General features: G+C 44.9%; 1 protein-coding gene across 1 annotated transcript; it reads right to left on the reverse strand.

Annotated features, from left to right (window-relative positions):
• Window positions 1-15,328: 15,328 nt before the first annotated feature.
• Window positions 15,329-73,191, reverse strand: LOC142310349 (adenosine deaminase-like). The gene is made up of 11 exons (XM_075347868.1): window positions 73,098-73,191; window positions 65,591-65,652; window positions 48,284-48,409; window positions 40,607-40,750; window positions 34,310-34,425; window positions 26,059-26,183; window positions 21,627-21,698; window positions 21,376-21,477; window positions 17,568-17,635; window positions 15,714-15,843; window positions 15,329-15,461 (listed from the first exon to the last, which is right to left on the reverse strand). The coding sequence occupies exons 1-11, from the start codon at window positions 73,131-73,133 to the stop codon at window positions 15,366-15,368; spliced, it is 1,077 nt and encodes a 358-aa protein (XP_075203983.1). The 5' UTR covers window positions 73,134-73,191; the 3' UTR covers window positions 15,329-15,365.
• Window positions 73,192-144,179: the final 70,988 nt, after the last annotated feature.

Below are 144,179 nucleotides of genomic sequence, written 5' to 3' on the forward strand. Positions count from 1 at the left end.
CTGTGATAAGGTCAAAGCCTCCAATACCAGACGCAGCAAAGAAACCCCACAGCATTATGGATCCTCCATCATTCTTAACTATTCATAGGGTGTTCTTTCCCTTATAAGCTTCATTGCACCATCTGTAAAGAAACTGTTGCTTTGCATTGCCAAAAAGGTCTATTTTTGTTTCATCTGTCCACAGAACATTTTCCAAGAAGGATTGTAGTTTGTCAAGGTTCTTTTTGGCCAAGATCAGTAGTTCCTGTTTTTGTGTTTTCTTCATCTCTACCATTGCTTTCGCCTATAAAGCTCTGCTTGGTTTAATGTGCGGCGTGTTGTGCTTGTTGAAACCGTGATCCCAGACTGTTCCAGGTTGTCCTTCAGGTCTTTGCATGTTTGACGTGGTGTTTTTTCCACTATTTTCACCAACCTTGGAAGACATCTCTTCCCTATATTTTATATATATATTATACCCCGTAGGGCCCGAGGACACAGTCTCAGGTCACTGTGCATGTTGGCGCAGGACAGGCGGGAGAGGCCAGCGCAGGAAGACGACCAGGGAAGGACACATAGAAAGGTGCACCGGTCTAAACCTCCGAACAACCCGGGATCGGCTGGAGCCCATCACAGTGGAACTCCGGCACTCCAAAGGTGGACACTGACATGTCGTGCTCCTATGGGACATACAACAGTGAATAAAGAACTTTGACTGCAATCCCTGTGTCACTCCATTTCTTCATTCACTTCCAGCCCTGCGCTCCTCTAACAGAGTGGACTACTACTCCCAACATCCCTGGGGCCTAGCTCTGTCTGTGGAGCTGTACCAAACTAGTCGCGCTAACAACTACCCCCAGAGGATACCTCCCGCAGTGGCGGCTCCTATATTAGCTACATACCACAGGTGACGTCACGAATACAAACTCTTTCTCCCCTGTAATTAATCCCTCCATCTTTATTGACGCCACCGGGGTCACGGAACTGGGCCTGGCCGCTGTGACATCCCAAATCCCGCACTGGTGACGAATAAACCCCCCCCCAAGACCCCATGGGCGCGTCAGTTCCCTCCAGACTTCTTTCCAGAATATAATTTACCGGCTGACCGCTTTCCTAGCACCTCGGATACTGCTAGGTCCCTCATTCTCCTGCCTGACGTCACACTACACGAGCCAATTCAAAAGTCTTTAGCCTCTCCGTCTCTCCCACAGGGATTAGCCTGTGCTATTGAAGGGGTTATTGCGACAGCACTCCTCCGCCCATGCTTCTGGCCAAAATCTGCTCTTTGCCTTTAAGAACACACTGACCTTCAGTCTCACAGGGGATTTTGTTGGATTTTCTATCCAGGAATGAACGGATGTCACCCCGACTGACCAGACTCAACCCCTCTTCCGGGGACGCAGTTTCAACAGTCCTCTCAAAAGCAGGACCCCGCATGTCCAGAATCAAAGGGTTGACCCTTAGGATCTCTTAAAGTATTTTTGGGCTTGTTGTCTCTATCTCCAACTGGTAACTCCCATACCCTCTTTATGCATCCTGTCCTATTTATATCCTATACTTATCCTTTCTCTTAACTCTTTTCCTACCTACCAAGGTGCCAGGACAGCCGTCACTGAACCACATTGCCACCTGGTGGCCATTCACAAAATACATATTACAATTTATTACATCTGAAAAACCTTTCTGTGTGCTGGCTACTTCTGCAAGGGGGTGGCTTAGCCTTGACCCCCCTACACATATCTCAGGCATTAAAACGCTATGATGGAAATTACCTTATGCATATCATCTAATGAGTAAAAGTAGTTCTTCATTCGGCTTCAAATACATTTTCAAAAAGATACCACACTGTCGCCATGTTTCTGTTTTCCGACATTAGCACCTGACTCACATGAGACACTGTCCTGGATAATGCCTGTAACCACACTGACATCTAGAGGCCAAAGTAAAGAACTTCCATAGATATATCATCACTGCTTTACTTATATAGCATCCCTGTAGTTTACATTATCATAGTTTATTCTAATAAACTCCTCCGCTCATGATAGGGAATCTGCTGCCTAAACTTATTGTAAAATCCCTCTAATTCTGAAATGTCATCAGGGTAACCATCTAAAGGCTAACGTGGAGAAGTGCTCACTAACACAGATTTAGACAAATTAGTGAACAATATTTGAGAGAAAAGGTTTTTTTGAGTTCAGCACATGAAAATGGGAGCAAAAACAAGTATTGCATTTATATTTTTGTTCAGTGAATTATGATGCCCTCACAGTGTACATACACACTCGGGTACGCAAATACATATACAGCTCTGCTACATCAACACAGAAATACACGCACTTTGCTATTGCAACACACACATAACTCTTCTACATCAACATACAAATAGCTGTGCTACATCAATACTCAAATACAGACACAGCTCCACTTAAAACAGACAGTATATACTGTGTACCCACACACACTACATACCTACTTACATACATACAATATATAAGACACACACATATGCACTATATACATATACACACTATATGCTGTACACATACTCCTTATCTAATATATAAAGCTGAATGTGTGTATGTATGTGTGTGTGTATGTATGTATGTATGTCCGGGATTGGCATCTGCACCGTCGCAGCTACAGCCACAAAATTTTGCACTCACACTTCTGGACCGCCAGAGCGTCATAAGCTATGTTTTGAGGGGACATTTTAACCCCTGGCTTTACAGTTATTCACCAAAAAACCTGCCTCCATTAAAGCTAATGGAGCTGGGAGCCACAGTGCAGCCAGAACTTCAGAAGAATGCGCAGCCACGCCCTTAAATGGAATGTTGGCGTGTCACAATGCAGCCATGGAAAGAGAGAGACATAGACAGGGAAAGAGGCAGACACAGACATGGTAAGAAACAGACATAGACAGGGTAAGAGACAGACACAAAGAGACAGACTGACAGGGAAAGAGAGGGAAAGAGAGGGAAAGAGACAGACAGGGTAAGAGACAGACAATGACAGGTAAAGAGACAGACAAAGAGACAGACACAAGGAAAGAGACAGAGGGAAAGAGACAGACAGGGAAAGAGAGGGAAAGAGACAGACAGGGAAAGAGATTGAGACAGACGGAGAAAGAGACAGAGACAGTCAGAGACAAACAGGGAAAGAGACAGACAGACAAAGAGATAGAGAGAGACAGAGAGATATATACAGAGGGGGAGACAGACATTATAATTACATTTATATCTATTTTTGTGTGCAGAATACATTTTGGTTAATACATTCTATTTTGTTAACAGCAGTTATTAACCCGGGCGAAGCCGGGTAGTACAGCTAGTATATTGTATAAAAACACTCACTATATACGTATACACACACACACACACTACATACATACATGATATAATACACACATATGCACTATATACCATACACATACTCCTTATACATTGTATAAAAACACACCATATGCTGTATATATATCTAATATATAAAGCTGAATGTGTTTGTGTGTGTGTGTGTGTATGTCCGGGATTGGCATCTGCACCGTCGCAGCTACAGCCACAAACTTTTGCACACTCACACGTCTGGACCCCGAGAGTGTCATAGGCTATGTTTTGAGGGGAAATTTTAAGCCCACGCTTTACAGTTATTCGCCAAAAAACCTGCTTCCATTAAAGCGAATGGAGCTTGGAGCCACAGTGCAGCCAGAACTTCGGAAGAATGCGCAGCCACGCCCTTATATGAAATGTTGGTGTGTCACAATGCAGCCAGGGAAAGAGACAGACACAGACGGACAAAGAGGCAGACACAGACAGGGTAAGAAACAGACATAGACAGGGTAAGAGACAGACACAGACAAAGAGACAGACTAACAGGGAAAGACACAGACATAGACAAAGAGACATACACAGGGAAACAGACAGGGAAAGAAAGGGAAAGAGATAGACAGGGTAAGAGACAGACAAAGACAGGTAAAGAGACAGACAAAGAGATAGACACAGGGAAAGAGACAGAAAGAAAGAGAGATAGGGAAAGAGAGGGAAAGAGACAGACAGGGAAAGAGACAGACAGGGAAAGTGACAGAGATAGATAGACAGACAGGGAAATAGATAGACAGGGAAAGAGATTGAGACAGACGGAGAAAAAGACAGACAAAGAGATAGAGAGAGAGATATATACAGAGGAGGAGACAGACAGAGAATGGGAGAGAAACAGAGAGACAGTTACTATCCCGGGCGTTAATACATTCTATTTATACATTCTATCCCTGGAATGTTAATACATTCTATTTTGTTAACAACAGTTATTAACCCGGGCGAAGCCGTAGTACAGCTAGTATATATATATATATATATATACACTAGATACATCTATTATATAAAGCTTAGTGTATGTATGCATGTATGTATGTGTGTATGTCCGCTAAAGGAATTTGCATGTACAAGTATGTACAATCACAAAAATTTGCACAGACACTCCATTTGACTCAGGGAATGTCATAGACTATGTTTTGAGGAGACATTTTAATCCCGCACTTTACAGTTATTCACCAAAAAAACCTGCCTCCATTAAAGTCAATGGAGCTGGGAGCCACAATGCAGCCAGAACTTCAGAAGAAAGCACAGCCATTAAATGGAATGTTGGTGTATCACAAAGCAGCCAGGGAAAGAGACAGACAGAGACATAGACAGAGAGACACAGACAGACAAAGAGACAGACAGATGGAAAGAGACAGGGAAAGATACAGACAGACATACAGAGACAAAGGGAAAGAGACAGACAAAGAGACAGGGAAAGAGACAGACAAACGAGGACAGGCAGAGACAGACAAAGAAACAGACAGACACAGACAAAGAGACAGACAGGGAAAGAGAGAAAGAAAGACAGGGAAGGAGACAGACAGGGAAAGAGATAGAGAGACAGACAGGGAAAGAGATAGAGAGACAGACAGAGACAGACAGGGAAAGAAAGAAACAGACAGACAAAGAGAGAGACAGAACGACAGACAGGTAAAGAAACAGAGAGAGATAGAGAGACAGACAGACAGAGAGGGAGACAGACAGAGACTGGGAGAGAAACAGAGAGACAGTTACTATCCCGGGCAACGCCGGGTGCTACAGCTAGTACACTATATAATACACCTATATCCACTATATACAGACACACAATACAGTGGCATGTAAAAGTTTGGGTACCCCCGGTTACAATTACAGTGATTGTGAACAGTTGAGCTGGTTGAAGATGAAATGATCTTTAAAAGGCATAAAATTAAAGATGACACATTTCCTTTGTATTTTAGGCAAAGAAAACATATTGTTTTCTTATTTTACATTTTAAAACTAACAAAAAAGGAAAATGGGTTGATGCAAAGGTTTGGGCACCTTGCATGGTTAGTACCTAGTAGCACCCCCTTTGTCAAGTATCACAGATAATAAAACCTTTTCATAGCTAGCCAAGAGTCTTTCAATTCTTGTTTCAGGGATTTTGATCCATTCTTCCTTAGAAAAGTCTTCCAGATCTGTGAGATTCCTGGCTCGTCTTGCATGCACTGCTCTTTTGAGATCTAGCCATATACAGTGCCTACAAGTAGTATTCAACCCCCTGCAGATTTAGCAGGTTTACACATTCGGAATTAACTTGGCATTGTGACATTTGGACTGTAGATCAGCCTGGAAGTGTGAAATGCACTGCAGCAAAAAAGAATGTTATTTCTTTTTTTTTTTTTCTTTAAATTGTGAAAAGTTTATTCAGAGTGTCATTTATTATTCAACCCCTCAAACCACCAGAATTCTGTTTGGTTCCCCTAAAGTATTAAGAAGTATTTCAGGCACAAAGAACAATGAGCTTCACATGTTTGGATTAATTATCTCTTTTTCCAGCCTTTTCTGACTAATTAAGACCCTCCCCAAACTTGTGAACAGCACTCATACTTGGTCAACATGGGAAAGACAAAGGAGCATTCCAAAGCCATCAGAGACAAGATCGTGGAGAGTCACAAGGCTGGCAAGGGGTACAAAACCCTTTCCAAGGAGTTGGGCCTACCTGTCTCCACTGTTGGGAGCATCATCCGGAAGTGGAAGGCTTATGGAACTACTGTTAGCCTTCCACGGCCTGGACAGCCTTTGAAAGTTTCCACCCGTGCCGAGGCCAGGCTTGTCCGAAGAGTCAAGGCTAACCCAAGGACAACCAGGAAGGAGCTCCGGGAAGATCTCATGGCAGTGGGGACATTGGTTTCAGTCAATACCATAAGTAACGTACTCCACCGCAATGGTCTCCGTTCCAGACGAGCCCGTAAGGTACCTTTACTTTCAAAGCGTCATGTCAAGGCTCGTCTACAGTTTGCTCGTGATCACTTGGAGGACTCTGAGACAGACTGGTTCAAGGTTCTCTGGTCTGATGAGACCAAGATCGAGATCTTTGGTGCCAACCACACACGTGACGTTTGGAGATTGGATGGCACTGCATACGACCCCAAGAATACCATCCCTACAGTCAAGCATGGTGGTGGCAGCATCATGCTGTGGGGCTGTTTTTCAGCCAAGGGGCCTGGCCATCTGGTCCGCATCCATGGGAAGATGGATAGCACGGCCTACCTGGAGATTTTGGCCAAGAACCTCCGCTCCTCCATCAAGGATCTTAAGATGGGTCGTCATTTCATCTTCCAACAAGACAACGACCCAAAGCACACAGCCAAGAAAACCAAGGCCTGGTTCAAGAGGGAAAAAATCAAGGTGTTGCAGTGGCCTAGTCAGTCTCCTGACCTTAACCCAATTGAAAACTTGTGGAAGGAGCTCAAGATTAAAGTCCACATGAGACACCCAAAGAACCTAGATAACTTGGAGAAGATCTGCATGGAGGAGTGGGCCAAGATAACTCCAGAAACCTGTGCCGGCCTGATCAGGTCTTATAAAAGACGATTATTAGCTGTAATTGCAAACAAGGGTTATTCCACAAAATATTAAACCTAGGGGTTGAATAATAATTGACCCACACTTTTATGTTGAAAATTTATTAAAATTTAACTGAGCAACATAACTTGTTGGTTTGTAAGATTTATGCATCTGTTAATAAATCCTGCTCTTGTTTGAAGTTTGCAGGCTCTAACTTATTTGCATCTTATCAAACCTGCTAAATCTGCAGGGGGTTGAATACTACTTGTAGGCACTGTATGTTCAATGATGTTCAGATCATGGGTCTGTGAGTGTCATTGTAAAACCTTCAGCTTGCGCCTTTTGAGGTTGTCTATTTGATCTGTGTTTAAGATCATTATCCATCCTCTTTTCAACTTCAGCTTTTTACAGATGGTGTTATTTTTGCATCAAGCATTTGTTGAAATTTCATTTAATCCATTCTTCCCTCTACCAGTGAAATATTCCCCATACAATACAACCCTAAATCATGATTGATCCACCCCCCATGCTTAATGGTTGGCGAGATATTCTTTTCCTGAAATTCTGTGCCCTTTTTTCTCCACACATAACTTTGATCACTGTGGTCAAGGAGTTCTGTTTTAACCTCATTGTCCACAGGACTTGGTACCACAATGCATCAAACTTGTTCTTTTACATACTTCTGATGCTGAATTTTATGGGGTAGATGCAGGAGAGGTTTTCTTCTGATAACTCTTCTATGAAGGCCATGTTTGTGCAGGTGTCTCTGAACAACTCCAATGTACCACAACTCCAGAGTCTGCTACATCTTCCTGAAGGATTTTGCAGTCAAGTGGGTGTTCTGATTTGCCTCTCCGGCAATATGAGCAGATCTCACAGAAATGTTACTTGGTCTTAAAGACCTTATCATGACCTCCACTGTTCCTGTTAACTGCTATTTCTTAATTACATTTTGAACAAAGGGAAATGGCAACTTGAAAACACTTTGCTATCTTCTTATAGCTTTCTCCTGCTTTGTGGGCATCCACCATTTTCAGAGTGCTAGGCAGCTGCTTAGAAAAACCCATGGCTGCTGGTTTTAGCACAAGGTTAGAGGAGGCTGACTTTTTATAAAGCTGTAAAATTTGTGTCACCTGGCCTTTCATTACGATGATAGTGAACAAGGTATAACCCTAACAAACTAATTAAGGTCTGAAACTGTGGTTAAATTTATCTGAGCACACAAATCTCCAAGGGTGCCCAAATGTTTGCATCGGTCCATTTCCCTTATTGTAATTTTTAAAATGTAAAAGATAAAAATAATATATATTTTTTTGCCTAAAATACAAAGGAAATGTGTCATCTTTAACTTTATGCCTTTTAGAGATTATTTTGTCTTTAACTTGCTTAACTGTTCACAATAACAGTAATTTTGACCAGGGGTGCCCAAATGTTTGCATTGCACTGTATATACCGTACACATACCCCTTATATATTCCATAAAAACACACTCTATGCTGTATACATACACACAAACTATACACAAACACCTGCACTATATACATACCCACACTATATATTGTATACATACACAATACAGTGAAGGAAATAATTATTTGATCCTTTGCTGTTTTTGTAAGTTTGCCCACTGACAAAGACATGAACAGTCTATAATTTTAATGGTAAGTTAATTTTAACAGTGAGAAAATATCAAAAATAAATGTAATCAAAACCCCAGCACTCGAAGGAAAAAGGAGTTTTATGGTATGCAAAATAGGTTTATTGATAAACTGCAAAAAGGCAACCCTGACAGATCTAACACCAACGTTTCGGTTTGCGCCTTTCTCAAGGTTGTTGCTTAATGTGGAAGTACAATAGAGCGTGGGTCACATTGGACAACCGTGGCTGAGACAGGACAGGTGCTTCACACTTTGCAGTACAAGAAGCCAAAGTATTGGTGAGAAGATGATTCAGAAGGATGGTGGAGAGAAGGGGAACTCCTGTAGAAGATACCCAGGGAGACTTGCAGCAGCAATGTGACCCGCACTCTCTTGTACTTCTACATTAAGCAACAACCTTGAGAAAGGCACAAGGCGAAACGTTGATGTTGCATCTGTCAGGGTTCGCTTTTTGCAGTTTATCAATAAACCTATTTTGCATACCATAAAACTCTCCTTTATCCTCGAGTGCTGGGGTTTTACTTACCCTTTTACCCTTCAGCACCTCATGATAGCAGTGAGCCAGATCTCATCTTTACAATATCAAAAATAAACTCCAGAAGATCACATTGTAAAAATTATATACATTTATTTGCATTTTGCAGAGAGAATAAGTATTTGATCCCCTACCAACCATTAAGAGTTTTGGCTCCTACAGACAACTTAGACGCTCCTAATCAACTCGTTACCTGCATTAAAGACAGCTGTCTTAAATTGTCACCTGTATAAAAGACTCCTGCCCACAGACTCAGTCAGTCAGGCTCTAACTTCTACAACATGGGCAAGACCAAAGAGCTTTCTAAGGATGTCAGGGACAAAATCATAGACCTGCACAAGGGTGGAATGGGCTACAAAACCATAAGTAAGACGCTGGGTGAGAAGGAGACAACTGTTGGTGTAATAGTAAGAAAATGGAAGAAATACAAAATGACTGTCAATCGACATCGATCTGGGGATCCATGCAAAATCTCACCTTGTGGAGTATCCAGGATCATGAGGAAGGTGACAAATCAGCCTAAAACTACCCAGGGGGAACTTATTAATGCTTGTGGAGTATCCAGGATCATGAGGAAGGTGACAGATCAGCCTAAAACTACCCAAGGGGAACTTATTATTGATCTGAGGCAGCAGGGACCACTGTCATCAAGAAAACCATTGGTAACACATTACGCCGTAATGGCTTAAAATCCTGCAGTGCCCGCAAAGTCCCACTGCTCAAGAAGGCACATGTGCAGCCGTCCCATCTGAAGTTTGCCAATGAACACCTGGATGATTCAGAGAGTGATTGGGAGAAGGTGCTGTGGTTAGATGAGACAAAATTCTAGCTCTTTGGCCTTAATGCGCCGTGTTTGGAGGAAGAGAAATGCTGCTTATGACCCAAAGAATACAACAGAAACTGTGGAAAGGAAGCGCAAATAGGGTCTTCCCTAGGTATACACCAGGTTAATCAAAGGTAATGAACTCACCTAAGAGGGTTGTGGTAATCACAACACCTGTAATCACGTGGCAGGTATGGCGCACAGCCGCAGCCCCGAATGGAGACAATACTTGGCATATGGAGGAAAGTCAGCTTTATGCCGCGCTAACACCAGGATGCAAAGGTGATTAAGGTCTACGCGTTTCAGAGATTTCAATCTCCTTCATCAGGACAATAAGATTGTTCATTTTCTCTTGACTGTCCTGATGAAGGAGATTGAAATCTAAAATAGTTTTGCTTCAAAATTTGTATAACATTTTCTTTTTATTATTTTTAGTCGTCTGACATTATAGGAAAATCCATTTTCTGGGGTCCCCTATGGAAACCGGTGAGCGTTTTCCCATATAGTGCATGTAAAGGAATAAATCACGTCGTTTTCTAACAATCAGCTTGAATGCTTTCTTGGTGACAGCTCAGGAGAGCAATCCTTTTCTCTGCAATTAACTCCAGACACTTATAAACGGTCACGTGACTCTGTAGTGCAGAATAAAACCAAGAGATCAGTTTTACTGTGAATCCACATTAGAACGGTGAAAAACAAGGGATCTGCATAACTTCTATAGAGGTATGGTCTCCTATGCAAGAATATCTAAAAAACTGCCAACCTCATGAAATTTTCTAATTCGGCATTATAAAGAATATACAGAGAATGGTGAGATGGATGAAAAACATCCAGCAAAAAAGGATCTTATATTCGTAAACAAATTGTGAATAAACGGGGGCAAAGGAGGTTGTCGATAATTGTTCTAATAAGAAGTCTCATAGGAGGATGTGAAGAATTGTTCTAATGAAAGGAGTTGGATGAGGATGTGAAGAATCGTTATATGAAAGCGATTGGAGGAGGATATGAAGAATTGTTATAATGAAAGAGGTCAAATGAGGATGTAAAAAATTGTTCTAATGAAAAAGTCAGAGGATGTGAAGAATAGTTATAACGAAAGTGGTTAGGGGAGGATGTGTAGAATTGTTCTAATGAAAAGGGTCAAGGGAGGATGTAATGAAACATAATGAAATGAGCCAGAGGTTGACCAGAATTGTTCTGATGAACAGGCAGAGCACAGTTAAAGGGAATCTATCACAAGGTTTTCACTACCTCATCTGAGAGCAATATAATGTTGGAAAAGAGATCCTGATTCTAACGATGTATCACTTAGTTTACTGGGTGAAGTAGTTGAAACACAATCAGAGTCCTTAGGAATAGCATGTAGCAGAGCTCAGAAAGCTTACCCGCCCACACCCCACTCTCAGTGAACATTGTATATTGACACTAATAAGCTAATCAGTGCTGGGGGTGTGGCTAGTCTAGAAGCTATGCAAGACCTAGTCTTGCAGTGGTAATCTCCTAATGATAAAACACTTATTGTATGGAAACAACAGCACACAACCTAATAAGTGATACAACACCAGTATCTGTGTCTCAATAACTACCTCATACTGCCCTCAGATTATATAGCAAAAACATGCAGATGGATTCCCTTTAAGGAAATTGCAACTAAATTTGCAAATTGTTTCTTCACAAAAGAAGAGGACTTGAACTCTAGAGACACCTTTTGGAAGCAGCAATCCTAAAGTCCATATCGACCCATTAACAAGCTTTGCCATGTGAATTAAGATAAAAGCCAAACTAGAATCTCAATTTGTAGACTTGGTGTTTTGGGGTGTTGCCCCTCCTCAGTTCAAAGCATGACATCTGATTTTGCTGGATGAGTGGCTTCTGATTAGTGTCTAAAGAGTAACATATCTCCTTATGGGGAGTGATATGCCTGGTATCCCAGTGTAAGGAGGCTTATAAGTCATGGAAAATACAAACTGCTGTTTAAGGGAAACAGAAAAGTGACTCCAATGGTCAAAATAGTGTAAACATTGAATTACTAAGAAGTGGAAAAATATTGCCTGGTGACAAAAATTCATATTTCTGTGGCATCATGCTGATGGGTGGGTCAGAAAGGGCTGCAAATTAAAGGGAACCTGTCACCTGAAATTTCGCTATTGAACTAAAAGAATCCCCTTCTGCAGCTCCTGGGCTGCATTCTAGAAAGGTTCATCTTCCTACTAGCCCCTCTTTCAGACCTAAATAAACACTTTATAAAATCTTACCTTTTGGTATGCTAATGATGTTATATGGCCACGGGGGCAGGCTGTATTGCGTCCGTTATTCCCCCCTCCTGCCGCTGTTCGCTGTCCCCCAGTGTTGAATGACAGATGATGCCGCCGCTCTCCTGTTACTCAGTGCTCCTGAAGTCTCGCGCATGCCCAGTGGCAGTATCGCGGGACTGAGCAGTTCAAATTGCGAGCGCCAGTGATCGTATTGCACAGGCGCGAGATTATGGGCGGGTACTTGAATGACGCTGGTGATGACATTGTCTTTTAGTTTAATAGCGAAATTTCAGGTGACAGGTACCCTTTAAATAAATTGATCAACCCAACACACAACTAGATAGGTGTGTTTAATATCATTCTAAATAACCATATTATACAAAAAGCTTATACAACATACTATGCTGAGCCACTCCTGATTCTGCTTTCCTTTTATTTTTACATGGTGTTCTAGCAGATCATGGACAAACGTGACATTCACTGACTTGTTATGGCCTGATCACGTGTCGGATGTCCCAAAAATGTAAGGATTTAACAATGACTCACATCAATTCACTTTAAATAAGATGGCAATTTGCATCGCATGCAAGTACACATTAAAGAGAACAATACTGTACATGATTGCAATTACAATATATGCCTAAACTCCACTCTCAGAGCATAAGGGCCCAGGGTTCGGAGCCCCTAAAGGATCGTCTGTTTTCTCCCCTCCGATGAAGTGTGACTTATTTTATACACATATTTCCAGGAAGAATGGAATCACTGAGCTGTAGGAAAATAAAGCAGAATTGTCAGGAGAGCGGACTGATTGTTCTCTAATCCTCACTGCTGTAGTTATTATTCCATTACTAGCATATTGAATGTCATCTATTTCTCCAGCCTTTTACTATAACACCTTATAGTAAAAGGCTGGAGAAATAGATGATTAACTTTGATTAAAATATCTCTAAAAGTGTCTAAATACCTTTAATATCTGACAGCCAAATGCTTATTTGGTCGATACCCCATCCACCATACATGCTTGGTTTCTCAATCGGTAGAAGAGCTTCATGGGGCCCATGGCTAATTTAGACTATAATGAATGATTGTCAACTGGATTGTTTATCGTTTTGACTGAGTAACTTTTTGCAAAGGTTCAAAAACCAGTCAGGCATGATGGATTTTCTTGACTAATGATCTACACCAGCGTTCTCTAACCTGTAGCTCGGGAGTCACATGTGGCTAGCGGACCCATTATGTGTGGCTTGCTGCTGTCTGCCAACTTGGTACATAAGCACCTGGTCTAGCAAACAGCTATGAAGAACAGGTCTCCAGATAGTGACTTTTGTGAGTAGCAACACATACTGTAGAAGAGCACATCTGGATGGGGGAAAGGTAGGATTCCCTGGATCTTGGTATACTACATCATTGTAATTTCTGTAGCAGAGCTTTGGCTGTCTTTATACCGATGATGGTTTCTCTGGGTGTCACTACTGTAAGGGGTGGGAGCTGGATGTGGCTCGCGACCCTCTCTCAGAGTGGGATGTAGCTTGCAATCCTCTCTCAGAGCTGATTGTGGTTCTCAAGGTCATACCAGTGATCTACACTGAACTGATGTTCAACATAGCGAGTGTAGACCATCATCTGTGTTTGGGGTCATCACCAAACGATTGTTTGACCAACATGTGTGCTTTCGTTTGCCCATTTTTACCTAATCATTTTGGCCATCTTAACCCACTACTAGGTACCACTGGCAGCCACTTATCATCCCCTAAAAATATAAGTATTGGATGACCTGTGCTGCATACACATAAGACAGTTGAGAGTTCCACCAAAATTGTTGCGTTGGGATGACTTTTAGCAATGTTTATGGAAGACTCAACTTGGAGTTTAATGGGAAAGACATCTATACCCCAAGATAGGTGTCTTAAGGAGGCTTCACATACTTTTTTGGGGAGTTTCCCAATATTTTAATATACAGTGGAACCTCGCTTAACGAGTAACCCACTTAACGAGAATTTCGCTTAACAAGCAAAGCTTTCTGTAAATTTGTAACCCGGTTTACGAGAAAGCTTTGCTCTGCGAGCAAAATCCTCACCTCAGACACTTCCAGTTCCGTCCATCCACCACGCTCTGACCTGCACTTGCAGTCCACAAAAAAAACCACACACAAGCACGTACAAACACACACGCACGCACACACATACAGTATTATGCTCACCTTACCTTCCGTTCCACCGCTGGTCTCATGGTTCTTGTAGTTCCCGGGTACATCGCGACGTGCTCGCGGCGAACTAGAAGTACCATGAGGCCGGCGGTGGAACGGAAGGTAAGGTGAGCATATATGTGTACCTTACGTTTCATCGCCGGCCTCCTGGGTCCTGTAGTTCGCCGCTACGCTCTACTCCAGGCTGTGCATACTCATCCATAGCGACGAAGCAGGAACTTCCTGGTTCCTGTCACCGCTACTCAAAGGCAGCGCGCTGGCCAATCAGAGGCAAGCGGCTCTGCCTTTGACGTCAGCGCTCTGGCAGGAAGTTCCTCCCTTGTCGTTATGGTTACTCGATACACGGCCCGCACCGGAGAACAGCAAGTCCCAGGAGACCGGCGATGGAACGGAAGGTAAGGTGAGCATAATATGTGCGTGCATGCTTGTGTGTGTGTGAGTTTGTGTGTGTTTGTATGTGTTTGTGTGCGTTTGTGCATGTGTGGAATGACAGAAAAGTGCACCAGGATGGGACATTTAACTAGTTGTGGAATGAATTGTCTGCATTGCAATGATTTCCTATGGGAAATCTTGCTCTGCTGAACGAGTAACTTGGTTAACAAGCACAGTCCCAGAACGGACTGTTCTCGTTAAGCAAGGTTCCACTGTATTTGTATTGAAGGTTTCATCAATTTACATCCATTAATTCTAGATTATACATTTTATTGCTCAATTAAGGCTAATTTCACATGTCCGACATTCACAGTTCAAGCATGGATCATAATGTCCAGACCAGTCCTTGTTCTCCTCACCCGAACTTAACAGTCTCATAGGCATAAATAAGGAATGTCTGACTTGTGAATTGGGCCTTTTGGTGGATTTTAAGGAGCTTGATTGCACCTGCATTGTGGATGCAGCACCCAGACCCATTCCATAGTGCCGTCATTGAGGTATTAATAAAGTACCATATTACACTCTGCTAGGTTCTTAATTAATAAGGAAAGTCCTCAAGTCATTAATGCTTCAATTTTTATTATGGAAAATTAATGTTACAGGTCAATCATCCCGTACGCCTCATACAATACACCAAGCAGTTGCTTCTTTTCATCCTCAGGTAAAAAGCAAGAGCGGGCAGCATTGATATTCTGGGAAGAATAAGAAAAACATTTGTTAATTGCACGTTGTCAAGACAATGAGGATTGCTGCGTCAGGGGGAAACTCATTTACGGGATTTTTTGATCTACGGCTTGTTCTCAAATGTGAGAATGCAGGGGTCTGTGGGGAACACACTGATGTTTCTCTATTTCCAAAAAAACTCTTCATAGTGAAAAGCTTCCCAACATCATACAAGTCCTTCACTAGATAAAAATAAGGGTAGAAAGTATGAATATACTTACCATCCGCATAAAATCCTCATCACTGAACCCCATGTAAGTCTTGGCAAGGTTATAATCATTTTCCAAATCAGCATTAAGTGGAAGGGGTCCATCATTACTCAAAGAGCAATTGGCGCCATCTTTTTTAAACCTAGTGAGAAAAAACCCCACACAAAAACGTCTATGTGTGCACAGGGTTAACTAACTGTAACACCAGCTACACTTAAGGAAAACTAAAGTAGGACGAGACCTGTTGGACAATGGGTTTATAATGATATTTACAGGGGTTGTCTGAAATCTAAAGAAAAGGAAAATCGAAATTCATTAGTCATCTCTTCTATCCCCCCAAGATCCAGTGCCATGGCTCCAGTGGTCCTCTGCCGTACATGCACATAACCGCTAAGTCCTGTGATTGACCACAGCAGTCGCATGGATTTAGATGATGTCATTATTGCAGGGAACCAGAGACCGTCGGGGACCACTAAACTAACGAATGTGAGTCATTAAACAGGTGTTATTATTATTATTTTTTTTTTAATTTTAACTTCTTTTTTTTCCAAATAACAAAACAAATTTGTAGTAAAAAAAAATAGTATAGCCAGATTCTCCATTGCAGCTTCTTCTCTAGACCTCTGGCTCTGTTCTCAGTACATACCAATGTTAAACCCCCAGAATATTTAAGCTCAGCTCATTGGACATCCCCAAATAGTCAAGAATGCCTAAAAGTCTCATTTTTAGATACAATTAAACAAGTGCTACCTCTTTCCTGAGTACGGTTGTCCTGGCAAAATCAGACTGTTGGCAAGTCTAGGTGAAGTATATAACATTTCTCTTTGTTTAGATCAGCAGTCGGGAACTTATGGCTCGTGAGCCAGACGTGGCTCTTTTGATGGCTGCATCAAAATCATGTTTTTCTTGAATGATACTGACTTCTTCCTGTACCACTGCTTGAAGAAATTGTCTTCCAGAAACTGGCATTAGGTCTGGGAGTTGAGCTTCACTCCATCCTCAACCGGAAAAGGTCCCACAAGTTCATCTTTGATGATACCAGCCCATACCAGTACCCACCTCCACCTTGCTGGCGTCTGAGTCGGAGGGAAGCTCTCTGCCCTTTACTGATCCAGCCTCTGGCCCATCAAGAGTTATCCTCATTTCATCAGTCCATAAAACCTTTGAAAAATCAGTCTTAAGATATTTCTTGGTCCAGTCTTGACGTTTTATCTTATGTTTCTTGTTCAAAGGTGGTCGTTTTTCAGCCTTCCTTACCTTGGCCATGTCCCTGAGTATGGCACACCTTGTGCTTTTTGATACTCCAGTAACATTGCAGCTCTGAAATATGGCCAAACTGGTGGCAAATGGCATCTTGGCAGTTTCACGCTTGATTTTCCTCAATTCATGGGCAGTTATTTTGCGCCTTTTTTGCCCAACACGCATCTTGCGACCCTGTTGGCTATTTGCCATGAAACGCTTCATTATTCGGTGATCACGCTTCAAAAGTTTAGCAATTTCAAGACTGCTGCATCCCTCTGCAATACATATCCCAATTTTGGACTTTTCAGAGCCCGTCAAATCTCTCTTCTGACCCATTTTGCCAAAGGAAAGGAAGTTGCCTAATAATTAAGCACCCCTTATATAGGGTGTTGATGTCATTACACCCCCCCCCTCATTACAGAGATGCACATCACCTGAATTACTTAATTGGTAGTTGGCTCTCAAACCTATACAGCTTGGAGTAGGACAACATGTATAAAAATTATTATGTGGTCAAAATATTATCTGAAGGTCTATCATGGTTTCCTATCATTAGTCGGACCTGTTCAGAGATCGGTCACTTAATTTTACCAGCTCCATTATCTGAAGTGTAAGTGCACTTACTGGATGAGGGGATGCTTTGTTAAGTCAGAGTCACATGCACCGGTAATGACACTTGACCAAGGACACATCTGCAAAAAAGGACAATTCTATGTTTGTAGAAAAGGCAATGAAAGGAAGCAACACTACTTAGGAGTCATGCTAATATGTAATTGTAAGAAGGTGGACTGGTATTCTCGTCCTTACTCCCTGAAGACACCAACCGCACTGCTGTAATGTAATATGAATAATGTCTTTTTATATAATGTATTGTGTGAACTGTAATTTAGTATGATGTTTCCTTGTATAGTGCAACGGTAGTGTAAAGCATAGCAATAGAATGTAAGGCACAATATGTAGAGTGGATAAGGTCTATACCTATCACCAGTGTGATAGGTAAGATGTATAGAAATGTTATGTAGGGCATTTGATGAAATAGGTCCGCCCAGCAACAGACTGCAGAGGCAGAATTAGTTAATTGTGGGACTAGCCCGCAAAGGGAGGAGGTAGTCTCCAAGGTAAGTGACTGTTTCCTTCTAAAGCATTAGAAAGGGATCCACTAGAGACTAGTACGGACGTGCAAGTCAGTCAGGTCCGCATGTAGTGGATAACTCGTGGCAACCACATTGACACTGGACTGAGAGAACGTGATCCCTTGAAAAACCCTATAGCATCAGATGGAACAATTGCAGGGCTAGAGACCTATCTTCGGACAAGCGGCTGTATACTGAAGGAGCCAGAGTATGGACGAATGGCCAGACCCTTTAAAGAAACTCTATCAGAACAGGATGTTGTGAAAACGAAGTAAAGGCACTCGTGCATCATTGTGGGGGCAATCATTTAAATACACCTTTCCACCTGATTGTTTTCCCACAATCTCCATTCTCTCATCTTCCTTGATTGACAGCTCTGGCTTCATAGAGCTAGAGAAGGGAGGAGAATTGATGGAAAACAAGCAGTTGGGAAGGTGTATTTAAATATATCAAACCCACTGTCATGCACGAGTGCCTGTACTTGGTGTGAACAGTCTGTCTGTTGTGACAGAATGTGACATTCCTGGGCAGGCCCACTTGTAGCTGCTGTGAGCCTAAAGCTATTCACTATGGCATAACCCCCATACCCCCTGAACCCCCCCCCCGGGGAGATGAGGCAGAAGAGTCCGGGAGCCTGCTGCTCCACAGCTGCCATATTGTTCTGACTCCCTGGAACCTCTTCTATGTGAGGGAAGGAGATGTAGGGTCGATGAGAGGGAAGAGGACAGTCAGAAACTGCTGTTGTGTGTGGCAGGGTTGTGCTATAAAGCCTAAATCCAGAAATATCGGAAGCAGCCCAAATAGAACTGGAACTGTGCCTGATTCCAGGCTGTGTAACTGAAGATGTGCTTAGGTTGGGTACCCGCTATCTTATATGTCCCACAATGTCTGTCTGCTATTTCATCCTTTTTCTCTGCTCGATCCCTAAAACTGAACATGGACAAAACAGAATTCATTGTCTTTCCTCCTCCTCACTCAACCCCCCCACTTCACATATCCATCAATGTCAATGGCTGCTCACTTTCCCCAGTGCCACGCGCTCGCTGCCTGGGAGTAATCCTAGACTCTGATCTCTCTTTCAAGCCACACATCCAAGCCCTCTTCACCTCCTGCCGCCTCCAACTCAAAAATATTTCCCGGATCCGTACATTCCTTTCCCAAAAAGCTGCAAAAGCCCTAGTACATGCCCTTATATCTCCCGCCTGGATTATTGCAACCTCCTGCTCTGTGGCCTCTCTTCTAACAGTCTCACACCCCTACAATCTATTCTAAACTATGCTGCCCGGCTCATCCACCTGTCCCCCCGCTACTCCCCGACCTCTCCTCTCTGCCAATCCCTTCACTGGCTTCCCATTGACCAACGACTCCAGTTCAAAACACTAACCATGACATACAAAGCCATCCAACAACTTGTCTCCTTCCTACATCTCTGACCTAGTCTCCCGGTACTTACCTGCACGTAACCTTCGATCCTCACAAGATCTCCTTCTCTACTCCCCTTTCATCTCCTCTTCCCACCATCGCATCCAAGATTTCTCCCGTGTCTCCCCCATACTCTGGAATGCTCTGCCAAAACACATCAGACTCTCGCCTACCTTGACAAGCTTCAAAAGGAACCTGAAGACCCACCTCTTCCGACAAGCCTACAACCTGCCGTAACCCTCAGTCTGATACAGCGCCGCACAATCAACTCTACCCTAACCTACTGTATCCTCACCTATCCCTTGTAGACTGTGAGCCCTGGCGGGCAGGGACCTCTGTCCTCTTGTACCTATCTGTGTATTGTATTGTTTATGATTATTCTACTTGTCCCTATTATGTACACCCCTTTCACATATAAAGCGCCATAGAATTGATGGCGCTATAATAATAAATAATAATTATAATAATATGTAGAGTTGTGACAAATAGACTGAGGAAACTGTTAAGTAAAAGACTGCTGTTTATTAAGAACCGCTAGTCTCCTTGTCAGTTTCCACTGTGGTCTGGTCCTGGCCTGTCAAAGGCAACTGCAATTTGCGTCCAGCTTGAAAGTATGTCCTGCACCACACAAGTCCATGCACCCGGTCAGGACTACAGTTTTCATGTAGTGTCTCATGGCATCCGCAGTCTAACCCTTGCCAATCACTACTGCCCTGTGCTACGTTACATGGTCATTAAAATATTTAGTACAGCTCTAAATTATTAAGTAAGCAGAAGTAATCCACATAAGGGAGTTGAAAATATCTCCCACATGGTATCTCCACATCAACTCCCTCTGGAGAAGTCTCCATCAGCATGTAGATGAGAAGTAGACGCCAGGACAAGGTACTAAGCAGGCAAAAATCTTAGGCATACAGCGCATAAGTTGCGTTTGTTCCGATGCCGTAGGCAGGTAGGTCAAATTAACACAGCAGGTCAGTAACTGGAAAGTGTGATGAACACCTTAGCACATAGCGGAACCTAATAGACCTTGCTTAGGGAAAAAGCGAAAGAGGAGAGTCTTTTTTAAAGCCAAGAACACTTAGTTATTGGTAGGATACTGCAGAGTTCACCATGTTCTGGTCTCCTAAAAAGACTTAAAGGGGTTTTCCAGTGAAAACAAAATTTCACCTATCCATAGAAGAAGTGATAACTTGCTGATGAGTATGGATTCGACCAATGGGACCAAAACGGATATGCAGATGGGGAACTTTTATCCCCTTAAAAACAGAGTGGCAGTGCACATGAACAACTGTTGCTCTATTTGGGGGTGCCAAATGCTTTGTTTGTCTTATTATGGCGGCCCCGTGCAGGATGACTGGAGCAGTGGTAAAGAGCCCAAACCATTGCTCCATTTTGTAACGGGGAGAAAAGTGCCCCATTGCGAATATTTTTCTTACTATTGATCAGCATTGGTCCCAGCAGTTTGACACCAACCAGTCAGCAAGTTAGGAAAGGTGATAATAACTTGTTTTAAAGGACAGCTCCTTTAAGTTTTTGTAGGAGTGTGAACCAAGATAGAGTGAAGCAGTGTAGAAGACAGCATTGGCAGCGAAGAACACAGGAATAGCCTGGAGGAGCACAGGATGGAGAAGAGACTGCTGGCAGGTAAACTGGCAGACCACGAAGGTATTAAAATGTTTATGTGCAAAGATGCTCTTTACAGATTTGTGTAACATGTCCATTCTGCTGGATTATGTGTGTATTAGGGATAGGGGTAACAGTAGATTACTGTATAATGGAGGGCTGATGTGCAGCACTGTGTGTCAAAATCCCATCATATGCCATAATAATAGAATAGAAGTAGCACTGTAATTGAAAGTATATGCGATACATACCTCAAAGTGCATGTCCGTCTCGAGCATCCTCTTATACAGCACAGGATCGTCGATAGTATGGTAGCCATGTCCGATTCTCTCAGCCTTCAGCATTTCTACAGCCTAAGTACAGAAGATGCAACATCACTCAGGGATTCCATGCCCCAACTGGACCCTCATATGCCAAGTCATCACTATATCCTATATGCTCTCCTCTAGTGACATCCGAAAGATTAGATAAGATGGAGAACCCTGTATAGTCCAGTCCGTACCTCTTTCACCACAGATGCCGGCCCGGCCTCCCCGGCATGTACCGTTCTATGTATTCCACTTCCTAAAGCCTCCTATAATAATAGAGAAAGAATTGTATGCAGTAGTAAATGGTCACATGTAATGATGATAATTTCTATCTTTGAAATTTGAATGATTCAAATGCCAAAAAGAGGTGGTTTATTGGCCATGTGAACAGTGGCAACATTTCGGTTCATCAAAACTGAGCCTTAGAGGATCCGAAACGTTATCACTTTAACAATAAACCACATCTTTTTGTAATTTATATTGTTTGGAGCGCTACCTGTGTTTTTTTTCTTACTAGATGAGTCGGGTTACAACCTGTGGACTTGCACCAATTGCTCTAATGGACTTCTACTTCTTTTATTTCTAGGTTTTCGATCTAATATATGTACAAAAAACTGACCTGCACCTGCTAACAGAATAAAGTGTGAACAGGTGCAAGCTGTGAATGCATAATATTAAAGCACAAGAATACAGCAGCCTGTGTTAATGCCTTATAGAATATAGTTGTAAAATGAAGGTACTTAGTGTACAAATTGGTCAATTAATGTCAGCCCACCAGCCATGACAAGTTTTATTTTTCTTAAATGGGGCCCTAAACTGAATATTTTCCCCACATGCTTCTTCCAGGCTAAAAGCTGACAAATTAATGGGGCAGGTAGGATCCAGCACTAATTAATAACACCCTGAGGGGTGGAAGAGCTCCGCCATCCATCCGTCAGAGGTGCTCTCCTGTCAGAAAACTCTAATGATCATCTGATAACTAAAACCAATAGATTTTTGGAGACCTTATTATACGCAAGAAGATCCACCAGTCAGATGGCTGCATGATTTTGCCTGTCCTACTAAGCTGTTGAGCGTAATTGAGAGGTCACTTGCTGCCCCCTTTTAACGCACCTCATAGGTTTTCACCAATCACTAAGTATGTATGTTTCCCTGTGTTGTAATTTCTCCTATAATTTCTGTGCCAGATGGGAGTTTTGTAGTCATGAATTTTCTTCTGCTCTCTTCCGGGATTCAGGGCAGTCGGTCTCTCCCTATCTGCTCATCTTGCTCACCAGGCCATGGCTAACACTGACCCAGCAATGTCTAAGGTGGGCTTTGCACCCTGCGACATTGCTAGCAATTGCTAGCGATGTCGAGCGCGATAGCACCCGCCCCCGTCATACATGCGATATCTGGTGCTTGCTGCCGTAGCGAACATTATCGCTAAGGCAGCTTCACATGCACATACCTTGTTGACGACGTCGCTGTGACCGCCGAACAATCCCTCCTTCAAGGGGGAGGTGCGTTCGGCGTCACAGCGACGTCACCACTACGTCACTAAGCGGCCCGCCAATAGAAGCGGAGGGGCGGAGATGAGCGGGACATAACATCCCGCACACCTTCTCCCTTCCGCATTGCCGGTGGACGCAGGTAAGGAGATGTTTGTCATTCCTGCGGTTTCACACACAACGATGTGTGGTGCTGCAGGAACGAAAAAAAACCAACATCGTATCTGCAGCAGTAACGACATTATGGAAATGAACGACGTGACACAGATCAGCGATTTTTTACGCTTTTGCGCTCGTTCATCCTCGCACCTAGGATTTACACATTGCGATGTCGCTACCGGCGCCGGATGTGCGTCACTAACGACGTGACCCCGACGATATATCGGTAGTGATGTCGCAATGTGTAAAGCCCGCCTAAGGGTTACGTTCAGATGGAGCGATTTGACGTGGCTCTTACATATATCGTACCAAAATCCACATACAGAAAACTGTTTCTAATCTGCTTACAACAAGTTCCCACTCATTTAATTGAGAAAACCTATAAAGGCACATTTCACGCTTTTCTTCCAAGAACAAGTCTTTGGCACATTTTCCACTTGTAAAACACTGTAAGCTTGAAATCAGTTTTGGCAAGGATTTTGACTAGGAAACATTCCAAAAACAGAATAAAAAAGTATCAAAAACTACCATGAAAAGCACATTAAGGCAGCATTAAAAAATAAATAAGTGTTCTAACACAATCTCCAAAACCAAGAACCAAGTCACTTTTAGAAGTGTTTTTTAAACTAGAAGATCAGAAGGTGTATAAACCAAACCTAGCAGAAAAACCTTAATAAAACATTCCTTTATTAATGTGCAGTACTGACCAAAAGTTTGGACACACCTTCTCATCTCTAGAACAACTGTTAAGAGGAGACTTTGTGCAGCAGGCCTTCATGGTAAAATAGCTGCTAGGAAACCACTGCTAAAGACAGGCAACAAGAAGAACAGACTTGTTTGGGCTAAAGAACACAAGCAATGGATATTAGACCAGTGGAAATCTGTGCTTTGGTCTGATGAGTCCAAATTTGAAATCTTTGGTTCCAACCACCGTGTCTTTGTAGAAAAGATGAACGGATGGACTCTACATGGCTGGTTCCCACCGTGAAGCATGGAGGAGGAGGTGTGATGGTGTGGGGGTGCTTTGCTGGTGACACTGTTGGGGATTTATGCAAAATTGAAGGCATACTGAACCAGCATGGCTATCACACTATCTTGCAGCGGCATGCTTTTCCATCCGGTTTGCGTTTAGTTGGACCATCATTTATTTTTCAACAGAACAATGACCCAAAACACACCTCCAGGCTGTGTAAGGGCTATTTGACTAAGAAGGAGAGTGATGGGGTGCTACACCAGGTGACCTGGTCTCCACAGTCACCAGACCTGAACCAATCGAGATGGTTTGGGGTGAGCTGGACCGCAGAGTGAAGGCAAAAGGGCCAACAAGTGCTAAGCATCTCTGGGAACTCCTTCAAGACTGTTGGAAAACCATTTCCGGTGACTACCTCTTGAAGCTCATCAAGAAAATGCCAAGAGTGTGCAAATGAAAGCAAAAGGTGGCTACTTTGAAGAGCCTAGAATATAAGACATATTTTCAGTTGCTTCACACTTTTTTAAGTATTTCATTCCACATGTTTTAATTCATAGTTTTGATGCCTTCAATGTGAATCTACAATTTTCAGAATCCTGAAAATAAAGAAAACTCTTTGAATGAGAAGGTGTGTCCAAACTTTTGGTCTGTACTGTATATTAAAACACTTCAAGACAACACAAATTATTAGATCAAATATCAAAGGTTCCAAAGGGAGACAAACTTACTAGTGCACACGTAAGGGTGGAGAGCTGTATATGCCTTACACTACAGAAGGGAGACTTTATTTTAGGGCATATACAGCTCTCCTCCCTTACTTGTGCACTAGTAAGTTTGTTTCCTTTTGGAATCTTTGATATTTGATCCAATAATTTGTGTTGTCTTGAAATATTTTAATATACATTAATAAAGGAATGTTTTTCTGCAAAGTGTTTTTTTAAGCCAGAAGAATCCATGTCACAAACCTCCATGTGAACATACTCTTAAGCGGGCTTTACACGCAATGACATCGCTAACGAGATGTCGTTGGGGTCACGGAATTTGTGACGCACATCTGGCCATCTCGTTAGCGACGTCGTTGTGTGTGAAACGCACGAATGACCGTTAACGATCAAAATTACTCACCTAATCGTTGATGGTTGACCAATTGTTCTAATACCAATTATCGTTGCTGTTGCAAGACGCAGGTTGTTCGTCGTTCCTGCGGCAGCACACATCTCTATGTGTGACACCGCAGGAACGAGGAACATCACCGTACCTGCGGACGCCCGCAATGAGGAAGGAAGGAGGTGGCCGGGATGTTCGGCCCGCTCATCTCCGCCCCTCCGCTTCTATTGGGCGGCCGCTTAGTGACGCCGCATTAACCGCCCCCTTAGAAAGGAGGCGGTTTGCCGGCCACAGCGACGTTGCTAGGCAGGTAAGTACGTGTGACGGGTCCTAGCGATGTTGTGCGCGACGGGCAATGATTTGCCCGTGACGCACAACCAACGGGGGCGGGTGCTTTCACCAGCGACATTGCTAGCGATGTCGCTGTGTGTAAAGCCCGCTTAACCCTTTCTATAACTGCTCATTACATCTTGTGTTGATAACAGGGCCTGGTTATAAAGCGCCATTCGGGGACTTTGGATCATCCGGTCCAATGACTCTGGCCCAACAGCAGTGACAACAGCAGTGCAGCCAGGCTGCATAACTTCACTAAGGTTCTTTGTCACTTTGATTGTGCCCACCGCCCACCATACCAAACTTTGGCTGTAGTTGGACCAGCTAGCTGAAAAAACACTGAACAGACCCCCTGTTAATCTGGTGTTAAAACTTCTCCTTCCTGCTCCCTCCAATATGCCGGCAAACCACTTAATGTCACAGTGCTCACCAGCCCGTCCGCACTGGGCTCTGCATAGGCCTGCACTAATGCTAGGCACCTTCTCCTGTGAGCTGGCAGCCAAGAAACTGTGTTATATACTGTAAATAGCAGATATTTATCACATATTATCTACAGATTATACAAACCTGATATGCCTGTAGATGTCCAGGGAAGACTTCACTTTTTAGGCCTTCATCTCCAGCCAGGTCAATACCCACAACAGTGTCATTATGATACTTTTTACAAAGCTCAACAACTTCCGGAGACCAGTCTAATGGTAAAAGAAATGTGAATGTGGGAAAAAAAAGAATCATTTCATAAAAAAAGGAAAAAAAAAGGGGGCAATTTGATGTGCATCAATAGATCCATCTGTCTTGAGAACATGGACCCCCTGACCACTCTTCCTGCCTGTGGCCGGTGTCGGCGGAGAGGTGGCCGCATGTGCACAACTCACTATTGACTTCCATGATATGGTCCAGATACAATTGAGCAAAACGTGTTTTGAAAGACTAAAACAACATTGTTAACAAGAGGGTAATCATTTTTTTTTCATTTTCATTCCCAATCCTTAGGGTCAATGAGTAGTCCTCCCCCATCTTATACACATGCCACCTTGTGTGTGATTGACATAATTTTCTAGATCAGCGTCTCCTTTGGCTTCTTGTAAATCTTGCATGATATTCTGCCTCCCTGATGTGCTGATAAAGCTCGGGAGCATACACATGATCTTATTACACATTGTGAGGGAGACTGAACACCGCACGCAAGCGATATTTACAGTTTTCCATTGAGTTTAGCCATTTAGTTTCTAGTTAGTTCTATTCAGTTTGGACTAAGGGTCATTTGACCCTTTTTCGGGACTTCAGGGGGGAGCTTGAAATTTCTGGGACTTCTAGTGTTAAAGCATTTTTTTAAAGCACCAGTCCAGCATTTTGTTTTTTTCCAGCTCTGGAGTTGTGCTTTGCACCCAAGTCCACTGCCCCTGGTCATTTACTCATCCTCCGGCATTTTCATCTTTCATCTTTTTATCACCGCCGCTTTGGTCACATGGCACTATCTTGTTCCTGTAACTTTTGACTGGCTGGAAGTGAGAAGCTACATTACAAGCTCTCAGTGTTAAGGCCCCGTCACACACAGAGATAAATCTTTGGCAGATCTGTGGTTGCAGTAAAATCATGGACATATTGTTCCATTTGTACACAGCCACAAACCTGGCACTGATTGTCCACAATTTCACTACAACCACAGATCTTTCGCAGCTTTATCTCTGTGTGTGACAGGGCCTTTAGTCTATGAGTACCAGAACGAGACCCTCATAGACTTAGATAGATAGATCTAATAGATCGCATAGATGAGTGACCTCCGGCTGCTAGATGAAACATTGGAGCTGCTGGCAAGTCATAAAGTGAAAAGGACTGACCAAAGCAGCGGCGATAGGAGATGGTGGAGGGTGAGTATAAGACCGGGGGAAGGGAACTTAGATATAAATCACTACTAAAGAGGGGCAATGAACAAAGCATGCTACATTGGTGTTTTAAACTTTTGTATATGCTTTTTGATGTTAAAACCAGTTTGTTTCAATTGAGAAAAAAATGCAGTTAAGTGAGTTTAAGGCCCTGTGCGCACTTACCAGATTTTGCCGCAGATTTTCTGCGGATTTGCTGCAGAAAATGTTCATAACATCTCTGCAGTGATTCACCAGCAAAACCTATGGGAAAAAAAAATCCTGTGCGCACTGGGCGGATTTTGACAGCTGCATGTTTTGCTGCAGGATTCCCACAGCAAAAACAATTGCATGTCAATTCTTTCCGCACGTCGCTGCGGGATTTCACTCCAATGTAATCATGAAATCCCGCAGGGAATAACGCAGGCAGCAAATTCTGTGCGGTTCACTGCGTTTTCCTGCGTTATTTCCTGTGGTATTTCGCGGTTTACCTGCGGTAATGTACTTCACTTGCCTGCGGTTTTGCAGGGAAGTGATGTCATTATGACAGGAAGAGGAAGCGGAGCAGAGAGTAAACACACACTTCACACTCACACACAGATCACAGACAGACATCACAGACATAGAACACACATAGAAAGCAAATGGAAATATAGAAAAAAAAACACGTGGGCGCCGCCGTATTTTTACCGTCCAGCCGAGGTAAGCACACAGCGGCGGCCCGGTATTCTCAGGCTGGGGAGGGAGAGGGGCTTGGTTAATGTCCCCCGCCTCCCTCAGCCGAGAATATCAGCCGCAGCTGCCCCGGGACTGTCGCATGCATTATGTGGCAGTACCGGAGTGTCCCCAGCTCTTCAAGATGCCGTGATGCAGTGGCGATCCAGGTAATAAGGAGTTAATGGCGGCGGATCACTGCCATTAACTCCAGGCTTGATCATGGCAGCGTCTATGTGACAGCTGACATAATCAACCTGTAAGTAAAGTGAAAAAACACAGACACCGAAAACTCCTTTATTTTAAATAAAACACAAATAAGCCTCGTTCACCCTTTTATTAACCCCTCCCGAAACAAAGCTCCGACGTAATCCACAGCTCCGGCGTCCTGCGATGCTTGCATACAGCCGCGACTGACACAGACACTGCTGAATGCAGCCTCGCAGCGAGACAGCAGAGGTAACCACAGGGCATTTCCCACGGCCGGTAATGTGAACTCACTGCCGACCGTGAGAAATGCAGAGTGTGCTCACAGGGACTCTCTATCTATCCCTCTGTCTGTCTATCTATTCTTCTATCTATTCTTCTGTCTATTTCTCTATCTCAGAATGAAATGACTTTTTTTTTTTTCAATGTGCTTTATTGCATTGAATGCAATAAAGCACATACCAACCCGCAAGCGGCAAAACCGCAGCAAACCGCGGCAAACCGCATGCGGTTTTCGGGTGCGGTTTGCCGCGGTTTTTTACCGCGGGTGCGGTAATCTTTCAATACCTGCGGAATTTTCTTGAGAAAATTCCATTTTCCAGTGCGAACAGGGCCTAAAGCCTTTGCCAGACGGTATTAATCAGAAATGCGGTTTGCTCTTTTGTTCTATGATGTAACCTCATCATGTTGTATAATCAATTAAAAAAAAAAAGATTTCAATGAAAAAAAAAAGTTTAAAGCATTGACATGTTTTGTTTTAGTTCCCCACAAGTCAAAGATGCAAAGAAAAAAAAAAAGCACAATGTGAATGAGATTTTAGACATTGCATTAATTCTATTACTGTAAAACGCTGCATTTTCTCTGCACATACAAATAAATGTATCAAAAACGCTATGTATGAACAAGTCAAATTCAGACAAGTATATATCATGGTCCGAGTACAGACCATGACCTCAGGACCGACGGTGGGACTCCAGAACCTGAACGCAGCAGTCTCATATCTGTCTATGAGGCCTGAAACACACATCCGTGAAACACGTGCGTGTTTGGTCCGTTTCCGTGTATACTGGAGACACGGCCAAACGTGCACCAATGTTATTGTATGATAAAAGCTCCACATGCGTTTTTGATGCATATCCGTTTGTCTGTGTCCGTGATCCGTACCTGTGTGCGTTTTGCACGGCAGCATGTCCGTTTTCTGCACGCAACACGCAGCACGGACCCAATGAAAGTCAATGGGTCTGTGCGCACGTCCGAGTGACACGGACGCATCTCTGTTTGCTCCCTGTACGTTTTGTGCTTTTTTCATGTGATGTCGGTCTTTTTTCTTTTTCTGTTTCGTTCTCTCCCTCAGTCCGTCGGTCGGTCTCTATGTCTGTCGGTCGGTCTCTCTGTCTTATCTGTCCCTCTCGCTGTCTGTCGGGCAGTTCCTCCCCCCTCTCATACTTACCGTTCCCCGATCTCCGGCGCGGCGCTGCACGGCTGTTATAAAAACTTCGGCGGCTTTTACTATTTTGAAAAAGCCGGCCGCTCATTAATCAATCTCATATTCCCTGCTTTACCCGCCCACCGGCGCCTGTGATTGGTTGCAGTCACACACGCCCACCACGCTGAGTGACAGCTGTCTCACTGCACCCAATCACAGCAGCCGGGAGGCGGGTCTATACTGTGCAGTAAAATAAATAAATAAATAATTAAAAAAAAACGGCGTGCGGTCCCCCCCCATTTTAATACCAGCCAGATAAAGCCATACGGCTGAAGGCTGGTATTCTCAGGATGGGGAGCCCCACGTTATGGGGAGCCCCCCAGCCTAATAATATCAGTCAGCAGCCGCCCAGAATTGCCGCATACATTATATGCGACAGTTCTGGGACTGTACCCGGCTCTTCCCGATTTGCCCTGGTGCTTTGGCAAATCAGAGTAATAAGGAGTTATTGGCAGCCCATAGCTGCCAATAAGTCCTAGATTAATCATGTCAGGCTTGTCCACGAGATACCTTCCATGATTAATCTGTAAGTGACATTTAAAAAACACACACACCCGAAAAAATCCTTTATTAGAAATAAAAAACACTAACAAAGTCCCTCATCACCAATTTATTAACCCCGACAAACCCTCCATGTCCGGCGTAATCCACAGTCCTCCAGCGTCGCTTCCAGCTCTGCTACATGCAGGTGACAGGAGCTGCAGAATACACCGCCGCTCCTGTCACCTCCACGCAACAAATGAGGTGAGTATCGCGATCAGCTGCTGTTAGTCAGGTAACTCGCGGCCACCGCTGGATCCAGCGGTGGCCGCGGGTAACCTCAGTGTCAGCTCAGCTGATCGCGCTACTCACCTCATTTCTTGCGTGGAGCTGACAGGAGCGGCGGTGAGTAGCGCAATCAGCTGAGCTGTCACTGAGGTTACCCGCGGCCACCGCTGCATCCACCGCTGGATCCAGGTAACCTCAGTGTCAGCTCAGCTGATCGCGCTATTGTCTTCATTAGCTGCGTGGAGCTGACAGGAGCGGCGGTGTATTCTGCTGCTCCTGTCACCTGCATGTAGCAGAGCTGGAAGCGACGCTGGAGGACTGTGGATTACGCCAGACATGGAGGGCTTTGTCGGGGTTAATAAATTGGTGATGAGGAACTTTGTTAGTGTTTTTTATTTCTAATAAAGGATTTTTCAGTTGTGTGTGTTTTTTAAATGTCACTTACAGATTAATCATGGAAGGTATCTCGTGGAGAAGCCTGACATGATTAATCTAGGATTTAGTGGCAGCTATGGGCTGCCAATAACTCCTTATTACCCCGATTTGCTAACGCACCAGGGCAAATCGGGAAGAGCCGGGTACAGTCCCAGAACTGTCGCATATAATGTATGCGGCAATTCTGGGCGGCTGCTGACTGATATTGTTAGGCTGGGGAGCTCCCCATAACGTGGGGCTCCCCATCCTGAGAATATCAGCCTTCAACCGTATGGCTTTATCTGGCTGGTATTAAAATGGGGGGAATCGCACGCCCTTTTTTTTTAATTATTTATTTATTTCTATACTCCACAGTGACACGCCCCCCGGCTGCTGTGATTGGGTTCAGTGAGACACCTGTCACTCAGCATGGGGGCGTGTCTCACTGCAACCAATCATAGGCGCCGGTGGGCGGGGAAAGCAGAGAATACGAGATTGTTTAATGAGCGGCCGGCTTTTTCAAATTAGAAAAAGCCGCGGGAGCAGTATGAACGCTGTGCAGCGCCGGTGATCGGGGATCGGTGAGTATGAGAGAGGGGGGGACACTTCAGTCACTCGGGGGATTAGCGGTCACCGGTGAATCCTTCACAGGTGACCGCTAATCAGTACACGGCACAGACAGAGCCACGGCATGACAATGAAGTCGGGTGAAGTTCACCCGAGTTCAATCTCATCCCGCTACTATGTCTTCCGACATGTAGTAACGACATTTTGCATCACACACGTACATTTCACACGGACAACACACACACACATGTCAGTTATTTCACTCACGCACACACGGACATTCCACACGCACATACGGTTAGCATACGGGATACACACGCTGGCCACACATACTATAAAAACGGACCTAAAAAACGGAAAACGGACCCGAAAAACGGCCCGTATCACACGTGCGTGGTTTTAACGGATGTGTGTTGGAGCCCTAAGGCTGTTTATTTTGAGTCAGGAGACCCACGGTTACTCCAGAAATACAATATACGGACATCTGAATCCACTCATAAAGGAAATCTGTCACCAGGTTTTTACCACCTACTCTGACAGTAACATAGTGTAGGGACTGAGACCCTGATTCCAGTGAGTCCAGTGATGTATCACTTAATGTAGTTTTGATTATTACTACACCATGTTCCAAATTATTATGCAAATGATATTTTTCCTAAATGATCGGTGCAAATGACAGTCAGTCTAATAAAAGAAAATATTAAAAAGACAATTGAGTTTGCCACGTGGATTCACGGGCTTTAAAGTCCATACTGCTTGGAAAAATGGCTGTGAAGAAACACAGAAAGAGACAATTAGCAACAACCAAGACTTGCTTTGCCACGTGGATTCACGTGGATTGGTTGTTGCTAACAGTCTAATAAAAGTCATCACCCGTTAGAGTATACATCGAATCTTATTGAAGAAACCTCCCAATGATAACAGTATAATCTTCAAAATTAAAAAACCTCAAAATGCACTGTTCCAAATTATTAGGCACAGTAGAGTTTCTAAACATTTTATATGTTTTAAATAACTGAAATGCTCATTTGTGGAATTTGCAGCATTAGGAGGTCACATTCACTGAAATAAAAAGCTATTTAAATCCAAAACATCCTAACAATACAAGTTACATGTTAACATAGGAATCCTTCTTTGATATCACCTTCACAATTCTTGCATCCATTGAACTTGTGAGTTTTTGGAGAGTTTCTGCTTGACTTTCTTTGCATGATGTCAGAATAGCCTCTCAGAGCTGCTGTTTTGATGTGAACTGCCGCCCACCCTTACAGATCTTTTGCTTGATGATACTCCAAAGCTTCTCTATAGGATTGAGGTCAGGGGAAGATTGTGGCCACACCATGAGTTTATCTCCTATTATGCCCATAGCAGCCAATGACACAGAGGTATTCTTTGCAGTATGAGATGGAGCATTGTCATGCATGAAGATGATTTTGCTCCTGAAGGCACGTTTCAACTTTTTGTACCAAGGAAGAAAGTTGTCAATCAGAAACTCTACACTTTACAGAGGTCATTTTGACACCTTTAGGAACCCTAAAGGGGCCTACCAGATGTCTCCCCATGATTCCGGCCCTAAAACATGACTCCTCCACCGCCTTGCTGACATTGCAGCCTTATTGGGACATGGTGGCCATCCACCAACCATCCACTAAGCCATCCATCTGGTCCATCCAGGGTTGCTCGACACTCATCAGTAAACAAAACAGTTTGAAAATTAGTCTTCATGTATGTCTGGGCCCACTGCAACCATTTCTGCTTGTGAGCACTGGTTAGGGGTGGCCGAATAGTAGGTATATGCACCCCAGCAAGCCTTTGAAGGATCCTACACCTTGAGGTTCGAGGGACTCCAGAGGCACCAGCAGCTTCAAATATCTGTTTGCTGGTTTGTAATGGGTTGTTAGCAGCTGCTCTCTTAATCCGATGGACTTGCCTGGCAGAAACCTTCCTCATTCTGCCTTTATCAGCACAAACACGTATGTGCTCTGAATCAGCCACAAATCTCTTCACAGTACGATGATCACACTTAAGTTTTCGTGAAATATCTAATGTTTTCATGCCTTGTCCAAGGCATTACACTATTTGATGCTTTTCGGCAGCAGAGAGATCCTTTTTCTTTCCCATCTTACTTGAAAACTGTGGCCTGCTTAATAGTGTGGAACATCCAGTTTTCCTTTTATTGGGCTCACCTGGCAAACTAATTATCACAGGTATCTGAAATTGATTTCAGTGATCCAAAGAACCCTGAAACACAATACCATCAGTGAGTTTCATTTAAAAAAAAAATAAAAAATTAATCGCTGTGATGCTTAAATCCAATTTGCATAATAATTTGAAACATGGTGTACAGGACTAGTAAGCCTGCTGTCAGGTAGTCATGTATATTCATGACTTCTGTGTAACCCCATCCACACCACTGATTGTACACTGTGCATAGGCAGAAAGCTGCCAAAGTAATGTGGGAGGAGTTATTTAGAGCTCAGCATTCAGATAACTGGTAGAGCTGAAGCAGATATAACAGGGATTTAATCAAAACTACAGGAAGCAGCTCACATTGCTGGAATCAGGGTCTCTGTCTCTACATTTTGCTGCTCTCAGATTAGGTGGCAAAAATCTGGTGACAGATTCCCTTTAAGGATTAGCCTATGGGATATATAGCTAAATAAAAATATAACCTTATATGAGTTTGATTAGTAAACCTTCCGTTTGAGCTCATGCATGGTAAAAACTGATGGAGGTGACAGAACATTCTATCCGACCAGCAATAAAACAGGCACCGGCACAGTCGGATGTTTCTTACCTGGCATGTGGCGCAGGCAGCACAGAATGGATCTGACCTTGATGTTGAAATCCCTCTCGCCTTCTTTCAGCCCCTGGTTAACAAGTTCAACAACTTTTTCGGGGGTGAGATCCCCTCTTTGTCAACAAACATAACATTAAAAAATAAATAAATCATTTTTAATAGATTATAGGATATGGACATTTTTCATAAAATTGATGTATTTTGGGCTGAAAAATATGTTTGCAATAGGGTTTCATTATTCATTTTGGACCATTTGGCTTCTATAGCCTCTGGCCTCAATTCATCAAGAAAGGTGTGAACAAATTGCAAGAGTCAGATGGGCCGCAATTATTAAAGATGTTATCCACTACTTTTACATTGATGGACTATCCTTAGGATAGGTCATCAATGTCTGAACGGTGGGGGTCCGACACCCCACACCCCCGCCAACCAGCTATCCCTGATGTCGGTGGTGGAAGCAGGGGGCTAGAAATGCTCAGTTCTGGAGCTGCTCCATCAACTGATAGCGGCTGCGTACTGCACATCCACCTGCCATTCAGATCAATAGGAGGCAGATGTGCAGTACGTGCCCACTATCGCTTGACTGGACAGCTCCGGAACTGTCCATTTCTGGTCAGCTGATGGGTGTCGGACCCTGGAAAATCAGACATTGATGACCTATCCTAAGGATAGACCATGAATGTAAAAGTAGTGGCCAACCTCTATAACAGGTACACACGCCTCTTTATGAATCAGAAGCATTTGACAATTGGCATGCACTTTGCCACAAATCTTACTCCAGTCACAGACTGGAATAACATTTCTGGTTTAAGGTACTCCACAGTTCTTCATGAATTAGATGACCTGTAATTTTGCCTGTTTTGGCAGAGATGAGTGAAACTGGGGTAAAAACGGCAAAAGTTGCAAGAATTTGTGGACAACCTGGATGAATGAATTACCACCAGTAAAGCTGTCAGTGGTGGCAAAGCTTGTAACTCTTATCTCTCTTTTTCTGAACCATCTTCTAAACCGATATATAACAATATACAAGTAACTCAGAGACAATTTTATTTTTATTTTCCGTAAACATGGCTGTGTAGGGGCTTGATTTTTGCGGCACAAGCGGTATTTTTGAATGAAATAATTTGTTAAAAAAAAAAGAATTGCTTGTATCGCCATTACCGTGAATCAAAACGGTTTAAAATTTTGGTGGCTAAGGCTTTTGGTGTGAAGCTTTCTATGGCGTGAGCCGACATTTATATTGATTCTACTGTATTTTGGGGTAGATAGGATAAATTATTTTTTTTTCAAATGTTGTGGCTGCTTAAAAAAACACGATTCAGGAATCTAGAACCTTTTGCCAATTGGGTTAATTAATTTTATATTTTGATATATTGGACTTTTTTGAACACAATGATACCAAATATGTGTATTTTTTTTATCACTTTCCCTTTAATGGGGAAAAAAGGGGTGATTTGAACTTTATATTTTTCCTACTTCTATAATCCTTTCTTCTCCACTTTACATTGTATTTTTTAGTCCTCTCAGAGGTCTTGATCTTGTGATCATTTGATCGATTATACTATACATAGCAATACTACAGTACTGCTGTGTATAGCGAAAATCACAGTCTCCTATGAACATCAGCCAGAATACTGCGATCACAGGAGTACCATCATTACAAACACAAGACACAGAGGTCATCAGTAGACCCCCATCCATCATGGTAATTCATTGGTGCCTGGAGATCATGTCATGGGTGTGCTGATCAGAGAGCCAACCTATGACGTAACTGTAAGTCATATATCGGTAAGGGGTTAAGCTTCTTAATACTCCAGTGATGTTCCCACAGACTAGTGATATATGCAGGGCTGGGACAAGGGGTAGACACCTGACTGGGGATCCATTAAAGGGAATCTATCAACAGGATTTCACACCCCAAATTATTAATATGGGCATGTAGCTCTTTAATTGACAAGTCCATCAATATCTTTACAATGGAAGTCCGTTCCTCCATTATTGAAAAATATGGCTAAAGAACTTTTGTTAGATCTGAAGCCTCTGTCACTCCAGCTCTATTCTCTACCTTTGGGATGTGAAATCCTGCTAACCGATTCCCTTTATACCTAAGAGACTGTGAAAGCCCTAGTTATATACAGTAATTCCCTACATTCAGATTCTCAACTATCTGAGAGTGGCTGGTTATACTGGTACATTGAGCAGACTGGATGGGAATCAATTCACAGTATCTGGTCCATTGACCACGTAAATATTCTGTGACCGCTGGATGGGAACTCTGAGAACCTCCTCTTACCTTACGGCTCCTCTCTCCTCAATGATTAGCCTGTCTGGTGCGACATCATCATTGCAGCACGATGCACATATGTTGTCTTGCCAAGCCAACTAATCAAAAGAAGAGCCGCAGATGGTGTTAGGTAGGAGGCGGTTCCCAGGTCTCACGTCCAGTAGTCATAGATTACTGACGTGGCCGATAGACCGGGTCCTGCAGAATAAGTCTCATCTTCTCTACCAATGCACTGCAGGTAAGCAATCATGGGTTATAGGGCAAAGACTGTCACAACCTGACTTTGTGCGACACGCTTCTAAGTCAGCTAACCAGGAAGGACAAAGCTGAAGAGGCGACACGTTGCAGTCGATGCTGAATGCAGCACCATTTCCTTACACAAGTAGTTGGGTAAAGTGTTCATAATTAACTCCCACCCCACAAAATACTCATTCACAGGCCAGAGGCCTTGCTGTGTGCATCTCCCGCTGCTTGCTTTTTTTTGTATCTCTTCTCCCCAGTGTTCCCCCATTGTCTCACTTCTGCTTTGCTGTCTCCATGTCTCACCTCTCTTTTGGACATGCGGCTCTACTCACTTATACTGGGAAAAAAAGATTTATGATCTCCCAACATCAGACACTAGGGGGAGCAGCTAAAACACATTACCACAGCTTGTGGACCATATCAATTCATGCGTAATGCGCTCCCCCTAGTGGTCAATAGGTAGCTGCATGGTAAAAATAAACAAAAGAAAAAAAAAAAGAATGAAAATAAAAAAATATACATGATAATAATTTGTGCAGGAGTCTGTATACATACATAACTTATTTTCCTGCTGTTTTTTTTTTTATATATATCTATCTATATAAATAAAAATTGATACTAAACTACTACAACTCAGCATGCAAAAAACAGCCCTCATATCGTCAGAAAAGTAGAAACGTAACGCATCTCCAAAAATGGCATTAAGAGCTAATTTTTTTTTTTTTCACAAAGGATTATGATACAAAGAACATAAATTACATTGAATTGAAGAATCAGGTTGCCAAGTAATCTAGCTGTAGTACCCAGGCGTTGCCCAGGATAATAACTGTCTCTGTCTCTCTCCCAGTCTCTGTCTGTATGTCGCTGTCTATCTCTCTGTCTGTGTCTATGTCTGTCTGTTTCTATCTTTCTGTCTGTATTTGTATGTCTATCTCCATCTCTGTGTCTGTGTGTCTCAATCTCTGTCTCGATGTGTGTGTCTGTCTGTCTCTCTCTTTCCCTGTCTGTCTCTTTGCCCGTCTGTCTCTTTGTCCGTCTGTCTCTTTCCAGGGCTGTCTCTTTCCAAGGCTGTCTCTTTCCAGGGCTGTTTCTTTCCAAGGCTGTCTCTTTCCAGGGCTGTCTCCATCCCCATCTGTCTCTTTCCAGGTGTCTCTTTCTAGGTCTGTCTCTTTTCAGGTCTGTCTCTTTCCAGGGTTCTTTCTCCATCTGTCTCTTTCCAGGTCTGTCTCTTTCCAGGTCTGTCTCTTTGCCCCTTTGTCTCTTTCCAGGTCTGTCTCTTTCCCCGTCTGTCTCTTTCCAGGTCTGTCTCTTTGCCTGTCTGTCTCTTTCCAGGGCTGTCTCTTTCCCCGTCTGTCTCTTTCCAGGTCTGTCTCTTTCCAGGGCTGTCTCTTTCCAAGGCTGTCTCTTTCCAGGGCTGTCTCTTTCCAAGGCTGTCTCTTTCCAGTGCTGTCTCCATCCCCGTCTGTCTCTTTCCCCGTCTGTCTCTTTCCAGGTGTCTCTTTCTAGGTCTGTCTCTTTTCAGGTCTGTCTCTTTCCAGGGTTCTTTCTCCATCTGTCTCTTTCCAGGTCTGTCTCTTTCCAGGTCTGTCTCTTTGCCCCTTTGTCTCTTTCCAGGTCTGTCTCTTTCCCCGTCTGTCTCTTTCCAGGTCTGTCTCTTTGCCTGTCTGTCTCTTTCCAGGGCTGTCTCTTTCCCCGTCTGTCTCTTTCCAGGTCTGTCTCTTTACCTGGCTGTCTCTTTCCAGGGCTGTCTCTTTCCAGGTCCGTCTCTTTGCCCGTCTGTCTTTTTGCCCATCTGTCTCTTTGCCCATCTGTCTCTTTCCAGGGCTGTTTCTTTGCCCATCTGTCTCTTTGCCCGGTTGTCTCTTTGCCCGGCTGTCTCTTTCCAGGGCTGTCTCTTTCCAGGTCTGTCTCTTTCCAGGTCTGTCTCTTTGCCCGTCTGTCACTTTGCCCGTCTGTCTCTTTGCCCGTCTGTCTCTTTACCCATCTGTCTCTTTGCAAATCTATCTCTTTCCTGGGCTGTCTCTTTCCCCGTCTGTCTCTTTCCCCGTCTGTCTCTGCCTGTCTCTCTATCTGTCTCCATCTCTCTGTCTCCCCGTCTGTCTCTGTCTGTCTTTTTCTGTCTCTCTCTACCCATCTCCCCACCGACATCTTATTACCTCACACATAAGCTTCTTATACTAACAGTTTATTTTTTTCCTATAGCAACCAGACAGTTGCTATTAATAGCCTGTAGCTCCCCCTTCCATTCAGTTTAATGGCGATAGCTTTTTGTAGAGTAACTGTAAAGTGCAGGGTTAATTTTTCCCATCAAAACATAGGCTATGACGTTCCATGATTCACATGGGGCGTCTGTGCAAAATTTCGTGGTTGTAAATGCGACGGTGCAAATTCCTTTAGCGGACATACATAGACACATACAAACACTGAGCATTATATATTAGACTAGCTGTAGTACCCGGGCGTTGCCCGGGATAGTAACGGTCTCTCTTGTCTGTCTCCCATCTTTGTCTATCTCTGTCTGTCTGTCTCTGTCTGTTTATGTCTGTCTGTCTCTGTATTAGTCTCTCTCTATGTGTCTGTCTGTCTCTCTTTATCTTTGTGTCTGTCTGTCTGTCAGTCTCTTTCCCCGTCTGTCTCTTTTCCCATTTGTCTCTTTCCCTGTCTCTTTCCTTGTCTGTCTCTTTCTTTATCTTGTCTCTCTCTTTCCCTGTCTCTTTCCCCATCTGTCTTTTTCCCTGTCTGTCTCTGTGTCTTTACCCGTTTGTCTCTTTCCCCGTCTGTCTCTGTCTCTTTCCCCGTCTGTCTCTTTCCTCGTCTGTCTCTTTCCCTGTCTTTTTCCTTGTCTCTGTCTCTTTCCCTGTCTCTTTCCTGTTTTTTTTCCTTGTCTCTTTCCTTGTCACTGTCTCTTTCCCTGTCTGTCTCTCTGCTTCTTGTCCTGTCTGCCTGTCTCTTTCCCTGTCTGGCTCTGTCTGTCTCTTTGAATGTCTGTCTCTCTCTGTCTCTTTCCCTATCTGTCTGTCCTGTCTTTCCGTCTCCCTCTCTCTGTCTGTCTCTTTCTGTCTTTATCTATTCGTCTCCCCACTGACATCTTATTACCTCACACATGAGCTTCTTATACTAACAATTTATTTTGTTCCTATAGCAACCACTGATAGTTGCTATTAATAGCCTGTAGCTCACACCTCCATTCAGTTTAATGGCAGGTTTATTGGAGAGTAACTGTAAAGCGTGGGGATAAATTTCCCCATCAAAATATAGTCTATGACATACCCGAGTCACATGGGGTGTCTGTACAAAATTTCGTGATTGTAAATGCGACAGTGCGGATTCCTTTAATGGACATACATACATACATACACTCAGCTTTATATATTAGATTAATGCTGTCATTCAATAGTAGAACTCAACACAACACAAAAAGTAAACCCTCATACGGTTATGTCAACAAAAGCATAAAACAACTTATAACTCTTGAATAAAGAAGGGATAAAAAAGTGCAAAAATGAAAAATTGGCTGCACCTGGAAATACCGTAGTAAAACAAGGTGAACTCTTTCTAGAGGATTGTGGTCAGTGATTGGTGAACTAAAAAGTCATACGCTGTTTCAGAGTTTCGGCTGACATCATCTGACCCATCAGCTTTAGACTTGTATGGATGTTCACTTTTCCATGTAGGTAACCCTGCCTGACCTACAGTCTCTCTGGTGGTGATTCAGTTCAGGAGATATTACTGTATGATACTGTATGATTTAGTAATAAAGTGCTTACGCTTTCTGCCCAAACTGGAGGGGATCCACATTGCAGTTGGCGAAGAGGTGCGGGTTGTACCGGACCTCCACATACACCACTCCTTCTTTGGCTTTAGTTTCTACAAATTCGTAAGCGATTCTTCTTACAGCTTCAGGATCACCGCTGGATAACGAGAGAGAGAAGAGACATAAAAAGTCTTATGTTACCGTGTGGTAAACTGCCGTTATATTACACGGTGTGCCGTCCATGTGTGAGCCATGTGTAACATTGAAAGTATAGGAGAAGCTTAGTGGTTTTGCTTTCTATATTCAAACCAGAAAAACACTTGTGACACAGGTTTTTAAAAACGTACACACCATGTACATGTTTTTATAGCCCCAATGGGGACAGTGAAGATGATGTCTGTAAAGCCCTGTGGAATATGATGGCATTATATAACCAATGCTAAATAATTGATAAAAAAAAAAAATAAATACGGACGTGTGAGGGGAGCCTTGGTTGTTTATGTACCTTGATAGCTAATGCTACTACTACAATCATTTGTCTTGTTAGATTTACATAGCTCCCTCTGCGTCCTCTGTCCTTCTCAGGACATACATCTTAGAAACATAGCTTAGTCCAGGTGGCCCGACTCATCTATTTACCTTCTCCATGTTACTGAGCAATGAGCCACATGACTCGCCTGCGTGTTTCATCACAGGTGCCATATTTTTGTTTCCCTTGCGTTAGTTTATACAGGTGATATTGTCTCATGATTGATATTGTTTGCTGTTTCCTGATCAGCAGTATTTTACAGTACTTCTTAGATATGCAGTCTAGCTATTAATCGCATGTATGTCTGTTATGATGACTAGAGACTCATTCTGATTATCTGCTTTATGTTTAATAGTTTTTACAACCAACCCCAGATGAAGCATTAATTGCGAAACGCACATCAGAAGTGGTGGGTATCTGGAGCCTGGGAAGTTGCAGGTTACTGTTGTCCTTGAAGTCTGCAATCTTTTTTTGTTCGTGTGGTGGTATGGCTTTTCCCATGGATCTGAGGATACTAAGTTTGAAGTGACATGAAGGTTATAGTATTTTCCAGAGGCTGATTTACCATTGTGGATACCTCCAGCCTGTTATTTTCTCTTGGTTACTACTTGTTCCTTTAACATAGGCTATCACATGCAGAAAAGACACCACAAAATTGTTGTGTTATTTAGCTGCCCACCTCTGTAGACACTTTTAGAGCAGGATTTAATAAAGGTCATTCCAGGAAGTTCCACCTGTATATTTCTTATCTGTGGTTTTTTTTATTGTACAATTTTAGTTAATGATTTCATCTAATGCTATCTGTGGTTCAATAGAATTTGTATTTTTATTGCAGCAGGCGATCACCATTAGTCTATTAAGTGTTCTCACACCAAACAACTTATCTTATGCTTCAGCTTCAAGCTTTAACAATTGTTATTCAAAGTGCATAAATTTTCATACTACTCCACGAGAGCGGTCCCCACGATCACCCCACATTTACAGCTTGTGAGATCCAATGTGGCATTCATTATGTGTGAAGCTAATCTCTTTAGTAGTTTCTAAACTATTTCTCCATCTTAGGCTGGGTTCACAGGCTGGGGCCAAATGTTGGACCTTTCCGCTAGTCTGAGAATTGATGGCAAAGCCACATGACTTGCCCTGAGATTTTGTGATTTACAGCAGGTGCAGATGACCTACAGAAAAAAAGTGCTTCACCTCAATTTGCCATAGATCCTCAACAATTTGTAGTAAACCATGTCCATTTTTGCCACTCCGGTGTAAAAACTGTACACTACTAACAAAAGAATAGGTCACATGAAGACAACACCTATTATGATGTTTACTGAAGTAGGCCTTCTAAACACCTTTAATTGTGTCATATGCCATGCTGTCAACTCGGCGTGGCCAAACCAGGGAAGGTTCCTGATATGACTTGAATAGGTGTAGATGGAAGAGAGCTGCGCATGTGCCTTCATAGTAAAACACAATTTGCCAAAAGGACAACTAGAGGTACCCTAACTAAAGATCAATAAAATGTAACTTTTATTATTACCAAAATTACGGTAAATGACCAATTTAAAAACTGGCTTAGAGGGGGAAAAAGGAGTCATCACCCACAAAGTGCATTGATTGGCCGCAAATTGAAGTTTGCTAACAGATGGGCAAATGCCCTATTAATTAATATATTTAAGTATAGATGTCACACTCTACACTGCCTACCTGAAAACATTGAGCTAATAGCCTCCCCGATATGTTTCACCAAGACTAGCTTCATCAGGGGGCTGAGACTATAGTGAGCTGAAAACCAGACCACAGTTTCTCTTAAGACCTTTGGTAATGACCTCATCTAAAGGTCAACTAATAAAAGTGATCTTAAGAGACTCCAGGTTCTCCAATCATAAAGCCAGAAGCATCCCTTCACATAATTCATTGGTGCACAGGACGAACACTCACTAATATAGATATACTATTACCTGTTAGCTCCAATGGTTACCACCCCTCCAAACTAAGAAGCCAATCATACTGGTTGTTCCAGATAGCAACATACAAACCAATTGCCTTTAGCTTCTGAATCATCATGTGACAAATCCAGCGTATCAGCTATCAGCATTGCGCCTACATGGAAGCTCCAGTGAAAGTAGCACGATAGTTCACAACCTTGGGCATACGCGAACACTTAGTGATACTAGTGTCAAAAGAGTAATAATCACGCCGTGTGAGCAAGATACAGGGCGGCATATGAATAGAAAGACTTCAACTGCGTAGGCGCTTACCCTTAGACTAAGAATGCAGGAGAAATATCCCGAACATCCATGTAAGTGTGCAAGTGTAGCGCCCCACGGGGCAGGTGCGGTTACCCTACTCGTTGCCGGGCCGTCAACTGTCGTTGGGATGGGCGGCATAGCCCAACTCCGTTGCCCCGAGGTGTACAGAAAGATGGCAGGGGAGAGATTTTGGGGGTAGTAGTTTTGAGGTGTTTGTCTTGACGCCACCTGTGGGAATGGGCCGCCACTGCTGTCGCTGTCCTCCGGGGCAGATGGTAGAGGTAGAGCTGGCCCCGGGGAGGATGATATGGGGAGCAGTAATGGCAGCGAAGAGCGGCAGTGCGGGTAATAAAAAGTCAGAGTCTATAGCTGCGGTTCCAGGTTGTTTACTCACTTTTGTACGATGCCGCTCACCCAGGTAATACCGGTCACTTGTTATAATGGGCGCCGTCCAACCCGAATCCCTTTAGAGATCAGTCCGGTTTGGTGTTCGGTGGGTTTCTCCTCGTAACGTCTATCTGTGCATCCCCTGACTTGAAGCTACGAGGGGACCCTGGGTTTCACAAGATGTACTCTTGTCCCTATCTGCGGGTGCCGCGGTTCTGATGTGGGGTCCGGCTTGAAGCGAGGCCCCAGATCCAATATAGCACTGTGGTGTCGGGCGCTGTGTGGGCAGGGAAGCTTGAAACTTTCCCTGTCCAGGCAGATTCTGGAAAGCCAACGTGAAGTATGACCTTCCCTAGGGTCCTGCCGCCATGTGTGGTGTCAATTCCGAGGGGAGCAGGTTTATTCTCCCCATGGCAACCATGTGAACTTTCTCCTCCTTCCCACTGGAGCACCTGTGAGGCACTTCTGCTTCACTGCTCTCCTGCTGAAGAACTCTCTAACTGTTGTGTTGGCTCCTGACTCCCACTGCTGGCTGCACCTCCCCCTCCCAGGTCCTAGGCTAGTGGGAATGGGGCTCCTGTTGAGGGCATCCTATAAATGCCACTCTGTCGGCGACCCCTTTATTATTCTACCCTAGCACAGTGCCCAGTGGGAACAGGGCAACCTGGTGTGTATTTAAGTGTGTAATGTGGTGAAACCGGGACTGACCTCTTCAGGAACCGGGTTTAGCATTACACCCAAATTTGGGTGCAATACTCTGTGGCGACTGAAGCCTCAGGGGCGCCACACAAGCGTCCACACTTAGTTCGCATAGTGAAAGAAAAGCTACTGCACATGCGCCCACACTTAAGCAACAGGGTGTATCATCTGGTCACATCGGGTGGCAGGGAAAGCATGGAGTGGTGCACATATATCCATATATGCACTTTGTGAGTGATGACTCATTTTTCACTCTATACGCCAGTCTTTAGATTGGTCATTTAATTTTGGTACTAATAAAAGTTACCTTTTTTTGATCTTTAGTTAGGGAACCTCTAGTTGTCCTTTGGGCAAGTTGTGTTTTGTATGAATTAGCCCTACGCTGATCGTGGTAATAGATTGAGGTGTTTTGTGTGTATCTGTGCCTTAATAGTAACGCTAAGGAAAGACGCAGAGCTCATATACAGATGGGGGTTCAGTAAGCAAAACTCAAGTGCAAAGAACAAAAAAGAGCATACAGAAACTATGCACACCTGTATGTAAATATAACTTATTAAAATCAAACATGCACTAATACACAATTAAAACCAGCATACCCCTAAGCACTGACATATATAATGTATATCAGTAATTATATAACACACACTAGAATATAAAGTAAGTGTCACAATTTCTCTGCGCAGTGCGTCTAGGACGCAATGAGTGACTATAAGCTGTGACTGTGGTATCTGGGTGTGCCGAGCTGTCAGTGAGTTGAATGACAGTGCAGTCGTCCATCCTGGTTCTGGGAGGTTCTGTGTCGTACTGATGTTCCATCTTGGCAGTGATTGTCCAGCAATGTAGCTGAGGAGTATCTCCAAGAACACTGCCAATCATAACATTCCGCTTGAGTGGTGGTGTTGGCCTGAATACCTGTGCTCTGATAATTCTGATTATTGTTATCTGACCCCAAACAGTTGCCTGACGACTGCTTTATTTTAGCGTGTTTGGACCCACTGTGCCATGGACTGAGCTTACTGTGGAGCGCTGTGACAAATTGCCTACTGGGTTTCATCAGAGCCCCTGATGATGAGGATGGGCAGGACTTCCTGCAAACATCAGGTACCACTTCAGGGCAGTTCCTGGCGCTACAATAGCTGACCCAAGTGTCAGGGACGCAGGTAAGGAGGGTAGGCAGGACAGAATGGGTAGTGAAGGCTGACTAGACAGAGTACGTTCAGGAGAGCAGTTGGACGAGCTGATACAGGAGGCAAGCTAGATGGACCTAGGTCTTTTTTCAACCTAAGTAACTATGTAACTATGTAAGACAAGTTCAGGTACAGGAAACAGACTGGTCGGGTTTGGGTACTTAGTCATTCAGCACGGGTACAGTAATTGGAGAAAGGCAGGAGAGAATTAGGCAGAAAGCAAACTGGTGTATTGACAAGATTGAACTAAAGAGGAACCTAATTGCTCAGGCACCTCCCTACTCTACAGGGGCAAGTGCTTTAAATTCCCAGTGCTTCCCAGCCATAGGGTGAGGAACACTTACTAAGTGCATGCTGCCCCACTAAGAGGCGAGGAATGTGCGTGCTCACGCTGTAAGTAGACCTGCGTGACATGTGCAGGCCCTGGAGCATGGGGACCGGGGACGGAGCAGGGGAGCGAGCAGGCTGGCAGCATTGGTGAATACGTCGGCATCCCTACCAATGAGAGGAGGCGGGGCAGTGCATTGACACCAAAGTCACACTCTGTTTGCTCCCTGTGCTCACTATTTATTTTACTCACTTGTATAGCGCTATTAATTCCACAGCGCTTTACAGATGTGATCACTATGTGCCCTCCTGGTTTTCTGACCTGGACCTCACTGAACGTCAGTTTACTTCCTGTATCCACGCCGAGCTCTCCTGGCATCTAACCTCAAACCTTTTGACTACCCTGCCTTCAGACTTGCCCATGAGTAATTGACTAGCGTGACAGGAGGGTCCAGAAATACGTCCTAAATTAGACCAAATGGAACTGAAAAGGAGCATTGATAAGTTGTAGATTCTAGTGGGCGATATATTATTAGTGATATACATTATATGTCAGTGCTCAGGGGTATCCTGGTTTTAATTGTTTTTATATTAGTGCATGTTTAGCTTTCAGTAAATTATCATACATATATACAGGTGTGCTTCTCGTTTCTGTATGCTCTCTTTTGTTCTTTGCTATTTGCTATGCAGTAGGCCCTTGGTAAAAGCAGAGAAGTTACTGCACATGCACTGACTTCACAATCTAAGACACAGGTAAGGGATTTAAAAGGATTGCCTCACAAAATAAATTTATGTTGTACATTTCTGAAAAATGTGGTGTTCAGTTCTGGGACCTGCATATCTCCCATCTCCAACCACCAGTGAGTGGGGAGATGGTGATGCATCCGCCAACTCTCTCCATTCATTGCTATATGATTTCTGGATACAGCAGATCAAATATTCCCAGATGTATTTAGAGCTCTCATAGCATTGAGCATCCATATCTATCAGACATTTATGGCATATTCTATGGGCATGTCATAGATGTCTTTCCAGAAACAGCTCTATTAAAGGAACTTACAATGATGTAGGTGGCACTAGATGTTCATCAAGTTCCAAGCACTGATATTGGGCAAGGATAACTTAAAAAGAACCTGTCATGTACTAATCTGTTGGTTGGTCTGATGAGCATCGCTGATCTTGTCCCGGCACTTCCTCTTTCCTTGCAATCGCCGTCCTCCTTCCTGCGGATGACGCGTCCTACATCATTAATACAATGTCCTTCATTGCACTCCTGCACACTTCTCTCTGCCATGCTGACGGCAGAGCAAAGTACTGTAATGTGCAGGCATGGGGAAAGCTCAAAGAATACCTGTGCACGCACACTACAAAACTTTGCTCTGCCCTCAGCATGGCAGAGAGAAGTGCGCAGGAGCACACTGGAGGGCACTGTGTGGATGACTTAGGACGCATCATCCGCAAGCAGCAGGAAGGACGGCGATAGAAGGATATAGCAAGCGCTGGACCCGAGATGCCCATCGAACCAGAACATATCGGATCACCCCGCAGGTTAGTAGATGATAGGTTCCCTTTAAAGAAGCACTCACATTAACTTTTTTATTGATTAAATGTGAGTTTATGTGTATGTAATGTAGTGTGTGTATTAACATACTCACCTACAGCCAGTTTCTCCGGTGTCCACCACAGCATTGTTCTTCTCCTCCGATCAGTGACGTCACTCTATCGCTCTGAGTGACCTCGAAGTGACTTTTACAATGTAAGTCTACAGAGTGTCCTATTCACACATATAGAATATAATGAGCCGGCAGGACTCATTTGTTGTGATGTCACTGAGTAGAGCAGAAGACCGCTGCTGGACACCGGAGACAGCGGTGGTAGGTGAGTGTATGAACACACACACACACACACACACACACACACTACATTACATGCACATACACTCACATTTAATCAATAAAAATGTAAGTAGGAGTGCTCCTTTAAAGAAAAAAAAATCAGGACACTTCTGTTTTATGGCTTCTTCCAGTGGACTCCTACCACCATGGTGTGAGATGGAATCACATTTTATTTATTTCGTATTGTTTGGACTCACAGACAGTCTTGATATAGCAGAAGCTTCTATTTAATCCTTTCTTACACACTACTACTGCAGCATTAGGATGTATATAAGGAATGATATAATGTCACAGAAATATGTAAACTTACCCAGACCGGGGGGGGGGGGGGAAGTACAGGAAAGGCAACGCATGATATACAAGCCTTCAAAATCATATAAACCCAGCAAGATATTTGACAATCCATTTATGTCAACTTACACCACTGCTGGCATATAGTAATGAAACTTGGAGAGAAATTCTGTCAGGCTTCCTTGCTTGGCACAAACAACCTGGTTTAGGAGAGTTTCAAGATTTTCAAACCAAGGCGACTGCAGTTTCTTCTTTCTTGAGAAAAAAAAAATTAAAAAGATTTTTTTTGTGTTAAATTAAAGGTGTTGTCCTATGAACAAAGTACGGTATGTGTTAATCAATAGAATAAGTTCCACAATTGGATTTGTTGAAAAAATGTTCCTGTGCTGAGATAATCTTATATGTGTGCCCCTGCTATGTACTGTGTAATGGCCGTGTCTGACCGTACAGGGACATGATCATACCACAGCGCCGGGACAGGGAAGAATCAAGAGAGTAAATTATCAGGTACATGGATGAAACAGCGCAGAGAAGGATGACTCAGTGGTAACTTAAAGAAGAGATATTTATTTGGCTAATGCAGTTAGATGTGATGCCTAAGGTGCAGTATCAAAGGGTTAAGTCAATAGTAAAATTACAGTACATTATTATGCAATGCGACTACACCTATTTAACTACCGTATTTTTCGGACTATAAGACTCACCGTACCATAAGACGCACCTTGGTTTTAGAGGAGGAATATAGGAAAATAAAATTTTAAGCAAAAAATGTGGTCATGACACACTGTTATGGGGCAAGGATCTGCTGCTGACACTGTTATGGGGGTAATGTTCCCAAATTCACTACTTTCTCCATCCTGGTAATGATCCTCCTGCGTTGTATATGATCCCCATCCTTGTATATACTATATGTATCCCCATCCTGGTATATATTCCCATCCTGCTATATACCGCCATCATGGTATATATTCCCATCCTGCTACATAGCGCCATGCTGGTATATGCCCTTATCCTGCTATATACTGCCATCCGGCTATATACCCCATCCATCCTGCTATATACCCCATCCATCCTGCTATATACCCCCATCTATCCTGCTATATACCCCAATCCATCCTGATATATACCCCCATCCATCCTGATATATACCCCCATCCTGCTAAATGGCCTGTATCCTGTGGCACACAAAAAAAAATAAACGTTTATACTCACCTTTCCTCGCACCATGCAGCATCGCTCCTCCTCCTGTCAGTGCTGGCAACAGCGCCGCTGGAGTGTGGAGCCGTCACCGTTGTCTGCAGCATCGCTCGTCCTCTTGTCTGCCTGTCAGCTGACCTGTGTGGAGACTAGCGGTGCGCACAGCGATGACGTAATTATACTGATTCACTGCACCCCGCGCTGATGATGATGCGCGGGGGGCAGTGAATACAGCCGCACATGATCACTCCAGGCTGTAGTTGCCAGGGGTGATCACGCGGGCCGGCTGTTAATTATGCGCACACCCCCGCACATTATCCCGCCCACCTGTCAGCGCTGGCTTCAGTGCTGAGGGATGATGGACGGGAGGATGGGTGGGCAAAAGAAATGAGCGAGCCCACTTGGTCACGGCAGGCGCTGCACAGCCTGCTCGTGCTGCCAATGACCTGCTCCACCACCGCACCCTCATTCCCCGCATCCACATTCAAACTATAAGACGCACCCCTACTTTCCCCCAACATTTGGGGGGAAAAAAGTGCGTCAAAGGGCCTGTCCTGGACCTCAGCACTTGGTTCAGCTTGATGTGAACCTGAGGTCCACATCCAACTGAAATGTATTGCAGCACTGAGCCCAGTCTGGACCTTGTGCTGCAAAAAAAATACATATGCACTTCTCTTTCCGTCCATAATCCCGCCCACCTCTTTCCACTGAAGCCGATGCTGAGAGGTGGGTGGGATTATGGGCGGGGAGAGCAGTAATAGCAGCACACTGATCACCCGGCCTCGGCTTTGTGTAGCTCCTGGGCGATTGTCTGCTGCTATTAAAGAGAGCGATTTCACTGCTCTGTGTCCACCTGGAAGTCAGTGGAATACCGCAGCTCTGACAGTCTCTCCTCCAATATACAGCACAGACGCTGTATGTTCCATTTAGGTTCCGCCCCTCCCGTCCATCAGAAGAGGGGACAAAGCTGATCATTGCCTCCTCCTCAGCAAAGCCAGCCCCTGCAACAGCAGTAAGCCCCGACCACCGGCACAGACCTCCTGTGGAGGCCTGTATATCTGTGCTGCAGAAATAGATGACACTTCTGAGGAGAGTGTATCCCTCCGTCCTGCATTTCATCGCTCTGTAGTCGGCAGTAGCAGGAGGGAAGGCTCCAGAGGACACAATGCGACTTGAAGTGAATACTGGAGCTCTCTGAATGATGTCTCTAGCCTCACTGCCCTCTTCTATCCTCCTATTTGCTCCTCACAGATGCACTCTTGCCCCTTCCCCCACTCCCCTCTTCTCTCCTTCATCTATCCTCCTATTTGCCCCTCACAGATGCACTCTTTCCACCTCCTTCACCTATCCTCCTATTTGCCCCTCACAGTTGCACTCTCTTGCCCTCTCCCCTCTTCTCTCCTTCACCTATCCTCCTATTTGCACCTCACAGATGCACTCTCTTGCCCCCTCCCCTCTTCTCTCCTTCACCTATCCTCCTATTTGCCCTCACAGTTGCACTCTCCTGCCTCCTCCACAGTTGCACTCTCCTGCCCCCTCCCTCACTGTCTTTTAGCTGATGATGCCTTATTGCTGTCCTGTGGCACTCTCTTTACCACTCCCCACGCCTCTTCTTCACCTATCCTCCTATTTGCCCCTCACAGTTGCACTCTCCTGCCCCCTCCACAGTTGCACACTCCTGCCCCCATCCCCACTGTTCTTTAGCTGATGATGCCTCATTGCTGTCCTGTGATGGTGGCCCAGCCTCCTCATCTTCATGGTTTGCTGTCAGACATCCAACTTTCTTATTTCTTTGTGTATACAGTGTGTTTAAAAATGCAGACATATACAGTATATAACATAAATATATAACAAATATAGTGTGCATATCTGCATTTGTGTGAAGAAGTGACTGTGTACATGCAACATTTTAATGATAAAGTTCAGACATTAAAAAGCATAAATAATACTAAAAGCAGTAAAAAAAAAGATTAAAAATGGCAAAACTCTTGTACCATTAAAAACAGCTAGCATTTTTATATGCAAAATGAATAAATCTATAATGTTATTTTTAGCACAAATATGTACAGAAAAAAAGGTGAATGGGTATATAAGGATGGGAACATAAACGAGGATGGGGGAAAACGATACAATCATGGGATGGGAAAACTGGATGCTGAGGGAATAAGGCTCTTTCCCTTGGGACCCAGCTTCCCCATGCTTTGCTATACATTTGTTCCTGAACCCCACTTTCCCATGCTCTACTAAACATGTTTCCCTCAACATCCAGCATTCCCATGTTCAAAAACACATCTTTCCCTCAGCATGCAGCTTTCCCATGCTCTGCTATACATCTTTCCTTCAGTACCCAGCTTTCCCATGCTCCGATATCAAGGGCAAGTTGGGTGCTGAGGTAAAGATGTACAGCAGAGAATCAGAAAGCTGGATGCTGAGGTAAAGATGCATAGCAGAACATTGGAAAGCTGGGTGCTGAGGGAAAGTTGTATAGCAAAACATGGGAAAGCTGGGTGGTAAACGAAAGAGGGATATCAAAGCATGGGAAAACTGGATGCTGAGGAAAATATGTATAGAAGACTATGGGAGAGCAGGGTGCTGAGGGAAAGATCCGAGTATCAGCATAATTATTCTGTACTCCGACCTGGGGGGAGGTGAGAGGAGACAGGGGAACCCAGGTCCAAATTTTACACCTGGGCCCATTGAACTCTAGTTACTCCACTGCTCACTAGTATTCTGCTATTACAAATTCGTGAGTATTAAGACGATTCTACTAACACACTAATGTTTGACTAATGGTATCTTAGATTTAATATCTTAACTAAAGTCCATCACATCTATCTCTTACCGCTCACAGTCGCCACTGTGTTAATTTTGATAAGCATCACACAGGCGCATCCAGCGGTGGACTGGAGTACCTGGGGCCCACCAGGAAAAAAATCAATCTTGGGGCCCACCAGCACCATGCAGTTACCGTACTATATATAGGAATAACATGCGTCCACAAACTCTTTCAAAATGAATTAACTTTATTAACCAATAAATAACCAATAAAATGAATAAATAAAGAAAACAAAAACTTCTGGCAAAAGAGGAACACTGTTATCTTATTCATTCACATCAGTGTGTGATAAAGTGCCATAACAGAACAATAAATACTTTCAAGGTACATTCTCTTAAAGTATAAGTGCCACAAATTGAAGCTGCATCTATCTGCATCCCAGCATCATTGTAGCAGTACCAAACTTGCCCCACTGGGAAAAACGTAAAGAATTTTATAGGCATTTTGGAAGTTTGTATTGCACGTTTTCTTCTCCTCTATAATACAATACCATTCAATTGTTAGTGAAAGGACCTATAACAACAAATAAACACACACTACTAACAGCCATGCAGCAGCAAAATTACAAAAGTTTTTTTTTCCAGAACAGAAGATGACATTGCATACGTATTAATAATGTGATCATAGTCTAAGTTTCTTGAAATAACAAGGATGACAGCGTTCCTCCGGGTGAAAAAACATGCAATTCTTTATTCCATCAGTTGTGTAACAGCAACGTTTCGATCTGGTGGTCTTTGTCAAGCATGCTGTCCATGATCAAGGGATCACTTGAAATAACATACCAATATCAAGGAACACTGTCATCCTTGTTATTGGTATGTTATTTCAAGTGATCCCTTGATCATGGACGTGCGCTCCTGAGGTGCTGATTGTGCTGTTGCACAGGCACATAAGTTTTTTAACCAAGGTGCTGTGGACTTTTCTTTTTTGGATAAGTTTCTTGAAATGTCCTACTCAATGTTCAACAGAAGGAATGACTCTAAGGGGCACTTTGCACACAACGACATCGCAAGCCGATGATTGCGATGCCGAGCACGATAGTCCCCGCCCCCGTCGCAGGTGCGATATCACGTGATTGCTGCCGTAGCGAAAATTATCGCTACGGCAGCTTCACATGCACTCACCCGCCCTGCGACGTCGCAGTGACGCCGCACGACCCGCCCCCTTAGGAAGGAGGTGGTTCGCCGGCCAGTGCGACGTCACACGGCAGGCGACCAACAGGAGCAGAGATGAGCGCGATGTAAACATCCCGCCCACCTCCTTCCTTCTCATTGCAGCCGAGACGCAGGTAAGGTGATGTTCCTCGCTCATGCGGCTTCATACACAGCGATGTGTGCTGCCGCAGGAACGAGGAACAACATCGTACCTGTCGCTGCAACGTAATTATGGATTTCCCAGACACTACACCGATGATACGATTACGACGATTTTGCGCTCGTTAATCGTATCATCTAGGATTTACACACTACGATGTCGAGTGCATTTCTCATCTCCTCTGACTACAGGCTTGAGACCAATAGAACCTCCCAGTACAACTACTCCTATTAACATCAAGGAGCTAGGACTTAAAATCAAGAGTACATTCATGCCACCTAAAAATAATCCTCCGGTCGAGACCTTTATAGGTTTATTAGAGAAGGATGTATCATCCTTTTGTAAAGACGTGTCCAATAAAACATTACATTGTCCCTCCAATTTTTCTGCTAAAGACAAATTAACATTAACATCACTTATAGAGGATAAAGAGATTATTATAAAACAAGCGGACAAGGGAGGGGCTCTGGTAGTTATGGACCGATATGTATATCTACAGGAAATACGGAGACATCTAGAGGATAGAGAGGTATATGGTGTATTATCCCATAATCCTACTAACAAAATACGTGACAGGATCAGAACCGTGTCCAGCCACCACCTACAGAAGGGGGTTATTGACCAAAAAACTTATGATTATTTGCAAAAACAGAATCCCATAATACCGGTCTTTTACGTATTGCCTAAGATCCATAAAACTTTGATTAACCCACCTGGTAGGCCGATAGTGGCTGGCACGGATTCTATCCTGTCTCCTCTGGCCAGTCTTCTGGAGAGGATAATTACTCCTTTAACTAAAACCACACCATCCTTTATTTTGGACACGAGTCACTTTTTACAAGTTATTAGAGATTTGGGCAGTATCCCAACTCATGCCTTCTTAATAACCTGGGATGTTACGAGCTTATATACATCTATAATGCACCATAAGGGGATGACAGCTGTACATGATTTATTGTTCAAAAATGATGTTTCTATGGAGGTACGGGATTGTTGTCTGGACCTTTTACAGATAGTCTTAACTGAGAATTTCTTCTTATTTCAGGATACCTTCTACATCCAAAAACAGGGTACCGCAATGGGGTCCAATGTGGCACCCCCCTACGCTAACGCATACATGTCTCTATTTGAAGAAAAATTTATATATACTCATAAGGGATATCAGGAGCATTGTATTTGCTGGAGAAGATTTATTGATGATGTGTTTTGCGTTTGGGGGGGCCCTTTGGACTCCATTATGGAATTTCATCAACATATTAATAGGGTTTGGCCTGAACTTCAGTTTGTTATTCATTATGACTTGTCTAAGATTGATTTCCTTGATACCACTGTTACTAAAGGGAGCGATGGTATGTTACAAACGGATTTATTTGTAAAACCTACGGATAGAAATAATTTATTATATAACAGTTGCCATCCCAAAGCTACCAGAAACTCTATTCCAAAATCACAATTTCTTAGGGTTCATAGGATTGTCAGCCAGGAGTCTGTCAAAAAAACTCGTCTACAGGAAATGAGGTCCAAATTTGAGGCTAGAGGTTATCCACAGGAGGTTTTGAATACTGATATTATAAATAACATCACAACTCCATATAGGATCAAAAAGAATCGCTTAGCATTTGTACATACCTATCATCCTTTTGCGTATAAGATCCATAAATTCATAAGAAGTCATTGGGAAATACTACGAAAAGGATACCCTGACATAGAGGAATTTAAAACACCATTCCTCCCATGTTTTAGACGTCCTTCGAATTTAGGCAATAAATTGGTAAGGGCCGATATTGGCACTAGTTTAACGGGTCCCATTCAGACTCATTTATTAACTCCAAGACGTGGCACCTTCCCGTGTTTGAGTTGCCCTCAATGTAACAACGTATTGAAGGGAGATAAGGTTTCACATCCTCACAGTGGCCGGGGTTACCCAATAAGAGGTTTTTTTACCTGCGACACTTCATTTGTTGTCTACGTCATTAAGTGTCCTTGTGGCCTGTTATATGTAGGAGAAACGACACAGTCAGTAAAGGAACGTATATCACAACACAAGTCTACAATAAGGTGTGAGAGATTGACATTACCACTCCCATTTCATTTTCATAAACAGGGCCACAGTGTGAGTCAGCTGAAGTTTCAAGTTCTAGAACAGGTTCCCCCACATAGAAAGGGAGGTGACAGGGTTACAATCCTAAAACAAAGGGAGGCATACTGGATCTTTACGCTTCAGACACTAGAACCAAGAGGTCTCAATCGGGATTTTGATACTTCCAGTTTTCTATAGTTATTTTATATTTATTTTTTTTCTCTATTTTTCTTCCCCTTTTTTAGCAGAGAAACTGAATATGGTCTGGAAGATGGTCCAATCGTATAGGTATTCCTTTACCTCTCTCCTGTTTCCCTTTTTCCTACTCCCTCCACACTCATAGTTTTCCTTTTTCTTTCTTTTTCCTTTTTTCTCTTTCCTCTTCTTTTTATCTTTTTTTATTCTTCTTTTTTCTTTTACTTCCTTAAAATTTTTTTCTTCTCCTCTTTTTTACTCTAGTTGGTTCATTTGGTGTCATTTTCCATCTTATTAAAGAGCACCATCCCCATTTCCTCATTTTCCCTTCCCTTCTATCCCTTATATTATTAAATTTTCCCATCCCTTATACCCTTTATATATTTACTATATTTGGTTCCCCTCATGAATAGCAAACTTCTCTTTCAACTTCATATTTATATTTATTGCCACTGGAACTTTCACTTATATACTCTAAAAGGTACTACAGTTAATCGTATTTTTGATAAAACAGTTGGCAGTCATTCAATATTGCGATTTTCTTTATTTTTATTGGTAGCAGCGTCACTCTGCTAGCAGTGGCATGCCTAATGCCTTATAATACAGCCTATTTCAAAAGCACATATATCTAGCGATTATGGCTACACTAGCGCTATGATGCCAACCAGGGCTTTTTACAGATTGCCATTCAGGATCGTCACTTCCGTCCCCCATAACGGAAGTGACCTCCGGTTATCTAAACTACAATCTTACCCCTTTATTAAAATCATAAATTTCTATCTATGTTCGATCATATTTACATCTTATACAAAACATTTTTATACCCAATCGTTGGTTTTGTGCGCTCCTACGCATGTTCCTGCTTGCCAACCAGACTGTTTACGTTTTGCCATCCAGCATAGTCACTTCCTGTAATTGTACCGGAAGTGACGTGACGCTGTTGGTACCCACACGCCCCCTACCTTATTAGGCGGTCTATTTAAATCCCAGACGCCAGACAGATAGGATATAGCCACCACGGACCCGGACGGGCAGTTCTCTATATAAGAACCTAACGATTCCTATCATCTCCATAACGTTGGTAAGTGCACTTATTTCCTTCCTTCCTCTTGGCTTCTTTCTGGGTTTATGCTATTCATGATGGGAACCTTGGATTAAGTCTTTTTGGTGTCCTCATCTTACTTGCACAGTACTCAGTTTCTATGGCAGCTACTCATGTTTCATTTTCCTTTATTTTTTATAGGATTTGTACTTGACATATTGTAAAGCGTGAATCAGACTTGTCCGTGATGCAGCTTTTTACCTGAAAAAAAAAATTTTTTTGACATCTTTTTGGTCTTTTCTCTATATTAGGATATACTTATATATGTATGTATATATACATATATATATATATGACCCAACACTCTGAGCCATTATCAGAGCCTGTCTTTGGATCATTTGACATATGACATGTTATGAGATTAATGCATGCATGTGGATTTATGCTAATAGTTGTACTTATATATACGTTTTTTCTCTTTTTTCTGTCACAGTGTAATCTGATGAAGGTCATTTGACCGAAATATTACATGCGTACACAACTGTTTGTTTCAATAAAAGAATTGTTCCAATAAAGAAGTATTTCTAATTTACATATTATATGAGTGCTGGATTTTTGGATTTTTTGATAGAGGGGTTGGACCCTATCCAGGCACCATTATTCTGTTGGAGTGCCGCACTTCTACATCAAGTTGTGTAACAGCAACGTTTCGATCTGGTGGTCTTTGTCAAGCATGCTGTCCATGATCAAGGGATCACTTGAAATAACATACCAATATCAAGGAACGCTGTCATCCTTGTTATTGGTATGTTATTTCAAGTGATCCCTTGATCATGGACGTGCGCTCCTGAGGTGCTGATTGTGCTGTTGCACAGGCACATAAGTTTTTTAACCAAGGTGCTGTGGACTTTTCTTTTATGGATAAGTTTCTTGAAATGTCATACTCAATGTTCAACAGAAGGAATGACTCTAAGGGGCACTTTGCACACAACGACATCGCAAGCCGATGATTGCGATGCCGAGCGCGATAGTCCCCGCCCCCGTCGCAGGTGCGATATCACGTGATTGCTGCCGTAGCGAAAATTATCGCTACGGCAGCTTCACATGCACTCACCCGCCCTGCGACGTCGCAGTGACGCCGCACGACCCGCCCCCTTAGGAAGGAGGTGGTTCGCCGGCCAGTGCGACGTCACACGGCAGGCGACCAACAGGAGCGGAGATGAGCGCGATGTAAACATCCCGCCCACCTCCTTCCTTCTCATTGCAGCCGAGACGCAGGTAAGGTGATGTTCCTCGCTCATGCGGCTTCATACACAGCGATGTGTGCTGCCGCAGGAACGAGGAACAACATCGTACCTGTCGCTGCAACGTAATTATGGATTTCCCAGACACTACACCGATGATACGATTACGACGATTTTGCGCTCGTTAATCGTATTATCTAGGATTTACACACTACGATGTCGAGTGCGATGCCGGATGTGCGTCACTTTCGATTTGACCCCTCCGACATCGCACGTGCGATGTCGTAGTGTGCAAAGTGCTCCTAAAAGCTCCTGTCCAATCGAAGACCTCAGACGATTTCTTTACAATTTTTAGCTTTGAAAACACTCTTTCACATGAAACCTGGGTGCAAGCAAGTGTAAGAAGTGTCTTGTAAATGGCAAAAAGGTTTGTGTAAGCAGCAGAATTTAAACTGTAGTCATATAGACAAGGACAGGGACACAATTACATACAGGGCCAGGACGGGGGCATCATTAAAGGACGGGGGAATTAATTCAGGACGAGGGCATTAAGGGGAACCTGTCAGGTCCAATATGCACCCAGAGCCACGAGCGGTTCTGGGTGTATATTGCTAATCCCTGCCTGTCAGTCCCTGTATATAGCAGCATAAAAAAAGAGATCTTTAGAAAAAGTATTTCTAAAGATCTTATATCGTATGCTAATGAGTGCAGGGACTAGTACCAAGGGCGTTACTTCCCTTGCTAGTCGGCTCCAATAGCATGTTAGTACTATCATGCCAATGAATGTGCAGCTTTAGAGGATGATCTCACTCACCTCTCCGCTGCCATCTCCACCTGATGCTGGATTTCGGCTCAGTGTGCATGACCCCAGAGTTTCGGTCATGCGCACTACTTCAGTGTGAAGCCAGGGCATGTACACCCTGCTTCATAGTGCACATGACCCGAACTCCGGGGTCATGTGCACTGAGCCGAAATCCAGCATCAGGTGGCGAATGCAGCGGAGAGGTGAGTGAGATCGTCCTCTGAAGCTGCACATTCATTCGCATGTTAGGTCACCCACAGGGGCATACTAACATGCTAATGGGGGCGACTAGCAATGGAAGCACCGCCCTTGTAACTAGTCCCCTCACTCATTAGCATATGATAAAAGATCTTTAGAAATACTCTTTCTAAAGATCTCTTTATCTATGCTACTCTATACAAGGACGGTTAGGCAGGAATTAGCAATATGCACCCAGACGGGTATATAGGACGGTGACATTATTACAATTTCTACATTTACAATTACAAACAGGGCTAGTACAGGGACATTATAATATTCAGAGGCCAGGACAGGTACATTATTCCATACACTGTCAGGAAAGGGGCGTTATTACATGACAGGGACATTATTACATACAGGGCCAGGACGGGGGCATCATTACATGACAGGGACATTAATACATACATGGCCAGGACAGGGGCATCATTACAGGACGGGGCAGTCAGGGAATACTATTACAGACGGTATATTATATATTACAGGATAGGGCCTATAGATTTGCTGGGGGCACTGGGTGAGGGGGTACACAATACAGCACAGCCAGTATTCAGATTAATATATACTATACTGTGGCTACAGACATCAAATGGTGCATAATGTGTACACTGGATGCATTATACAGTGCACACATATACAGTGATATGTGCAGTGACTGCATTGATACCTGCACCAGGACATCATATGCCTATAATATATGGGTCTATGCAATGTGTAATATATGATGTCCTGGAGCCAGGCTAAGGATCAGTCAGTGCAGTGTACACTCCTATCTGCTGTCTCTATCTGACCCTCACTGAGTTACCGCTGCAGACAACTTTCACACAGTTCTAGTAACGCTGGAGCCGATTACTCCCACTGACAGCGCGACCAGCTATGTGCGAAAGCTGAGCTATTGCAATAAAATCAGTCTGTGCTTCGGATACAGACACTGAAACTGCTGACAACTGCTATGAACATACCAGGAGGTGAGCTGGCATCTGTCGCTTCCTCGACCTCCTGTCTGCCAGTGTCTCTGTGTTTACCTTCTCCTGTGTGCACACAAACTCCTCTCATGCTGCAATCAGCAAACGCTGCCGCACAGTGTGCAGTGTGGGCGTGTCTGCTGTACTGTGATGCGGCCGGCCGGCACTTGGACTAGTTTAAGCACAGTGGCGGCGTTTAATGCAACAAACGGCCCCACACATAGTTGCTAAGCCCCCAGCCCAGGGGGCAATTGCCCTCCAACCAGGCCCGCCCCTGCCCCGAGGCATATAAACAGATTACGGGGGCCCACTCAGGGGAGTGCATAGAGATCACGGGGCCAACTCCAAGGTGTACATATTGATCATGAGGCCCACTCAGGGGCATGCATAGAGATCATCAGGGGGCCCACTCAGGGGTGTACATACAGATCATGGGGCCCACTCGGGCGTGCATAGAGATCACGGGGCCCACTCATGGGCGTGCATACAGATCACGGGGCCCACTCAGGTCTGTGATGCCCTGTGGCCTGGGAGCTGCTTGAGGGCACCATACTGGGGGGGGGGAGAGCTGCACTACAGGCCCCCAGCAGCAGGATGGATGGGATGGTGGAGGCGGCTGAAGCACTGTCTAGGGACCCCTGACCTGGGGCTGGCCCCAGGCAGGTAACTGGTGAGGTAAAGAGCCCCCCCCGCACCCACCCCTGGGCCCCCCCCGCACCCACCCCTGGGCCCATCCGCAGCCCCCCCTGGGCCCCCCGCCTTCTATACTCACGTGCTGCTGCTCCTGCAGCCTGGCCTGGGGCGACGCCGGGTCCGTCCTCCGCAGCGCGATGCTGCCGGCACCCACACAGGAAGGAAGCAGTTATCGCTCTGAGACTACCTCCTCCTGCTGTGTCGCTGCGCAGAGGAATCAGAGCAGCACTGACAGTGACAGCAGGCAGAGCAGGGAGATCCCTCTCCCTGCTTGCTGCTGCAGAGGGAATGGGATTTTCACTAATCATATCGGCAATGTGCCGACATGATTAGTGAAATTACCGGCCGAGGGGGGGCCTCTCTCACATATCCATAGGGGCCCAGGGGGGTAGTGGGCGGGGCCTAGGGGGGCATGGCCATCAATAGCAGGGGCCCACCAGGGGTTCTCCCGACCTCCTGGTGGGCCAGTCCGACCCTTGGCGCATTGCTAGGCCGCAATTCCAGTATCAATAAATCACTCTGCGCTCCTGCTATAGCCTAGTGGTTCTTCTCAGCCCTGCTCAGTCTAGGCAGATCTGGTCTCCTGATTCCGTACAGAATCTGGTCTCTCGATTTCCCACAGAATCTGGTCTCTCGATTCCCCACAGGATCTGGTCTCTCGATTATATACAGGATCTGGTCTCTCGATTCCTCACAGGATCTAGTTTGTCAATTCCCCACAGGATCTGGCTTCTCGATTCCTCACAGGATCTGTTCTCTTGATTCCCCACAGGATCTGGTCTCTCGATTCTCCATATGATCTGGCTTCTCCATTCCGCACAGGATCTGTTCTCTTGATTCCCCACAGGACCTGGTCTCTCGATTTCCCACAGGATCTGGTCTCTCGATTTCCCACAAGATCTGGTCTCTAAATTCCTCACAGGATCTGATCTCTCGATTCCCCACAGGATCTGATCTCTCGATTTCCCACAAGATCTGGTCTCTCGATTCTCCACAGGATCTGGTCTCTCGATTCCCCACATGATCTGGTCTCTCGATTCCCCACAGGATCTGGTCTCTCGATTATACACAGAATCTGGTCTCTCGATTCCTCATAGGATCTGGTTTGTCGATTCCCCACAGGATCTGGCCTCTTGATTCCTCACAGGATCTGTTCTCTCGATTCCCCACAGGATCTGGTATTTCGATTCTCCATATGATCTGGTCTCTCGATTACCCACAGGATCTGGTCTCTCACACAGGATCTGATCTCTCAATTCTCTACAGGATCTGGTCTCTCACTAATCCACAGGATCTTGTCTGTTTCTCTGATAGGATCTGGTCTCTCGATTCCATACAGCATCTGGTCTCTCGATTCTCCACAGGATCTTGTCTCTCGATTCTCCACAGGATCTGGTCTCTCGATTCCCCACAGAATCTGGTCTCTTGATTCCTCACAGGATCTGCTCTCTCAATTTCCCACAGGACCTGGTCTCTTGATTCCTCACAGGATCTGATCTCTCGATTCCCCACAGGATCTGATCCCTCGATTCCCCACAGGATCTGGTCTCTCGATTTCCCACAGGATCTAGTCTATCGATTCCATACAGCATCTGGTCTCTCGATTCTCCACAGGATCTTGTCTCTCGTTGCCCCACAGGATCTGGTCTCTTGATTCTCCACAGGATCTGGTCTCTCAATTCTCCTCAGGATCAGGTCTTTTGATGGCAGCTATAAGCCAAAACGCTCTACCCACATCTATCCTGCTCCAGTCCCCAGCTCCTCCCTTCTCTGGTCTCCTTAGATTTTATAATTATTAACTGCACCACAGCTGTCAACTGACCTAGTGTCTCTTCTTATCTGCTCCCTAGGGGACATATACTTCACTCTTCAGTCCCAACTGTTGTCATTCTCTCTGTTTTCCCAAGTCACTTTGGTCAGTAGATGGCGACATTTACTTGCAGACACTCGGTTTAATTACTAATGCATGTGTCACTTCACTGCTTCATCCCCTTCCAAGTATACCAACAAGACAACACGGGATTGCAGCTGATTTTTTCTGTGAGATAAAATCTGTTTTTAAACACACAGGGAAATGTTTTACCTCACAGAAAGAATCAACTGCGATCTCATGTTGTCCTGTTTGTATACTCTTGCTTCTTCCTCCGGACTATTCATTCATAGTCATAGCAGCCAGAACTTTCTCATCTTGGTGTAGCTTCACTATATGATATTTGGCTTTTTTGTGTCTGTAAAACTGTCTTGACATGGTGCAAAAACACTGTGCTTTTTGCAGGTGTCTGCATCAAACACTTACCTGATTATTACATTTTTTATTCCTTTTCTGACTTATTTGATATATTTTTGGTGTAGATGTGAAGCTGTAGTTTTAAATGTTCTTTATAGTACAGAAAAGCTTTGAATCTCAACTTGTGGATAAAATGGCAGTTACTTTTTTGTGTTTTTTTAGGTTTTAAAGAGAAGCTTCTAGAGATAAAAGAAGCACCAAAGTAACAAAGTTCAGTGGTGTCTTTAGATGTATCATGGGCGCACTTTTCATGGAATCTCATCCACTTTGCTTGGACAGTTAAACACAGCAGAATTTCTGTGCAAAACAAGCAGCAGAAAAAAATGCAGGATTTATACTACATGTGAACACGGAGTTAATGTCCAAGCAAAGTGGATGTGATATGAAATATCCACCCTCTGAACATCTAAAGACACCGCTGAACTGCGAGGTTTATTCAGCAGCGCTCTGATCAGCACAAGCGATCAGACTGTGCAGGTGTAAAGTCCCATAAAATCAATAAAAAAAGTTGTAAAAAATATAAAAAAATATAAAACCCTTAGAAGTTCAAATCACCCGCCTTTTGCCCAATTGAAAATAAAACAATTAAAATAGAACACACACATATTTGGTACCCCTGCATTCAGAAATGCCCGATCTATTAAAATATAAAATCAATTCATCTGATCGGTAATTAAAAACGCCAAAATTACAATTGCAAGAAATAAGACGTCACTGAGCCCTAGATCCCGAAAAATGAGAACGTTATGGGTCTCAGAAAATGGCAACAAATTTCTGAATCTTTTTTCACCACTTAGATAGAAGTAAAACTATACGTTTGGTATCTGAGAACTCGTACTGACCTGCGGAATCATATTCCCATGTCATTTTTACTGTTTCGGTATAGCATGGCAAATAAAAAATCCAAAACACAAACGCGCAATTGCACTTTTATGCAATTTCACCGCACTTGGAATTTTCATTCCTCTTTTCCAGTACAATATGGGGCAGAATGACTGGTGTAGTTCAAAAGTACAAATCGTCCCGCAAAAACCAAGCCCTCATATGGCTAGATTGACAAAAATATCAAAAAAGTTATGGCCCTTGGAAGAAGGGGAATAAAAACTGAAAACGAAAGACTGAAAATCGCCCAGGGGTGAAAGGATTAAAAGAGCATGAAAAACCCGGATTCACATCTGCACCAAAAAGGCATTAAATAAGGGGGAAAATGCATAAAAAATGCAACAATCAGAAATTATTGCGTTGTGTGGTGCGAACACCTGGAGAAAAAAACGCAGCATTTACGCTACATGTGAACACAGCCTCAGCATTACATTTTTCATGGATCTCATAGAGAAAAATAATCAGTCATGCCATGTTTTTCCACCATTTACCAATTCCCATAAATAATCTGATCGCTGTGTTGTTCAGGTCATTACGATTTTAGGGACACCATTGTTATTTGCTAATTTTTGATGTTTGTTATATAGATTTTTTAAACGCATTAAAAATGACATTCTCATCTTTTTTATCCTTTAGAAATTTTATAGGAAAAATAATCTTTTATTCTCCCTTTAGAATACAGGACATAAAAATACACTGCTCTGTGCAATGTATCTCTATGCATCAGTGTATTCTACCTGTGGAGTCAAACGCTGCACTGCAGCTTCAAGTATAGAATATTCTCTCTGTGACATCATCAGAGCTTGTAGCTCATAGCCTTATCTCCTGCTGAAATTGAAATGTTGGATGGGTGAGGAAATTACATTTTTGTAATGGTTTTATAACTTATAGGAATAAAACAAATCTGCCTTTTTTTACCTTAAGAATGCAAGGAAATACATCTGTACATAGCAGTGTATCTCTATGTAGTTGAAGAATCTGCTTCTGGGTTCTCTGCCTACACTACAGGTCAAGATGACCAGATCCTCTTATGTCTCTCAGTACAGACAGCGGTTCATTTGTAGAGCTGTTGCCTACGGACAAGATTACTGAGTTCAAATCCAAAAGATACCAAATGATGAGAAGAGAGTTGTTCATTTAATTTATACACGACAGAGAAGCCAGCCTCGCCCTAGAGGAGAAGGAGCTTCAGAGCCAGCGAGGAACGGTGAGAGGAAGGCGGGACAGTCCTACTGAATCCAAGATGGTTGGGAGTTATGGTATGTTCCTGCAGGGTCGGACACATACATCACAGCAAAGACTCATATATAAGATTATTTCAACACAGGCAAATTTTGTTAACACATTCAATTGAGAAAGATATTCAAAGGTCTATTGATTAAAATGTACCTTGTTTGTTGGTCAACCCATTTCAAGGAGAGAAAAAAAGAAGGGAGGAAGGGAGGGAGGGTGGAAGGGAGGGAGGGTGAAAGGGAGGGAGAAAGGGAGGGAGGGAGAAAGGGAGGGAGGGAGAAAGGGAGGGAGGGAGGGGGAAAGGGAGGCAGGAAGGGAGGGAGGGAATAAGGGAGGGAGGAAGGGAGGGAATAAGGGAGGGAGAAAGGGAGGAAGGGAGGGAGGGAGCGAGGGAGGGAGCGAGGGAGGGAGGGAGGAAGACAAACGTACCTGGCAAAGTGCAAAATAGTTTCAGGTCGTATGCTTGCATCCAGATGGATATGAAGCTCTACCTGCAGAGAAGTACAACTTTCAGCCCATGTGTGCAAATATCTGTAAGTAGGTGCAGCACATATACATGTAAGGCGGTACCATCCCTCACTTAGAACATTGCACATAATTTGGACCCAATTCATCAAACTGTGAAACAGTTGTAAAATTTGTGTGCCTCCTTTTCTTTAACAGATGACTTATTTTGAAAAGCACATAGAGACACAATAAGCTTAATGGTTACTACTAGTTTAAAGGGAACCTGTCTAGTAAAAAAAAAAGCTATTAACCTGCAGATATAGGGTTAATCTGCACGTTAATAGCATTTTGACAATATGTGGCTGCTGCACTAAGAGCCCCACTGCCGGGAGGAAATTATCTTTATTCCTCCCAGCAGCCTCTTGCTTTCAGTCATAGAGGCACAGCCAGTGTGGTTTCAGTTACCGCTCTGTGCAGTGAGCGGCGGCTGTAACCATGACCTGGCATTGACTGACAGCTGACTCAGCATTGAGGTTACAGCTGTTGCTCACTAGGCACTGAATGGTGACTGAAGCCGTGCCCCTCTGACAGAAAGGCCGAGTTCATTTCCTCCCGACAGCGGGGCTCTCAATGCAGCGGCAGCACAGTGTCAGAATACTATTATTCTGCAGTTTCACCCCATATCTACAGGTTAATAGCATTTTTACTATTGCATTAACTACTTGTCTTCAATTACCCAGTGCCTCTGTCATGTGTGGACATACGAGAGGAGAGAGCCCCTGTACAAGAATAATATATGGGCCCTTTACAGTCCAATAGCTCATCATAATGCACTCATTTATCTGTGTCTGTGACAGTAGCTGCTTGCTGCTTTGCGGAGGAAAGTTGGCCACATTACCTTTAAGGTGAGGCTCTACAGCAAGGTACTGGGTGTTTTTGGATTATATTTTTTATATTATTTATCAGTGGACACTGCCTAGTTTATATACTTATTGTGCATTTTATTATCAGTGCCCTGATACTTCATTGGGGATGTGTACAGGATAATGTCCATCCCCTTATTTCACCCATTCTTTTTCCCTTGTCAATCATGTTTTTAACCTTTGTTTTTGTCAGCCTTATATGTTTAGTATCAGTAAAAGCCATGTTTATATATAAATAGCTGGTTGTGCACAGTTTTTTTTACTATGTAGTTTTTTTTCCTACAATTCATTTTTCTGCATACTTTTTGTTAGCACCCATCCCTTTATTTATATTATTTTATTACTTTATTACCCTGTGGTGCCCACTACTTCTTTCTTAACAAAGTGTTGTGAGGAAAAGTGTGTGTGTGTGTGTGTGTGTGTGTGCGCGCGCGGGGGTGGGTGGGTGATATTATACAGAGAGAGAAACAGTGTGTGTGGGGACATTATACAGAGGGGCAATGTGTTGGAGGATATTATACAGAGGGGTAGTGTGTGTGTGGGGATATTATATAGATGGACAGTGTGTGAGAGAAAGATATACATAGGGGCAGTGTTTGTGAGGGATATTATATAGTGGGTCAGTGTGTGTGGGGGAATGTTATATATGGAGGTGATGTGGGAAAGATATTATAAAGAGGGGCCGTGTAGGGTGTATATTATTATTAATGTATTATTAATTTTCTGAGGTAAATACTTCATTTTCTGGAACAACTTCAAGGGTCCTAAAACGCAGCCTCCATAATAAATATATATTTATATTATATACAGTTAGGTCCAGAAATATTTGGACAGTGACACAATTTTCGCGAGTTGGGCTCTGCATGCCACCACATTGGATTTGAAATGAAATCTCGACAACAGAATTCAAGTGCAGATTGTAACGTTTAATTTGAAGGTTTGAACAAAAATATCTGATAGAAATTGTAGGAATTGTACACATTTCTTTACAAACACTCCACATTTTAGGAGGTCAAAAGTAATTGGACAAATAAACCAAACCCAAACAAAATATTTTTATTTTCAATATTTTGTTGCGAGTCCTTTGGAGGCAATCACTGCCTTAAGTCTGGAACCCATGGACATCACCAAACGCTGGGTTTCCTCCTTCTTAATGCTTTGCCAGGCCTTTACAGCCGCAGCCTTCAGGTCTTGCTTGTTTGTGGGTCTTTCCGTCTTAACTCTGGATTTGAGCAAGTGAAATGCATGCTCAATTGGGTTAAGATCTGGTGATTGACTTGGCCATTGCAGAAGGTTCCACTTTTTTGCACTCATGAACTCCTGGGTAGCTTTGGCTGTATGCTTGGGGTCATTGTCCATCTGTACTATGAAGCGCCGTCCGATCAACTTTGCGGCATTTGGCTGAATCTGGGCTGAAAGTATATCCCGGTACACTTCAGAATTCATCCGGCTACTCTTGTCTGCTGTTATGTCATCAATAAACACAAGTGACCCAGTGCCATTGAAAGCCATGCATGCCCATGCCATCACGTTGCCTCCACCATGTTTTACAGAGGATGTGGTGTACCTTGGATCATGTGCCGTTCCCTTTCTTCTCCAAACTTTTTTCTTCCCATCATTCTGGTACAGGTTGATCTTTGTCTCATCTGTCCATAGAATACTTTTCCAGAACTGAGCTGGCTTCATGAGGTGTTTTTCAGCAAATTTAACTCTGGCCTGTCTATTTTTGGAATTGATGAATGGTTTGCATCTAGATGTGAACCCTTTGTATTTACTTTCATGGAGTCTTCTCTTTACTGTTGACTTAGAGACAGATACACCTACTTCACTGAGAGTGTTCTGGACTTCAGTTGATGTTGTGAACGGGTTCTTCTTCACCAAAGAAAGTATGCGGCGATCATCCACCACTGTTGTCATCCGTGGACGCCCAGGCCTTTTTGAGTTGCCAAGCTCACCAGTCAATTCCTTTTTTCTCAGAATGTACCCGACTGTTGATTTTGCTACTCCAAGCATGTCTGCTATCTCTCTGATGGATTTTTTCTTTTTTTTCAGCCTCAGGATGTTCTGCTTCACCTCAATTGAGAGTTCCTTAGACCGCATGTTGTCTGGTCACAGCAACAGCTTCCAAATGCAAAACCACACACCTGTAATCAACCCCAGACCTTTTAACTACTTCATTGATTACAGGTTAACGAGGGAGACGCCTTCAGAGTTAATTGCAGCCCTTAGAGTCCCTTGTCCAATTACTTTTGGTCCCTTGAAAAAGAGGAGGCTATGCATTACAGAGCTATGATTCCTAAACCCTTTCTCCGATTTGGATGTGAAAACTCTCATATTGCAGCTGGGAGTGTGCACTTTCAGCCCATATATATATAATTGTATTTCTGAACATGTTTTTGTAAACAGCTAAAATAACAAAACTTGTGTCACTGTCCAAATATTTCTGGACCTAACTGTAGATAATATATTCAGCCAGCAGATGGTGTTTGATGGTAACTGTTAATGTGAGAATGGTGAGGATGTTTTGCAGAAGTAGAGTTTTTCCAAGATTGGCGCTGAGACTGTGGAAGGTTTGAGGGTTGGAAGCGGAGCTGGGGTAGAGCCTGGGCGGAATCTCAAGGCGGCCTGAAAATGTTGTTAGTATGGGGCCCTGAAATTCCTGGCCGCAGCCTTGGATGTCCCAGTTACAGTGGAAAAAATGAGCACAAAAAGAAGTAATGTCTCTCAAAGGTGTTTTTTTCACGTCTTGGCCAATGGAAGATTTATAAAGGGTTGCAAACTTCATTTTTTTACTTTTCTGACAACTTATGAAGAAATCAAGGACAGCCAACAGTTTTATGTACAGACAGTAATTCTGAGATTTAGGTTCCTGGGTGTAATGTGAAAAATTGCAACGTTCACGAGGCATGAATACCTATTTAGGGCACTTCTGGATACATGAAAACTTGCAGATCGGTTGGGGGCTGACCGCTGGGTCGTGCATTGATCACTATTCCTAGCGGTGCACATGCTTGATATACTTTCCATTCATTCCATATGGGGCTGACAAGAGCTGCGCTCTGCTTTCTGCAGTGGCCCCGTAGAGAATGAATGGAGACCAGATCAGACATCTGACTTGAAACCTGTAAAGAGGATAAAAGTTCCCGCCAGGAATAAAAATGATCCAATCTGCCAATTGGTGAGGATCCTAGCATTGGGACAACTACCAATCAGCAAATTGTCACTACTTAGAAGATAACTTGTTTTAACCGGACAACCCCTTTTAGATGATAAAAGGCTGTGTTGATTCCAATTACCAATTAAGGCTGTTCCTTTGATAATTTAACAAATTAGTCATATGAATAAATAAGATAGATCAGCTATCAGAATGAACCAACAGGGTCTTCCTGGTCACTATGTGTTATGTTCAATCTATTTTTATTGAAAATTAACAGAATAACAAAATAGAGTCACATATCAAGTCATGTAGAGAAAGCAGCTAGCAGGTGTCACAATCAAGCAGTATATCAATTATCAGACATTTTCATAGCTACTGAAACATGTATTAATGATCAACAAGTTCCTGAAATTGCAAAACCGATATTCATATTCAGAGATTTATATTCATATTCAAATATTCAAAAATTGTGACAATGCTCAAATTGCTAGAGTTGAGAAGGGCCAACTCTGGAGTAGACATACCGCATGTAGAAGTGGCGAGAAAGCAAGCATAGCAGTTTAGTATTTTCCTTGCTCATTTGTAAAAACTTTCAATTAGGACTCATTAAGATTATGATATTCCTTAGTATTCTTATTATAGGGTTAGCAGCAAGTATCATAGGAATAAAGTGTTTAAGAATATAAGAGAGAGAAAAGATATAGAAGAAATAGCAAGAAGAGGGTAGGGAGGAGGGAAGGGGAAATGGGGGGGGAAGAGGGGGGAGGGAAATGGGGGGAAGAGGGGGGAGTGAGAGGGGGGAAGAGGGGGGAGGGAGAGGGGGGAAGGGGGGAGGGGTTCCTCTGAGGTCTACCTTATTAAAACAGTTTATGAAAGTCAGGTGAATCCCTAAACATTATCCATTCGTTCCAGGTCCTATAGAATTTGTCTCTGGTTTTGGGAACTGTCAGCGGCGAGCTCCTCCATCCTACAAATAGTTGCCATCTCTATGTACCACTCAGAAATAGGAGTTGTGGGAGTTTTCCAGTATCTAGGAATGATGGAGTGCGCTGCCGCCAGACAGAAACGTAGGATATCTCACTTATGATATGTAATAGAGTGAGGTAGGACGGAGAGGAGTGTTATCTTGGGACAGTTCTCTACTATTTTCCCAGTGATGAGTTGGTAATTCGTGAGCACTTTCTGCCAGAACTGCTGTATTCCTTCACATTCCCACCAAATGTGCGTCATTGTACCAACCTCCCGTCCACATCTCCAACACATTGCTGACACCGTAGGGAATATTGAATGAAGCTTAGATGGAAATTGGTACCATCTTGTTAAAATTTTCTCCTGTACTGACCATGTAGCTGACATTTATGTGTGAATAAAAAGCATTTTTCCCATTCAGCCGATGAGATATGTTGTTTCAACTCACTTTCCCAAGCCAACTGGTAGCCTCGTTTGCCCGAGGTCCCAACTTCATTGAGAATGCTGTACAGATGGGAAACCGGGCGTTCAGGTTGATCCTTCATAAACAATTCTTCAAAGGCATTACAGGTGTCTCGGACTCGGCCATTGGACCCCAGCGCGGATATAAGGGCATGCAGCTGGAAAAACGCCAACCATTTCATTCCCCCTCCCGGGCGCTGAGCTTGAAGTAATTGAAAGGTAGGTAACTTGCCATCAATCAGAATGTTCCCCAGTCGGGTGTCTTCCTCTGCCCTCCAGCCGAAAAAGCCTCTTTGTTTATATCCTGGGTGGAACGATGGAGTGGAGAATAAAGGTGTGAGGGGATCGATGTGTAGGAGATATCTTACTGGATATTGTGTGCTAAACCCTAAGAGTATCTTTGGTGAAGTCTGAGTATGGACCCACTTCTGGGAGGTCAGTGATGGGCAGCCATGGGAGATGTCTAAGTGGTATCTCCAATCCCTCCTGCTCTGTATCCACTGCATAGAGTCTTTGTTAAAGTGCCAGTCCACCAGGAGGGATAGGGCCGCAGCATGCATGTAGCCCCTAAAATTGGGGAGACCAGCCCCACCACATACCCTAGGAAGGGTCAGGGTGCGGAGGTTAATCCTAGGCTTCAGCCTACCCCACACAAATCGAATGGTGGCAGATTGAAGACTACGGACAAAGCTGGAGGGAGGGGAAATGGGGACAGTCTGAAAATAATATAGAAAACGTGGCCTGGTCACTATGTGTTAAAGGAGTTTTCCCATCCCCAAGATCCTATCCCAATATGTGAAAGATATAATAATATTAGCAAATACCTCCAATTAGAAATGTAGTATAGTTCTGATCTAGCCATGTCTCGTACTTCATGTGCAGGGCATGCAGCTTAGGTATCCATGGTTACAGTCACAACTATCTGTCAATATATGAGTGGTTGTAATTAGGGATGATCGAATACCTCAAATATTTGGCTTTGTAAATATCGTGAATAGGTTGCCGCTATGCGAATATTCGATGCGCAATGTAAGTCTATGGGAAGCCCGAATAGTTGTTCAGCCTCACTGGTGATTATTACTGCTCGCTTCCATGCCATTGTGAATGTATATTATATATTGCCATGGTTGCATGTAGGATCACAATTATATATCTCTTTTAGAGCAGATTGAGTATTTTTTCTGTTGAGTGCCTCCATTGCTCCTGCTATTGTTATAGGAATGTATTATTGTGTTTACTGTCCTGCGTATGAACCCTCTTTGGAGGCGTAGGTGCTGCAGTTATTGGCTGTATGTACTTTTGTGTTTATTATAACATGGGGTCGCTATTCATCTTTGGTCACTGGCTGTGCAGCCTTGCTTTTTATTTGTTTTTAACCATTGTTCAATAAAGGTTTTTCCATTTATTCCTGTATTTTGGGCTGTGCTAATTTATGTGCAACGTCTTTTCGCCTTGTCACACATACACCTACATTGCGCATGGAATATTCGCGAATAGTCGAATAGCGGCCACCTATTCGGCAAATATTCGCAAAGCCGAATATTTGAGGTATTCCATCATCCCTAGTCGAAAGCATGGATATGTAAGCTGCAATGCCCTGCACATGAGGTAAGAGACATGGCTATATCAGGAGAACTATACTATATTTTTAATTGTAGCTATTCGCTAATATTATTATTACACCTACTACATATTGGGATAGAATCTTGGAGATGGGAATAACCCTCTAAGGTCCATACACATCAGATAGCGAGATCCCGACAGACATATCTATCCCCATACATACGGAAGCTCAGATGTGCCGCTGATATCCACAAGGATTAGCCGCAGTCACTGCAGCATTGCTCAGAGCTATCGGATCACTCACGGGGTAACGAAAACATTTCTTATAATATCACCCTAGAGATCTAGAATCATTGCTGTGACATACTGTATAACCCTGGGGGATATTTTTACTTGTATATTCAGCTTTTCCTACCTTTGGCTTGTTAAAGACAGTGAACGAGGTTTCCATTCTTCTTGTAACACTCCAGTTTCTACTATGAACACGGAAGTCATTACATGGACCTTGGCCAGATGCTTCCCTGCGTCCTGTTTGGTCATGCCAGGATTACTTAACTGTTTAGATTTCTTCTATCTTGTTTATGCCTTTCTGTATTTCTTAGGCTGGGTTATCCATCTGCTTCTGAGCAATCAGAATCCTTTGTAAAAGTTGAACAAATTCTTTTTTTACAGGGTATTATGGACATCAAGAGAGAGCCCATTGTAGTCCACAGGATCCTGCTATCAGTCAGTGCCACTCTCAATGCAGTGAGTGGTGTCTCCGGGCATGCCTGCATAAGGCTATGTGCACACGTTGCTTTTTTTCAGCGCGGAAAAAAACGCACCCTCTGGCAGAGGGGAGAATTGTAAACAATGCTTTTTGAGAAAAACGCATCGAAAACGCATGCGTTTTTCTAGGTGCGTTTTTTAAGACTTGTCAGTGTTAATAAAGTTGGTTGAACACAGACCTTTGGAAAAAAAAACCTGTGATGTCATTTCCTTCTCCACATTCTGTTTGGATAAATGGGAGGGCTTGGAATGGAAGGAGCACCATTTGAATTTTGGAAAAGTTGAAATAAACTTCGCGCACCATGTCACATTAACAGGGCCCCTTGGGTACCTATACGTCAGAAAACCCCCACAAGTGACCCCATTTTGGAATCTGCACCCCTCAAGGATTTTATTCAGGAGTATATTAAGCATTTTGAATCAACAGCTACTTCCCCCAAAATGTTGCTGTAGCAACAATATTCTCACTTTTAGGCCCGTTTCACACGTCAGTGAAAAACACTGACGTTTTTCACTGGTGTGTAAAACACGCATATGTCCCTCTGTGTGCCGTGAATCACGGCACACGTGGGTTGTCTAAGTGCAATCCGGGCTCCGTTCTCCGTGGCCCATGATTGCACTCAGTAATCATCTCACCTGCGCCCGCTCCCGCTCTCCATGGTGCTGATCGCTCCCGCGGTGCAGCATCCGGCTGGTGCTGACCCCCGCAGCAGCTGCTTCCTGGGTCGGCTGTGTCGCGCATCATGAATATGCGCGACAATAATGAGCCGGCTCAGAAGCAGCAAGCTGCACGGGCTGCAGAGGACATCGCTGGACGCCGGGTGAGTTAAAATGATTTTTATTTTAAAAGCCCGTTTTTTTCTGGCACGTGTTTCACGGACCACACCACTGCGTGGTCCGTGGGACATCAGTGATGCCAGAAAAAAATGGACATGTCTCCGTGCAGCAATCACGCACACGCGGGTACGCTGCACGGAGACACGTGCAGTGAAAAATCACTGACGTGTGAGCAGACCCATTCATTATAATGGGTCTGCGTATGTCAGTGATTCTGGTATGTTTAAAAAAAAGCACAAACGTCCCAGAATCACTGACGTGTGAAACAGGCCTAAGGCTATGTGGCCATGATCCAGCGACACGGCGTCTAGTACACAGTGTCAGCCTTCCTGCAGCTGCCCATGCACACGATTTGGGTTCAGGCTGCTGTGGAGCTCTATGCTACCTGCAGAGAACACTCTCGTCTCCGCAGCATAAATTGCATATTCTAAGCTGGCACCTTTAGTACCTTTCATGTGGCACTAAAGGGTGCCTAGCTTAGTATTTATCCAAAAAAAACCCCAAAAAAAACAATGAAAAAAATGGCGTGGGGTCCCCCCTATTTTTGATAGCCAGTCAGGGTAAGCAGACAGCTGTAGCCTGCAAACCACAGCTGGCAGCTTCATCTTGGCTGGTGATCAATTTGGAGGGCTCCCCAGGCTTTTTTTTTATTTATAAATAAAGAGTTAAAAAAAAAATAACGTGGGGTCCCCCCAAATTAGATCACCAGCCAAGGTGAAGCTGACAGCTGGGGTCTGGTATTCTCAGGGTGGGAATAGCCATGGTTATTGGACTCTTCCCAGCCTAAAAATAGCAGGCCGCCCCAGAAGTGGCGCATCCATTAGATGCGCCAATCCTGGCGCTTCGCCCCAACTCGTCCCGCGCCCTGGTGCGTTGGCAAACGGGGTAATAAATGGGGTTGATACCAGATGTGTACTGTCACCTGGCATCAAGCCCAGCAATTAGTGATGTCACGGCGTCTATCAAATACCAGACATAACTAATTGACAGTAAACAAAAGCAAAAAAAAATGACAAAAATTTTTTTATTAGAAAAAACACTCCCCAAATCATTCCCTTGTTCTCCAATTTAATCAAAAAATTTGAAAAAAATGGGTCCGCAGAAATCCATTTGGACGTCCCACGTCGCCTCTGGACCTTCTAGAATATGGGGGCACGTTCAGGGAACGTATCTTCCATTTTCTAGGAGGGCAGACCCTCCATTTGAGGAGAGTGGGTGCCAAAAATCTGCACCCACTCTCCCCGGGTCACAGCTGCAGAGTGCCGAGCAGCCAGCACAGCTCACACTGAACACAGTGCTGGCTGTCAGCTGCTCTGCTCATGTGACCGCACTGACCGGCGTCTGCTGTGAAGGAGGAGGGGGCCGCGGGGGATCAGCGCTGCGACCGGACAGGTAAGGGGGAATACCGAGAGGAATAGGGGGTGACCTGGCAGGGCCTGGGGGGCATTTTTCTGTCGCGTGTCTCAAGGCACATGAGACAGAAATCATAGGAGCAGGGTGGCCGGTGCGCTACTGTGCGCGCGGCCATGTTGGATTTTCGGAAGGGGGGTCGGGTCGGGCACTTTGGCGACACCGGGGGCTTTCCAGGACTTTGCCAGGAAGTGAGGTCAACAGGAAACCTCTTGACCTCACTTTCAGGTAAATGCCTGCGTTCTGGCATGCCGACAAAGCCCGCGGACCGCAACAAAAAAGCAGCTCACTGCGGTGTAGCTGCGTTTTGACCCCACATCATTGATTCAATGGGGGAGAGAACTCCGCTACACCGCACAAAAGAAGTGACATGCTGCTTTTCTTTCCGCACCGATTTTTGGCATCCAAAACGCTGCGTTTAGAAACGCAGCGTGTGCACTGATTTTTCGGCTTTCTCATACACTTTGCTGGGAAAGCTGAACGCATGCAATTTGCCACTGAAACGCTGCGGTTCTAAACGCAGCGTTTCCGCGGTAAAAAACGCAACGTGTGCACACAGCCTAACTCAAAGCCAGGGAGATATGAAGTTAAATTTATCCCTGATACCGCAGTCAGGTACCTTCATAATGCTATTAACATGCAGATTGACCCTATATCTGCTGGTTAATAATATTATTAGAACTGACAGGTTCCCTTTTCAGGAATTGTCACAATTTAGCACGTTATCTTACTACAAGCTCTGGGCCTAGGCTCCCCACCCCAGCTCTCCCCTCACCCCTAATACAAGAGTTCAAATCTTATATTAAACAAAGTTTGTTACACTTTGTGGACATGCAGGACATCTGATTGGGTTTTGGGGGAGGGTCATAAGGAAAGGGATGGGGAAAATCACCCTCTTTGACCTTGTTACCTCAATTTTGGAACATTAAGGCCGGTTTCACACATCCGGCTTTTTGCCGTTTTGCCGGATCCGGCGCTCTCCCATACAGTTAATACAGTACAATGACAGCGCAACAAGCACCGGGGTCACATGCTGTCATGTGACCGGCGCATGTGACCCGGAAGTTACAGCGCTGTTATTGTACTGTATTATCTGTATGGGAGAGCGCCGGATCCGGCAAAAAGTCGGATGTGTGAAACCGGCCTAAATTTAACTCATTAATGATGTTGGGCCCCCTGGCTGCATTGGACCCCTGGAGAGGCTCGTCCTGGATCAGCTACCGCGTCAATGTGCAGTGTGGCTGGATGGGATGCTGGTGCGGTGTCAGCAGCCAGAAGAGAAGCCTGCGGTCTGAGGCGAGCCAAGCCCAGCTGACCCAAGTGGAAGACCCCATCACCTCACACATCCCACCTGCCACCAATTCCACACCACTCTGCAAGAGCAGCGCGAGCTGTGTGCAACAATGCTGGAGGTAGTGTAGCGCCCAGAAAAGGGGGTACTCGGTCCCGGGCAGTAACAAATGGGAATGCCACTCTGGTGGCCGTTGCCCGGTCCCGTGCTCTGGGTCCCTTTTGTTAATGGGGCGTATTTACAGGGGAGATAAGAGCTTTTGTCATGTGACGCCACCTGCGGGTTGCGGTTAAGGATGGAGAACCACCGCTGCTGAATGTGGGTACTCCCAGGGCTGGTGGTAGAGGCAGCTGTGATGGTAGGCCCTCCGCAGGTAGGGCTGTGCCTGAGAGATATAACGGGGGCAATAATGGAGACCAAACCAGGTTGTCTTTAACAGATTCTACTCACTGTGGACCCAGGAGTTGCTGGTTTAGGTCCCTTGGAGGACCAGTGCCAATGTAGTGACCCAGGTTGCTCTGTCCCCGGTACTCTCAGTAGATTGGGTCCCCATAACGTGGAGAGTTTGGGGGCCCCGACTGTCCCTTTTGGGGTACAGTCTCCTCCATACAGCAGGCAGTGTGGACCCTGTGGGGAGGTAAGTGTCCGAACCCTGACCTTAGTTTACTGCTGATGCCCCTGGATTATTTGGTTCGGTGAAGTCCGTGAAGGTGTCCTCACCGGGCAGGTATTTGCCAAAAAGAAAAAATATTCATGAAACCTAGCACCACCCTCCACCTTCCAAGTAACATCACAGCTCTCTTAAAGAATCCAAATAATCAAAATACTTGGAAAACCAAATATATCTACCAAATTTATAACGAAGACACACATCTCCTTAACTTAAAACACTTGGAAAAGTGGAAAATCGAGTTAAAAATCCCAGAAAATCAATTTGAAGAAAGATTTCAAAAGTCATTGGCCACAGTCTACAAAAATATACCTTGCGTTGCTCTTATAGAAACCAATTATAAGATAATAACCCGCTGGTATTACACACCCCATAAATTGCATTTAATTAACCCAGATACCTCAAACAAATGCTGGAGAAACTGTGGAAATTCAGGCAACATAACTCACATATTTTGGTCGTGTCCAAAAATTAAGAAATTCTGGAGAGACATTCAATCACTTATAAGGTCCATTACACAGCTAGATGTAGCTCTAACTCCAGAATTAGTTCTTCTTCTCTTAAACATTGAAGCGATACCTAAACATTTTAGGCCCATAGTAATACATATTCTGCTAGTGTCCACTAATCTCATTGCATCCAAATGGAAAAGTGAGAAAGCTCCTAATATTCAAGAAGCTAAGGAGAAACTAACTCTACATAAAACTTTAGAGTACTACTATGCCATAAAAAATAATACTCAAACAAAGTACCTCACCAAATGGGACCCATGGCCAGAGCCCAATCACCGACAGACTATATAGCCCAACTGACGTTAAGAAAACACTAACTACATTCGAGAAATACAAGCTCACTAATAATTCCAGGCCTGAAGCTCTAGTCTTTGATACCTCCCTGATCTAAAACTCACTAGAATTATATGTTTCTGATCTCGCAAATTTGCTGGACTGTCTACGGAATCCATGTCAGGACGTTGTTAATTTTATTTGTTGTTTAGTTATGTTTTGCAAAAAGTTAATTCATAAGCAATTGATTTGACCAACAAAATATACTGCTTGATGTATCAACACTAACAAACTGGAGGGTCAAAATATGTGCATTTTCTTAACCTTGCTTTACTATCTATGTGTCCTTAAATTTTGTAACGCATGTTTTCAAGATTTGTTAACTACAAAACCTAATAAAAATCATTTGAATAGGTATTTGCCAAAAAGTTTAAAACGTGCGCTTGACCTAGGGCCCTGTGCTCCGTGCGTGCTCCGGTCCCAGCGGTATCTCCGGTACCCATCCTGGCGACCTCTTTTCTGTGCCCCCGGGGTCACCGTTACACGGACCCAGCTCAGGCACGTCCGCACACCTCTCCTGTGTGCTACTCTACTCTCTCCTCACTACTGACTGACTGACCCCTCCCACCAGGCTGGCTATACCCAGGGACTCGTTCCCACAGCGACCATCCCCTTACATGGTTAACCCTCTATGCCCAGTGTGGAGTGGTGAACTAGGATTTTGGTCGTGTTTTGGTTGGAATCGGCACTGGTACTCCAGGTCCCATGGGGAAGATCTTGTGTGACGCCCTGGCAAAACCAGGCAGTCACAGAAGTGGTACCATACGCCATCCTCCTTGGCATACCAACACAAAACCCACACCCAGGTACAACACACAGCCAGTAAAGCTTAGTCCCCCCCCTCATGACAATAGGGACACACCAGTGGGTGGGACCAGGCGGATGGGAGCGCCCACTTAGGGGTCCGGAGGTGTCAGCGGCAGGAACAAGTCGGTTGAAGTTGGAGTCAAAGTTGAGAGTTGACGGTGGAGGACTGTGGAAGTGCAGGGGAGTCAGGGGTTGGGGCCCCAGGACTACCGGACTAGGTGGCAGACGGCAAGCAGGACCACAGCGACGGAGATCCGGTCGAGGGAGACCTTAAGTGGGTCGGGGCAGGGTTGTAGCCCGCCGGTGCCGACAGCCGGAATCCGGTCCGGAGGCAGTGAACAGTCGGGGTACCTGGACCCTAGGACGAGGAAGGTTGCAAGCCCCTTGTTAATTGACCAGCCGGGGACAAGGTTTCAAGCCGTGTTCCACAGAAGCCCAGAGAGCGAAACGGAAGCCCAACGCGGGGGATAGGGTGTCCGTCAGAACCCACAGAAATCCCAAGGGTCAGATTTCGCGGGCTACAGCTCCCAAACATACACAGTACCGGGAGTGGACTTCCCCGTTTCAAGCGGAGTTGTCCCAGAAAAGACACAGACACTGAGTGCAGGAAAAAGGGACCCCTGTTTGCTACACCCGGGTGTGGGACCTGAATACACCCGCTGGAGGTGACCGGTCACTGGCAATTTGGTTTACCACTGGAGTTTGTGCATGATTCTTTGAACTGTGAGTACACCATTTACCCCCGGTCCAACCCGACACGTCACCTCCAGCAGCCATTGCTCCCGTGTACCTGAGCCACGGGACTACACCTCCCCTACCCGTGGAGGGATTCCATCCAACTGCCCCGCTCCATCAGCCCCGGGCGCCCCATCACCAGGGAGCGGCGGTGCTACCAATTCTCACCGCAACCCACTTGTGGCGTCACCGACAAATCAATTCCCTGTAAATACTCCCTTCCTACGGTTGTTAGGACGGCCGGCCGTACGAGCCCGGGTCTGGTCACCACTCAAGCCGCAGTAACGAACCCGGATCCGAGCAGCCCCTGCAACAGCCCGGCCCCCGTCCGCCCAAGAGGATGCAGTTCCTTGTAGTGCCCTGAGGGTCTCAGAGGTGCTACAGTAGTAAGAGCCGCGACCTGAAACTGGAACACAGGGTCACAGGAAGAGGCCGGGCTGTGCGAGGCCCTGCACAGCTGCCTATCACGGATTAATCCAGCAATGAAGATGTGGCAGCAGTGGGCCGCATTGAGAATTAAGGTGAGCAGGATAGTGGGATGGAAACCACATGCCACTAGGAGCAACAGTCGGGTGGAGGGTGGTTTGAAAAGAGTGTGGCTGGGGCACACTGTAGAGAGGGAAGGACTCCTCAGCCATGTTCCATGGAGGGAGAGAGTGGCATGACAGGTTTTTTCATCAGTGCCTGGTGATGTGAGGGTGGAACACTCCTGCAACCCCATGACACCAGTAGCTTGATGGGGTCAGCATCCGTTAGAGGTAACATATTGGATAGGCATAGGGGACGGAACAATAGGCGCATCAGCTCCAGGCCGATTTCTTACTCTCCTTTTTTCACTGCAAATAAAGTCAGTAGCAGGTCACAGGAGTAGGAAATGGAGATGGAGTATGGCGCCAGTAAACTTGTCGCACATATCGATCCAGCAGAAGATGGTCAGGACACATGGGCGGCGGTCTAGGTTCCACAGCCAAAATCATTTGCAAAGGTGTCAAGGTTCACCAGTAGATGGGACATCACCTCTCATACGGGTTACAAGGACCTACGACAGGCTGTGCAGCGAACATTGGCAGGATTCAAAAGGTCACTAGACTCCAGGGGACAGTCTTTCCAGCCTGTCGCCAGCAAACTCACACCGCATTCCACAGCTTGTGGGGAGGACAGCACTGCCACCACCACAGCCTGGGTTGCTGAGACGCTCGCTGGGGATGAGTTGACTTACAGTGGTGTTTGGTCTACAGAAGCTTCAAACAATATACCTACTTTATGATAAATTGTTTTGTTAGATCTCTAAAATGATTTTTTAGCAAAATTGGAACAGAATGAAGGCAATTTGAAACTGCAGGATCCTATAGGGGAGCCCTTGCTCAGCCTGGGCGTACTGATGTGTGAGCCAATTTCACTTTCAGTGTGGTCACCCCATTGGATACTCATGTGTCCGCAGAAATGAGAGAAAAGATTATAAAACAGAAATTCGGGGATATTTTGTCTCTCATTTCTGTGGATCATCTGACTGTGGATAGAGAGCACGTTTTTGAACAAAGTGCTGAGAGAAAGACAAAGGTAGAGAAAACGTTTGGTAATTGGATCCAGGGCTTTTCCACCTTGGCTTATATCCTTTTCCAGCGCTTTCCTGAGAATGGGGTGGAACTTTTTGTGTATTTGAATACGATATATGGCACCCAAAAGCTGCACAGAGGTGCGGCTTGGTGGCACTATCATGAAGAATTCCATTGCTGGTTGTCTTTGTCTCCTTCAGTTTGGTAGGCGGCCAAGGCAACTGATGTGTGGATTCAACTGATGCTATCACAAAGAACGTGGCCCCACACACCTCTTCTTGGGGCAGCTGCCATGGGAGCACCAACTGTTGCCGGGGCGGCCCAGAAACCTACAGGGGACATCATTCTTTTCAATGAGGACCACTATAGATTTTTCTCCAACTATAGATTGTGACATGAATGCACAATTTGTGGCAGATCACACTCAGCACTCTGCTGTTTCAGAACAAACAGGCAGCCAAAAAACTGAGCCGCCCGGTTCAGCTGAGAACACCAGTGTGCATCAGTGAGATGCGTTACTGGTTAGAACAGTACCCCACAAGGAGGCAAGCTTTCTCATTGAAAATTTCTCCAGAGGTTCCCCATACCATTTCAATATTCAGCTAGTTTGCAGTTGGCATGCAACTGAAAATCAGTTATGGAGCAACTGGAGACGGAGCGTGAAAAATTATCTAAGGAGATGTCTTTGTCTAGTATGGCAGGTCCTTTTGCAGAACCCGCTGTACATAAATTTGCGAGTGTCCTCTTTTGGCCTGGTCCCCAAAAAGGAGCAAGGAAAGTTTAGACTCATTCATCATATCGTCCGGGGTACTCAGTCAACCATGGGGTACCAAAAGATGAAGCGGTGGTATCTTATACATCCTTTGATGTAGCTATTAAGAGGGTGTGTTGTTGTGGTAAAGAGTCGTTGTTGGCAAAATCTGACAGAGTCAGCTTTTTGCTTGTTGCCTCTGCACCTATCATGTGATTATTTGTTTGGTTTTGGTAGAGGGAGATTTTCATAGTTGGCATGGTCACCTCTGCCCAGGCGTGGTCGCTGCTGCCCAGCCGCACTGCTGGCTCTGGTACATCGATTAGGTTTTCATCATCTGGAGGGGATCAGTCCTTGATCTAACGAAGTTTATGTCGGCAATGAATGCCAATAATTATAATATCCACCTGAAATTTAAATACCATCAGTATGAAATAGATTACTTGGATATCAAAATGTTAGGCCAATCAGATAGCTTTATCCAGACGAACAGTTACTGAAAAGCTACACTGGTGAACGCCCTCCTACAAACCGCCTCTGCCCATATGTCATCTACCATCAGGGCCATCCCCGTGGGTCAGGCTTTACGGATCAAACAGGTTTGCTTCACGGATGAGCATTTTGAAAGAGGCCTGTGATCTTCTTGACGGATTCTACGCACGTAGTCACAGTGGAAGAACAATTAAAAATGGATACCAGCGTGCCAAAAAGACTTCTAGGAACCAACTAATATCTACCATTCGGAAAAAGAGTAGGTTGGAACCCCCGCAGATAAGGTTTATATCAGCCTATAACATCCAGTGGGAAAGCATTACAGATATTCAGTAAAAAGAAAAAAAGGTTTTGGTACCGTGTTAGCCAGCTGAAAAATGATTGATTGCTCTCAGTGAGAGAAACAAAAATATATATTCTTGTAGCTGTGATACATTTTAATGGCTAACTAAAATAAAATAAAATGGTGTTACAAAGCAAGCTTTCGAGACTCCTTAGGTCTTCATGCCCGGGATAGTAACTGTCTCTCTGTTTCTCTCCCAGTCTCTGTCTCTCTGTCTGTCTCTTTCCCTATTTATCTCAGTCTGTCTCTTTACCTATCTGTCTCTCTATCTCTTTCCCTATCTGTCTCTCTCTCTCCATCTCTTTCCCTGTCTGTCTTTGTCTGTCTCTTTCCCTGTCTGTCTCTTTGTCTGTGTCTATCTGTCTATTTCTTTGTCGGTCTCTGACTGTATCTATCTTTTCCTATCTGCCTGACTCTTTGTCTGTCTCTGTCTGTCTGTCTCGTTCCCTGGCTGCATTGTGACACGCCAACATTCCATTCAAGGGCGTGGCTGCGCATTCTTCTGAAATTCTGGCTGCATTGTGGCTCCCAGCTCCATTCACTTTAATGGAGGCAGGTTTTTTGGCAATAACTGTAAAGCGCAGGGTTAAAATTTCCCCTCAAAACAGTCTATGACATTCCCTGAGTCAAATGGGGTGTCTGTGCAAAATGTAGTGATTGTACATGCGACGGTGCGGATTCCTTTAGCAGACATAAACACACACACAGGTGAACAAAGGAATGATCCAGCTTCACGTTTCCATAAAAACATATAAATAAGGTCTAAGAGCCATGTGCTCGAAACGCATCTGGTGTGCGGTTTAAAGAACCTTTGGATTTTTCCTGACTCAGAGATGGTATACTTTTGTGGCTAATCTTTATTGCAAGAAAAATATTCTTTGCATTTTAAAAAAGTGTTTCATTAAAGCTGTGTTTTTATGGAAATGTGAAGCTGGATAATTCATTTGTTCACCTGTGCCTCAGACGCTGATGCTTAAACACCGCCAGGAGTGCGGACATCTTGGGGTGAGCTGGATTTGTTTCTTTGCACTTATAAACACACACACACACACACACACACACACACACACACACACACACACACACACACACACAGATACACTCAGCTTTATATAATAGGTAATACAAAAGGCTCTGTACCATGACAAAGGTAAATATAAAGCACCAATTTTTGACAAAAAACTAAAACTACATCTAAAACTGTGAACCGCCAGCAGGTGGCGCCAGAGGCCATATAAGGCATTAAATTGCACTCATATTACAGAAATACAGATTTATATCCAGTAGTTATTAATTAATAAGACTAATGTCCATATCCCGTGAATTATATATTGTGTGGCAGGATTTTTACCTGTTTTCAGAATGCAATTAGATGTACATAAATCTAATCCTTTTTTCACTCAAGTGTGCTATACAGGGTAACAGTTTAATACATCATTATATTACCTTCTCTGGTCTGAGGCACCCAGAGTGACCCCTTTATGCACGTTTCGGCTATTCCTGCCTTTTCCCGTTGGTAACCTCACATCCACAGATTGCCACCATTTATATGTTCTGCAGCAAATAGTGTGACAGTTGTGGGCGATGTATACGCCCATGGAGTAACAGCTGCCAATCCCTACATCCCTAATGGGTTTCATCAACCCTGTCAGTTATGTACCGCCGTATGTAAGTGGTATACGTATAACCCTGCTCCCTATGAGATTTCCAGGTCATCATGTGATCTCTGCCAGGCAGGATCCAATGTGGCACATGATCTGATGCGGGACCAGCCCCCACGATGCATCAAGATGGCACCATGGCGACTGGTCCGCCCATGGGTGAAGTCGCATGAGCTGCGTCGCCATGGAGACAACCAAACAGACAAATCAGTAGAGGCGCCACCTGGTCACTCAAGGGCACATGCGCACGGATTCCTATAGGGGCTAGTATGTCACAACCTCATACAGCCATGTGCATGGATATACAAGGCTGTTTGCAAGCATATATATCCGCATGTTAATTAAAGGGATGCACCAATCGATATACAAACAGCATGGATAAAAAATTCAATGTCACCACAATATATGATAATAATCAAACTGTACATTGACAATATAAGCAATATCAAATCAATGACAATTATATATAACTAGAAGGTGGCCCGATTCTACGCATCGGGTATTCTAGAATTTACGTATTGTGTAGTTCATGTATGATTTTTGTTATATATATATATATAGATGTTGTTGTGTGTAGTTACCAAGTGTTTGTGTAGGGCGCTGTACATGTTCTGGGTGTTGTCTGGGTGTGATGGGGGGTGAGAGCAGTGTTGTTTGCGTGTTGCGTTTTTTGTGGAGCGCTGTGTGTGTAGCGTTGTGTGTGTGTGTTGCGCGGTTTGTGTGTGTGTGGTGTGTTTTGGGGGGAGGTATGTTTTGTGCAATGTGTGTGTTGTGCGGTATGTGCGTATATTTGTGTGTGCAGCGTTGTCTGTGTGTGGGTGTCTGTGTAGGGCAGTTGTTTGTGGTTCCCAGTGTGTGTGTGTGGTGTGTTGTGCAGTGCGCGCGCGTGTGTGTGTGTGTTGGGGGGAGGTGTGCACTTCCCATCGTGCTCCATCCCCCATGCAGCGCACTCCCCATCGTGCTCCATCCCCCATGCAGCGCACTCCCTATCGTGCTCCATCCCCTATGCTGCGCACCCCCCATCGTGCTCCATCTCCCATCCTGCGCACTCCCAAACGTGCTCCATCCGCCATGCTGCGCACTCCCAAACGTGCTCCATCCGCCATGCTGCGCACTTCCAAACGTGCTCCATCCGCCATGCTGCGCACTCCCAAACGTGCTCCATCCGCCATGCTGCGCCAGCATCAGCCTCTCTACCCGCAGCATCAGCCTCTCTGCCCGCAGCATCAGCCTCTCTGTCCCCAGCATCAGCCTCTCTGTCCCCAGCATCAGCCTCTCTGTCCCCAGCATCAGCCTCTCTGTCCCCAGCATCAGCCTCTCTTCTCCCAGCATCAGCCTCTCTCATCCCAGCATCAGCCTCTCTGTCCCCAGCATCAGCCTCTCTGTCCCCAGCATCAGCCTCTCTGTCCCCAGCATCAGCCTCTCCTCTCTGTCCCCAGCATCAGCCTCTCTTCTTTCAGCCTCCCCCAGCATCAGCCTCTCTCCTCCCAGCCTCCCCCAGCATCAGCCTCCCCCAGCATCAGCCTCTCTCCTTCCAGCCTCCCCCAGCATCAGCCTCCCTCTCCCAGCCTTCCCCAGGATCAGCCTCTCTCCTCCCAGCCTCCGTCCTCCCAGCCTTCCCCAGCATCAGCTTTCCCCTCCCAGCCTCCCTCAGCATCAGCCTTCCCCAGCATCAGCCTCTCTCCTCCCAGCCTCAGCCTCTCTCCTTCCAGCCTCCCTCAGCATTAGCCTCTCTCCTTCCAGCCTCCCTCAGCATCAGCCTCCCCTTCCCAGCCTTCCCCAGGATCAGCCTCTCTCCTCCCAGCCTCCTTCCTCCCAGCCTCCTCCTCCCAGCCTCCTTCAGCATCAGCCTTCCCCTCCCAGTCTCCCCCAGCATCAGCCTCCCCCTCCCAGCCTTCCCCAAGATCAGCCTCTCTGCTCCCAGCCTCCTCCAGCACGCCATGCTCCTCTGCCGACACTCACACACACGATCGCATACACTCACACACACCCGATCCCGACACTCACACACACCCGATCCCGACACTCACACACACCCGATCGCATACACTCACACACACAGACACTGACGATATCGCACATACGCGCTCACAGTCACAACATCCGGAGATAACACATGCTTCTGGCCATGTAATCCTCCGTCAGGTCCTGGAAGGTCACAACAGCACAGTATCGAGGCCGAGAAGCAAGCGATATCGCCGGATGCTGTGAGTGTGTGGATGCGATGTGATGTGTGTGTAATGTGTGTGTGAGGTGTGTGTGTGAGTGTGATCTGATGTGTGTGTATGTGTGTGTGTGTGCTGTTATGTGTGTGCGTGTGGATCTTCCGCCGCTGCAGACCTTGATGCGCTTGTAACCATGCCAACGTATCCCGTCCCCCGCTCGCACGGGAGCCCACACCACTCCCGTGCGAGCGGGGGATGGGGGACGGGGGGAGTACAGTACTCACCTCCGTGACAGCCGTGTCAGTTCGGGGAATGCGCGGGGGTGGTGGGGGGGTGGGCGGGGCCAGAGCTAGCGTGCGTTGCGTGAGGGGGCGGGGCGTGGCGTGGCGGAATTGCCAATGCCTGCAGGGTGCCGGGGCGAGAGGCCAATCTGTGGGGGGGGCGGAACCTGGGCGAGCGGCTGGCCAATCCGTGTGGGGGCGCAGCCTGGGCGAGCGGCCAATCGGTGTGGGGGGGCGGGGCCATGGCGAGCCCAGCGGCCAATCAGCTTTGTGTCACCGTAAGGACACAATGTCACCGGAAGGACACAATTTTGAAGCATGACAGACAGACAGACAGAATAAGGCAATTATATATATAGATTCTACACTATACCCAAAGGTATTATTTCTATTGCATTTGCTCTGTGTATATAGACATTAACAAAACAATAATACAAAAATAATTGAAAAAAGCCATATAAAAAATGTGACTATATATAAATATGTTTTATTAATGTAAAATAATCAGTGCCACCCATAGCACACATACAGTGCCTACAAGTAGTATTCAACCCCCTGCAGATTTACACATTCAGAATTAACTTGGCATTGTGACATTTGGACTGTAGATCAGCCTGGAAGTGTGAAATGCACTGCAGCAAAAAAGAATGTTATTTCTTTTTTTATTTTTTTTTTTAAATTGTGAAACGTTTATTCATAGGGTCATTTATTATTCAACCCCTCAATCCACAAGAATTCTGTTTGGTTCCCCTAAAGTATTAAGAAGTATTTCAGGCACAAAGAACAATGAGCTTCACATGTTTGGATTAATTATCTCTTTTTCCAGCCTTTTCTGACTAATTAAGACCCTCCCCAAACTTGTGAACACCACTCATACTTGGTCAACATGGAAAAGACAAAGGAGCATTCCAAGGCCATCAGAGACAAGATCGTGGAGGGTCACAAGGCTGGCAAGGGGTACAAAACCCTTTCCAAGGAGTTGGGCCTACCTGTCTCCACTGTTGGGAGCATCATCCGGAAGTGGAAGGCTTATGGAACTACTGTTAGCCTTCCACGGCCTGGACAGCCTTTGAAAGGTTCCACCCGTGCCGAGGCCAGGCTTGTCCGAAGAGTCAAGGCTAACCCAAGGACAACAAGGAAGGAGCTCCGGGAAGATCTCACGGCAGTGGGGACATTGGTTTCAGTCAATACCATAAGTAACGTACTCCACCGCAATGGTCTCCGTTCCAGACGAGCCCGTAAGGGACCTTTACTTTCAAACCGTCATGTCAAGGCTCGTCTACAGTTTGCTCATGATCACTTGGAGGACTCTAAGACAGACTGGTTCAAGGTTCTCTGGTCTGATGAGACCAAGATCGAGATCTTTGGTGCCAACCACACACGTGACGTTTGGAGACTGGATGGCACTGCATACGACCCCAAGAATACCATCCCTACAGTCAAGCATGGTGGTGGCAGCATCATGCTGTGGGGCTGTTTCTCAGCCAAGGGGCCTGGCCATCTGGTCCGCATCCATGGGAAGATGGATAGCACGGCCTACCTGGAGGTTTTGGCCAAGAACCTCCGCTCCTCCATCAAGGATCTTAAGATGGGTCGTCATTTCATCTTCCAACAAGACAACGACCCAAAGCACACAGCCAAGAAAACCAAGGCCTGGTTCAAGAGGGTAAAAATCAAGGTGTTGCAGTGGCCTAGTCAGTCTCCTGACCTTAACCCAATTGAAAACTTGTGGAAGGAGCTCAAGATTAAAGTCCACATGAGACACCCAAAGAACCTAGATAACTTGGAGAAGATCTGCATGGAGGAGTGGGCCAAGATAACTCCAGAGACCTGTGCCGGCCTGATCAGGTCTTATAAAAGACGATTATTAGCTGTAATTGCAAACAAGGGTTATTCCACAAAATATTAAACCTAGGGGGTTGAATAATAATTGACCCACACTTTTATGTTGAAAATTTATTAAAATTTAACTGAGCAACATAACTTGTTGGTTTGTAAGATTTATGCATCTGTTAATAAATCCTGCTCTTGTTTGAAGTTTGCAGGCTCTAACTTATTTGCATCTTATCAAACCTGCTAAATCTGCAGGGGGTTGAATACTACTTGTAGGCACTGTATGTATATATAGAAAATGTAAGTGTAGAGATACACTCACATAGCCAATATATATAGTGATATATAGTGAGAAATAATATATTAAAAAATAATAAAAAATAAATTCAGTGTTAAAACGAAAAATACAAATAGTGAATATACATATAAAAAATACAGTAAAGTACATCTATATGTATATTAACTATTTATATTTTTCGTTTAATAATTTAATTTGTTTATTTTTTTAATTTAATATTTCTCACTGTATACTATGCAGTTCACAGGGATGACACTACACATATGAATATGGGATACTTGACAGTTCTGTATTCACTTTTGAGTACATGGACCCTTTATGAGTATTCAATTATTACAGCCTCCCAATATGTGATGCCTTAGGCTAGTTTCACACTTGCGTTGGCAGGACTCCGTCAGGCCAGTAGCTGCGTTAAAACGACGCATCCGTCAACCAACGGATCTTCAACGGACCCACTGACGCGTTATTTTACTGGAATCCGTTAACGGATTCCAGTAAAATAACGGATCCGTTACGTCTGTTGCATCGGTTATGCATCCGTTATCCATCAAAAAAACGGAATCCGTCGGGATCCGTTTTTTTGCAAATTGGATAATTAAGGGGCGTTCCTCATGAAATTTGCATTTTCCAGTGTATATATATATGAGAGGAGGCACAGTCTATCTAAGACAGCCCAGAGAAGGAGAGAAATGGATGTCATAACGGGGAAGATCGTCCAAGCCTATATCGAATATTCCTATCAAGCAAATGTCTTGGCATATCGATTTTCCGTAGAACAACAGCAACGTCGTCTTCAATGTAGAAGGCGTCGCTATTGGGTTCACCCCATTAATGAAAGCAGGATTTTCCGTGGTGTCTTCCACACTCTGTACCTTGAATTTAGAAGGCACCCTGAAAAATTTGTCAACTATGTGCGCATGCCTGAGGAAACGTTTAATCGTCTGTTAGATCCTTTTATCAAGCGCAAAAGACACATTTTTCCGTAAGGCAATTAGTCCTGCCGATCGTCTCCTCATTACTTTGAGGTAAGCATGTGGTACACAAAATGTAATGTAATTATTTTCCATGTATGATTGATTATTAATTTTTCTTTTGTTCTTTTACAGATTTCTCACTACTGGAGAATCATACTTCTCCTTACACTTTCAATTCCGAGTGGGGATTTCTACAATTTCTGGAATCGTCAACTCCACATGCCAGGCTTTGTGGGAATGTTTGAAAGATGAATATATTCCTCACCCCACGGAACAGCAATGGATGGATACAGCTGAGAAATTCTACGAAATATGCAACTTCCCTAATTGCTGCGGTGCCGTGGACGGCAAGCATGTCAGGATTCTTAAGCCACAAAACACTGGATCTGAGTACTACAATTCTAAAAAAAAAATTTCTGTTGTGCTAATGGCAATTGCTGATGCACATTATAAATTTTTGGCCGTGGACATTGGGGCATTTGGCCGAGCAATTGATTCACAAGTTTTAAAAAATTCGGCAATTGGACGAAATCTTTATGGAGGACATTTTGCTTTCCCGCAACCAAGACCTTTTCCCCAAAGTGAAGGACCACCACTCACCTTTGTATGTTTGGGGGATGAGGCCTTTCAATTGTCCCAAAACTTATTAAAACCATACTCAAGTCGTGGGTTAACACATGTGAAAAAAATATTTAATTATCGTTTAAGTCGAGCAAGGCGCATGGTCGAATGTGCTTTTGGGATCTTAACCGCTCGATGGAGGATCTTGACAACTGCAATAAATGTTAAAGTAGAAACTGTTGACGAAATCATCAAAGCCTGTGTCATATTACATAACTTTTTGTTGTCCCATGGCGTTCCTCCACTTGAAGAAGAAATGATGAACTGTTCCTTAACACAATACAGCAACGTATCCTTCCGCACCACCAGAGAAGTCTTGCGTATTCGTGACGAGTTTGCGGCATATTCTGTGTCGGATATCGGTCGGTTGGAGTGGCAGGATACAATGGTTTGATGTACTTAGATTTTAATCCGTGTCTGAGAATGTTTATTTTGTTATTTGTTGTTATTTATATTTTAATCCGTGTCTGATGTTTATTTTTTTATTTTGTGCTAGTTAGATTATAATCCGTGTCTGAGAATGTTTATTTGGTTATTTTCATTGTGTTTATAGTGTAAATTTTCCTAAAAGTTCTTACAAATATGATATAAATATTGCATTGAAAATTTGATATTGGTTAATTTTTTTTCAAACAAGATTTTTTTAAAACACACAAAGTTGGTTTGTTTTTTATCATTATGACTGAAACCAAAACCAGTAGAACTCCAGCCAAGTTCATACAGTGAAAGTGTGACACCCGGACAAACCTGGTAGTCATAGATGACTGTACCCCCCTGTAAAGGAATCGCCTTCCTCTTTGTGAATTCATAGTATCATAGTTTTTAAGGTTGAAGGGAGACTCTAAGTCCATCTAGTTCAACCCGTAGCCTAACATGTTGATCCAGAGGAAGGCAAAAAAAACCCCAATGTGGCAAACATGTTCCAATGGGGAAAAAATTTCCTTCCTGACTCCACATCCGGCAATCAGACTAGATCCCTGGATCAATACCCTGTCATAAAATCTAATATACATAACTGGTAATATTAAATTTTTCAAGAAAGGCGTCCAGGCTCTGCTTAAATGTTAGTAGTGAATCACTCATTACAACATCATGCGGCAGAGAGTTCCATAGTCTCACTGCTCGTACAGTAAAGAATCCTCGTCTGTGATTATGATTAAACCTTCTTTCCTCAAGACGTAGCGGATGCCCCCGTGTTCCAGTCGCAGGCCTAGGTGTAAAAAGATCTTTGGAAAGGTCTCTGTACTGTTCCCTCATATGTTTATACATTGTGATTAGATCCCCCCTAAGCCTTTGTTTTTCCAAACTAAATAACCCCAAGTTTAATAACCTGTCTTGGTATTGCAGCCCACCCATTCCTCTAATAATCTTGGTCGCTCTTCTCTGCACCCTCTCCAGTTCAGCTATGTCCTTCTTATATATCGGTGACCAGAATTGTACACAGTATTCTAAGTGCGGTCGCACTAGTGACTTGTACAGAGGTAGAACTATATTTTTTTCATGAACACTTCTACCTCTTTTAATACATCCCATTATTTTATTAGCCCTGGCAGCAGTTGCCTGACACTGTCCACTAAAGTGAAGTTTACCATCCACCCATACACCCAAGTCTTTTTCTGTGTCTGTTTTACCCAGTATTCTACAATTAAGTACATAATCATAAATGTTATTTCCTCTACCCAAGTGCATGACCTTACATTTATCTACATTAAACTTCAATTGCCACTTATCAGCCCAATCCTCCAATTCACACCACACATCACACACAACTCCCACTGGGCCCTGAACTACACCTCCTTTTCCCCTTGTAGTGGCATGCATCTTGCTATCCCACAACATCGGCACCAGGCACTGTATGTGTACCATTATCCCATTTTTAATATGTATTACATTTAAATAACTAAAAATATCAATAAAAACAAACACAATGTAAAAGAAAAAATAATTTATTAAACATAAATGTGTGGTGCAGGGCATACAGTTTTGCTGTCCCACATCAGTAGCAGGCACTGTAATTTTTATTAAAATGTGACTAATAAGTATACACTATAAAATTTAAAAAAAACAAAACAAAAAACTACAAATTTTGGTAATGTGGGGTGGAGACATTGCTGGAACCGCTCGCAGGATTGTTCCCTCCAACAGTTGGGGTATGAAGTGTGGATTGGGTAGGTGAAGGTTGGGTAAGAGGTAATGGTGAGGGTGTAGAAAAACTAAGAGAAGTGGTTGGAAGAAAAGTGGTTGGAAGAAAAGGGGTTGAAAGACAAGATAGTTGAGTGCTGGGAGATGGGTGAGAGCTGGTAGGTGGGTGAGGTATTGGAGTTGTTTGAGGGGTGGTATAAGGCTGAGTGTTAGAAAATTGAAAGGTGGAGGTTGGAAAAGATGTTGGGGTTCGGAAGGAGGAAGAAGAATGATGGAACGGGTTAGGGAGTGCAGGAGACAGTGCGGTTGGGGATGGAGTTGTGGAAGTGTTGTCGTGTGGGCTTGAAAATGGAGACGGGAATAAAGGGATGTTTGGACTGATCTGGTGTTGTGCATAGGGTTTCTGGAATGGGTGGGTATTGTAGATTGTGAGTATTGGGCAGGGTGCATGAAAGTTTGGGGTACTTGTTGAGTCTGTGAAGGAGGCTGTAAGTGGACTGGGGGTGGCATCTGAGGGGCTGTGGATAGATGTGGTGCAGTGGTGGGAGGGGGATGTTGATGTAGTTGCTGAATGGCATTCTGGAAAGCCCTTATTACATGAATTTGCTGGTCAGACAGTAGGCTTTCCAGCTCACCGATAACAGAATAGAAAAAATGTTGATTAGGTGTTTGCCTTACAGCTGAAAGCACCTCATCCATCTTGCTGGTCAACACTTGTAAACTATGGTTTACAAGGTTGAAGCAAGCGATTATTTGGTCTGATAACACTTTGATGAAACTATGGATAGATGCGTTCAGGTGTAAGAACTCGGGGCTGCCCCTATTCTGACCACTGTGGCGCTGACGACCCGAACCTAACGCGGTTCGAGTTTCGTGAGCTTCAGAGTGGTCAGATAAGGGAACACCTACTCGCTGACCAGCCTCATGTAATGAGGTTTGCCAGTATGCAGATGGGCAGGTTGGGTAAGAGGGGAAAGATGGGAGGGTAGAGAGTGAGGGATTAGAAAGATTGGTAGAAGGGAGGGAGGGCTGTGAAGTTGAGGTGGAAGGGAGGGAGGGTTCAGAAGAAGCGGTAGATGGAAGGGAGGGATCAGAAGTGGAGGGCCTGTTGGAGGGTTCACCGGTGACGTTCAGGTCATCAATCGCTCCAAGAGGGTTCAGTTGTGATGCAGGCTCCACGGTGCTACTGACGGTTCTGTGGAATGAGAAAAAACAAAAACATTAACATATATTATTCACATTTGCCGTAGCATGTGATCGATTACAAAGGATACATACATTCATAGATGGGGAAATTAAACACAAAAAAAATATATACATACCTTCTTGGAAGCATGCTGCCTCTTAGGAACACAAGGGCACGGCCATATCTGTATTGTGTGCCCTTGCGTCCCGCCGAACCGCTTGGAGCCTGCATCTCCTTGTTTAAGTCCCTCTTGAAGCGATCACGAAGTGAACGCCACTGGGTCGTCAGACGGTTAACTGAAAAGAGAAAAAAAAAAAAATCAAATACATCATTGAATATGGAAAGTTTTGGGGTGGTGGTGGGGGGGTGGCTGAGGGTGGTGGGGGGGTTGAGGGTGGTGGGGGGGAGAACTGAGGGTGGTGGGGGGTGCTGATGGTGGTGGGGGTCAGGAAGGTTGTCGGCTTTTCTCACCAATGGAATCCCTCGTCCGTCCGTCCACAAGATGAGTAGTCGCTCCAGGCAGGGCTCCAGGCAGGGCGTTTGGAGTGATTATTCAGGATCTTGATCTTGCTGCTTCTTGTCACCTTCTCAAGATTGCCTGCCTCTGAGATGTTTATTTATACCCCATCACTAATTGGGAGCAAACAAGATAATTGCCATAGCAAACAAACCATGCAGGATTCCGTTAACGGATTCCGCCTCAACGCAGAGCACAGGAATCCGCTACCATAGGACAACATTAGACACCTTTACGGATTCCAACGGAATCCGTCATGGTGCGCTATTTTAACGATCAAAAAAAGTTACATGCTGCGTTCAATCCGCTCGACGCAGCGTCAAAATAACGACGCTGCGTCGTGCAGCGGATGCAACGCAGACACTTGCGTTACAGTGCGTCGTCCATACAACTCTATGGAGAATAGCGCAGTCCGTTAACGGACTGCGCTATTCTCCATAGTGACGGAATGCGCTGAACGCAAGTGTGAAAGTAGCCTTACTTTTTCCCTTACTTGATTTCTACATGTCCAGGTCTTTTAAAAGGTTTTGCCCACTTCTTGCCACTATATAAAATATCCGCTGCTGAATCCACAGTGATGATCTGCTTGTCTGTTGTGAAAGGCTTTTTTTATGGGGTGGCGCAGGGTACATATGATGGCATAAGAAGTATTTTTTTTACCTGTGTCGCCCCTTGGTATGCTGGATGCACTCGACCTCCAATCAAACCATCGTGCGCATGCAGCTGGACAAACCGGTGGCTAGTCAAGAATTACTGGATTTGCATATAAGACGCCCACACAAAACACACCATTGTGGTCCCCTGAGGAAGCTCTTGTGAAACGCACGTTGGGGCGCGTGCACATCTCCCTGACCATGGGTAAGTTCCGGTGGATCGCCCCTTCCCTCATAATATATCATTATATACTCATTTGCAACTGCCTTGCTAAAATTTCATGGGATAGCTTTACGGAATTACTCATGAATATCCCTTATACTCTGGTACCACCTTGTGGTTGTTTAAGATAGATATTTTCAAGACCCTTTTATATTCTTTTATTGATGCAGTGTGCCTCTGACACTCCTGTTTACTTGTTCACTTGAGTGTCTTGTGGATTTGTGTGCCAGACATTTTTTATCTGTATAGTCACTCACCTTGGACATTTTCGGATATATTTATATCTTTGTACCTTACCCTGTTTCCCCGAAAATAAGACATCCCTTGAATATAAGACCTAGTAGAGGTTTTACTGAATTGCTAAATATAAGGCCTCCCCCGAAAGTATGACCTAGTAAAGTTTTTGTTTGGAAACATGCCCGCCGAACAGAACACCGGGGCATGTTGTACATGGAAATAATGGTAGTAACAATAAATTCTTGATAGGATTCACAGTTTGTTTATGCTAGTTTGTGATGATCACTACTGTATAGTATATAATAAATGTTCATTTTTTTTTGTTCAACAATTAATGTGAATTTTTCTTCATGGAAAAATAAGATATACCCTGAAAATAAGACCTAGTGCATTTTTGGGAGCAAAAATGAATATAAGACCCTGTCTTATTTTCGGGGAAACAGGGCATTACATGTATTTTTGATATTTAATAAAGATTGTTGCATTTACTGACAGGGCTGTTTACTACATTACAGTTTGGGCATTCACATACTAATATTCTTTCTCTTTGGTTTGTGTAGATGTGCCCTATCACAAACAATTATGACAAATCTAACTGTACTTTAACTTTTTTGTATTATTATTTATTAGGTCGTTGCTTGGACAATCTCTTTTATGTTGATGTGTCTGCCAATGGGCTGCTCCATCTCATGTTACTATTTTGAAATATTTGCATCATTCTTGAAGTGGAGGGTGTGTTTTGAGTTGGGGCACCCCTCGGTGGTCCATTACTTAGATGACTTTTTGTTCATAGGCCCCGGTGATAACAATACATCTGCACAATTGCTGCATATTTTCCGGTATCTGATGAGTCACAATTGTGTTCCGATTGCGGAAGAAAAAACAGAAGGCCCCACAACTTAACTGTTGTTTTTAGGGATTGCATGAGATACTACTTCCACGGTTTTACATCTTCCGGATGAGTAAGTGCATAGAATGGTTCTCCTGATAAAGCAGTTCTTAGCAGCCAGGAAGATAAAACTGAAGGAAGTGCAGTCACTTTTAGGTATATTGGTATTTACGTGGTGCAGGATTTCTATGGGCTGGGTTTTTTCTGGACGGCTGTCTTTTGCGACACACAGAGTACAAAGGTCAGATAATTTTATCAGGGTTACTCATGCAATAAAGGAAGATCTTTTGGTTTAGCACAAATTCTTGAAATCATTTAACAATGATTAGCAAGGAGTCAAATGTTGAGCAGCAGATCTTTACAGATGCGGCGGGCAATTCGGGTGTTGGGGCAGTCCTGGGTTCGGCATGCTGTCAGGCTGGTTGGCCGCCTGTCTAGCTTGCTTCTAGTTTCAGTACTAATATGACATTGCTAGAGCTTTTTCATCATTGTGGCACTAGAAATATGTGCAGCGGAATTAGCCAACAGGCTGTTTAGTTTTTTGACGAACAACAAGTCTGTGGTCCATGCTGTAAATTCACCCTCTAGTGCATCATTGGTGCTTTTAGCACTACGACGGCACTGAGTCTTGAGGTGCTTGCAAATATATATCTGGTTTAAGGCTCAGCATGTCCCAGGCATATATGAAATGGCAGACTCTTTGTTTCGTTTGCACATGGACTATTTTAGAGCCTTTCATACGAACACATCGTAGGTCGGGGTTCCTTGCCTGGAGTACTTGTGCACCCTGGGTACAGCCAAGGTACAGCCTGCAGATCTTGGTTGAGTATAGCTGGTAGAGAGCTCTGATTAATTGATAGAAAACATTTTTAGGTGACATTGTCATTGTTGTAAGCGAGGAGGAAGGATAGTATTTCAGGGGCTAGCCCAACAAAAGGGCTTGTCTGTTGTTACTTTTATGGTTTATGTTAAAGTTGTGGGGTTTGCGGGACATCACTAAGGATTAAGGATTTTGTCATAAAACAGATAGTAAAAGATTGTAAAAAAGAGCGGACAACACGGGACTATAGACGGCCAGTATCTTTTGGAATGTTAGCACGTATCATTGAAGTGTTGGAGACTACTGCAAGCGGTTCTCTTGAACATAGGCTTCTTGCAGCAGGTTTTTCCCTTGCCTTTTCCCCAGCTTTTCGTATTGGGAAATTGGATGCTCATAGCGCGAGTTGCAAAGGTAGGCCGCAGGCTAGTGATGCGGTGGCTTTTGATAGAGGAATAAAGATCTGTGTCAGGAGGTCTAAAACAGATCAAGATGGTAACTTTTTTTGGGTTACGATAGGTTTATTGGGAGGTCCATTTTGCCCCGTGATGATAATCAAGAATTGTATAGCTATTTGTCCTTCGGTTTCGCAACTCACTGCAAATCCATATTCATCCACTCCACCTCCGTTGACCCCTCAGTTTTTTGCCAGGCCCGTGGGCTCAACACCTAGTTCTCGGCTACAGCCAAACAATTTTCAACTAATTAGGGACCCCAGGGGTCCAATTTTTGTTTTATGTTCTGATCATGCCAGATCTCACTCTGTGCGCCACACTCAGCTTGGGGTACCCATCATTGCTTGCCTGATCGGCATAGGAGGCATTCAAGACGATCTTCTAGGGCATCAGCATGCACACGCCTAAGTAAAATGATCACGTTCCTCAGGTAGACGTGGCTTTTCCAGATCCTCCAGGTACAGTTCCCGGTCGACTTCATCTAACAAATCGAGCGCCTTGAGGACATCTGGTGAACGTTCATGTCGTCATCACAGGGAACAGGCAAGAATTGAACAATCCAGGGTTGCAAGTTAGGCCGCATCCCGCGTATCCAGCAGTTGCGTTCCAAGCTTCATCCCACATATCCAACGGTGGAGTTCCTATCTCAGTTCCTCTTCTACTTTTGACTTCGACGACTGGTGAATGTACTGAGGCCTGGGGTGCTGTAGATAGTTTACACTTAGTCCCTGCTTTGAAAGCCTTTGCAGAAGACTTATCGAACCAAAGATTCACTTTATTGTGGGTTCTCTCCTTTAGGAGCCCATTTAGATGAGAGCATTAAACAAAAGATTTGGGACAATTCATACTTGAATATTTGGTCCCCCATTTCAACTGATCAGCACACCATAGACAAAGAACATAGACCCCTTGCTGACAGACCCTTTAGACATAAAATAAAAGTGAAAAACACTATAAATATTTGGTTACAGGCCTTTTTTGTTATAGGCTGCGTCATGGGGCAGAAGCCACATCGGGAAATGTGCTGAGCTGTTCACCTACCTAAACCTCATTTATAGCTCACACAAATCTTATGACAGCTCAGTGTGGTGGTGTTACGACGAGGAGTTTAGGCGTCATTTGTCGCTGCAACCAGACATTGGCTGAAGCGTTAGAGCCACGAAAGATGTGTGGCTTACAAACAAACTCCCTTTCACCCACAAGCCACTTAACAAAGTCAGGGTTCAGTGGCTGTGCGACAGTTCAGGAGCCTGCTGGCTATTTAACGAGGGACATTGCCATTTCTATGGCCTTTGCAAATACAAGCACCAGTGCTCCTTATGCGGAGGAGCACACTCCGCCACCAGGAGACAATGCATCAAGCGAATAGGAAGATGTTGGTGAATGTAGCAGAGATGTCCCTTGGCTAAACTTTTACCCTAATAAATCGGTGGCAGGTCAAATTAGCTTTAGTTTTTCAATTTCTTCATCCCCCTTTCAATTCACCAGCTCCCCATTTTTTTGGACAATCTAAAATCAGCCAAAGACCAACCCGTTAATTTGAGAGAAAAGTTTAAAAAAGAAGTCTTGTTAGGTAGCTTTGAGGGCCCCTTCATATTGCCCCCTTCCAAATTTGCGTGTTTCACCTCCGGGAGTTGTCACGAAAAAGGAACATGGAAAGTTATGTCTTATCCATCACCTGTCTTAACCTAATGGTCACTCGGTAAACGATGGTATTCCCTGGAGAATTCTTCAGTGTCTTATGTCTCATTCGACAGGGCGGTTTCTCCATTATGAGACCCATATCCTGGAGCATTATTAGCTCAATCACATATTGAGTCAGATTTTTGCTCCTCCCTGTACACTAGGGTGACCGCAAAAAAATCGATGTCGGAATTTTGTCCGTCTGGACCCCACAAAACGATTCCCCTTTCCAGATATTGAGATAGCCAAAATTTGAGCTCGATCAAATGACGTTAACCCGTGCCGCTCGTTGCTCAAAGTTTGAAAAAATCCAAATTTTTGGCCAAAAAGCTGACATATGGAGCCATAACTCCAGAACGGTAAATAATAAAAACACGCTTAATATCTCAAAAGAAAGCTAATGTTGTTCTTCAAAATTTATATTTTATACATAATTGTTGTTATTTTAAGTCAAACTGAGTTACAACAGCTTTTAGCCCCAAGAACGTGACCTGGTACCACTAGGAGCATACTTCGTATATTTTGTTATTAAGTGATACATTTTGGTTTTTTTTTGGTATATTTTTGAGTTTAATGTAGAAATATAACAAAAAAACAAGTAATACTGATAAGTCTAATGACATTTTTTATTTTAAAATATAAAAGTGAGGTATATAATACATATAAACAGACACAGAAAAGATACAGATGTAGTACCTACATGAGTTGATAATTTTACATAGTTATCTAATCTATTCTAGAGCTTTTGTTAAAGTAGTTTTTGAAATGTCAGAATATAATGCTCGGCATTTGCTTACAACTTGCAGGACAAATTGCTTTCGTTCTTCATCTTTTGTCAGAAGGTCGTTAAAGTCGGTTATTAATTTAACACCACGCTCAGCCATATCATTAACTACTTTTAATGTTTTGATAATTTTCAATCCTTCTTGGAAGTCCTTATTTTGAGACCAGGTGTTTGGATTTTGTCTTAGGAAATCTGTTTTTATATTAAATCGGTCAAAGAATGTAAATGTTTCTTTGGTAAGTAAATTTACCAATCCTCCATCAACTACCTCTTTTAATTTTTCTTTCCTAACTTTTGGATTTACGACCCTAGCGTGCTCTGATGGTTCATCTGTGCTACTGAGCAATTTATTAGCCATTAACAACTTTTCATCGTCTGTAATGGTGGGATGAAAAAACGATAATCCCACCAACTCTGCATTCAAATACCACAAATGGTTCGAAAATTTGGTCAGGGCTATTTCTGCAATGTCGTTGTCACATTCTTTATAGTCTAACAGACTATGCAAAATACCTAAATCTTGCTTTGGCGCAAGATGAGCTTTTGGAGCATTGAACCAAGCTTTACAATACATTTTAACTAGGAAAACAGAAATGGCACGCACAGAACTTTTTTCTTCTTTAGACATCTTAAATTGACGACGAAAAATGAACATTTTTAAGCAGTAAATAGCCTTTGCCATCCACCTAGCGTGATGAATGGCTCCTGGAGTTCTAAAACCCACAACATTGCCGTCTAGTGATCCAACAAATACGAGAACCAACTGCAACAGCTCCTTGTAGTCATCTCTGGGGTGGCTCTCAGTTAATTTGGTCTCGAATTCAGCGGTAACATTTGCAATTACTTCTGGAGTTAGCTGCTTTTGTATTAGATTGTCACTGATACCTGTGTCGTATTTTCCTTTGTCTATCTTGGGCCACGCAGGGAGGAATCTTTTGAAAATGTCTGGATGAGGTCCAGTGGTTGATCCCATTTTTGTGTCGAATACGCCTCTTAACACAATTTCCAAGATATGGTGACGGCAAGCTAGGTGTAGCAATTCTCTTCCTAACATTTGCTCCAATAGAACGCATGCTCCTTTGAGTCTTCCCGTGTTCGATGCTGCAGTGTCGAAGCACATCGCCTTGACGGTGTTGGGAAGACCGCATTCTTGTAGGCATTCATATACGGCTACGGCTTGCTCCTCTCCAGAGCTGCTTGCTGTTACAGGACCTCCCAGCAGCTGTTCCTTTTCGCCATATGAAATAGCAATAGCTATTCGCTCACATTGCTCATGTTCTAAAACACCCGGTAAAAGTTTACCGTCCCAATGGACAACCACGGGTCTTTTTGAAGACTTCTCCACTCGGCGTGAAGTTTTTCCAGCTTAGTAATTGAATCTTGCTCATGTTTAGTCGGGATTTGAGCTTTCCCCCAAAAAATGAACATTTCTTGTATGGTCAGTTTTGCTGATTCTCACAGTTAATTTCACAGTACGTCAATTATAAAATAAAGCACATAAGACTTGACGATTTGAGGGTAGTTTACAACCGGTGATCTGGTGAATGGGATAGCCCACAAGAAATATTTTATCCTTGTTCCGGCTTTGTACACCTGATGTGAATGCCATTTCAGAGTCCAATAGGTAAATAACAGTTAGGCCCCTTTCACACGTCAGTGATTCTGGGACGTTTGTGCTTTTTTTAAAACGTACCAGAATCACTGACATACGCAGACCTATTATAATGAATGGGTCTGCTCACACGTCAGTGATTTGTCACTGCACGTGTCTCTGTGCGGCGTACCCGCGTGTGCGTGATTGCCGCACGGAGACATGTCCATTTTTTTCTGGCATCACTGATGTTCCACGGACCACGCAGTGGTGTGGTCCGTGAAACACGTGCCAGAAAAAAACGTGCTTTTAAAATAAAAATCATTTTTACTCACCCGGCGTCCAGCGATGTCCTCTGCAGCCCGTTCTCTCTGCTGCTTCTGAGCCGGCTCATTATTGTCGCGCATATTCATTATGCGCGACACAGCCGACCCAGAAGCAGCTGCTGCGGAGGTCAGCGCCGGCCGGATGCTGCACCGGGGAGCGATCAGCACCATGGACAGCGGGAGCGGGCGCAGGTGAGTTGTTTTCTAAGTGCAATCACGGGCCACGGAGAACGGAGCCCGGATTGCACTTAGACAACCCACGTGTGCCGTGAATCACGGCACACGCAGGGACATGTGCGTGTTTTACACGCCAGTGAAAAACGTCACTGTTTTTCACCGACGTGTGAAACGGGCCTTAACTAGAAAAAAGAAACAAAATATATAACAAACTAATTTCAATAAAATATTTTCAAATATCTTTTAAAATAATACTATAATAGCTATAAAAACAATAACACACACACTTGGAAAATTTAAAAAAAAAGTTAAAATATCTTCACTGGATAATTGTTCGATCTAACCAGCTCAAAGGCACTTTAGAAACTAAACTGAATAAATAAAAGGTCGGTTGTACGCTGAAGTAAAATCACCATCCCTAAAATAGAAATTACATGCACTCTGTGTGTAACATATAAATTTTGTAGAACAACATTAGCTTTCTTTTGAGATATTAAGCGTGTTTTTATTATTTACCGTTCTGGAGTTATGGCTCCATATGTCATCTTTTTGGCCAAAAATTTGTATTTTTTCAAACTTTGAGCAACGAGCGGCACGGGTTAACGTCGTTTGATCGAGCTCAAATTTTGGCTATCTCAATATCTGGAAAGGGGAATCGTTTTGTGGGGTCCAGACGAACAAGATTCCGACATTCCCCCCCACCCCCCCATGAGATCCGGTCACCCTATTGTACACCCTTATTGTTATCATGTCTTCAGTTGTTTCGTCAACGGTATGTACTATTTTGACTCCTGCCTCCCTATGGGCTGTTCCATAACATGTCACTATTTCGAGCTATTTAGTTTTTTCCTCGAGTGAGTGGTGCATTATGAAACAGGTTCCAAATTTGTTACACATTAATTGCCTCGATGACTTCCTATTCATTGCTCTGGTGGACTCAGGGGAGTGCTAATAGTTGTTAGACATTTTTAAAAATTTAATGTTAAAATTTGGTGTCCCTCTTTGCTAGGAAAAAATGGTAGGCCCTACCAGCAGGTTATCCTTCTTAGGCATAGAGATTGATACTCGGAAGCAGGTATTTAGCTTGCCACCTGATAAGGTTGAGAAACTTCAACAACTCAACTATTTTTGTTTGGTTAGAAAAGTTACTCTCAGGCAGATGCAGTCATTGTTGGACCTCCTCGCTTTTGCTTACAGAGTAATTCCCATTGGTAGAGCTTTTTCTAGGTGTTTATCTTTGGCCAACAAAGGTGTCAAACGTCTGGAACACAGAATTAGGATTTCAAATAGCTTAACAGGTGATCTCCTTATTTGGAGACAATTCTTAACAGCAGTTAATGGTTGTAATTATATGTTAGGAACAGAAGTAGCTAATCAGGACCTGGAATTATTCACAGTTGTGTCGTGTTCATGTGCTTTTGGGGCCATTTTTGCTACTGAATGATGCCAGGGCAATTAGCCGTCCTCTTGGCAGGGCTCCAATCTCTGTAAGAACTTAACGCTACTCACATTATTTCCCATAGTTGCAGTGATTGATGTCTGGAACGAGGAATTTACTAATCAAAAATTTGCTTTTAGACTGACAATCAATCCATAGTTCATTGTATAAATCACCTATCGTTCTCATCATTACCGGTCCTAGATCTTTTGTGTAATTTGGTCTTGCATTGTTTCCAAAATAACATTTGGTTTAGGGCTCGACATGTCCCGGGAGTAAGAAATAAGACTGCTGATGCAATGTCACATTCCCTTTGGCAGGACATCTGTAGGCTGCTGCCTGAATCCAAGTTGGTGAACCATTCATGCCCCCAAATCATGTGGGACCTTATAGAGACAGGGTAATGTAGCTGATACAATCATCACTATCATCAGCTATATGACACTTATACAGTAAAGTTTGGCATTATTGGTTTCAATTTGTTGGTACAAGAAACATTTCCTGTGATGATTTGGCTTGTTTATTGGTAACTGTGCAGTGCTATCTGCACTTACATACCAGCGGTGTATTCGCTTCTGTAGCCCAGAGGCGGCTGTCAGGAATTGCCTTCCTTTTCAAATTGTAGGTTGAACAAACGTCACAAACATTTTTTTGGTCCATCAAGTTATGAAGGGATGGGCCAGAAAATCAATCAATATTGACAAGAGACACCATATCTCATATTCTATGCTCCTAAAATTGTTTGAGTCATGTAATCAAATGTATTCATCAACATGGGAATCTTGCATTTTTCTGAGCCTTCAGGGTCAACAAACTTTTACTCCAATCTAAGAAAAAATCAGGGGGTTTATAACATAACAATGTTATAAACTCACAGTCATCAGTGCGTATCCGCATGAAAAAAATCTAAAACGGACAAGTTGGCCAGTACAGCTTTCCCAGTACAGCGCTTATCTAAATTTTAAACATTTCTAACCTGGGGCCTAGCTTTACTAGTTCATGAGGATGGCACCCCACTTACGAAATTTCAATCACTCCTATGGCGCTGCCTAACACATGCAAGCTTAGATTTAAACTGTTTTTTAACTAATTCGGTGCGATTTGGGGCTGCCACTGAGGCTTACTAGAGAAGGCCTTCCTGAAATAGATATTCAACGAATAGGGCGTTTTAGAGTTCAGCGTGTTTTATGAAATATGTGCATCCTGATTTAATGCATGATTAATTTACCCATGTTTTGATTAGGTCCCACAAGGCAAATGATTTGGCATCAATGGACTGAGGTGGGCACAGGTCCTGCTGGACGTTTTTAATATTCGTGTCCAATGCTCCTCTTTTTTATATTTGGTATTAGGCCAGATCACGATGTTCCCCCCCCTTGTCAGCTGCCATAAGAAATATGATTCTCGGAAGAAAAAAACAGTGAAGCATTCAACCCAAAAATCATCAGCAACTGATCTTAAAGTTGAATTTAGATAAGTACATACGCAATCATAGTTATATACGCGTGGGAATATGTGGAATCTGAGGCTTGCCGAACTGCTCACGCTTATGCGCTCTGACTTAGACCACCTTATTAGAGTTGCGTATAGTTTGGTAGGAGATCATACCGAGGGTTGTTTGACAGGGTTCCAGAGATGCGGAGGCTATTGAATGTACTCGTAGGACAATTAATACACAGATGGCCAGGTTCATACGGGGTAAGTTCCCAAGACAGCATGTCATTGTAACTGATGAAGAGAAAGAGTTTTACTATAATGGTTTTAGGCGTGAATGTTCGTGGAAATTGCTTTCCAGAAGTGTTTAATAAATAAAATGTTACTGCGCTTATACCAAATCTGCCAACACAAATGCTAACAGCAAATTATCACACACGTGTATAGCACATAACAAACAGAGATACGTACTGAGTAGGAATCAAAAACCAGTACAGTATTGCGCCAACAGAAACGTTCTAGACCAGATACTTGGTCAATTCTTAATGCTTAGAATTGGTGCAATTTGATTCAAACGTAATCTAAAACTTCACCAACAAACTTTAGTGTGGATAATAAAATCTGCAAAGTCAAAGGAGGCAAGAATACCCACATTAAAGGATGCTTTACACGCTGCGACACCGCTAACGATTTATCGTCGGGGTCACGGTGTTTGTGACGCATATCCGGCATCGTTAGCGATATCGCAGTGTGTGACACGTACGAGCGACCTTCAACGATGGCAAAAGTGGTAAAAATCGTTGGTTTTGGAGAGTTCGTTCATTCACCAAATATTGTTGTTTGGACAGTAGCGAGGTTGTTTGTCGTTCCTGCCACAGCACACATCGGAACGTGTGACACACTTTAACTGACAAACAATATCGCTCATGCGTGCGTCAGCAACGATTCGGCCGTGCGTGTAGTTACCTAATGATTCACGCCTCCTTCGGCCTGATAGGGCAACGCAACTAGATTACCATTGGCCACTCTGTGAATAAAAGTCCGTGTTGACATGTGCCTGCCAGTGTGTGTGCGCGATTTTTACCCGAGCACTGGTGTGTGTTGCAGCAGAAGCTCCGTCCCATATACATATTGGTGTATAAATTCTTGGCCAGCTATAGTGGTACGTATGCAATTCTGATTTACTAATGCATGTTCCATTTTTTTTGTTTCATTTTTAAAAATTGATTTTTGAAATGTAACTTTAAACATGTAAAATGGATTTACTTGTAATTTTTTCTCTTTTTTGTAAAATCATTAAATTTAAAAAAAAACCAAAAAAACACCTCACATACGTTTGTTTTACATCACAGACTCATCATGCTTTCTGAACAGGACCACAACATCCTAGGTGCGACGCTAGTTGCCGCTGCAGCCATGGCATTGGAGGAGTTGGAAAACAATAACCGTCACAACTCCAGACGACGACGCATTTGGGCACGTCAATGGCTAATACGGAGGGATCAGTACAGCCATATTCATCTTGTGCGTGATTTGCAGGAGAGAAGCCCAAATGATTTTAAAAATTACCTACCGATGTCTGAAGCGTCATTCAACTTTCTCCTTGACCGAGTCTGGCCATACATAATGAGGCAGGACACAGTTATGCGTCCAGCTGTGCCAGTTGATGAACGGTTGGGAGTGACCCTCCGTTACCTTGCAACTGGACGGTCACTCACAGACCTTCAATATTTGGCAGCAGTCTCCCGCTGACTATTAAGCAGCCTCATTCCGGAGACCTGTCAGGCCATCATTGAGTCCTTAAGGGAGTTTATGCCCTTCCCAAATTCACCAGCTGAATGGACCACAATTGCCCAACAATTTGCAAATATGTGGCAATTTCCCAATTGTGGTGGAGCACTGGATGGGAAGCATGTGCGAATTATGCAACCCCCCAACAGTGGGTCTTTTTTTTATAATTACAAAAGGGTACTTCAGCATTATTTTGATGGCATTAGTTAATGCTAATTATGTATTTATTTATGTTGATATGGGTATGAATGGCCATGTGTAAGACGGAGGGGTTCTAGAGTATACTCAGTTTGGACAACGTCTGGCCAGGTCTCAATTGTGTTTGCCATCATATTCACAAATATATGGCAATTTGAATTTTGTGTTTGTGGCAGATGAGGCCTTTCCCCTCCAAAAAAATCTTTTGCGCCCCTATCCACAATTGCACTTAAATCCAGAGAAACGTATTTTCAACTACCGCCTATCCCAGGCATGGCATGTAGTTGAAAATGCTTTTGGTATTTTAGCCAGCAGATTTAGGGTATTTTCCACCCCAATAAACCTGAAATTGGAGTCTATTGACCGCGTCGTACTAGCCTGCTGTTTGTTACATAACTTTCTTTGAAAAAAAGATGCTCATCAACACATACCAGCAGGCTATGTCGACACGGTCAACATAGGTACTGGTGAAATTGCTCCAGGCAAATGGCAGGAAAATGATATTGAGCTTGGATCACTAAACCATCAACCCATATCTGGCAGAATCCGTCATGATGTTACAGCCAATAGGGAAAGAAATTGTGAATATTTTAATGGTCCAGGGGCATTGCCATGGCAACAACTTGTGTAATTTTTTTTAATGTTTGCATGAAATATTGTATTACTTATTGTTGAACACACAAATGTGTGTATTGTCTGTAATTATTAGTGTTGAATTTAAATAATCATAGGACAGTGTGTTGAATTATATTTCCGGTTCTTTATGTATGTGTGTTAACATACAATTTTGTTATTGACATTTCAACCAATTATGAGTAAAAATTTTGTGTTAAAAATTTTGTTTGTTGGTTTTTGTGTTTCTAATGTTAAGTGTGCATAAATATGTCCTCCTATTAAACCATTGATTCTCATATTAAAAACATAAAGTTGAATCATTTTGGAGGATTAATAATGTTGAATGTCAAATGTGGTTTAATTATTCAAAAAGTTTGAAAAACAACAAAGTGATTTAAATTTAAAAATATACATGGTTCTTCACCTGCATATAATTGCAAACATAATACATCATTACCTTTTTTTTTTTTAAATAATTATTCCTGCCACATGTCATGCTTGAAAAATTCTAATTTCTCCAAACATGCTAGCTAATGTAATTTAATTCTTTCTGTTAGTACTAATTTCTGTTGACAAATTTGTTTTTTTTTTTTTTGGTTTCGAGAAACAACGTAATTACGTTTTTCGCAAATTTGTCGGTCTATGTATTTAATGTGTGTATGTGGCGCCCCTGACCTGGTCAGGCACCACTGAGTACTGCACCCATGCTGGGGACAGTACAATACAGGTAATCCAGAAGGCTGACAGGGGTGTGGTACACAGGCGCATAGTGATCAGGTCTCACACATGTACCCATGAGAGGACCCCTGGGGATCCCAGGAGGGGGAAAAGCCTTGACCTTCACTGGAATAGTGGAGGGGGCCAAAAGCCTCCATCTCCTCTCAAGGGGTGTGGTAAGAGAGTTTGGTTGCTAGGTGGCGTAGGCAAGAACAGGAGAGGAGGGGCAGTGAGTCAGTTAGAGCAGAGAACTCCATAGGGCTCAGTGAGGAGCAGACCTGTGGGGCTGTTGCTGTCTAACAGCGCCCGCGCAGTGGCTACCGACGGGGGAGAACGGTCAACTAGGAGTGCTACCTGAAAGCCAGCTTCAGCTAGAGAGAAAGCACGGAGTGGGAAGTAAGGAGACTGCTAGAGAGCACCAGGCCCAACCGGGCGGCAGATCCCGAAGCGAAGATAGATCCAGCTTTCTTCTGCTAAACCTGCCGGTGTGGGGCTCTCAAAGCCCACACCACAACACCACAAAAGCCGCAGCCACGTAACCGCAGTGAGGGCCCATAGGTCACAGGAGGCAAGCAGCTGGAGTGGCCTGGTCCGGGGAACAAGCAAACGGCAAACAAAAGGGGGAGAGAGGCTGCAGCATCTTCCCTGGGTGACCCCCATAGGGACTCAAAGTCGGGGTCACCCCAAACCAAAAAGGGCTAAGGAAGGCGAGTCAGTAGTCACCCTCATAAAGTCAGCCTGAAGGATACCCGGTTCCCATCTGGTTCATCCCAGCTACGCCCGGGCTACTCACCCTGCCATCAAATGTGAGTAAAGCCCTTGAAAGACAGTTCTGCCTGTGTGAGTCATTCTGCGACTTGTGGTACTACAAACCTACACAGGGCCCTGGGGCTTGCCTCACTCTCAGGAGGCTACTACATCCGACTGCACCCACCATCAGCCCCAGGCGTCCCCTAACCTGCAGTGGCGGTCCCCACTGACCGCAATACTGAGAGTGGCGTCACGATCAAAACCGAAGATTCCCTACCTGTGACCAGAACCAGCTACGTGGAGTCCCTGAAGGTATGCACCGATACAGCACTTGTGGGGCTTCACATCTGGCGTCACGAACAGGATAAGGACTAGACCTGTCCAGACAGGTGACCATGTGCCTGGGCGGTCCGCTTGAAAAATTGGAAGCGCCGCCATATTGCCACCATGAAAAGCGCGCTGAAAAACAACAGCAGCCCGCGCTGGAAGAAGTTACCGCCCACGAAGAGGTGTGGCTACCCAGAGATCCCCTGCAGAGTTCGGACCTTGCCAGCTATGAGAGTGGAAGCGTCCAGAGACGGCGGGAAGGAAAGAGAGCCACAAGCCTGCTGCTGGGAGAGGAGCTGCTGAAAGAGGCAGAGCAGAAACTGAACAGCTTGCTATCAGAGGCAACGGCGAGTCCACAGCTGGAGAGTCGTGCAGAAGAGGGCGCAGAAGAAATGGCGTCTGACCGCAGAAATCCAGAACCGGGCTCCGCTGCCTGGTGGTATCGGGAGCTGGCCCAGTTCTGCGACCGACTGGAGAACCGGGTTGTGGAGCGGATCCGGGAAGAACGGATGGAAATGCTGGAGATGACCGCGGCGGTTCGGGCCTATGAAAGGAGAACCGCGCGCCGAGTGCCAGACAGGACGGCGATGACGCAGACCCCGATGCTGCCACCGGTGGGTGAGTCGAGTGATGCCCCGGCCAGCGCAAGTGCCCCGACCCCTGCTGCCACGCCCGCGGTCCCCGAAGAGGCGTCCGGTGCGGCGACGCTGAAGCAGGCCGCAGCCACGCCAGGTGCGGCCTTCCAAGCCCCAGCGGCCGCAGCGATGCCCTGCTCGGCCCACCAAGACCTGGTCCCTGCAGCAACGCCCAGTCCGGCCCGCAAAGAACCGGCTGCCACCGCGACCCTCATCCGCGCCGCAGGCGTAACGCTGACCCAGGCCGCCGCCCTGCTAGGCCCGGCCCGCCGAGACCCCACCGCCGCAGCAACGCTCGTCCGCGCCGCAAGTGAGGTGCTGAACCAGGCCGCAGCCACGCCAGGCGCGGCCCGCCAAGCCCAGACTGCTGCAGCGACGTCCAGCCCAGCCTGCACAGAGCCCCCTGCAACAGCGACACAGATCCAGGCCGCCGCCATGCCAGGCCCGGCCCGCCAAGACCAGGCCGCCGCCATGCCAGGCGCGGCCCGCCAAGAAGAGATTACCTCATCGTTTACCCCGGCCTGCAAGGCCAGAGCAGACACCGCTCCCCAGTCCAGAGAGGTCCCTGCTAGGAAGACCCTGATAGGAGAGGACCCCGAATACTGGAAGCTGAAGGCTGACCTAGAGGCCCAGTTCCCACAGGAGATGGTGGATCGGTATCTGCTCCCTCCGCATACCCCCAAGGAGATTCAGGCAACCCCTGCAGCCGCGCCAGAGAGTCCACCGCCCAGACCAGCTGAAGAAAGCCCATCCCCAGCACTGCCACAACCAGAGTGCAGCGAAGAACTAAGGGGGAGAGGAGGCCAGGAAGCTGAGGAGCTGACTCCAGAGCCATACCCAGAGCCAGAGAGGCTGCCTTATTCCCGCTGGGATGAGGAAGACCTGACACCATCTGCAGAAGAAGAACTGCCCAAAAGCCTTACCTGGGAGTTTGTGAGCTGCACCCTACAGAATCCAGCCCGTAAGACACACCGCAACAGAACGCAAGTATCCTCCAACACCACAGTCTCCAGAGCAGAGAGAAGTCACAGCCAGAGACCTGCAAGAAAAACGAGCCCTGAGAAGATCCAAAGCCCAGGTCAGAGGACCCCTTTGTAGAGGAGTTGTGGAGGACTTCAATTTGAAAAGCGGATACGGCTTTATTGTAGCAAGAGGAATAAAAGAGGGCATATTTGTGAATCGGAGAGATGTTCAAGCCCACCTGCCCAGAGGACATTCAGGCAGAAATTTGAAAATTGGAGACGCAGTACAGTTCACCTTGCATCAAGGAGAAAGGGGCTACTATGCCTTAGACGTAGCACCATGTCCCAAACAAGAAAGAAAAGACAGAGATAAAGACACAGATGAAGATCAAGAAAGAAAAGATAAGGAACCTACAGATGAAACGACCTCAGACGACGATAAAGAGCAGGAAAGCAGCAGGTGCCACCGCCATACAGGCTCAAGCCCTGGTAAAGAGGAGTAGAGTAAAGTAAAGTAAAGTAAAGAAAGAAGTACAGAAGTTAAAGTTTTGAAAAGTTTTGTTTTGCAACGTTTAAGCATGTGCCCACAAAAACTATTGTGAGAAAACCATAAACCTTAAGGCTATGAACTGGCTATAGCCACAAACTCTCGCAGTGTAAATAGTTACACCAGAGGGCACCACCGCCACCAGAGTCAGCCTGTTTAGGGGCTTGGCTCGTCTGCAACCAGGAGGAGCCCGTCCGTATATAGGGCCTTGGCTCACCTGCAACCAGAGAGCACGCCTGTTTATGGGGCCTTGGCTCACCACCACAAAGAGGGTACCTGGTCAGCACCAACTGTGGAGGCCGCCTCTGCATCCTGCCAGAAGAGGCTGAAGGCGCGGATCCACCAGGCCAGGTATACCCTGAAACCACCAGCCCATGTAAGCCGCCTCTACATCCTGCCAGAAGTGGCTGAAGCCGCGGCCAACGTGAAAGGGTTTTGGGTGGGTTAACGGACTTGTGGGTGGAGGGTGGTGATGTATGGTACCTGGTGCTTTTAAAAATGTTTTACATGTTTTAATGTTTTATGCATTTTAAAATGTTGTCTTGCAGCCCGAGGACGTGCTGGTGATAACTAAGGGGGAATGTGGCGCCCCTGACCTGGTCAGGCACCACTGAGTACTGCACCCATGCTGGGGACAGTACAATACAGGTAATCCAGAAGGCTGACAGGGGTGTGGTACACAGGCGCATAGTGATCAGGTCTCACACATGTACCCATGAGAGGACCCCTGGGGATCCCAGGAGGGGGAAAAGCCTTGACCTTCACTGGAATAGTGGAGGGGGCCAAAAGCCTCCATCTCCTCTCAAGGGGTGTGGTAAGAGAGTTTGGTTGCTAGGTGGCGTAGGCAAGAACAGGAGAGGAGGGGCAGTGAGTCAGTTAGAGCAGAGAACTCCATAGGGCTCAGTGAGGAGCAGACCTGTGGGGCTGTTGCTGTCTAACAGCGCCCGCGCAGTGGCTACCGACGGGGGAGAACGGTCAACTAGGAGTGCTACCTGAAAGCCAGCTTCAGCTAGAGAGAAAGCACGGAGTGGGAAGTAAGGAGACTGCTAGAGAGCACCAGGCCCAACCGGGCGGCAGATCCCGAAGCGAAGATAGATCCAGCTTTCTTCTGCTAAACCTGCCGGTGTGGGGCTCTCAAAGCCCACACCACAACACCACAAAAGCCGCAGCCACGTAACCGCAGTGAGGGCCCATAGGTCACAGGAGGCAAGCAGCTGGAGTGGCCTGGTCCGGGGAACAAGCAAACGGCAAACAAAAGGGGGAGAGAGGCTGCAGCATCTTCCCTGGGTGACCCCCATAGGGACTCAAAGTCGGGGTCACCCCAAACCAAAAAGGGCTAAGGAAGGCGAGTCAGTAGTCACCCTCATAAAGTCAGCCTGAAGGATACCCGGTTCCCATCTGGTTCATCCCAGCTACGCCCGGGCTACTCACCCTGCCATCAAATGTGAGTAAAGCCCTTGAAAGACAGTTCTGCCTGTGTGAGTCATTCTGCGACTTGTGGTACTACAAACCTACACAGGGCCCTGGGGCTTGCCTCACTCTCAGGAGGCTACTACATCCGACTGCACCCACCATCAGCCCCAGGCGTCCCCTAACCTGCAGTGGCGGTCCCCACTGACCGCAATACTGAGAGTGGCGTCACGATCAAAACCGAAGATTCCCTACCTGTGACCAGAACCAGCTACGTGGAGTCCCTGAAGGTATGCACCGATACAGCACTTGTGGGGCTTCACATCTATACTAAGCAAATATTTGTTTGGAATGCGTATGCAAAATAATCGCATCAAGGTTTTTTGAATTGTAATTGATTTGTTAATTAGATTATGACAAACAACATTATACAAACATGACAAATTACACTAAATCTAACGGTTTTTATGATTTTTTAACTATAATGCTAATATATTTTCAACTTTTTAGATAGAGAAACAAATTTGAAAGTTTACAATAATTTGTTTTGGAAAGAAAAAAAAACAAAAAAAACCCCAACACATGTGCGATACAAAATTAACGCATCCGTACTAGTTGGACATTAATAAGTCGATAGGTAAATACAGTGCTATGCAGAAGTTTGAGCACCACTGGTCAAATTTACTGTTATTGTGAACAGTTAATCAAGTTGAAAATGAAATGATCTCTGAAAGCCAAATGTTTGGGAAAAAAAGGAGACAGAATGTCATGACAAGAACATCTCGCCAACCATTAAGCATGGGGTGGATTAATCATGCTTTGGGTTGTGTTCTATCCAATGGCACTGGGAACACTTCACAGGTAGAGGGAAGAATGGATTCAATTAAAGTTTAACAAATTCTTCAATTAAACATAACGCCATCTGTAAAAAAGCTGAAGTTGAAAAGAGGATGACTTCTACAAATGGATAAGGATCCTAAACACAATTTAAAATCCACATTAGCCTATGTCAAAAGCTGAAGGTTTTACAATGGCCCTCACAGTCCCCTGATTTGAACATCCTTGAAAATCTGTGGCTAGACCGCAAAAGAGCAGTGCATGCAAGAGGACCCAGGAATCTTACAGAACAAGAAGACTTTTCCAAGGAAGAAAGCATAAAAATCCCTCAAACAAGAATTGAAAGACTCTTGGCTGGCTACAATAATCATTTACAAGCTTTGATACTTCCCAAAGGGGGTGCTGCAGGGTACTAAGCATGCAAGGTACCCAATATTTTGCATTGGCCAACTTTATTTTTTGTTGTGAATTTAAAAATGTAAAAAATATATATATTTTGTCTAAAATGCAGAGGATATGCGTTATCCTTAACTGTATGGCTTTTACAGATAATTTCATCTTCAACTTGCTTAATTGTTCAGAGTATTAGTAAACTTGACCAGGGGTGCTCAAACTTTTGCATGCCACTGTACGTCATCACGCAAGGTCCAGCGTTAACATGACAAGACTAGAGGTGTGGATTGCCGATAACATAGAAAACGCAGTATGGCTGAAAGACAGAGAGCATCTGTTGGGGGGAAGGGGGGGTTATTTATTTAATCTCAAAAATGGATGCCATGGATTATAAATGTGGCAGGGCGTATGAGCGCCCAATGTCACATAAAAGGGGTGTACTTAGGCGGATCCGCAGAGGGCTGGCTACCATGTTTGTCAGAACACGCACACAAATCCGTAAAAAATTGGCTGACCTGCGATATCGTTCAAGTATCAGAATTGAGAGAATCCGTAGAATGTTAAGAAGGTTGCATGGTAAGTGTTTTTCAGAATTTTGACATACATACTCAATATCCAACTTATAAGCATATAAAAATGATGTTTATTTTAAACCACATTAGTATTTATGGTGTAAATTAATGTAATTGACCTTAGACAGGCATACCCTGTAGTTTTAAATTAATTTATTACAGAAATTTGATAAGAAAATTCAAATTTGGTTTAATACATTTTTTACATGTAAAAAACCCCAAGATTTAAAAAAAAAAAAAAAAACAAACAAAAAAAACAACAAACAACCCAAACACTTGTGTACATCAACATATGCTTAAGTACAGTATATTTCTGAAGACATGACTAATATTTTTTTTTTTAATATTAAACTAGACTAGTTTCTGAAACTTGCACAAAAATTGTTGCAAGATAAATTTATTAATTTTTTTTAAACACAAAAAAAATAAAGCAATATTTTATTTCTAAATTAGGAGAAGAACAAGAAGCAAGACAAGTGCCTGCTATACCATCATCACCGCTACATGCAAATGCCCAAGCCCAAACATCCCCAGCATCTTTGTCAAGGCTATCAATAACTAGGCCACCTGCTGCCCCTGAAAATCAACAAGCCTCAAGAAGCCCAGGCAGTGCAATCACAACAACCCCTCCTGTGACACCTCCTTTGACTTATTCGACATCACCATCATCTTTGGCCACTTGACCAGCAGTGATGTCTCCACAACCCTCCTCTTCAAGTCAACAGGATCTTCGATCAGGCTCCCCACATGGTAATGTTTTTTTTTTAAAAATATAATTTTTGTTGTTTTTTAAATTAAATTTGCTGCTAAATTGAATACAACACATGATTCTAAATAAACCATTATTGTGTTTGCACATAGCCTTTGGTGCGGCTTCAGCTGGATGGGAGATCAGCTCATCATCCTGTGTAGAGGAAGACCAGGGCCCCCGCTGCAATGGTATGTGTCCTATTATTCATTTATTTTTTTAACATAGTGTAAAAACGCCATTACAGTGTACAAATGATTTTTTATATCAACAGAATACCCAACAATGTGTGATTTGTGAGCTTCTGCAAGGAGGGTGCGGTCGACTGCACTTACACATGAGGCTTTGGTGCAGAAGTATATGGAGGGGGTGAATGAGGCCTGTCAAACACATTTTAAATGATGTGCAAAATGTATTTATTGTTTGTCTGTTTTACTTTATATTTCTTCAAGATGTAAATATTGGTATGTATGTTATCTGTATTTTGTTATCTTGATCTTGATTAAAGGTACATTTTATCCCTGTTGAGTTACATACTGTATTCTTACAGATTTGTAAAAAAATAACATTAAACAAAATTTTACCTTTATTCGAAATAGACAGTTTCATAGTTTCATTTAAATGTGAAAATATATTCTAATGAAAATATTTATAAATTAAAAAATATAAAAAAAAAGGTTGTTTTTTTATTTTACAAACAAAAATATATGCAGTTTTCACACACCCTAACCATGTTATTAGCACAAATGATTTTAATTATGAAGGTAGTTTATGGATTTTGTGAGTTGATTTCAGCATTAAAATGCTCTGCATTCTAAAATTTCTTCTCATATTCCCATCTAACATTTTTGATAAAAATACACAATTTAGACACAAAAACATATCAAATAAATTCCAAAATTATTTTTTAATTTATCAATATTACCACACTAAATTAGAAAAAATACTTTTCAAGCAGTAACAACAAAATGACCATTAATTTAGGTTTTTTTTTTACAAATTAAAAAAAAACAAACACAAATTTTTATTAAGCAATGAAGGTAACAGTCGAGCTACGCTGTGGTCTACCTGACCGTCATGATGGACAACATAAAGGCCTTTCTGTACGTTTTTTTTAGGCCTTGGCTCATCACTTGTCCGAACAACAGGTGGTGAGCTAGGTGTGGCCTGTTCAACTACATCAACAGGTTGTGTTGAACCAAATGCCAAACAAGTTTGCATATCTAAGCGACCCGCATTTGCCGCATTCATGACATCAAGCATGATGCGCTCAGCATGTTGACGTTGGTCATTACTCATTGTCTGCATTTTTTCATGAACAAGCTGCGCATAGGCACACACAGGTGGTCTTCGATTTTGATCCAAAATGCTCTTGGAAATTACAACCACTCCTGAAACAGCTGAACTGTGTCTTCTGCTAAGTTGGAGTCTGCGAGGAACAGATGAAGGCCCTGCTACCTCCTGGTCAACCTCTGGCTGTTGTGATGTTGAAGGAGGGGTGTCATCATCCTCACATGTTGTCTCCTGAGTGCCAGCACATTCAGTGTCGATGGATAAAGGCTGTGAAAGAACACATAAAGATGTCATGTTTAGAATGATTTTAAAAAAAAGTTATTAATGAAAAAGGTAACAATGTTGAATAATATAATTTTTGATTGTGGTTTCTGATCTAATACATGTTAAATAATAACATTGGGATATTTTTAAAGATATGTTAAAAATTTAGTTTCCCTTAAACAATTTAGTATATGTTATAAAGGATAAATGTTTGTTTTAAAAATTCAATTAAAAATGGGTTTATAAAATAAAAAAACAAAAAAAAATCAATTTTTAAAAATCCCCCCCCCAAAAAAACAAACTTCAAAACATAAAAAGTAATTTAATATTTAAAAGCCAATATTTAAAAAAAATGTACTTCCTCTTCCAAGGCCTCGGTGGGAGGATCATCACGGTGCACAGCCGGGGGGGGGATGAGGCTGGTAGAGGATCGGGGTAGCTCCTGGTCTCTTGTGAAAAGTAAGAGTTCAAAATACCATAGCTTTGGCGTATAGACCTCCCCTGCGCCAGCCCCGGACCTTTAAGAATCCTAAACCTTATTAAGTTCCTTTTTAAAAACAGTACGCAAAGCCTGGATTTTATTGCGCACCACTTTTTCTGACTGTTTCACCAGGGTGATGTTTTTCATAAACAGTGACAAGTTTGGAATATGCTTCTCTCTTCAGAGCCTTGTTACTGTAGGCTGGTGATTTTACACGCCACAAACAAGGGTGACTTCTGTACTCCTCTATGAATTCTCTTATAAAGGCCTCATTTTGTGAAGTAATCTGTGAATGTAAATGGTAAAAGCATTTAAAAATGTAAAGTCAAAAAAATCTAAAAATTTTAATAAAAAAAACAAACAAAACCCCCCCCAAAACAATTAACATAACATTTTAAAAATTTAAATTCTCAACGAATGACCATAAACCATATACACAATAAATGCACAATAACAAGGTTTGAAAAAACAAACATTAAAAAATGGTACATTAAACATTACATAGATGTGGACAGGAAAAGCAAACCAAAACAACAACACATTAACAGCAATAATACCTACATTGACAAAGATAGGCACTCTAACGAGAAAAATAGAGAAACGGTAAGCCACAGGAAAACGCGAGAGACGAGGACGATGTCACACATGCGACCTAGCTACAGTGGATGAAGACGACAGCATCACACGACAAGCACGCATCTGTGCACTTTTATGTGGATAATGACCAATCAGGTAAGGAAAGTGGTGTGAGGAAGGTTTCAGTATTAACCAAGGGGCGTGATGGGGGCGAGGCAGACACGGCAGGGTGTTGTCTAAGGACAATGAATACGCCTCTGTCGTTGGTGCGATAGTTCATAGACATGCTGTGTGACGGCAAAGACATGACCAACTGAGACCTACCACCAATTGCTAAACGATAAGACGACCTTTGTACGGTCGTTTCGTGTGATGGTTCCGTGACCACCAAGGAGCTATACAAAGATATCGCACAAGCGACCAGGGCGTGTCTTATCGTTACGGCTCGCTAACGAGATCGCGGACGATGTCGCAGCGTGTAAAGTACCCTTAAGGTTATGTGCACACGATCAGATCAGTGTTTGATCAGGCTTTCACGCAAGTTAAAATCACTATGATGCCACACCTGCGTTTTTTGATGCGTTTTTGACGCATGTGTCTGTGTCTTTGAAAATGTTTGTTTTTTAATAAAGGTTGTTTCTGGGCTTCTTGAAGAGGAAAAAAAACCCTATTTCCTGTTTTCAGACATCTTGCTAAATTCTATCCGAGGACAATGGCACGGCTTTTTTTGACATGCAAGAACACTTTCCTTTTACTCCAGTTGTTAAATCTCATTGTAAGAATTTATAAGATAAGAAAAACATTTCATTTACATCCGTGTTGCGCGGTCCATTTTGTCTATGTGTGTGTGTGACGTGTGTCATCCATGTGCTCATGGCTGGCGTCATCACTCGGCGTACCTGGGCAAGTGCCAGGGCCATGGACTGATAGGGGCCCACTCGCTGTCTGGGACACTGTCCACACCATTTGCTGGATGGTGTCCCCAGCTCTTAATCATGTATGGCCCCCACAGAGCGCTGATTCTGTGCGCTCTCCTCTCCCACCGCGCTGTGTGATGAGAACAGCATCTGTACTGCTGCTGGAATAAGCCGGCAGCAGTGACGACACGTGCTGATCTCCTGCATTATCATGACTTCTCTGCTGCTGGCTTATTACTATACAGAAACTGGTAGCAGAGTGGACACTGCACTCATCACACAGCACAGGGGGGGAGAAGAGACTGCACAGAGAGAGTGCACAGGTTGAGGGACCACTAGGGAGGAGTGGAGAGCGCAGAGACAGCACAGAGGGTGAGAGACTGCACAGGGTGGAGAATAGAGAGCAGAGACACCACAGAGGGAGGTGAGACAGTGCACAGGAGGGGAAAACAGCCCAGGGGGGACAGAGCGCACGACGGGGAAAGAGTGCACGAGGGAGGATTATATTTACTTTTATTGTATGCAGCCCACAACCTCTATATTATAATCATGAATCATGGTATGTGTTAGGCTATGTGCGCACGTTGTGTTTTTTTTCCGCGGAAACGCTGTGTTTTGAACTGCAGCGTTATTGCATGCGTTCAGCATACCCAGCAAAGTCTATGAGAAAGCCGAAAAATCAATGCACACACGTTTGTAAACGCAGCGTTTTGATGCCCAAAATCGCTACGGAAAAAAAAAGCAGCATGTCACTTTTTTTGTGCGTTGTAGCTGCGTTCTCCACCCATTGAAATCAATGATGAAATCAATGATGTGGGTCAGAACACAACCAAAATGCACTTGGACTTCATTTTTGTTGCGTTCCGCATGTTTTTTTGACAAGCAAAACGCAGGTATTTTCAGTCTCTGTCAATGTAGGTCAATTTCTGTCTGTGGATGTCGGTGAATATCCCTCTGTCGGTCGGTCTCTTTCTCTGTCATTTGGTCGCTCTGTTTGTCTCTGTCTGTCCCTCCCTCTGTCCGTCGGTCAGTCTCTCCCCCTCTCTCATACTCACCGATCCCCGGCGCGGCGCTGCACAGCTCTCACACTGCTCCGGCGGCTTTTCCTCTTTTGAAAATGCCGGCCGCTCATTATTCAATCTGGTATTCCCTGCTTTCCCCGCCCACCGGCGCCTATGATTGGTTGCAGTCAGACCCGACCCCACGCTGAGTGACAGCTGTCTCACTGCAACCAATCACAGCCGCCGGTGGGCGGGTCTATATCGTGCAGTACAATAAATAAATAATTAAAAAAAACCGGTGTGCGGTCCCCCCCAATTTTGATACCAGCCAAGGTAAAGCCACACGGTTGAAAGCTGGTATTCTCAGGATGGGGGGCTCCACGTTATGGGGAGCCCCCCAGTCTAACAATATCAGCCAGCAGCCGCCCGGAATTGCCGCATCCATTAGATTCGACAGTCCCGGGACTCTACCCGATTCATCCCGAATTGCCCTGGTGCGGTGGCAATCGAGGTAATAAGGAGTTAATGGCAGCAGCCCATAGCTGCCACTAAGTCCTAGGTTAATCATGACAGGCGTCTCCCCGATACCTTCCACAATTAACCTGTAAGTGAAAGTAAATAAACACATACACCCGAAAAAATCCTTTATTTGGAATAAAAGACAAATAAACACCCTCTTTCACTACTTTATTAAAATCCCCAAATACCCCTCCAGATCCAGCGTAATCCACATGAGGTCCCGCGACGCATCCAGCTCTGCTACATGAAGCTGACAGGAGCGGCCGTAGAACACCGCCGCACCTGTGAGCTCCACGCAGCAACTGAAGTGAATTGCGCTGTCAGCGGGGACGTCACTGAGGTAATGCTGGTGTGTGTGCGGTGATGATGGGGGTTGTAGTATCGGGATGTGTGCGGTGAAGATGAGGGCTGTAGTGTCGGGATGTGTGCGGGGATGATGAGGGCTGTAGTGTCGGGATGTGTGCGGGGATGATGAGGGCTGTAGTGCCGGGATGTGTGCGGTGATTAGAGATGAGCGAACCGGTCGCGGTTCGGCTCGAGGTTGGTTCGCCGAACGGACCTCCCGTTCGAGTTCGGTTCGTCGAACGTTCGACGAACCGAACTCGAACTGCATAGGAAACAATGGCAGGCAATCACAAACACAGAAAAACACCTAGAAAACACCCTCAAAGGTGTCCTAAAGGTGACAAACAACTCAAACACATTGGAAAGTGACAAGGACATATACTCATGCGAAAACAAAACAGCTGGACAAGGAAAAAGAGGAGGACACACAGATATAGGCATGGCACGCCCTTCTAAAATCATGTAAAACACCGCAAGGTGACTCCAAGCGGAGTCTCCATTTTTTCCAAAAATTGGGCCACACACACACCCACCCCTTCAGTGGCAGCAGTTGTGCCCCAGTTGTACACTTCACAGCTACATTTGCATCAAGCACATTCAAAAATACGCCATTCTTATCCATCCCCAGGATGACACCGGGGTAGGTAGCAAAGTCTTTGCTGACCCATGACTTGTTCATCTTGGCTTCTTTTAAAAACAATGTAAGCAAGGGTTACTCCAAGCGGAGACTCCCTTTTTTCCAAAAATTGGGCCACACAGACACCCACCCCATCAGTGGCAGCACTTGGGCCCTAGTTGCAAACAGGATGTTTTGATTTGCATCAAGCACATTCAAAAATACGCCATTCTTATCCGTCCCCAGGATGACACCGGGGTAGGTAGCAAAGTCTTTCCTGATCCCAGCTCTGTTCATCTTGGCTTCTTTTAAAAACACATCAAGCAAGGGTTACTCCAAGCGGAGTCTCCCTTTTTTTCCAAAAATTGGGCCACACAGACACCCACCCCATCAGTGGCAGCACTTGGGCCCTAGTTGCAAACAGGATGTTTTGATTTGCATCAAGCACATTCAAAAATACGCCATTCTTATCCGTCCCCAGGATGACACCGGGGTAGGTAGCAAAGTCTTTGCTGATCCCAGCTCTGTTCATCTTGGCTTCTTTTAAAAACACATCAAGCAAGGGTTACTCCAAGCGGAGTCTCCCTTTTTTTCCAAAAATTGGGCCACACAGACACCCACCCCATCAGTGGCAGCACTTGGGCCCTAGTTGCAAACAGGATGTTTTGATTTGCATCAAGCACATTCAAAAATAGGCCATTCTTATCCGTCCCCAGGATGACACCGGGGTAGGTAGCAAAGTCTTTCCTGATCCCAGCTCTGTTCATCTTGGCTTCTTTTAAAAACACATCAAGCAAGGGTTACTCCAAGCGGAGTCTCCCTTTTTTTCCAAAAATTGGGCCACACAGACACCCACCCCATCAGTGGCAGCACTTGGGCCCTAGTTGCAAACAGGATGTTTTGATTTGCATCAAGCACATTCAAAAATACGCCATTCTTATCCGTCCCCAGGATGACACCGGGGTAGGTAGCAAAGTCTTTGCTGATCCCAGCTCTGTTCATCTTGGCTTCTTTTAAAAACACATCAAGCAAGGGTTACTCCAAGCGGAGTCTCCCTTTTTTTCCAAAAATTGGGCCACACAGACACCCACCCCATCAGTGGCAGCACTTGGGCCCTAGTTGCAAACAGGATGTTTTGATTTGCATCAAGCACATTCAAAAATACGCCATTCTTATCCGTCCCCAGGATGACACCGGGGTAGGTAGCAAAGTCTTTCCTGATCCCAGCTCTGTTCATCTTGGCTTCTTTTAAAAACACATCAAGCAAGGGTTACTCCAAGCGGAGTCTCCCTTTTTTTTCCAAAAATTGGGCCACACAGACACCCACCCCATCAGTGGCAGCACTTGGGCCCTAGTTGCAAACAGGATGTTCTGATTTGCATCAAGCACATTCAAAAATACGCCATTCTTATCCGTCCCCAGGATGACACCGGGGTAGGTAGCAAAGTCTTTGCTGATCCCAGCTCTGTTCATCTTGGCTTCTTTTAAAAACACATCAAGCAAGGGTTACTCCAAGCGGAGTCTCCCTTTTTTTCCAAAAATTGGGCCACACAGACACCCACCCCATCAGTGGCAGCACTTGGGCCCTAGTTGTACACTTCACAGCTACATTTGCATCAATCACATTCAAAAATACCCCATAATTAACCGTCCCCAGGATGACACCGGGGTAGGTAGCAAAGTCTTTGCTGACCCATGACTTGTTCATCTTGGCTTCTTTTAAAAACAATGTAAGCAAGGGTTACTCCAAGCGGAGTCTCCCTTTTTTCCAAAAATTGGGCCACACAGACACCCACCCCATCAGTGGCAGCACTTGGGCCCTAGTTGCAAACAGGATGTTTTGATTTGCATCAAGCACATTCAAAAATACGCCATTCTTATCCGTCCCCAGGATGACACCGGGGTAGGTAGCAAAGTCTTTCCTGATCCCAGCTCTGTTCATCTTGGCTTCTTTTAAAAACACATCAAGCAAGGGTTACTCCAAGCGGAGTCTCCCTTTTTTTCCAAAAATTGGGCCACACAGACACCCACCCCATCAGTGGCAGCACTTGGGCCCTAGTTGTACACTTCACAGCTACATTTGCATCAATCACATTCAAAAATACCCCATAATTAACCGTCCCCAGGATGACACCGGGGTAGGTAGCAAAGTCTTTGCTGACCCATGACTTGTTCATCTTGGCTTCTTTTAAAAACAATGTAAGCAAGGGTTACTCCAAGCGGAGTCTCCCTTTTTTCCAAAAATTGGGCCACACAGACACCCACCCCATCAGTGGCAGCACTTGGGCCCTAGTTGCAAACAGGATGTTTTGATTTGCATCAAGCACATTCCAAATCCACAAGCATTTACTCTCCCCAGGATGACACAGGGGTAGTAAATTCCTTCTGGATCCATGACTTGTTCATTTTGATGAACGTCAGTCTGTCCACATTGTCACTGGACAGACGCGTGCGCTTATCTGTCAGCACACACCCAGCAGCACTGAATACACGTTCAGAGACAACGCTGGCAGCTGGACACGACAAAATCTCCAAGGCGTAACTGGAGAGCTCTGGCCATTTTTCTATGTTTGAAGCCCAAAAGGAGCAAGGCTCCAGTTGCACAGTCATGGCATCGATGTTCATTTGGAGATACTCCTGTATCATCCTCTCCAGCCGTTGAGTATGTGTCAGACTTGTTGTCTCTGGTGGCCTTGCAAAAGAGGGTCTAAAAAAATTATGAAAAGATTCCATAAAATTGCTGTTACCGGCACCAGATACGGTCCTACTGGTACGGGTAGACTGGTGAAGATGACGAGACCGTCCCATGTTTGTCAAGTTACAACTGGGAGATTCCCTCCCTGCACCTGCACGGTTGTTTGGTGGAAAAGCCGAGCTAAGATCGAGTAACAGCTTCTGCTGATACTCCTGCATACGTGCGTCCCTTTCTATGGCTGGAATTATGTCACAAAATTTGGACTTGTACCGGGGATCTAATAGTGTGGCAATCCAGTAGTCATCATCACTTCTAATTTTGACAATACGACTGTCATGTTGGAGGTAGTGCAACAAAAAGGCACTCATGTGTCTTGCGCAGCCATGCGGACCAAGTCCACGCTGTGTTTGTGGCATAGAGGTGCTACCCGTTCTTTCTTCCTCTGACATCTCCCCCCAACCTCTTTCAACTGAAATTTGACCAAGGTCTCCCTCATCCGCTGAGTCTTCCATGTCCATGGACAGTTCGTCCTCCATTTCTTCATGTTCTCCTGCACCTTGCTCAACATTTCGCCTGCTACTATGCGCCCTTGTCGATCCCTGTTCCCCATGGTCCCATGCCTGCTGCGTTGGTGATGATGAACGTCTGGACCTTGGTGATGTTGTTGTCCCTTGCACATATGAATCCTCCTGTAGTTCCTCCCCTTCATGTTGTCCCACCCCCTGACTCCGAATAGTGTTTAGCGTGTGCTCCAGCATGTAAATGACTGGAATCGTCATGCTGATAATGGCATTGTCAGAGCTAAACATATTCGTCGCCATGTCGAAACTGTGCAGAAGGGTGCATAGGTCCTTGATCTGAGACCACTCCATCAGGGTGATCTGCCCCACCTCTGCATCTCGTTGGCCCAGGCTATACGTCATGACGTATTGCACCAGGGCTCTGCGGTGCTGCCACAGTCGCTGTAACATGTGGAGAGTTGAATTCCAGCGTGTCGCCACATCGCATTTCAGGCGATGAACCGGCAGGCCGAAAGACTTCTGTAGCGATGCAAGTCGCTCAGCTGCGGCGCTTGAACGCCGGAAGTGAGCAGACAGTTTTCGTGCCCTGTTCAGAAGGCCATCTAGGCCGGGATAGTGTGTTAAAAATTGCTGCACGACAAGGTTCAACACGTGAGCCATACAAGGTACGTGTGTCACCTTGCCCAGGCGAAGGGCCGCACCCAGGTTTGCAGCATTGTCGCACACGGCCTTACCAGGCTGCAGGTTGAGTGGAGACAACCATTTATTAAACTCGGACCGCAGAGCTGACCACAACTCCTCAGCTGTGTGACTCTTATTACCAAGACATGTCAAGCTAAAGACCGCCTGATGCCGTTGCGCTCGGCTGCCAGCATAGTAATGAGGCGTGCGTGATTCCTTCTGCGCAGTGAGAACGCTGGTGGCCTGACCAGGCAGGCTTGGGGCGGAGGTGGAGGACCCAGATGAGGTGGAGGATGCAGAAGCTGTGGCGGAACTTGGACAGACAGAGGATTGACACACAAGTCGTGGGGACGGCAAGACTTGTGCAGCAGACCCTTCACCATCTATCACCATAGTTACCCAGTGCCCAGTCAGCGACATGTAACGTCCCTGTCCATGCTTACTGGTCCAAGTATCGGTGGTGAAATGCACCCGTTCACACACAGAGTTTCTCAAGGAAGCGGTGATGTTGTGTGCGACATGCTGGTGTAGCGCGGGCACACCTTTCTTAGAGAAGTAGTGGCGACTAGGCATCTGGTACTGGGGCACAGCGACAGACATAAGGTCTCTAAAATCCTGTGTGTCCACTAGGCGGAAAGGCAGCATTTCGGTAGCCAACAGCTTACAGAGGGATAGAGTCAACCTCTTAGCTTTGTCATGGGTCGGAGGAAGTGGCCTTTTATTTGACCACATCTGAGGGACAGAGATCTGGCTGCTGTGTGTAGACGGTGTTGAGTAGGGTGTCCCTGGAAAAATGCAGGTTTGTGAGGAAAGTGCAGGCGGAGACATGATGTTGCCTTCATCCAACGTTGGTGCTATCGATGTCTGAGAGAGCTGTACACACTCACTTGTTTCCCCTTCCAAACCAACTGACGACCTTACAAGCAAACTGCCTGTTGCGGTTACAGTGGTGGAAGTTTTGCGTGGAAAAACAGGTGTGACAGCTGTCCCCACAGTCCTAGAAGATGAAGAGCGCGCGGATGCACTGGAAGGGGCGGGCGGTGGATGGTTCGCTCCGCTAGCCGGCATTGCAGCACGGTGAGCTTCCCACCGGGACTTATGATATTTATTCATGTGACGATTCATGGAAGAAGTTGTCAAACTGCTGAGGTTTTGACCTCTACTAACAGAATCATGACAAATGTTACATATCACATGAGTTGGGCGATCTTTTTCGATGTGAAAAAAGGCCCAGGCTAGGCAAGGCTTAGAGGCCATGCGACCTGTTGATCCACCCCGAATAATGCTCATAGGCAGAGTGGTGGCTGAGGATGCAGTTGTAGACGTGCTACCAGTGCTCCGACTCTGTCCAGGAAGGCGCAAGGTAACTTCGTCGTCGGTTGCATCCTCCTCCACCGCCTCTGTTGACCTCCTCGAGTGCCTGACTGGGGGTTGACAGTAGGTGGGATCTAGAACGTCATCATCAATTGTTGTGTTCGCACTCCCCTCCCCCTCAGACCGAGCCTCTTCTTGCCCTGACCGAATATTTAAGTTGTCATCCCAATCGGGTATCTGCGTCTCATCTTCATCAGTATGTTCCTCATTGTCTATAACCACAGGTGTTACAGTTTGTGACAAAGGGTCAACATTATGCTCAGAAACTTGGTCCTCACGGCCTGAATCTGAGTCACAAAGGTTCTGGGCATCACTGCAGACCATTTCCTGTTCTGTACTCACTGTAGCTTGGGAGCAGACCTCTGATTCCCAGGCTATAGTGTGACTGAACAGCTCTGCAGACTCAGCCATCTCAGTTCCACCATACTGTGCAGGGCTGATGGAGACTTCAGAGCTGGGAGAAATCAAGTGTGATTGGGATGACAACTCAGAGGAATGGTGTTTTTTGGATGCGGTACTTGAAGTGGCTGAGAGGGCACTTGTTGGACCACTTGAGATCCATTCAAGCATTTTCCTTTTTTGCCCATCATCTACCTTTGTTCCTCTTGTTCGTGTCCGTAAAAAAGGGAGCACATCGGATTGTCCACAATAAGTAGTAGACATCTTACTTTTGCTAGTAGATGGTCTATCTTCAGCAGATGATAATGGAGCTTTGGCACCTTCCCCACTGACAAAACCTTTTTTGCCTTTTCCACCACGCCTCTTCCCCTTTCCACCAGCATCTGTCATTTTGCCACTCATGTTGATTGCGACAAGATTGTGGACTGAAAATGTGGTAGTAAAAATTGAGAGGTGGTGAAGATTGCAGTGGTGGTCTAGCTTTATTAACAGCAGAATAATAAAGAATAAATATCCCTGACAATGTAACTTAGTTATAATTCGTTGGAGTGTGCAACGCAGGCAGACGTGCTGCAAATGTCTTGGCACTAGTGGGACTATAGCAAAGTCCAATAGCCACGTATAGGATGCCACTAGGTACACTGAGTGTGTGCTAGTATAATGGCTTAGTTATAATTAGTTGGAGTGTGCAACGCAGGCAGACGTGCTGCAAATGTCTTGGCACTAGTGGGACTATAGCAAAGTCCAATAGCCACGTATAGGATGCCACTAGGTACACTGAGTGTGTGCTAGTATAATGGCTTAGTTATAATTAGTTGGAGTGTGCAACGCAGGCAGACGTGCTGCAAATGTCTTGGCACTAGTGGGACTATAGCAAAGTCCAATAGCCACGTATAGGATGCCACTAGGTACACTGAGTGTGTGCTAGTATAATGGCTTAGTTATAATTAGTTGGAGTGTGCAACGCAGGCAGACGTGCTGCAAATGTCTTGGCACTAGTGGGACTATAGCAAAGTCCAATAGCCACGTATAGGATGCCACTAGGTACACTGAGTGTGTGCTAGTATAATGGCTTAGTTATAATTAGTTGGAGTGTGCAACGCAGGCAGACGTGCTGCAAATGTCTTGGCACTAGTGGGACTATAGCAAAGTCCAATAGCCACGTATAGGATGCCACTAGGTACACTGAGTGTGTGCTAGTATAATGGCTTAGTTATAATTAGTTGGAGTGTGCAACGCAGGCAGACGTGCTGCAAATGTCTTGGCACTAGTGGGACTATAGCAAAGTCCAATAGCCACGTATAGGATGCCACTAGGTACACTGAGTGTGTGCTAGTATAATGGCTTAGTTATAATTAGTTGGAGTGTGCAACGCAGGCAGACGTGCTGCAAATGTCTTGGCACTAGTGGGACTATAGCAAAGTCCAATAGCCACGTATAGGATGCCACTAGGTACACTGAGTGTGTGCTAGTATAATGGCTTAGTTATAATTAGTTGGAGTGTGCAACGCAGGCAGACGTGCTGCAAATGTCTTGGCACTAGTGGGACTATAGCAAAGTCCAATAGCCACGTATAGGATGCCACTAGGTACACTGAGTGTGTGCTAGTATAATGGCTTAGTTATAATTAGTTGGAGTGTGCAACGCAGGCAGACGTGCTGCAAATGTCTTGGCACTAGTGGGACTATAGCAAAGTCCAATAGCCACGTATAGGATGCCACTAGGTACACTGAGTGTGTGCTAGTATAATGGCTTAGTTATAATTAGTTGGAGTGTGCAACGCAGGCAGATGCGCTCTGCAAATGTCTTGGCACTAGTAGGACTATAGCAAAGTCCAATAGCCACGTATAGGATGCCACTAGGTACACTGAGTGTGTGCTAGTATAATGGCTTAGTTATAATTAGTTGGAGTGTGCAACGCAGGCAGATGCGCTCTGCAAATGTCTTGGCACTAGTAGGACTATAGCAAAGTCCAATAGCCACGTATAGGATGCCACTAAAAAACACTTAGTGTGTGCAAGTATAATGGCTTAGTTATAATTAGTTGGAGTGTGCAACGCAGGCAGATGCGCTCTGCAAATGTCTTGGCACTAGTGGGACTATAGCAAAGTCCAATAGCCACGTATAGGATGCCACTAGGTACACTGAGTGTTTGCTAGTAAAATTGCTTAGTTTAAAAAAGTTGTAGTGTGCAATGCAGGCAGACGTGCTCTGCAAATGTCTTTGCACTAGTGGGACTATAGCAAAGTCCAATAGCCACGTATAGGATGCCACTAGGTACACTGAGTGTTTGCTAGTAAAATTGCTTAGTTTAAAAAACTTGGAGTGTGCAATGCAGGCAGATGTGCTCTGCTAATGTCTTTGCACTAGTGGGACTATAGCAAAGTCCAATAGCCACGTATAGGATGCCACTAGGTACACTGAATGTTTGCTAGTATAATGGCTTACTTAGAATGAGTTGGAGTGTGCAGAGGACAAGAGGGTACAGTGTCAGGATTGTGGTGCTCTGGGTAGAGGAATGGAAGCCTGCCTTTCTATTCCCTCCTAATGGTGAAATGCAGGGAGGAAATCCCTGACCTGGGCTACACAGACGCTGTTGCTGTTTGCAGGACCTGTCACTTATGGCTCTCTGACCCTGCCGCTTTGAGCCCTTAAAAGGACTGCTAGAATGTGCTCTCCCTAAGCTGTCTAACGCTGTGTATGCAGCGCATACAGCTGTATCGGCTATAGGACTCAGGAGGACGGAGCTGCGACACTGATGTCTGACACCAAAGACGCAGAAGGCAGATAATGGCGTTCGTGAAGAAAATGTCCGGTTTTATAATGCAGGGACATGTGACATGCAGATCCTATCACACATGCCGTTGCTTCTCTGGCTCAAAGTCCACTTAGGTGTGTGTGTGTCTGTGATTGGCTGACATGCTGGCCCGCCCCACAAGACGCGCGCGCTTAGGGAAGGAAGACAAGAAAAAAAAAAAAAATGGCGATCGCCATTATAGAAACAGCAGTGATCTGAAGGCGCTGTTCACGCACACTATACACTGAAATGTGATAATAGTTTGATTCACAGAGTGACTTACACTATTACAGCAGAAACCAAGCTAGGATTTAGCTGTTTTTTGGCTGCTAGAACCGTTCTCGAACGTTTCTAGAACTATCGAGCTTTTGCAAAAAGCTCAAGTTCTAGTTCGATCTAGAACATGCCCCAAAATCACTCGAGCCACGAACTGGAGAACCACGAACCACGAACCGCGCTCAACTCTAGCGGTGATGTTGGCGGTAATGTTGGAATGTGTGCGGTGATGTCGGCGGTAATGTCGGGATGTATGCGATGATGTAGGTGGTAATGTCGGGATGTGTGCGGTGATAATGTCGGGATGTGTGTGGTGATGTCGGCGGAAATGTCGGGATGTGTGCGGTGATGTCGGCGGTAATGTCGGTATTTGTGCGGGGATGTCGGCGGTAATGTCGGGATGTGTGCGGTGAAGATGAGGGAGGGCTGTAATGTCTCGATGTGTGCGATGATGTCGGCGGTAATGTCGGGATGTGTGCGATGATGTCGGTGGTAATGTCAGGATGTGTGCGGAGAAGATGAGGGAGGGCGGTAATGTCGGGATGTGTGCGATGATGTCGGCGGTAATGTTGGGGTGTGTGCGGTGATGTAGGCGGTAATGTTGGGATGTGTGCGATGATGTCGGCGGTAATGTTGGGATGTGTGCGGTGAAGATGAGGGAGGGCTGTAATGTCGGGATGGGTGCGATGATGTTTGCGGTAATGTCGGGTTGTGTACGATGTTGTCGGCGGTAATGTCGGGGTGTGTGCGGTGATGTAGACGGTAATGTTGGGATGTCTGCGGTGATGTAGGCGGTAATGTCGGGATGTGTGCGGTGAAGATGAGGGAGGGCTGTAATGTCACGATTAGAAATGAGCGAACCGGTCGCGGTTCGGCTCGAGGTTGGTTCGCCGAACGGACCTCCCGTTCGAGTTCGGTTCGTCGAACGTTCGACGAACCGAACTCGAACTGCATAGGAAACAATGGCAGGCAATCACAAACACAGAAAAACACCTAGAAAACACCCTCAAAGGTGTCCAAAAGGTCACAAACAACTCACAACACATGGGAAAGTGACAAGGACATATACTCATGCGAAAACAAAAGAGCTGGACAAGGAAAAAGAGGAGGACACACAGATATATGAGTATATGCAAGGAAACATGCCATTATTGTGCAACTTGAGCCCTGCTCATTCTTGGCTTCCAATCTTGATAAATTGCCTGAGCTCGCCACGTACGTCTTGGGGATCTTGTCGTGTCCTGCAGCCAGCGTTCTCTCGGAACCTGTCTTCAGTGCTGCTGTGGGTCTGCTGGCAGATAAGCACACGTGTCTGTCCACTGACAATGTGGACATGGCTCTCAGAGGACTTTTCTTCCCCGGGGTCAGCCAGGGGACGGGAAAGGCACGCGTATTTTTGAGAGTGCTTCATGCAAAGCATCTTTTTCTTTTTCAAAAGGGGGCTCAACCGATGCCAGTCAAGTGGGGTGTGTGTGGCCCAGTGAGTGGCAACGAGGGAGACTGTGGTTGGAGTCCCCTCGCTGTGTTTCTAAAAGAACCAAGATGAACAAGTCATGGCTCTCAGAGGACTTTTCTTCCCCGGGGTCAGCCAGGGGACGGGAAAGGCACGCGTATTTTTGAGAGTGCTTCATGCAAAGCATCTTTTTCTTTTTCAAAAGGGGGCTCAACCGATGCCAGTCAAGTGGGGTGTGTGTGGCCCAGTGAGTGGCAACGAGGGAGACTGTGGTTGGAGTCTCCTCGCTGTGTTTCTAAAAGAACCAAGATGAACAAGTCATGGCTCTCAGAGGACTTTTCTTCCCCGGGGTCAGCCAGGGGACGGGAAAGGCACGCGTATTTTTGAGAGTGCTTCATGCAAAGCATCTTTTTCTTTTTCAAAAGGGGGCTCAACCGATGCCAGTCAAGTGGGGTGTGTGTGGCCCAGTGAGTGGCAACGAGGGAGACTGTGGTTGGAGTCCCCTCGCTGTGTTTCTAAAAGAACCAAGATGAACAAGTCATGGCTCTCAGAGGACTTTTCTTCCCCGGGGTCAGCCAGGGGACGGGAAAGGCACGCGTATTTTTGAGAGTGCTTCATGCAAAGCATCTTTTTCTTTTTCAAAAGGGGGCTCAACCGATGCCAGTCAAGTGGGGTGTGTGTGGCCCAGTGAGTGGCAACGAGGGAGACTGTGGTTGGAGTCCCCTCGCTGTGTTTCTAAAAGAACCAAGATGAACAAGTCATGGCTCTCAGAGGACTTTTCTTCCCCGGGGTCAGCCAGGGGACGGGAAAGGCACGCGTATTTTTGAGAGTGCTTCATGCAAAGCATCTTTTTCTTTTTCAAAAGGGGGCTCAACCGATGCCAGTCAAGTGGGGTGTGTGTGGCCCAGTGAGTGGCAACGAGGGAGACTGTGGTTGGAGTCCCCTCGCTGTGTTTCTAAAAGAACCAAGATGAACAAGTCATGGCTCTCAGAGGACTTTTCTTCCCCGGGGTCAGCCAGGGGACGGGAAAGGCACGCGTATTTTTGAGAGTGCTTCATGCAAAGCATCTTTTTCTTTTTCAAAAGGGGGCTCAACCGATGCCAGTCAAGTGGGGTGTGTGTGGCCCAGTGAGTGGCAACGAGGGAGACTGTGGTTGGAGTCCCCTCGCTGTGTTTCTAAAAGAACCAAGATGAACAAGTCATGGCTCTCAGAGGACTTTTCTTCCCCGGGGTCAGCCAGGGGACGGGAAAGGCACGCGTATTTTTGAGAGTGCTTCATGCAAAGCATCTTTTTCTTTTTCAAAAGGGGGCTCAACCGATGCCAGTCAAGTGGGGTGTGTGTGGCCCAGTGAGTGGCAACGAGGGAGACTGTGGTTGGAGTCCCCTCGCTGTGTTTCTAAAAGAACCAAGATGAACAAGTCATGGCTCTCAGAGGACTTTTCTTCCCCGGGGTCAGCCAGGGGACGGGAAAGGCACGCGTATTTTTGAGAGTGCTTCATGCAAAGCATCTTTTTCTTTTTCAAAAGGGGGCTCAACCGATGCCAGTCAAGTGGGGTGTGTGTGGCCCAGTGAGTGGCAACGAGGGAGACTGTGGTTGGAGTCCCCTCGCTGTGTTTCTAAAAGAACCAAGATGAACAAGTCATGGCTCTCAGAGGACTTTTCTTCCCCGGGGTCAGCCAGGGGACGGGAAAGGCACGCGTATTTTTGAGAGTGCTTCATGCAAAGCATCTTTTTCTTTTTCAAAAGGGGGCTCAACCGATGCCAGTCAAGTGGGGTGTGTGTGGCCCAGTGAGTGGCAACGAGGGAGACTGTGGTTGGAGTCCCCTCGCTGTGTTTCTAAAAGAACCAAGATGAACAAGTCATGGCTCTCAGAGGACTTTTCTTCCCCGGGGTCAGCCAGGGGACGGGAAAGGCACGCGTATTTTTGAGAGTGCTTCATGCAAAGCATCTTTTTCTTTTTCAAAAGGGGGCTCAACCGATGCCAGTCAAGTGGGGTGTGTGTGGCCCAGTGAGTGGCAACGAGGGAGACTGTGGTTGGAGTCCCCTCGCTGTGTTATACATGCTTTTAGAAGGGCATGACATGGCTTGGAGGTTGACTTTCATAAAATGCAAACTGTTGGCTACCAAAATGCTGCCTTTCCAACAACTGTGGTTATAGGCAATGAGGAACATACTGATGAAGATGAGACGCAGATACCCGATTGGGATGACAACTTAAATATTCGGTCAGGGCAAGAAGAAACTCGGTCTGAGGGGGAGGGGAGTGCAAACACAACAATTGATGATGAAGTTCTAGATCCCACCTACTGTCAACCCACAGTCAGACACTCGAGGAGGTCAATAGAGGCGGTGGAGGAGGATGCAACCGACGTCGAAGTAACCTGGCGCCTTCCTGGACACAGTCGGAGCACTGGTAGCACGTCTACAACTGCATCCTCAGCCACCACTCTGCCTCTGAGCATTATTCGGGGTGGATCAACAGGTCGCATGGCCTCTAAGCCTTGCCTAGCCTGGTCCTTTTTTGACATAAAAAAAGATCGGCCAAATTATGTGATCTGTAACATTTGCCATGGTTATCTTAGTAGAGGTCAAAACCTCAGCAGTTTGACAACTTCTTCCATGAATCGTCACATGAATAAATATCATATGGCCTGGTGGGAAGCTCACCGTGCTGCAATGCGGCCTAGTGGAGCCAACCATCCACCGCCTGCCCCTTCCAGGGCATCCGCGCGCTCGTCATCTTCTAGGACTGTGGGGACAGCTGTCACACCTGTTTTTCCACCCACAACTTCCACCACTGTAACCGCAACAGGCAGTTTGCTTGGTAGGTCGTCAGTTGGTTTGGAAGGGGAAACAAGTGAGTGTGTACAGCTCTCTCAGACATCGATAGCACCAACTTTGGATGAAGGCAACATCATGTCTCCGCCTGCACTTTCCTCCCAAAGCTGCATTTTTCCAGGGACACCCTACTCAACACCGTCTACACACAGCAGCCAGATCTCTGTCCCTCAGATGTGGTCAAATAAAAGGCCACTTCCTTCGACCCATGACAAAGCGAAGAGGTTGACTCTATCCCTCTGTAAGCTGTTGGCTACAGAAATGCTGCCTTTCCGCCTAGTGGACACACAGGATTTTAGAGACCTTATATCTGTCGCTGTGCCCCAGTACCAGATGCCTAGTCGCCACTACTTCTCTAAGAAAGGTGTGCCCGCGCTACACCAGCATGTCGCACACAATATCACCGCTTCCTTGAGAAACTCTGTGTGTGAACGGGTGAATTTCAGCACCGATACTTGGACCAGTAAGCATGGACAGGGACGTTACATGTCGCTGACTGGGCACTGGGTAACTATGGTGATAGATGGTGAAGGGTCTGCTGCACAAGTCTTGCCGTCCCCACGACTTGTGTGTCAATCCTCTGTCTGTCCAAGTTCCGCCACTGCTTCTGCATCCTCCACCTCATCTGGGTCCTCCACCTCCGCCCCAAGCCTGCCTGGTCAGGCCACCAGCGTTCTCACTGCGCAGAAGGAATCACGCACCCCTCATTACTATGCTGGCAGCAGAGCGCAACGGCATCAGGCGGTCTTTAGCTTGACATGTCTTGGGAATAAGAGTCACACAGCTGAGGAGTTGTGGTCAGCTCTGCGGTCCGAGTTTAATAAATGGTTGTCTCCACTCAACCTGCAGCCTGGTAAGGCCGTGTGCGACAATGCTGCAAACCTGGGTGCGGCCCTTCGCCTGGGCAAGGTGACACACGTGCCTTGTATGGCTCACGTGTTGAACCTTGTTGTCCAGCAATTTTTAACACACTATCCCGGCCTAGATGGCCTTCTGACCAGGGCACGGAAACTGTCTGCAGTGCTCACTTCCGCCGTTCAAGCGCCGCAGCTGAGCGACTTGCATCGCTCCAGAAGTCTTTCGGCCTGCCGGTTCATCGCCTGAAATGCGATGTGGCGACACGCTGGAATTCAACTCTCCACATGTTACAGCGACTGTGGCAGCACCGCAGAGCCCTGGTGCAATACGTCATGACGTATAGCCTGGGCCAACGAGATGCAGAGGTGGGGCAGATCACCCTGATGGAGTGATCTCAGATCACGGACCTATGCACCCTTCTGCACAGTTTCGACATGGCGACGAATATGTTTAGCGCTGACAATGCCATTATCAGCATGACGATTACAGTCATTTACATGCTGGAGCACACGCTAAACACTATTCGGAGTCAGGGGGTGGGACAACAGGAAGGGGAGGAACTACAGGAGGATTCATATGCGCAAGACACAACAACATCACCAAGGTCCAGACGTTCATCATCACCAACGCGGCAGGCATGGGACCATGGGGGACAGGGATCAACAAGGGCGCATGGTAGCAGGCGAGATGTTGAGGAAGGTGCAGGAGGACATGAAGATATGGAGGACGAACTGTCCATGGACATGGAAGACTCAGCTGATGAGGGGGACCTTGGTCAAATTTAAGTTGAAAGAGGTTGGGGGGAGATGACAGAGGAAGAAAGAACGGTTAGCACCTCTATGCCACAAACACAGCGTGGACTTGGTCCGCATGGCTGCGCAAGACACATGAGTGCCTTCTTGTTGCACTACCTCCAACATGACCCTCGTATTGTCAAAATTAGAAGTGATGATGACTACTGGCTTGCCACACTATTAGATCCCCGGGACAAGTCCAAATTTTGTGACATAATTCCACCCATAGAAAGGGACGCACGTATGCAGGAGTATCAGCAGAAGCTGTTACTCGATCTTAGCTCGGCTTTTCCACCAAACAACCGTGCAGGTGAAGGGAGTGATTCTCCCAGTTGTAACTTGACAAACATGGGACGGCCTCGTCATCTTCAACAGTCTACCCGTACCAGTAGGACCGTATCTGGTGCTGGTAACAGCAATTTTATGGAATCTTTTCATAATTTTTTTAGACCCTCCTTTGCAAGGCCACCAGAGACATCAAGTGTGTCACATAGTCAACGGATGGAGAGGATGATACAGGAGTATCTCCAAATGAACATCGATGCAATGACTTTGCAAATGGAGCCTTGCTCCTTTGTGCTTCAAATCTAGAAAAATGTCAAGAGCTCTCCAGTTACGCCTTGAAGATTTTGTCGTGTCCAGCTGCCAGCGTTGTCTCTGAACGTGTCTTCAGTGCTGCTGGGTGTGTGCTGACAGATAAGCGCACGCGTCTGTCCAGTGACAATGTGGACAGACTGACGTTCATCAAAATGAACAAGTCATGGATCCAGAAGGAATTTACTACCCCTGTGTCATCCTGGGGAGAGTAAATGCTTGTGGATTTGGAATGTGCTTGATGCAAATCAAAACATCCTGTTTGCAACTAGGGCACAAGTCCTGCCACTGATGGGGTGTCTGTGTGCCCAATTTGGGGAAAAAAGGTAGACTCCGCTTGGAGTAACCCTTGCTTGCTGTGTTTTTTAAAAATGATACAAGATGAACAGATCTGAAGGCAAGATGAAGGCAACATCATGTCTCCGCCTGCACTTTTCTCACAAACCTGCATTTTTCCAGGGACACCCTACTCAACACCGTCTACAGACAGCAGCCAGATCTCTGTCCCTCAGATGTGGTCAAATAAAAGGCCACTTACTGCGACCCATGACAAAGCTAAGTGGTTGACTCTATCCCTCTGTAAGCTGTTGGCTACCGAAATGCTGCCTTTACGCGTAGTGGACACACAGGATTTTACAGACCTTATGTCTGTCGCTGTGCCCCAGTACCAGATGCCCAATCACCACTGCTTCTCCAAGAAAAGCATGCCCGCGCTACACCAGCATGTCGCACACAACATCACCACTTCCTTGAGAAAATCTGTGTGCGACAGGGTGCATTTCAACACAGATACTTGGACCAGTAAGCATAGACAGGGTCATTACATGTCACTGACTGGGCACTGGCAAACTATGGTGAGAGATGGAGAAGGGTCTGCTGTACAAGTCTTGCCGTCCCCACGAGTTGTTTCAATCCTTGTTCTGTATGTAGAAGTTAATACACTGCTTCTGCCTCTTCAACCTCGTGTGGGTCCTCTACCTTGGCGCAAACCCTGTGTGGTCAGGCCACCCTTCCTTGCAACTGCGCACAAGGACTACCACACACCTCCTTACTATGCTGGCAGCAGAGCTCAATGCCATCAGGCGGTCAAAGTTTTACTTTGAAATGTATGGGAAATGTGAGTCACACCGCTATTACAGAGAATAGTAGTCAGGCAGGGTCAAAACATTAATTGAGGAACAGGAACAGAATGGGACGGCCAGGAAAGAATCAGAAAACAAGCAGAGGTGAAATGCGTATCGGCCAACAAGGTACATAAACAGCAAGCAGGAAAAGTAGTCAGGTAACAAGCACACAAAATCATAAAACTGAACTGGGGGTAAAATTAACTAGAGGTTCATAGCTATGTCTGGCAGTGGTCTGCAGACAGGATGGGCATAAAAAAGGGTGTGGTGTCTTCTCATTGGTTGTAGCTGAATGATGGTATTTCATCTGTGAGATACCCACCAGCTACATTCAGCCAGAGATTCTGCATCTGTCAAGGTAATGCAGCCCAGTGGGTGAGCATAACCTGCGTCCACCTGCGCCGCTGGCATCGACTACTCTCCCATCATCAGCACTATTCATGAAAGGAACACGTTGTCACCTGGCGACCGGAGTACAAATTGACGGAGCGGACTCCGTTGGTGACTTAACAGCCGTGTGCGGCAATGATGCAAACCTGGCTGCGGGCCATCCTCAGGGCAATGTGACACACGTGCCTTTTAGGGCTCACGTGTTGAACCGAATTCGCCAGCAATTTTTAAAACACCATCACGGCCTACATGGCCTTGTGCAGTGGGCACGCTCGCTATGTGCTCACTTCCATCGTGCGCACACAGCAGCTCAACAACTTTCATCACTCCGGAAGTCTTAGGGTCTGGCAGTTAAACGCCGTAAATGCGATGTTTCGACACGCAGGAATTGGAATCTGCACATGTTGCAGCGTGTGTGGCAGCACCGCAGAGCCCTGCTGAAATACGGTAAGACATATAGCCTGGGATAACTTGATCCAGAGGTGGTGCAGATCACGCTGCTGGAGTGGTGTCAGATCAAGGACCTATGCACCCTGCTACACAGTTTTGAAATGTCGACGAAGATGTTTAGCACTGGCAATGTCATTCTCAGCGTGACAATTCTGGTCATCTACATGATGGAGCACACTGTAATTATTATTCGGAGTCAGGTGTTGGGACAAGAGGAAGGGGAGGAAGTACAGGAGGAGTCATATGCGGAAGGGATAACAAGATCTACGAGGTCCAGATGGTCAGCGGCACCTATGCGGCAGTCATGGTGAGGGAGAGGGATTAACAAGGGCGCATAGTATCAGCAAAAAGTGTTGATGAAAGTGCAGGAGCCCATGAAGAAATGGAGGACGAACTGGCGATGGGCATGGAAGACTCAGCAGATGAGTGAGAGCTTGCTCACATTTCGGTTGTGCGAGGTTGGGGGGAGAGGGCAGAGGAAGGATGCACGATTCTCACCTCTCTGCCACCAACACACCAAGGACTTGGTCCTCCTGGATGCACAAGACACATGAGCGCCTTCTTGCTGCACTACCTACATGACCCTCGGATTGTATGAATTTGAACTAATCCTGAATACTGGGTTGCCACACTGTTAGATCCCCGGTACAAGACAAAATTTGGCGAACTAATTCCTGCCATAGAAATAGACGCACGTATACAGGAGTATCTGCAGAATGTGGTACGCAATCTTAGATCTACTTGTCCACTAAACACCAGTGCTGCACAGAGTGAATCTCAACGCTTTGTCATGGATAGGAGGAAATGGTCTTTTACTTGTCCACATCGGAGGGACCGAGGGATGGCTGCTGTGCTGAGATGGCGTTGAGTACGGTGTCCCTGCACAGTTGCACTTTTGGTCATATCCCAAAATGAGTTGAAAAAGGACAGATGCTGTTGGAAAGGGGAACAGGTGTGTTGGAAAGGGGAAAAAGGTTTTGGTCCGTGGATTTGGTGGTTAAGCAACTGTAACATTTGCTGAAGAAACAACATCTGTTACAGTGGGACTGGCAGATTTGGATAAAGTGGTATATAATCTGTGACCGCTATATAACGAAAATTAATAAGAAAAGAAAGAGAAAGGTATATATCCCCATCAGCAGTCAGTGTCCACCGTGCTCCCAGTTGGAAAAGGAGAGGTTGGCAACTTGAAGGTTTGGTGGAGGATACAGAGCTGTGTGGCTATGAAACTAATAGTAGCCTGAACCGAGTTAGACGCCATTCGGATCTGGAGACTGTGAGCCCTGTTAGCGTCACAGGGTCCACATGCCCACCCAGCCCAGGAACTCCCTGTTAACAACACAGGGGCCATTGAGTACGCTGACCGTGTGCGTAGGGGCCACACCTGTGGACAGCAGGCGCATCAGCAGCAGCAGGCCTGTTAATGCCACTGGGCTGCACAAGCAGGACTGTTAGGACAGGAGCTGGTCTTAACCGTTCTGCGTTACCAACTGTGGTGGTGGCCTGCATCCACCACCCGATCCCTGCCTACCTCTGGCCTAAAGCCGCAATGGGTTCAACACATGGAGGTGTGCTCTTTCGGAGCATAATAGAAGACTGCGCACCTCCTTGTTGGCTCCAGCCCCTTTTAGAACCTGGGTCCGCCCCAAACCAGGGTGAACCACAATGCACCTCCTGGAGACAAAAGTAGAGTGACACGTCATGAGTGGCATAACTAGCGTCCTATTTGGAAACGCAACTTCAATGATGACCTCATGGCTGCCATGACCCAAACACCTCACCAGTCATCGTCTGAGCATCAATAATGCGGTGACAAGTCATAGGTGTGGGCCTCTGCAAGCCATTTGGGAGGACACCTGATGCCCTGTGGTCTATATGGGACCCCCACATCAGGGCCAGGGCCAAAGAGTTCATTACCGGACCTAGTCTCTGATGCAGGAAGTGCCTGAGCATGCTCAGTAGCATGAAATACAGTCTCTGAAAAAAGACTATCAGCTTTAGCATGGTGTCTATGCCCAAAACAGGACTTATACCCGGCACGGAATGCAAGCACCTGTGCAAAGAGGCTTTTCACACTTAGTGTGGGAGCATGCGCTGTATCCCGAAATGAAAACTTAGCGTCAGGAATGGCACAGTCAGGCTGAGCATACTCACTAGGCGAAACACTGTAATTATGCTGCAGCTGGGGTACATCGGCACACGCATGCGCACTAGCTGCCTCTCCACACTTAGACGTGGAGGGGAAATTTGTCTTGGAGATGCTGTCTATGAACAGAAGGAAAAGCTAAAGGAAGCCTGACTTTCTATCCCTCCGAATTATGAAATGCAGCAATGAATTCCATGAGTTTGCTATAACATTAGCGTAGCAAAATGTGCATGAGGGTGTGATGTAGAGGTGCTAGAAATAGCTTGTCACCAGTGGTGCACTAATGGAATACAACAGCCAGTTCTATGATGCCACAAAATGGCAGTATTTTGTGCTATCATTATAGCTTATTAAAAACAGAGCACGAGGTTGTCATGCAGAGGTGCTGCACATAGATTTGCAGTAGTGTGAATTGACAAAAGTACAATAGCCACGTTTAGGATACAACTAGGTACAGTGAGTGTTTGCTAGTATAATGGCTGAGTTTAAAAAAGTTTGAGTGTGCAATGCAGGCAGACGTCCTGCAAATAACGTTCCAATACTGTGAATTGACAAAAGTACAATAGCCACGTTTAGGATACAACTAGGTACAGTGAGTGTTTGCTAGTATAATGGCTGAGTTTAAAAAAGTTTGAGTGTGCAAGGCAGGCAGATGTCCTGCAAATAACGTTCCAATACTGTGAATTGACAAAAGTACAATAGCCACGTTTACGATACAACTAGGTACAGTGAGTGTTTGCTAGTATAATGGCTGAGTTTAAAAAAGTTTGAGTGTGCAATGCAGGCAGACGTGCTGCAAATAACGTTCCAATACTGTGAATTGACAAAAGTACAATAGCCACGTTTAGGATACAAGTAGGTACAGTGAGTGTTTGCTAGTATAATGGCTGAGTTTAAAAAAGTTTGAGTGTGCAATGCAGGCAGACGTGCTGCAAATAACGTTCCAATACTGTGAATTGACAAAAGTACAATAGCCACGTTTAGGATACAACTAGGTACAGTGAGTGTTTGCTAGTATAATGGCTGAGTTTAAAAAAGTTTGAGTGTGCAATGCAGGCAGACGTCCTGCAAATAACGTTCCAATACTGTGAATTGATAAAAAGTACAATAGCCACGTTTAGGATACAACTAGGTACAGTGAGTGTTTGCTAGTATAATGGCTGAGTTTAAAAAAGTTTGAGTGTGCAAGGCAGGCAGATGTCCTGCAAATAACGTTCCAATACTGTGAATTGACAAAAGTACAATAGCCACGTTTACGATACAACTAGGTACAGTGAGTGTTTGCTAGTATAATGGCTGAGTTTAAAAAAGTTTGAGTGTGCAATGCAGGCAGACGTGCTGCAAATAACGTTCCAATACTGTGAATTGACAAAAGTACAATAGCCACGTTTAGGATACAACTAGGTACAGTGAGTGTTTGCTAGTATAATGGCTGAGTTTAAAAAAGTTTGAGTGTGCAAGGCAGGCAGATGTCCTGCAAATAACGTTCCAATACTGTGAATTGACAAAAGTACAATAGCCACGTTTAGGATACAACTAGGTACAGTGAGTGTTTGCTAGTATAATGGCTGAGTTTAAAAAAGTTTGAGTGTGCAATGCAGGCAGATGTCCTGCAAATAACGTTCCAATACTGTGAATTGACAAAAGTACAATAGCCACGTTTAGGATACAACTAGGTACAGTGAGTGTTTGCTAGTATAATGGCTGAGTTTAAAAAAGTTTGAGTGTGCAATGCAGGCAGATGTCCTGCAAATAACGTTCCAATACTGTGAATTGACAAAAGTACAATAGCCACGTTTAGGATACAACTAGGTACAGTGAGTGTTTGCTAGTATAATGGCTGAGTTTAAAAAAGTTTGAGTGTGCAATGCAGGCAGATGTCCTGCAAATAACGTTCCAATACTGTGAATTGACAAAAGTACAATAGCCACGTTTAGGATACAACTAGGTACAGTGAGTGTTTGCTAGTATAATGGCTGAGTTTAAAAAAGTTAGAGTGTGCAATGCAGGCAGATGTCATGCAAATAACGTTCCAATACTGTGAATTGACAAAAGTCCAATAGCCACGTATAGGATGCCACTAGGTACACTGAGTGTTTGCTAGTATAATGGCTTCGTTATAATTAGTTGGAGTGTGCAACGCAGGCAGATGCGCTCTGCAAATGTCTTGGCACTAGTGGGACTATAGCAAAGTCCAATAGCCACGTATAGGATGCCACTAGGTACACTGAGTGTTTGCTAGTAAAATTGCTTAGTTTAAAAAAGTTGTAGTGTGCAATGCAGGCAGACGTGCTCTGCAAATGTCTTTGCACTAGTGGGACTATAGCAAAGTCCAATAGCCACGTATAGGATGCCACTAGGTACACTGAGTGTTTGCTAGTAAAATTGCTTAGTTTAAAAAAGTTGTAGTGTGCAATGCAGGCAGACGTGCTCTGCAAATGTCTTTGCACTAGTGGGACTATAGCAAAGTCCAATAGCCACGTATAGGATGCCACTAGGTACACTGAGTGTTTGCTAGTAAAATTGCTTAGTTTAAAAAAGTTGTAGTGTGCAATGCAGGCAGACGTGCTCTGCAAATGTCTTTGCACTAGTGGGACTATAGCAAAGTCCAATAGCCACGTATAGGATGCCACTAGGTACACTGAGTGTTTGCTAGTAAAATTGCTTAGTTTAAAAAACTTGGAGTGTGCAATGCAGGCAGATG

The sequence above is a fragment of the Anomaloglossus baeobatrachus genome, chromosome 5 (assembly GCF_048569485.1).
Source record: "Anomaloglossus baeobatrachus isolate aAnoBae1 chromosome 5, aAnoBae1.hap1, whole genome shotgun sequence".
NCBI classification, from domain to species: Eukaryota; Metazoa; Chordata; class Amphibia; order Anura; family Aromobatidae; genus Anomaloglossus; species Anomaloglossus baeobatrachus.

What these genes read in the sequence shown, in the direction of transcription:
- LOC142310349 (XM_075347868.1), bottom strand. Translation starts at nt 73,133, where the DNA reads ATGGAAACCTCGTTCACTGTCTTTAACAAGCCAAAG. An exon ending in CTGCCTGCGCCACATGCCAG is followed by an intron (nt 26,184 to 34,309) that starts GTAAGAAACATC and finishes TTTTACCATTAG; the next exon opens with ACTGGTCTCCGGAAGTTGTT. An exon ending in GACATCTACAGGCATATCAG is followed by an intron (nt 21,699 to 26,058) that starts GTTTGTATAATC and finishes CTATTATTATAG; the next exon opens with GAGGCTTTAGGAAGTGGAAT.